The 129,749-nt window shown below is 46.7% G+C and overlaps 7 protein-coding genes across 10 annotated transcripts in view; 4 read left to right on the forward strand and 3 right to left on the reverse strand.

Moving 5' to 3' along the window:
* The window catches only part of sv2ba (synaptic vesicle glycoprotein 2Ba), a gene marked incomplete at both ends in the record, with an annotated part of 11,270 nt that extends 1,571 nt beyond the window's left edge, over positions 1-9,699 (forward strand). The window contains 11 exons of the mRNA XM_079737233.1: positions 659-839; positions 1,300-1,451; positions 3,054-3,187; positions 3,509-3,598; positions 6,301-6,414; positions 6,917-7,005; positions 7,670-7,834; positions 8,219-8,352; positions 8,604-8,804; positions 9,101-9,260; positions 9,516-9,699. Of these exons, the coding sequence (XP_079593359.1) occupies positions 659-839; positions 1,300-1,451; positions 3,054-3,187; positions 3,509-3,598; positions 6,301-6,414; positions 6,917-7,005; positions 7,670-7,834; positions 8,219-8,352; positions 8,604-8,804; positions 9,101-9,260; positions 9,516-9,699 (1,604 nt within the window). The remainder of the gene's footprint in view (positions 1-658; positions 840-1,299; positions 1,452-3,053; positions 3,188-3,508; positions 3,599-6,300; positions 6,415-6,916; positions 7,006-7,669; positions 7,835-8,218; positions 8,353-8,603; positions 8,805-9,100; positions 9,261-9,515) is intronic.
* Positions 9,700-25,814: 16,115 nt separating this feature from the next.
* On the reverse strand, positions 25,815-40,273 carry LOC307075493 (aminopeptidase N-like; the record flags this gene model as incomplete). The annotated part of the gene is made up of 20 exons (XM_079736100.1): positions 25,815-26,086; positions 26,570-26,651; positions 26,977-27,117; positions 28,053-28,220; positions 29,047-29,157; positions 29,587-29,678; positions 30,072-30,219; positions 30,622-30,677; positions 30,960-31,093; positions 31,728-31,804; positions 32,001-32,179; positions 32,291-32,356; positions 32,521-32,589; positions 33,131-33,274; positions 33,751-33,864; positions 34,141-34,295; positions 34,382-34,508; positions 35,002-35,141; positions 38,174-38,316; positions 39,528-40,273. The coding sequence occupies 20 exons, from the start codon at positions 40,271-40,273 to the stop codon at positions 25,928-25,930; spliced, it is 3,051 nt and encodes a 1,016-aa protein (XP_079592226.1). The 3' UTR covers positions 25,815-25,927.
* Positions 40,274-40,703: 430 nt separating this feature from the next.
* On the reverse strand, positions 40,704-62,294 carry LOC307075963 (aminopeptidase Ey-like). The gene is made up of 21 exons (XM_079736744.1): positions 62,134-62,294; positions 56,275-57,004; positions 55,745-55,887; positions 55,251-55,390; positions 54,457-54,583; positions 53,970-54,124; positions 53,628-53,741; positions 52,028-52,168; positions 51,755-51,820; positions 51,529-51,594; positions 50,691-50,866; positions 50,021-50,097; positions 48,402-48,535; positions 47,090-47,145; positions 46,534-46,681; positions 45,942-46,033; positions 45,604-45,714; positions 43,604-43,771; positions 43,141-43,281; positions 41,801-41,882; positions 40,704-41,676 (listed from the first exon to the last, which is right to left on the reverse strand). Exons 2-21 carry the CDS (start codon positions 56,907-56,909, stop codon positions 41,524-41,526), a joined length of 2,925 nt encoding a protein of 974 aa, XP_079592870.1. The 5' UTR covers positions 56,910-57,004; positions 62,134-62,294; the 3' UTR covers positions 40,704-41,523.
* A 1,082-nt stretch (positions 62,295-63,376) lies between these two features.
* Positions 63,377-70,029, reverse strand: ap3s2 (adaptor related protein complex 3 subunit sigma 2). The gene is made up of 6 exons (XM_079737198.1): positions 69,852-70,029; positions 69,317-69,408; positions 69,037-69,148; positions 68,837-68,908; positions 66,967-67,074; positions 63,377-64,504 (listed from the first exon to the last, which is right to left on the reverse strand). The coding sequence occupies exons 1-6, from the start codon at positions 69,918-69,920 to the stop codon at positions 64,379-64,381; spliced, it is 579 nt and encodes a 192-aa protein (XP_079593324.1). The 5' UTR covers positions 69,921-70,029; the 3' UTR covers positions 63,377-64,378.
* A 3,150-nt stretch (positions 70,030-73,179) lies between these two features.
* Positions 73,180-107,341, forward strand: LOC307075933 (insulin-like growth factor 1 receptor). The gene is made up of 21 exons (XM_079736695.1): positions 73,180-74,200; positions 78,590-79,156; positions 91,596-91,899; positions 92,204-92,340; positions 92,506-92,650; positions 93,788-93,996; positions 94,348-94,474; positions 95,017-95,252; positions 96,053-96,220; positions 96,307-96,514; positions 97,043-97,359; positions 98,250-98,383; positions 99,305-99,464; positions 99,867-99,963; positions 100,153-100,223; positions 101,026-101,255; positions 101,720-101,827; positions 102,247-102,406; positions 103,065-103,194; positions 104,320-104,454; positions 104,674-107,341. Exons 1-21 carry the CDS (start codon positions 74,083-74,085, stop codon positions 105,014-105,016), a joined length of 4,104 nt encoding a protein of 1,367 aa, XP_079592821.1. The 5' UTR covers positions 73,180-74,082; the 3' UTR covers positions 105,017-107,341.
* A 334-nt stretch (positions 107,342-107,675) lies between these two features.
* On the forward strand, positions 107,676-113,267 carry lrrc28 (leucine rich repeat containing 28). 3 transcript variants are annotated; one of them, XM_079737360.1, is made up of 10 exons: positions 107,676-107,719; positions 108,172-108,397; positions 108,557-108,597; positions 109,076-109,113; positions 109,250-109,387; positions 109,761-109,967; positions 110,332-110,434; positions 110,607-110,764; positions 111,191-111,332; positions 111,871-113,267. In XM_079737360.1, exons 2-10 carry the CDS (start codon positions 108,230-108,232, stop codon positions 111,938-111,940), a joined length of 1,065 nt encoding a protein of 354 aa, XP_079593486.1. In that variant the 5' UTR covers positions 107,676-107,719; positions 108,172-108,229; the 3' UTR covers positions 111,941-113,267. The 3 variants fall into 3 exon arrangements, with proteins under 3 accessions (XP_079593486.1, XP_079593485.1, XP_079593487.1); XM_079737359.1 differs by lacking the exon at positions 107,676-107,719 and adding an exon at positions 107,737-107,851; XM_079737361.1 differs by lacking the exon at positions 107,676-107,719 and adding an exon at positions 107,812-107,974.
* An 11,602-nt stretch (positions 113,268-124,869) lies between these two features.
* The window catches only part of LOC307075879 (multiple C2 and transmembrane domain-containing protein 2-like), a 27,024-nt gene continuing 22,144 nt past the window's right edge, over positions 124,870-129,749 (forward strand). The window contains exon 1 of one of the 2 annotated variants that reach the window (XM_079736608.1): positions 124,870-125,124. The gene's annotated coding sequence lies outside the window, so the exon portion shown is untranslated. The remainder of the gene's footprint in view (positions 125,125-129,749) is intronic. The other variant, XM_079736607.1, reaches the window with a different exon arrangement.

Below are 129,749 nucleotides of genomic sequence, written 5' to 3' on the forward strand. Positions count from 1 at the left end.
TAAGGAGCTTATTCTCGGTGTAGTAAACTGTAGAGCAGGTCAGTCTGCTGCCTGATTGCCTGCAGGAGGGACGGCTGCTGGTTCTGTCTGACAGCAGTTGGCCTGGACGCTGACCTCTGCTATAATATACACACATTCTGTGTTTCATCACTGAGTCTGAGTGAAGGGACCGAACCATTACTGCGGTAATCTCGCTCGATGACACAAAGCGATCTTGTACATCATTTTAGTTGATCTAACTTGTCCGGTTTGCCAGGTTGTTGAAAGAATAAATAATTGTATTTTAATTGTGGAAGATATCATTGACAACTCATCTCATCATGCTTGGAGCTGCTCGTGGGTCTTGTCCTTGTAAGTTCAAACCAGGGCCGGGTTGCCCCCCTATTGTGCAACACGACTGCTACTGACCTTGAAGATGACACCTTCTGGGTGGTGTAGGATGGGGGGGTGGGGGGTTGTGTATGAATGAGCAGTCTTTAAAGTTATGAAGGGCAAGTCCAGGTTACTCAATATTTATTTATTTGTGTGTGTCTCTGTGTGTGTGTGCATGTGTGTGCGTGTGTGCCTGTGTGTGTGTGTGTGTGCGCACACGTGTGCGTGTGCGTGTGTGTGTGTGTGTGTGTGTGTGTGTGTGTGCGTGTGTGTGTGTGTTCTGCAGGTCTGCTGGTGTACGTGGCCATGCTGGCAGGGGCGCTGGTGTGGGGAGGGCTGAGTGACAAGCTGGGCCGCAGGAAGGTCCTGATCTACGTCCTCACCATCGACATCGTCTTCAGCTTCCTCTCCTGCTTTGCCCAGGGATACGGCTTCTTCCTGTTCTTCAGGTTCTGCTCCGGCTTCGGGTGAGAGGACGGACGGATGATATGGAAGAGGCAGAGCAAGACAGAATGATGAAGGGTTGATGGAGAACTGGCAAATGATGGGTGGATGATAGAGAGGCAGACTCAGGAGGGATGAGAGAGGACAGACAGAATGATGGAGGGGTGAGAGAGGAGAGACAGAAAGATGGAGGGATGACAGAGGAGAGACAGAAAGATGGAGGGATGAGAGAGGAGAGACAGAAAGAGGGAGGGATGACAGAGGAGAGACAGAATGATGGAGGGATGAGAGAGGAGACAGAAAGATGGAGGGATGAGAGAGGAGAGACAGAAAGAGGGAGGGATGACAGAGGAGAGAGAATGATGGAGGGATGACAGAGGAGATACAGAAAGATGGAGGGATGACAGAGAGACAGAATGATGGGGGGGGGGTTACATAATGATGGTTACGTGATACAGAACCTCTTATGCTCCTCTCCCCCAGGATCGGAGGTTCCATCCCCATCGTGTACACCTACTTCGCAGAGTTCCTCCAGATAGAGAAGCGAGGAGAACATCTCAGCTGGCTCTGCATGTTCTGGATGCTGGGGGGGCTGTACGCGTCCTTCACCGCATGGGGCATCATCCCCCACTACGGTGACTAAACACACACACACACACACACACTCTCCAGTCCCAGACCTACTGGGGCTGGTGATGGTCTGGTCTGATCTGCGTTGGGTGTTGTACTGTTGCTGCGATGTGAATGTTGAGGGACCAAGCCTAAGAATTTGACTCTTGTGTACAGTACAATAAGATGTAATAAAAGTGATTCTGATTCTGATTCTTGTCTGGTAATGGTGTGGTCCGCCTGTGTGTTTGGTCTGGTCTGATAGTGGTCTAATCTGGGTGTGGGCCAGGTCTGGTCTGATAGGGGTCTGGTCTGGGTGGCACTTGGACTGGTCTGTTAATGGTCTGGTATCTGTGTTGGATGAGTTTGGTCTAGTTACAGTCTGGTCTGGTTGTGGGCTAGGTCGGGTCTGTTAATGGTCTGGTGTCTGTGATGGATGAGTCTGGTCTGTTAATGGTCTGGTGTCTGTGTTGGATGAGTCTGGTCTGTTAATGGTCTGGTGTCTGTGATGGATGAGTCTGGTCTGTTAATGGTCTGGTGTCTGTGTTGGATGAGTCTGGTCTGTTAATGGTCTGGTGTCTGTGTTGGATGAGTCCGGTCTGGTTATGGTCCGGTCTGGGTGTGGCTGGCTCAGCATGTTCTGGATGCTGAGCCAGCATCCAGACCAGCTGGGGGGGGGGGGGGGGGGGGGGGGGGGGGTTGGTCTGTGTTGGGTCTCAGTCTGGCCTCAGTCTGGTCTGGTAGGTCTGTGTTGGGTCTCAAACTGGTAAAGGTCAGGTTGGTCTGTGTTGGGTCTCAGTCTGGACTGGTTGGTCTGTGTTGGGTCTCAGTCTGGTAATGGTCTGGTTGGGTCTGTGATGGGTCAGTGTGTGTTGGGTCTCAGTCTGGCCTCAGTCTGGTCTGGTAGGTCTGTGTTGGGTCTCAAACTGGTAAAGGTCAGGTTGGTCTGTGTTGGGTCTCAGTCTGGACTGGTTGGTCTGTGTTGGGTCTCAGTCTGGTAATGGTCTGGTTGGGTCTGTGATGGGTCAGTGTGTGTTGGGTCTCAGTCTGGCCTCAGTCTGGTCTGGTAGGTCTGTGTTGGGTCTCAAACTGGTAAAGGTCAGGTTGGTCTGTGTTGGGTCTCAGTCTGGACTGGTTGGTCTGTGTTGGGTCTCAGTCTGGTAATGGTCTGGTTTGGTCTGTGATGGGTCAGTGTGTGTTGGGTCTCAGTCTGGTCTCAGTCTGGTCTGGTAGGTCTGTGTTGGGTCTCAAACTGGTAAAGGTCAGGTTGGTCTGTGTTGGGTCTCAGTCTGGAATGGTTGGTCTGTGTTGGGTCTCAGTCTGGTAATGGTCTGGTTGGGTCTGTGATGGGTCAGTGTGTGTTGGGTCTCAGTCTGGTCTCAGTCTGGTCTGGGAGGTCTGTGTTGGGTCTCAAACTGGTAAAGGTCAGGTTGGTCTGTGTTGGGTCTCAGTCTGGAATGGTTGGTCTGTGTTGGGACTCAGTCTGGTCTGGTTGGTCTGTGTTGGGTCTCAGTCTGGTAATGGTCTGGTTGGGTCAGTGATAGGTCTCAGTCTGGTCTCGTGATGGTCTGGTTGGTCTGTGTTGGGTCTCAGTCTGGTAATGATCTGGTTGGGTCTACTGGTTCTAGGCTGGGGCTTCGCCATCGGCACTGAGGTCCAGTTCCACGGCTGGAGGGCCTTCATCCTGGTCTGTACCTTCCCAGCCATTGCTGCCCTCGTGGGGGTGGTCTTCATGCCAGAGAGCCCCCGCTTTCTACTAGAGGTACACACACATTTACACAAACACACAGACACACAGACACGCACAAACCTCTTCATTTGGCTTCATATTATTAGCAGTTATGTCAATGTTGTTTTTGTATGTGTGTGTGTCTGTGTGTGTGTATGTGTGTGTCTGCATGTGTTTGCGTGCATATGCGTCTGCGTGTGTATATGTGTGTGCGTGTGTCTGCATGTGTTTGCGTGCATATGCGTCTGTGTGTGTACATGTGTGTGCGTGTGTGCATGTGCTTGCGTGCATGTGTGTGCTTGTGTGTGTGCGTGTGTGTGTGTGTGTGTGTGTGTGTGTGTGTGTGTGTGACAGAACGCCAGGCACGACGAGGCCTGGATGATCCTGAGGAACGTCCACGACACCAACTGGAAGGCGAAAGGGGAGCCAGAGAGAGTCTTCACTGTGAGTCCACAGAGACAGAAGCATATTAATGTGAATCCTCAAACTAGGTCAAAGGGTTAGATGGAATAGAAGCTAATGGAAAATGTTACACTCTTACCGCATATGATAAACAATACACAGGTATCTGCCATGTTAAGTCATGTTTATTTCAAAGGTGTTACGATGACAAGTTTGGGGATAATTCATCTATACAAAGTATTTTCAATAAAAACAAATTGACATATTAACAATAAAACAACATGCATGGCTACACCATCATAAGTCAATAGGAACATTTGTTTTCAGTGCATATTTTCAGTGCACTGGCCTTTTAATTTCTTCAATTCAACAAGATGTATAATGAAATCTGCCCCTATAATGCAACAGATGTATCCTCTCGGTATAGGAACACTCATACTCTGCCTATGCATTCAAAATTAAACATTTGAAAACAGACCATGAAGAAACAAGAACAAGAAACAATGACTTAATAAGTGCAAGACACATTGAAAAACGTCAGAATACATTAAATTATATATATAGGAACTCGTTAGCGTATCTGTTTGTGTACGTTCGCTATGCAGCCCTGCTATTGCGCATTCACAGACTGGCTTTTGTCAAAGGAATACCCGGTCAATGATGGACTTAATATGGACACAAAAGACTAAACATTCAATCTTTGTATGGATTTATATGCACGTTACAGTGAGCAGATCTCTAAGGTTACCCAACATGATAGTTTTTCGACAGCAACAAACTATTGCATCAGGCCTAATAGAAAATAAAAAATTAACTTACGTGCAGTGCCATTCGAAGTCTTGAAATGGCCTTCCCTTTTTGGCAATTGCGTGTGCATTTCGAACTAACTTCTATCAAGCTGGGCTGTTTTGAGGCTATCGCGCGTCCTCATCGCTGTCGTGGTTTCGGGCGCTGATTTTCCCATGGCAATTTTCAAAACTCGTGGTCCTCCACGGCTTCCAATTTTAGGTTTTGTGCCCCACTCACAAAACTATTGGACATGTGGCCATCCGAAGCATGTTTACGACAGAGAGCACAGAACATTGTCTGGTTCGTCCCGTTAAACACCAGCCAGTCACGGTGTTGCCCACTGTCCGATGTTCGCCATCTCTCATTAAAACAACGCTTCTTTTTGGGGATGACAGCCGTACTATCGTCCGCCACCTGTACCTGGCCTACACTCTCCTCAGCTGTTCTCTTTCCTCCGGTGAGGAAACGCAACATTGCTTTCTCTAGTAGTTCTTTCTTTATATGTCGATAATTAGCCTAGCATACTATACCAAATGTTGATACCAGCATATTTTCTCTATGGTTACCGGTATATTATCCCGGAAGTTGACAGTCGCAGTTCAGCAAAAGAGGCGTAGAAGAAGAAAGGGGCCGGATGTTGACAGTAATGGTTGTGGAACTGTGCAGCGCCGTATGACGAGTGTATTAAATATGCAAATTTGATCGGACCTGACTGGAAAGTATTACCCGACACAGTGGCGGGTGAAGTGACACCCGCCCACCCACCAATTCACCCGCCACCATACAAATCCACCCGCAAATGGCGTGTGGTGGGTGTTAATTTCCATTTCTGAACTGTTGCGTTCTTGAAGAAAATAGTCTAATTCGGATCGCTTTTAACTCACTTTATTTGTTAAAGTATTTCGGTATGGTAGCTATGAAGCAAAAGGAGGGGAATTGTATGGACACGCCTGTGAGCGACAAACAGCAGGCCTCTGTACCTAACTCCTTAGTATGGACTGCCGGATGTTTCTCATTTCGTTGGCTCCAGGCCCTGCTTTAATACCGAGTAGGTGTGGCCTATGTGTCGTATTGGCTCCGCCCTCCTCACCTGTATAAAGGTGCTGCCATCTGTGGCTGGAATAGTTATTGCAGCTTATATGTCGGGTCCTGCCCCCCTTGTGGCTATGTATAGTAATTACAGCTTATGTGTTCGATCCTACTTCCTAGTGGCTATGTATGGTAATTACGGCTTATGTGTTCGATCCTACTTCGTAGTGGCTATGTATGGTAGCCCATGTGCTTAAAATACGTAACACAACCCTACTGTGGACTACCGGTTTGACCTTTGACATCTCTCCCGGGGGGAAGGTTACATTAAGATAACTAGCTAAAGGAGATAGAGCTAACCAGCTAATAAACCTTACTAAGGACTACCGGTTTGACCTTTGACCTCTCTCCCCGGGGTGAAGGTTTCATTAAGATAACTAGCTAAAGGAGATAGCGCTAACCAGCTAATAAACCTTACTAAGGACTATCGGTTTGACCTTTCACCCCTCTCCCCGGGGGGAAGGTTACATTAAGATAACTAGCTAAAGGAGATAGAGCTAACCAGCTAATAAACCTTACTAAGGACTATCGTTTTGACCTTTCACCCCTCTCCCCGGGGGGAAGGTTACATTAAGATAACTAGCTAAAGGAGATAGAGCTAACCAGCTAATAAACCTTACTAAGGACTACCGGTTTGACCTTTGACCTCTCTCCCGGGGTGAAGGTTTCATTAAGATAACTAACTAAAGGAGCCAAAGCTAACCAGCTAATAAACCTTACTAAGGACTACCGGTTTGACCTTTGACCTCTCTCCCCGGGGTGAAAGTTTCATTAAGATAACTAACTAAAGGAGCCAAAGCTAACCAGCTAATGAACCCTACTGCGGACTACCGGTTTGACCTTTGACCTCTCTCCCTGGGGTGAAGGTGACCAACATCAAGACGCCCCAGACCCAGGAGGATGAGTTCATTGAGATCCAGAGTGAGACCGGGACAGCCTTCCAGCGCTGGACCGTCAGACACACCACCCTGCTCCAGCAGGTGAGCTCCTCATCAAAGCACTGCAAACGATGCTACGGGCCTATTTCTTAAGGGATGACTATGGTACCGCGTTCACGCAACGCGGTGACCACACAGGCGCTTCGACGCGGCCGTGAACCTTTATGGTTCTGCGTCGGGTTTTAGTGAGCGGACCAATCACAGCCCTCGCTGCTGCGATGCCCTGACGTGCGCCTTTTTGGGAGGCGCACGTCAGGCCCTTGCGGTGGGCGCAAGGAGGGTCCGCAAGGACGTAAAGGGGTCCGTAACCCCCTTGCGTCACGTGAACGTGGGACCATAATCAGCCCTTCACATGGCAGAAAATCACATCATCTGCATTATAGGCATGCAGGCATACTACAGAGAATAGCTACACAAAACAAGTTGTGTGATTACTAACATGTCTGTCTGCCTGTCTGTCTTTCTGTCTTACTGTCTGTCTGTGTATCTGTCCCGTTCACCCTCTCTCTCTCTCTCTCTCTCTGTCTGTCTGTCTGTTTTCCAGGTGATGTCTAACGTCATGTCTCTCTCGGCTGCAGACCTCAGGTTGCAGGGTCTCTTCCTCGTTATCGTCTGGTTCTGTCTGGCGTTCAGGTGAGCACATTGTATAAGTAAAACATGTTGAATGATATATATATACATATACATATGGGATAGGAGTTGTTTTTAAGTTGTATTCCCATTCTGCAAGGGTCTAGTTCCCAACCATAATGTAATGAATTGTTGAACATCCACATACATGTATGAAATAAATGAACAGCTGTACACACATCTATAACTGTGTAGTGTTGTTGCTTTGATTAAAAGTGTTTGATGGATGACAGATAACAATTAATATTAATTTGCATTGTGTGTGTGTGTGTGTGTGTGTAATATTTGTTTGTGTGCTTGTGTGTGGGTGTATTATGTGTGTTTTTGTGCGTGTGTATGTGCGTGTATGTGTGTGCATGTGTTTTTGTGTGTTTGTTATGTGTGTGTGTGTGTATGTGTGTGCGTGTGTTTTTGTGTGTTTATTATGTGTGTGTGTATGTGTGCGTGTGTTTTTGTGTGTTTATTATGTGTGTGTGTATGTGTGTGCGTGTGTTTTTGTGTGTTTATTATGTGTGTGTGTGTGTGTGTGTGTGTGTGTGTGTGTGTGTGTGTGTGTGTGTGTGTGTGTGCGTGTGTTTTTGTGTGTTTATTATGTGTGTGTGTATGTGTGTGCGTGTGTTTTTGTGTGTTTATTGTGTGTGTGTGTGTGTGTGTGTGTGTGTGGTAGCTACCACGGGCTAGGCGTGTGGTTCCCAGACATGATCAAGTACATGCAGTACGAGGAGTACGAGGCCAAGACTCGCGTGTTCCACCGGGAGCGCGTGGAGCGCTTCCACTTCAACTTCTCTCTGGTCAACCAGATCCACCGCGAGGGGGAGTACATCCATGACAAGTAGGTGGACCCAAGACCCCCAAGACCCCCCAGAGACCCTGGACCCCCAAGACCCCCCAGAGCCCCAGTCCCAGACCCTCCAGACCCTCCAGACCCCTCAGACCCCCAAGACCCCCCAGAGACCCTAGACCTCCAAGACCCCAGCCCTCCAGACCCCCAGTTCCCAAGACCCCCCAGACCCCAAAGACCCCTAAGATCCCCCGGAAACCCAGCACTCCCAGATCCCCTTGACCCTAGAACCGAAAACCCCCCAGACCCCGAGAAAAGTAGTTTCTACTCAAGCTACTTACTCCAGTTGATCCACTTGTATTGAAGTCATGATTAATCTTTGTAGCGTGGGACTTGTCACTTACAGCTGCTGGGATTTGTTGCCTCTCTCTGCAGGTTTGAGGAAATCGAGATGAAGTCGGTGAAGTTTGAGCACTCCCTGTTTGAGAACTGCTACTTTGAGGACATCAGGTCCACCAACACCTTCTTTGAGAACTGCACCCTGAAAAACACTGTGTTCTACAACACAGGTAGGCTGTGATTAGTGAGTGAATAAAGATTCATTGAGTAATCTTTTTGTATACACGCGAAGGACCTGCATGGGTTTTAAGATCAAATGTTTGCTCAAATCAATGGTTTATGAAGTCACTATCTCCCGCGACCCAAAATGCAAATGAGGCGACCTTAGCGGGCTCCTGCCCCACAGGTTGGGAATCGCTGCTGTGGAGGGACTAACGTAAAAGTGTGTGAACCTGAGCTCTGCTTCTCCTGTGGTTGTCAGATCTGTGGGAGGAGAAGTTCAAGGACTGCCGCATGGAGAACACCACCTTCTTGCACCCCAAAAAGGGCTGCCATCTCAACTTCCAGGAGGAGAACGACATCGTCATCTACCTGGTCAGCTTCCTGGGCAGCCTTGCAGTGTTGCCTGGCAACATCATCTCGGCGCTCTTCATGGATAAGATAGGAAGGATCAAAATCATAGGTTCGTTCAATCAATACCCTCTTTCTATCATTAAATCGATCACTCTACATATCATTTATCTATCTATCTATCAATCCATCCGTTTGCCGTCCGTCTGTCCATCCGTCCGTCCGTCCGGCCGGCCGTCTGGCTGTCTGTATATCTATCTATCTATCTATCTATCTATCTATCTCTCTCTCTCTCTCTCTCTCTCTCTCTCTCTCTCTCTCTCTCTCTCTCTCTCTCTCTCTCTCTCTCTCTCTCTCTCTCTCTATCAATCTATCTATGTAACGATGATGTAACGTCCTGTCCTCCAGGCGGCTCCATGCTGGGCTCGGCGGCCTGCAGCTTCCTGCTGCTGCTGAGCTTCAGCCAGGGGGCGGTGATCTGCTGGCAGTGCCTCTTCTACGCCGTCAGCGTGGCCGCCTGGAACGGCCTGCAGGTCATCTCCGTGGAGGTCTACCCCACCGCGAAACGGTAGGGCCTCAACCCCGTAGCCCTCTGAGGAAGGCAAGGGTCTTAACCCCATAGCCCTGTGATTAACAGTAGGGTCTCGACTTCATAACCCATTGATAAACAACACACACTTGACTTCAACAATGTTCTTTGTGTGTCTCTCTCTCTCTCTCTCTCTCTCTCTCTCTCTCTCTCTCTCTCTCTCTCTCCCTCTCTCCCTCTCCCTCTCTCCGTCCCTCTCTCTCCCTCTCCCTCTCCCTCTCCCTCTCTCTGCAGAGCGACGGCGTTCGGCGTCCTGAACGCCGTGTGCAAGTTCGCCGCCATCATCGGCAGCTTTATCTTCGCCTCCTTCATCGGCATCACCCGGATCGTCCCCATCTTCCTGGCCATCGCTGCGCTGGCGTGCGGCGGGCTGCTGGCGCTCAAGCTGCCCGAGACGCGCGAGAAGGTGCTGTCCTAAACCGCCAAAGCCCCGCCGGGAGGCTCACCCCCTCCACCACCTCCACCTCGCCACACCCACTCACACCCACACACCCAGCCCCATATGGAGGCTGATTTACACATGTATGTGTGTGTGCGTGTGTGTGTGTGTGTGGGGGGGGGTCAAAAGAGATACAGTGGATGCGGAGTGGATGGGGTAGTCATGGTGATTTGATCCGTCCAGTATCCACTCTCATCCGACTCTGCGATGACATGAGTTTTATCAAACCACTGTTCAGACACATGCTCATATACACTAACGCGCGCGCACACACACACACGCACGCACGCACACACGCACGCACGCACGCACACACACACACACACACACACACGTAGCTAGTGACTTCCTGATGTCTGAGGCCTATGTAGGAGAAAGGTTCAATACGAAGGTCTAAAGAAGAGCTTAAAAAGGGTCAAGTAGTTTCTGTTGTGGTGCATTAGTGTTTGATGAGGAGGAGGCTGTTCCATCCTCTTCATCCTTGTCCAGACATAGCCTCTCAGTGTTTTGAACACAGCTGATGGACTGATGGATATATTGATCTATTGATCTGTACTGTGACATCTCTGTCAGAATCCATGATTGATCCTCAATTATGTGTTTTTCTTCTTACCTTCTCCTCTCACCTGCTAGCGTCTCTATCTCAACAATGTCCCCTAGATCCTCCTCCTTCTGCTCACCTCCTCCTCCTTCTCCTCCTCCTCCTTTTCCTGCCCCATCTCTTCTCCTCCTCCTCCTTATTGTTCTCCTTTTCCTCCTCCTCTTTCTGCTCCTCGTTCTCCTCCTCCTCCTCCTCCTCCTCTCCTGATCTGAACATGCTGTGACAAAATGTACCAACACTAATTTGTTCCGTTCATGTGTTCATTACCTTCTTGCTGTATGTTTGTATTATGATGTTTTTTTGAACAATGTCTATGTTTGAGATTAGATATTTTGATATTTTGCTCTCTTTTTGACGTTGTGGTGAGGAGCAGTGCTAGCAGTCTTAGCCGCCACGCTGCTTTTCTTACAACATAGATCCACATTTCTAAGGAGCATGTTACTTTCTGCGCTGACCAGCCTGTGTGTGTGTGTGTGTGTGTGTGTGTGTGTGTGTGTGTGTGTGCGTGCGTGTGTGTTTATGTGCGTGTTTGTGAGAGAAAGAGACAGCGAACAACAGTGTATGTATGTGTTAATGTGCTCATGTTCTTGTGTGTGTGTGTGCGTGAAAGACAGAGACAGTGAGCAAGAGTGTGTGAATGCATTAATGTGTGTGTGTGTGTGTGTGTGTGTGTGTGTGTGTGTGTGTGTGTGTGTGTGTGTGTGTGTGTGTGTGTGTGCTCGCTTCGCGGCTGTTATCTATTGTCTGTGAACATAGCCCTGTAGCGTATACAGTGTGTTTTCGTGTTGCTGTCGAGACATAGCGGCGTATGTTTGTGTGTGTGTTAGCTCTACGTATCTCATAAGACTCTTCAGCCCTCTTGATGGGCAGGGGATGTAGGAACACGGTGGTCTCTCCAACACAAGCGAACCGTTTCAAAATAAAAGCCCCAAAGAACACTGATGGAGAATATCTGGTCTTCCTGCCACTTAAGTTAGCAAGGTTCCGCTCTTCACCACGTTGGAGAACACATCCACTCTGTTTTGTTTTGTGATGTCGAAAAAATTAAAAATAAACATGTGAATGTATTCAGGAGTCTCACATCTTTATTTGGTGTGTTTGTGTGTGTCTGTGTGTGTGTGTGTTTGATTGTGAGAGAGATATAGAGAGAGAGTTTGTGTGTTTGTGCGAGATATCTAGAGAGAGTTTGTGTGCTTATGTGTTTGTGTGTGTTTGTGTGTTTGTGAGAGAGAGATGGAGAGTGTGTGTGTGTGTGTGTGTGTGTGTGTGTGTGTGTGTGTGTGTGTGTGGTTGGCGGCAAACAGGTGTGAGTACTGTAATGTGGCCTGTGTGTGTGTTTGTGTGGGAGCAGTGTAAAGTGTGTGTGTTTACTCTATCTGGGGTGTGAAACAGAGCTGCTTGTGTCATCAGGGGTCGCGACCCCACAACACAACGGAACACCTCCACCCCCGACGAACTCGCCCCCCCCCCCCCTCGCCTTGTTGTCCTTGTACCGCTCTTAGCCTAGCCTAGCCTAGCCTAGCCTAGCGTACAGGCTCCAGCCTTCCTTGCAGAGTTCCCAGACTTGTTCTGGAAGTTGTAGCCCCCTCAGCAGAACCGGCTGGCGGCCGTGTTTTCACACCCAGACAGCAGAATGTCTCGGTCAGCCAAACCCAGACACAACCAGCCACTCAGTCCCCCGCGTCTTCAAGTCCTTCGGTAACCCTGGAGGACCACGATCCACCCGACTGGAGCCCACTCAGAGGACCGTCCTGGAGGACCACGATCCACCCGACTGTAGCCCACTCAGAGGACCGTCCTGGAGGACCACGATCCACCCGACTGGAGCCCACTCAGAGGACCGTCCTGGAGGACCACGATCCACCCGACTGGAGCCCACTCAGAGGACCGTCCTGGAGGACCACGATCCACCCGACTGGAGCCCACTCAGAGGACCGTCCTGGAGGACCACGATCCACCAGACTGGAGCCCACTCAGAGGACCGTCCTGGAGGACCACGATCCACCCGACTGGAGCCCACTCAGAGGACCGTCCTGGAGGACCACGATCCACCCGACTGGAGCCCACTCAGAGGACCGTCCTGGTCCACTCAGAAGACAGTCCTGTGTCTTACTGAAGGAACACCCTGCAGCAGACTGTAGTCCACTCAGAAGACAGTTCTGGTCGTCTATCTGAAGGAACACCCTGCAGCAGACTGTAGTCCACCCAGGTGACCGTCCTGGAGGAACACCCTGCAGCAGACTGTAGTCCGACCAGGGGCTAGTCCTACCTGACTGAGTTAAAATTAGGGACCAATAGTAAAGCTTTTAACAAAGGTGGCTACAAACAGTGGCTAAAATCTAATCAACAGTGCACACATGAATAGCTCTTAACTGGTTGACTGCTTGCTAATATTGCCTTTGCTCTGTTGCCTTTTTATGTTCCTTATTGAAAATTGCTTGAATTCCTTTGACTTCCTTATATTTGTATTTCTTTGCCCATATTTTATTGCTCAATCTTTTCAAAAGCTGCCAATGGACAAGAATTAGCGAATTAGCACTTGTGCTAAAACACTTATACAATGCATCTGGTCAGTCCAATGCAATTGTTATGTCCATATCAAATAAACACTAAATAAAATAAAATAAACCTGGAGGTACACAGGGCAGCAGACTGTAGTCCACCTGGTAGCCGACCACAGCAATGTGAACCACACTCAAATACGCCCAGGTTCACTGAATACACCTGAACTCATATCTAGGATACACCTGTGTTTGATATTTGCTATACCTGGCTTCATCGTATTATTATAATTCTAATATAACTGAGTTTTTTTCCTTTAATGAAGGCTTCCTGATATTGACTGATGATACCTGATTTGAATATATGATTTCAGAATACAATAGTAATGCTATAGCATTAATAAATAAACATTGACCTAGTTACTGTAAGACCGTATTACTCTCTAGTCATAGTTGGTTGTTCCAGCCTTCTTCAGGGTCCATGGGGTCAGAGCAGGGGGCCAGGCCAGGGCGTCAGACAGGTGCTGCTGGCCAGTGAGGTCTCTTGGGCTGGGGTCAGGGTGGGGGTCAGGGAGAGGGCCAGGGCAGTACCCAGGGGAAGGTGACAAACACCCAGGCCGACCCCAGTAGGCTCCTCTTGTGTCTGGGAAGACCGGCGGCCGACTGCACGCGATCACTTGAGGAACACTGATTGGCTGAGGGGTGAATTGGGTGGTGAATGGCGCTGAGTTGTGTGTGAATGGGGGATGGGTGTTGGGTGAGTGGGGGGTACATTTGGGGGTGCTGGCATGTCACTGGGGGTTGAGTGGAGGGTGATTGGTGGGTGAATTTGGGGTACAGGTGTGTTACTGGGGGTTGAATGGTGGGTGAGTGGGGGTGAGTGCTGTGTGAGGGGGTTAGTGTTGGGTTAGTGGTGGGTTAGTGGTGGGTGAATTTGGGGTACTAGTGTGTAACCGGGGGTTGAGTGGTGGGTTGAATAGTGGGTGAATGGAGTGCTGGTGTGCTACTGGGGGTTGAGTGGTGAATGAGTGGCGGTGCTGGTATGAGGCTGGGGGTTGAGTGGTGGGTGAATTTGGGGTACTGGTTTGAGACTGGGAGGTTAAACCCACAACATAAACCCTGGGTTCATTGCTGATTCACACCAGCTCTGCAAGGGATTAATGATGCCCTTGAAAAATTATAGAGGCCTACCTCTGTAATTCAATTCTTCAATACAATTCAAAGTAGCTTTATTGGCATGAAATGTAAACATTTACATCGCCCAAGCATTTGACAAATTAAACAAGGAAAAATAACCTACTGATAAAAGCAATTAGGAGTTAGGATCATTGTAGTTAATGGGCAGACATACGGTTATTAATCAACGAAATAAATATATACAAATATATTGTAACACTAACCATTGATTAACATTAGTTAGTGCAGTGATAAGCATTATTCTGGATCATTAGCATAGGGTTAGGGTCAAGGTTAGGGGGTAAGGGTAGGAGTATTGGTTTAGGGTTAGGGTTAACCCGATTAAATAATGGATACATTAATGCCTAAGTTTACTTAGTTAACTTAGTTGACCTAACTTGTATTGTACATACCAAATGTATTTATGCCATTGCTTTGCTCAGAATTTATGTTACATTTATATTGTATCGATTTTTGATTTATGTTTGATTTATATTATATTATTTGTTATAGCTATTGTATTGATATGAAAATGAGAGCAACTTGGCAGGGGGAGAGTAAAATAGATTATAGATTATCAAACAGATTCTCATCAATCTGAGGCTAAATGAGCCAAGGCAAAGTGTTTTATATCAAAGAGAGAGAGAGAGAGAGAGAGAGAGAGAGAGAGAGAGAGAGAGAGAGAGACAGACAGAGAGAGAGAGAGACAGAGAGAGAGAGAGAGAGAGAGAGAGAGAGACAGAGAGTGAGAGAGAGAGGGAGAGGGAGAGGGAGAGAGAGAGGGAGAGGGAGAGGGAGAGGGAGAGAGAGACAGAGAGAGAGAGAGGGAGAGGGAGAGGGAGAGACAGAGAGTGAGAGAGAGAGGGAGAGAGAGAGGGAGAGGGAGAGGGAGAGGGAGAGGGAGAGCGGGAGAGAGAGAGAGAGAGAGAGAGAGAGAGAGAGAGACAGAGAGTGAGAGAGAGAGGGAGAGAGAGAGGGAGAGGGAGAGGGAGAGGGAGAGGAGAGCTGTCAGTGGCTTCTCACAGCAGAGGCGTGAAGTGGCACCTCGAGGTGACCTAGGCGGAGTCAGGCAGTGCCCTCACCCAACGAGAACATCAACACAACACTGATTCCCAGCCCAGCTACAGGGAGCTAACGAAGCTAGCACGCTTCATTATCCATCATTATCTTCCCATTCACAACGGTTCTACCCAGGGTGTCCAGGGTGCCTACTCATCGTCATCCCTCAGTATCTTCACATTCACACTTGTTCGACCCAGCATGGGGCTACAGGGAGCTAGCAAAGCAGTCATGCTTCATTAGCCATCATTAGCTTTCTATTCACACTAGTTCCTCCAATGATGCTACCAGGAGCTAACAGAGAGATAGCACGCTTCATTAACCATCATAAGCTTCTATTCACGCTAGATCTACCCAGGATGCTACCAGGAGCTAACAGAGAGATAGCACGCTTCAATAACCTTAACAAGCTTGTTTGGACACTAGGTTCGACCAAGGATGCTACCAGGAGCTAACAGAGATAGCATGCTTCATTAACCTTCAAATGCTTCCTTTTGACAATAGGTTCTACCGGGAGCGTACCTATGTTCCCCGGGTCCTATGTTCCCCGGGTCCTATGTTGCCTGCTTTGTATTTGACCGGGAACATAGGCAAGTACCGCCTTTTTCGCCTCTGATTCACCTGTGATTGGTAAGAATTGCTCTCCTCCGATTGGTTATGGTTAGGGTTAGGGTCAGGTTTAGGGTTAACCCTCACCCTAACCCTAACCCTAACCCTAACCCTAACCCTAAACCTGACCCTAACCCTTCGCACCCGGGGAACATTGGACCTGGGGAACATAGGGATGACCCCATTCTACCAATGATGCTACCAGGACCTAACAGAGAGATAGCATGCTTCATTAACCTTCACAAGCTCCTTTTGACACTAGGTTTGACCAAGGATAATACCAGCGGCTAACACGCTTCATTAACCATCATAAGCTTCCATTTCACTCTACCCATCTTGCTACAGGGAGCTATGGAAGCTACCATGCTTCATTAACCATCATTAGCTCCAAATTCACACGCATTGCCAGTGACCGGGGCTACTGTTGCTAACTGCTAACCGGTTCTAGCCAAGCTAGTTAAGAGGTCAAAAGTCGCACACACAAAGGGGTGGAGATATTCCCTGTAGTCTGGAAACATAAAGGATACATAACAGCAGAGCAAAACAAAAATTTAAAAAGAAATTTGGATTAGCCGCTGTGCTAGCATTGCTCCGTTGTCCTGCTAATGCTGATATAATATTTTCAGGTAACACTCAATTTAATCAGATTTAAAAAAAAATCATATTCTTGTCTTAATTTTTTTTATAACCATTGAGATTTATAGGGTAAAGACAACGCCTCTTCTGATCCAAGAGATAACACACCCACGGGCTGTACCTTATAATGACCCCATTCACACCTCCTAACCCCATCGCCCCTATGTAAATACCTTATAATGACACCCGCACGCCTCTCGCCCTGTCCCCCCCAGCAAAGAACCTGCAGGGTACACCGTAACTCTAACGATATCTGGATCTCTAACGATGAATTGGACCACTCATTGCTCCAATAACAAAGCTTTTCGAATCTGTGTCCCTTTGGATAAATTGTCTGTTAAATTATATCTTTAATTATAATGTTGCTTAAAATGATATAATGCAACGTCATATAATGACGTTGCGTTATATTTTGTTAACAAAAAGCACTTATGTGTTCTTTCTATGTCCCCTTGAATAAATTTGCTAATTGAGTCGAGGTGTAAACTGTTTTAATGTAATTTCTTGCAGTTTCTGCTAATATCCTCTCCTAATATCTTTTTAAATTACATTACATGACAAGTCTTGTCCTGTTTTGTCCTCAATACATTACATGTCTGTAATGTAATGTCTCATAACATGTGATGGTGTGATTTAGAGGTTGGGCGATGCCTCCTTCGTATTGGAGCGGTAGAGGTGTTAAAACAGAGACCCCCTCTTTAATATCATCCTATGGATCACAGTTCACAGTGTTTTCAAATAGTGAAACCCTTTCAAAACCCCTGTTCCTCGCCGGCTCCCGTGCATGTGCCGAACTCATTACCCCCGAGCAGAGCTTCAAAACACAGAAACATAATCTGTTGATTGTTTTGGAGCAGGAGTCAAAACTCACACTTCAACGGCTGCTACCGAACTGTCCTCCCACCGAGAGAGAGAGAGAGAGAGAGAGAGGTAGAGTGAGGGGTAGAGAGACACAGGAGAAGAGTGGGGAGAGCGGACAGGGGAGAGGGGTGGGGGGGAGACAGAGAGAAAGAGCGGGCAGGAGTCCCAGGGGGTGTGTGTTGTGCCTCCGTGGGCTGATCTCCGCTCCGCCGGGGGAACCCAGCGATGTAGGGCAGGAGTCTGTGGAGGTGTGACTTCACACCTCGGCTCCTCTCCTCTCCTCCTCTTATAAAGGAGACTCTTGGAGCAGCTCCACTCACACTCAGCTCCCCTCCGCACGCACACACACACAGACACACAGCCAGACCCATGGATATCTCTTCTGCCTCTCTGCTGGCCTGTGGCCTGGCCTACCGCTGGACCAGCCCCGGCTCCGACTCCGACCTCTCCAGCCTCTCGTCCCCGGAGACCCTCTCCCCGCTGGGCTACCTGGACTCCAGCTTCTCCCCCTCCTCCTCCTCCGACCCCCAGCCCCCGTCCCGCCGCTCCGGCCCGGATCCGGAACGCCGCGCCGGCGCCGCACCGGGCTCGCCGGGCTCCGGGTCGCCCTCCTCCTCCGGGGGCGTCCGCCGGCCGGCCCGCAGGGGGCGCGTCCGCAGCAAGCAGCGGGAGAGCGCCAGCGAGAAGGAGAAGATGAGGATGCGCGACCTGACCAAGGCGCTCCATCACCTGCGCTCCTACCTGCCCGCCTCCGTGGCGCCGGCGGGACAGACGCTGACCAAGATCGAGACGCTGCGCCTCACCATCGGCTACATCGCCCACCTGTCGGCCCAGCTGGGCCCGGGACAGGGGGCTCGGTTTGAGGGCTCCCCCAGCGAGGCGTCTCCCTGTGAGGAGGCCTCCTCCACGGACACCCTCCGGTACTTCCAGTCCCTCTGCTCCTCGGCCGCGGCCCAGTGGAGCGACCAGCAGGCCCCAGGCCAGGGCCAGTACCAGCCCCAGCTGCCCGTCCAGGCCACCGCAGTGCACCCTGGGAACTGTAGTTACGGTATCGACGTCCACGGGTACAACAGTGGACAGTACGGAGGGCAGTGCGCGGCGGCGCCACAAGGGGGCGTGTTCGCCACGAACATGGACATCAGCCTGCTGTCGCCGGCGGCAACACACCACTCCCACTGTCAGGTAGGAATCGGCCCTTTAATAACACAACTTGGTATTATATGTTTCATTATTACCCTCAACAGTTTGTCTTCTTTCACGTTTGCCTGAATCTTCATTGAAGTAGTAATGTCTACAATATTCATTATATAATTAGTTGAAATTGTTTAATGTGTCATTTGTCAATGTTTATGGACTAATACAAGGCATTAGGGGATAAAACTTTTGACATTTATTTGATGTTAAAATTTGATATTAATGTTTATTATCTTCTCTATGTTTGCAGATGTCTGGTCCGCTCGTGGCAAGAGAGTACTGGGGTTGAACTGGTTCTCCACGTCCACCAGTATGACCAGTTAACCCCTTCCCCCGCCCCCAACACTCTACTGCCTGGCTAGCCTCGGCCACATTATTTATAATTGAATATAGCTTATTGACTATGATATTTATTTAATAGGTACCATGAAATGTCTTTCACTGTAAATACTGTAATATGTGTATTATCTATTTTTTTATAATTCTTTATACCACTATTTATAATAAAATGATGAATAAAATATGTTGTTGCTGTTGTATTTTACCACCGGCCCAACCAGTACAGAGCTGTGAGACATTCTCTCCCAACACACACTCTCTCCAAAGTGTAAACAACTGCAACAGTTTCTCAACCAGACCGGGTTTCGATTCAATTCATTTCAATCTTATTTGTATAGCCCTTAATCACAGGTACAGTCTCAAAGGGCTTAACAGGCCATATATTTATGGCATCCCCCTGAACCTAGCCCCCCAGAGGGCAAGAAAAACCTCCCTCAATTAGCAAGGAAGAAATCTTGAGAAAGAACCCAGATTGGTGGAACCTCCTTCCAGGGTTGATCAGGAGTGCAATGGGTGCCATAATTGGCATACATACATACATACATACATACATACATACATACATACATACATACATACATACATACATACATACATACATACATTCAGGACATTTTAAATCGGTGATGGGGTCGTTTAAACGTAAGGAGAGTTCAGGAATTCATTTGCAGTCACTGTGATATGCCAGACAACCAGTCAAAGTCACCCCAGCACGCAATGCAACTGCATAGATTTACATGTAAATGTAATGAATAAATTAATATTTCCAATGTACGGAATACAGTGACCGGTCATTGAGGAGCAATTAGGGGTTAGACAGTGCAGAGACATGTCATTAAGGGCCTGGTGGGGTTAGAAAAGGAATACAGATAACAAAGTAAGGGTTGGCCAGTGAATAGGCACAGGTAGGAGTGTCTGTCATTTACATTATTATTATTAATTGATTCATAGTTTTAATGGAGCAGACTTTTAGTCTGCTCCATAGTTGACTAAAATCCATTTATTTTTAATGTTCTTAGAGGAAGGAGGAGGATCTTGCAGTGAGGATGAGCAGATATTGTTAATTTACTCCATGTTTAAAAACCTTGAGGGAGGGAAATATTTTTTATTTTCTGGATTTAATCACATGGATGCTAGTGGGTTAGTTTTAGGGTTTTAGGGAGCCAACTTTATAACGATGAATAAATGTTTTTAAGTTATTCTTATGGCAGAGGATAACACAATAGTATGTATATTATTGATCAAAGTTGGTTCAAATATGGATAAATAAAATATGCATAGGCTACTGGAAAATGACTGCTTGATTGCCAACTTTCAGTTATGGTGACTATAATTACTTTTAATATTACTGTCTTATAGGATTAAAACTCCAGTATTATATTCTCATCACTGTCTGACCCATTAAATTACATATAATTCTAGGTCTGATACTTGAGGTCCAATTGAAAGACATTGAACACAAACAAAGCTCTTATCTTGAAATCGCTCAGATGCCTTTGGGTGTCCAATACTCATTGCACTCCAGTATAGAAAACATCTTCACTGAAGATCAAGGAGATGAGGTGAAGACGCCATGTTTCGTAAGCAAGGGCTAGCCGTGGCACCGCTGAGTCTAGACTTCAAATGAGTCTCACCTCTAGAGCTAATGAACAGCTACAAGCAGCTTAGCTTTGGCTCTGCGTATTAGCTCAGAGAATTAGCGCCCATTGTTTGCTTTAGCGCATAGCTGTAGTTCATTTGATATGCTAATAGCGGCCTTACACACTAATGTGAGCTAATGTGTTGAGATCTTTCATCTGTGGGTGTCAGTGTGGTGGGATGAAAAGAAAACAGAGGAATGAGGGTCCATCATGAAGACACTTCCACTGGCGGGTGTGGATTAGGAAGAATTAGCTTTAGGAAAGCACTCATTAGTGTAATGAAACTTCCTCAGATACCATGCATTTCCCATTTCCTCAGATTGAATCATTTATTTTCTAAGGGGTTCTGATGTGTGAAACTTTTCCTTTTTATTCTTCTTGAAGTTTATATGCTAAGAAAAAAGTTGTGGAATAGGTATAGAATATAGGTAAGAATATCATGTCCGTTTTTACAGGCAGTATGCCTGAATGGTGGAAACCAGAGACTGACGATGGTTTACTTCCTTAACTCTCTTCTGCTCTTTCGTGTTCCACTTTACAGAGTATGTTGGACATTCAAATATTAAAGTTGCCTCGATTTCAATTTGATAATCACCCCCCCCCCCCCCCCCCCCCGACCAAAGCCTTATGAGTAAAGTTTACAACTCAGTCAAGGCATAAGTGACGACAACATAGATACCATAACACTGGTTTTCGTATCTCTTGTCACCTGCTCTATTTACTGTTGTACCATTTATTCATCTCAGAAGACAGTTTGTCCCAAAGTGGTCAGCAGGTCCCTGCGGAGCAGGTCGAGGTTCGGGCATCATGCTCAGGGTGCCTACAGGTAGACTCGGCCATGTCAGCTTCAGGCCCTACAGCCACTACACTATCCTGTGGAAGTATTTACTGTTTTATTACCAAAGCCGACCCCATAGCTGACCTCAGAGACCCGGGAACGGACTCTCCCTCACCTGAGGTGACGGTGTTGTCGTGGTAACACTTGGTGTTACAAACACAACAAACCAACAAGTGGATTTGAATAACATTTGAATACATGGCCATGCATCATCCTTCACCCGGAGTCACAGTAAGGATAAGAAGTAGACAGTGCCGTTGGTTATGGTTTGAAGCTCGGGGATTTTCTTTGAAAAACGTCGAACCGCAGTGTAAATAACTTCCTGTCTTTGATGTCACTTTCTTCCCTTCATGAGCTCATAATGTGTGTAAATCCACTAATCAAATTCAATTAACACATTGATTCAATGTTTGAGAGGTTTAGCCTAATCCCCTGAGTTGTGTGAGTCTGTGTGTGTGTGTGTGTGTGTGTGTGTGTGAGTGCTTGTGTGTGTGTGTGTGTGTGTGTGTGTGTGTGTGTGTGTGTGAGTGCTTGTGTGTGTGTGTGTGTGTGTGTGTGTGTGTGTGTGTGTGTGAGAGTGCGTGTGTGTGTGTGTGTGTGTGTGAGTGCTTGTGTGTGTGTGTGTGTGTGTGTGTGTGTGTGTGTGTGTGTGAGAGAGTGCTTGTGTCTGTGTGTGTGTGTGTGTGTGTGTGTGCTTGTGTGTGTGTGTGTGTGTGTGTGTGTGTGTGTGTGTGTGTGTGTGTGTGTGTGTGTGTGTGTGTGTGTGTGGCGGGGGGGGTGAGTGTTTAACACGTCCAGGAGGTGTTCACCAGGGATGATGAACCGGGGTGAAAAGTGACACGCACGGCTGTGGGAACTGCAGCCAGGGTGCGTCTCCACAGCCCCGACACCAGCCAATCAACACTCAGAACCCGCCTCAGACACAAAACCAGCCAATCACAACAGCCAAAAATCAGAATAGGCCAGAATATGAGATGAGTGAAAATGGCTTGGAGTCATAGCGAAATGAGCACTGAAGTTGATCTAGAGAAACATTTATTTTTAATCATCAAACTTCCATGCATTTATTTGATAACCAAAAAAAAAGAGATTAGAAAACATGTTTGACCCATGAACCATGGGCCCTGCAGGCCTTCGGCCCCTGGGTGATGTTGACCTCTGGGGACACAGCTGCCGCCCAGCAGAGGAACGGGGGGGGGGGGGGGGGGGTCCTGGTAGCAGACAGCTGCATGGCACACTTCTGCTGGGAAGTCAGTATGGGGCTGAGCTGGTGATGGTTGTGTTTACTAATGATGGCGTTTCCTGGCGGCTGGATAAGGAGCAATAAGGAGCTTACATTTCAATGTACGCCGTGATTTATATGTTTTCGTATGTTTTCACGTTTTTCCTCTCTTGCTGCTGCTGATAATGGATTTAATGCAGAGGTTACGTTTCGTTGTACTTGTTCGATGACAATAAAGTTGAATCTAATCTAGATTTAAGAATTGCGGTTACAATTTTGATATGTCATGCATCAGCCACAATCAGACTGTGATCTAAGTAACAACTACCAATAAAAGTGCTTCATCTTTACCTGGGTTATGTAACTTTTGTTTTCTAAATAATCCAGCATATTTCCCTCCAACCCAGAGGTGCTTGATTAAACACCCGATCTCTCACGAGCACGTTCTCCTGTCTCCGGTCCTGTCACTCAGTAGCCGCTACCGTTTATGATTCCCTATGATCTGCTTGTGCTGCTCCTACGGGGAACACTGCTCCTGGTCCCCCCGGGAGGGGGGGTCGGTGTGAACGGGCCTCAGCAGATCCTCACACCTCCCATGGGAGAGAAGCTTTTCCCATGGACCCCCAGCCCGGGTGTCAGGCCAGCTCTGAGTGGTTCCCAGGAGCCGAGGTGACCAGCGTAGGTGCCACATCACACCTCGGGGGCCTTATAGGGAAGCCCTCCGCTGCTGTTGCTCACAGAACCTCCTGCCTCCCTCCACAGACACACTCACCCAGGAGAACCCTCTTCCCACTGTCTTCTACTCCCACCAGCCACCAGCAGCCATGGATGTGTCCTATTGCTCCGCTGCCCTGCTGCCAGAGATCCACAGCCAGCTCCCGTTTGACTACGAGGCCCTGATGGGCCCGGGCTGCTGGGCTCCGCCGGCCTGCGACCAGGCCTCCGACTCGGGATACTTCAGCGCCACCGGCAGCAGCCTGTCGCCCACCTCCTCCGTGGACTCCTTCAGCTTCTCCCCGGCGCACCTCTCCGCCGCTACTACTGCTAGCGCCGGGCCGGAACCCGACGACTTGGACTGTCTGTTGTCTTCCCTGAACAGGCTGACGGGAGCTCCCACAGCAGCGGCCGTCTCCAGCCGCTCCGCCAGAAACCAGCAGAGGAGCTCGTCTCCAGCCAAGGCCCCCTCCAGCTCCAGCGCCTCCACAACCAGAAGGTCCTGGTCCCGGTTCCCCGGACGGAAGAGGCAGACGGCCAGCGAGAGGGAGAAGATGAGGATGCGCGACCTGACCAAGTCGCTGAACTACCTGCGCTCCTTCCTGCCCGCCTCGGTGGCGCCGGCGGGGCAGACGCTGACCAAGATCGAGACGCTGCGCCTCACCATGCAGTACATCGCCCACCTGTCCGCCCAGCTGGGCCACGCCAGCCCGGGGTCCGCGGCCGAGTCCGTAGGAACCGCTGCGCCGCCGGCACAGCAGAACCTTCCAGCCTTCCAACCCATGGTGGAGCAGCCTCTCAACGCCAGCTACGTCCCGGAGGAACCCCTCCACCACCACCACCACCACTACCGCCACGTCGTCATGGATACCATCAACCATCAGCAGAACCAGGCCACAGAACAACAGATCCCTCTGCAGAATCACTATCAGGTATGGTCATCTCCGCGGTTAACTGTTTTGACACTGATCGTTTCTGAATGGTTTAAAAAATGACAAACGTTTTTTGAGGGTCGCCGTGTGTCGAACGTTCTGCTGTTTGCTTGAAACTCACCTCCGGCTGTGTTCTTTCCTTCAGGGTTCCGGTTCATTCTGCAGTCCCTTGTTTAACGGGCAGTACTGGACCACTGCCGACCTCCTGCAGCAGAACATGTTCTCCTCCTGAGCTGAAGGCTGAATCTCCAGCCCCACAACCCCCAGCCACTGAACACTTTGTCTTCCAATGAAGGCCATGGACCATGACGTCAACTGAAGATCTATTTATTTTAATGTATTTGTTCATATTTGTGTTTATGTATTTTTTTATACTGATGGAGTAGAAAATAAAAACGAATAATTTATTATCATATTCCATGTTTCAGTGTACGATCATTTTATCTTTATGTATACTACACAAAACTTCTAAAGAGCTCAGATTAAACCTATTTTCGAGCTTTCAAGTTTGTTCTGGGCTGGTTATAAGATAGTTATGAAACGTAAACCAAGCCTGGTTATCAGACGGTTCTGGATTATGAGATAAGAAGCTGGTTGCTAGTTGGTTTGTGAGTTGGTTATAAGCGGGTTATAAGCGGGCTGTGAGCTGGTTGTTCTCTCCCCAGTCAGAACAAGGTCAGACATGGGAGGGTGGGGGGGTGGCATGCCAAGCAGGTGATAAACAGGGAACACTTCCACACCCTGCTGCTAAAGGGAAGTCCTCCTCACCTCCCCGTTCAGCTGCTGGACCGCGTCATTACCCCCAAGGTAGAGAATCTGTCTCTCTCTCTGAGTGAATGTCTGTCTGTCTGTCGCTCTCTCTGTCTCTCTCTCTCTTGATGTATGGCTGTCACTCGCTGTCTGTCTGGCTGTTCGATCTCTGTCTGTCACGCGCTGTCTGTCTGTCTGTTAGATCTCTGTCTGAGCTCAATCTCTCTCTCTCTGTCTCTCTCTCTCTCGATCTATGTCAGTCACTCGCTGTCTGTCTGTCAGTTCCCTCCATTTCTCTGTCTGCCTTTCTGTATTTCGAGATTCAAAGGGCTTTATAGGTATGTAAAACTTCCATTTACATTGCCAAAGCACAAAAAGTTTAATTAATTAATTAATTAATAGTATACGATAATATATGATATATCATAATATATGATCTCCTCTCTCTCTTGGTTACTGTGTGTGTCCCTTCCTCTCTAACACTCTGTAAACAAACTCAGGTGTTCTTGGGACCAACAGGGGGCCCTTTATTGCAGGCATTTGGCCCCTAGGAGCCGCTCTGTTTACAGCTGAGGCTGAGGAACCTCGGAGTGGTGAAAATACACCGGGATGATAGTCGAAGTTGAGCTGTTGAAGACGAAATGTGCGCTGGTCTGATGGAGAGGAAATGTACAGAAACACACCGTTTTCCTCCATAAAATAATTTAGATAAAATTTGTAAAAACATTTACATACATTATATTTACCATTTTGCTAAAAGATATTTCTCATTTCACTGACAATAAAAACATTATATTTATATGACAAAATATAAAATGAATCTCGTGTATAGTTATCAAGTGTTTGGTTTCATTAGCTGCTTTGTTTTGTACTTAAAACAGAACATTAGATTACACTTTCCTATTTTTTTACTTTATAAGTCTTTTATCAGAAATAGTGACATAGCAAATATATATATTTATACATATATGTTATTATATTTTTAATAGTAAAGTGCTCTCACTGATTTCATTGATCTGCGCGGCTAGCATTAGTACAATTCCTCTGATAATTGGACAAGAATTAACACCAATACAACTGAAAACTTCCCAATGGATTCACCACAGGGCAGAAGACAACACACACTGTGGTGAGATTAAGGTTGAGGTTTTGTTTTAGCTTCCTCTGTGAACCAAGAGAGGATCTGGTCCTTGTGGCTCGACACCCACTTGATGTTGACCCGGGTTCGCTCCAGAGCCTGCTTGAAGTCCGGAGCCATCGGGTTGCTCTCAACCGCCTTCTCGAAGCGCAGCAGCTGGGAGGAGAAACGCCACAAAGAGAGCTTTGCTCAGCGTCGAGTGTTAACGGACACATGGAGGCCAGCACAGCCACAGGCAGAATGGTTAAAAAGCACATAAAGATATATAATATAAGTATATAATGAATATACTATTGTCAATGTTCAGTTATTTTGATATGTCAAGGCCGTTCCAAACACTAAGTAGTAAAAAATAAATACAAAAAGCAGCATCTACATCAGTGTTTTGTGTACAAGAAAACTAAAGGATAGTTATTTTAAAGAATATATCATTAGGTGCATTGTGCATGTAAAAATGTAGGCTTTGTTTTTAAAGGTGCTATTCTAATGAAGTTGAATTATTGGTATGTATTGCACACAGACTATCATTGGCCTACATGAACATATCATACAGAAGACTAAAACACCACAAGCCATGCTGTTGATATTGATGACAGATTCATGTTACTCTAAAATACTACGGTAGGGCTTGAGCTTTACCTCTTTGTACTCAAACTCGCTGGCAAAGCGTCTGGTGACACTGTAGAGAACCGAATCGAAGGAGATGGCGCCCCTTCCATAGCTGGAGAACAGAATCACCATGTAATCAATAACCAATGTAAAAAATCCTACAGTGCTTCTGAGCATTACATTTTTCTTAATCAACGTTTTGATCCTTTATGGCTACCGAGTCTTTTTATTCGTCTTAAATGTGTTTTTATTCTATAACTGTTTCAATTGTATTTAAAAATCATCATTATCATTGTCACTTTACAAAAAGGAAATTACTTTTTATATACATTGATAAATGATTTAAATAGGCATTATCGAGTTCAGTTTCATGTGCCCAGCCTCGTCTACCGTTGGAATCGAACCGTCAACCCTCAACTCTCAGCTCCACTACTCACTCATTAAACAGGTAGTCCCAGTTGGCCCGGACAAAGTCCCACACCAGCGGCTGACCCACGACGTTCGCCGCGATGGAGTTTATCACAGACGAGGCGTCCTGCTTGCGGATTCTCTCCGAGTCCAAACAGTACTCCAGATACCTGGCGGACAGAGAGGTCAGGGGTCAAACTAGGATCAAAGACCATGGATTCCTGGGCACATGCCATCATATGCTTTTAAATCATCTAAATATTAAAATGTTCAGTTTTTAAGTTTCGGTTGGAGATGTACGACGACATAAACCTTAAGGGTCAGACAGAGAGACAGCCACACCCCCCACCTTCTTGTCAAAGAATAAATTATAATTGTATACATTATATTGAAATAATACAATAGTGGATTGATATTTTATTGATGAATCTAATGCTTGGACAACTGCATTAGTCCAACATTTGGTAACACTTTATAATAAGGTGCCATAATAAATAGCAAACTAATCATTACCTAACCCTTTAAGATTTGTTAATTGTTACTAAAATATCTATTTGGCACAAGTTAGTTTTTTCATCATTAATTAAATATTAGTTGTTTGCATAACCCTAACACAACCCTAACACACGGCCCTAACCCTAACCCTAACACACGGCCCTAACCCTAACCCTAACACACGGCCCTAACCCTAACCCTAACACACGGCCCTAACCCTAACACACGGCCCTAACCATAACACACGGCCCTAACCCTAACACACGGCCCTAACCCTGACCCTAACACACGGCCCTAACCCTAACCCTAACACACGGCCCTAACCCTAACACACGGCCCTAACCCTAACCCTAACACACGGCCCTAACCCTAACGCTAACCAGCGACAATCTGTGCTCAGTGAAAGAAAACGATTAACTTGTGCCAAATAGATATTTTAGAAACAATTAACAAATATTAACAAAGGGTTAGGTAATGACTAGTTTACTACTTACTATGGCACCTTATTCTAAAGTGTTACCCAACATTCTCCCACTCTCCAAGTGAACCATCCACCCAGCGCTTCAACACACGCGGTAGCGTCCGCTGACCCCAGACCCTGGCCATCCACCTGGTGAGGATCCAGGGCTGCTTGCTGCAGGCCATGGCCGACAGCAGCTTTTCGGCCTCCGACGCCTCGCTGGCGTTCTTGTACATGTTCCAGGCGAAGTTCCACTCCCGCTGCCCGCCCGCTGAGAGGCCGTTGCAGTACACTGTGGAGCGCAGGTTGGGGCTGATCCTGGGAAGAGACACCGCAGCAGGGAGGCAGTCCAGATACAGAGGACACAGCATGTTGTGTGTTATACATGGGACTTAGCAGGTTGTGTGTTATACATTTGATTTAGCATGTTGTGTGTTATACATTTGATTTAGCATGTTGTGTGTTATACATTTGATTTAGCATGTTGAGTGTTATACATGGGACTAAGCATGTTGTGTGTTATACATTTGATTTAGCAGGTTGTGTGTTATACATGGGATTTAGCATGTTGTGTGTTATACATTTGATTTAGCATGTTGTGTGTTATACATTTGATTTAGCATGTTGTGTGTTATACATGTGATAAAGAATGTTGTGTGTTATACATTTGATTTAGCATGTTGTGTGTTATACATTTGATTTAGCAGGTTGTGTGTTATACATGGGATTTAGCATGTTGTGTGTTATACATTTGATTTAGCATGTTGTGTGTTATACATTTGATTTAGCATGTTGTGTGTTATTGATTTGATTTAGCATGTTGTGTGTTATACATTTGATTTAGCATGTTGTGTGTTATACATGTGATAAAGAATGTTGTGTGTTATACATGTGATTTAGCATGTTGTGTGTTATACATTTGATTTAGCATGTTGTGTGTTATACATTTGATTTAGCATGTTGTGTGTTATACATGCGATAAAGAATGTTGTGTGTTATACATGTGAATTAGTATGTTGTGTGTTATACATGTGATTTAGCATGTTGTGTGTTATACATGTGAATTAGTATGTTGTGTGTTAAACATGTGATTTAGCGTGTTGTGTGTTAAACATGTGATTTAGCATGTTGTGTGTTAACATACAGATTGTTAGAAGGGTTTTTCATCCAGGCATTGAACCAGTTATAGGTGAGGTCTTCACAGGCTTTCAGACCATTCTTACATGCCAGCTGGATGGCTATCTCCTGGTTGTACCTACACACAACACACACACACACACACACACACACACACACGCACACACACACACACACACACACACACACACTAAATTCTTATTTTCCATTTCTTTTTTTTATTAAAACATAACATCAAAACTCGACTTTTAATCATCAGGCAGATGTTAATCCATATTTATTTTTGGCTAAACAATAATAAATCAAATCATAAAAACATTATCAAATCAAATGTCTACCAATAATGTCTACCAATCGTTTTTGGTCGACAACAACAGAGTTGTCATATTATGGATTATAATCGGATTCTCATTCAAATCGAAAGGAAACTAAACAGCAATATATTAATAATGTAATCTTTAGGAATAGTAGATTACTAATGAAGGAGAGACTTGTTTACATAAAAGAAAACAAGATTGAAGCGGATGAACAGAGAAAGCTGTCTTACTGGTCGGTGTGTTTGTCTGGGATTTTAGTCCAGTTTGCGGTGATATCTTTGAAGTGGTCGAACAGTGGTTCCACCTGTTTCACCATGTACGCCTGCAGACATGAAAATAATAAAAAAGAATGCCATCAACATCAACCAAATACATGGACATGTCGCTCATGGTTAACAGAAACCGAAGACAATTAATAAGTATAAAAAATAAGATAACACATGAGTAAAAATACGCAAGGAAATATCAACAACAAATCAGAACAATTAAAGCATACAAATGAAGAGAGAAAGGGGCGGGAAGAGAGGTTTGTTAGAAGGTATATTACAATGCATTTTCAGAGACGCTGACAGGTCGGTGCAGTCATATGCAACCAGTCCAGAAGACATCTGCACTGATTGAGTTCAGAAGAATTAAGTTCAGGAGAATTAGGTCACCGATCGATGGGGGGCAGAAGCAGAACTCATAGCGGTCAGAGGGCAGCAGGTGTGCTCACCTGCATGGGGCCATGCAGGGAGCTGCGGTCGAACATGAGGAAGTAGTAGTTGAGGTTGTTGCTGGCGGTCAACCAGGGCATGTACGCGGTCTCCCTCACCAGGAACTTGGTGGTTCTCAGAGCCAGCGTGAAGTTCACCAGCTTGGACCTGAGAAGAGGACCGCTCATTACCATGAAAGACCGCCGTTAAATAATGTCTCTGACTCCGAAGGACGACCACCGAGAACGATTTCTTAACTCGAAAGACCAACACTACTTCTTCACCTGAAAGACCACCACAAAAAAACACTTAACCCTTCACTAATGGACCACCATGGAAGAGCAGTGGGATCTGACTACCCCAATGAGGGATAATTAAAAATATAAACAAAATGCTTTGACCCTGTTGTATTTGTTGCATATATTATATAATTCACAGTGCTGTTAGACTCTGTGGCTATAACATGTCCACAAAATATATTTTATCTTATGCTTTTGTACAACTGGACTGGACGTGTAGGTGGTAGAAATGCAAATGATGACCTCCTAGCGCCTACAAGACCACCCTTACCTGGCAAGATTGAAGGCATCAGAGATGAGCTGAGCTCGGTTGATCTCAGGAATTTCCTGGAAGAGAAACAACAAGAAGGTTTTCTCCTGTCCAAGAATTAAAGGGCTGATTATGGACCACGCAGACGCTTCAACGCAGTCCTGAACCTTTCTGGTTCTGCGTCGGGTTTTAGTTAGCGGACCACTATACCTGACGGTTTAGTAACAGTCAGGCCCTTGCGTTGGACGCAAGGAGGGTCCGCAAGGACGTAAAGGGGTCCGTAACCCTTGCGTTGGGTGAATGTGTGACCCTGATCAGCCCTTAAGACCCGGGGGTTTGACCTCTTTGACCCCGACTACCTGGTGGTTGGTATCCAGCTGGGCGAGGAGACGCTCCCAGTTCTCCTGGTCGTAGTTGACCCTGTAGAAGCCGCTGGTCCTCAGGTTGACCAGCAGCCAGTCCGCTCCGCCGATGGTCATGTTAGTGTTGGTGGCTGGAGGGAAGGAGCCAGGGAGAAGATTAAGGCAGATAACAGGTTTCTAAAATTAAAAACCGTAATAATTGTAGATTGGCGGACCATTTATCAGCAGCATTTTGAAGCATTGACAAAGGAGTACCGAAGTATAAAGTGAAGTGAATTCAGCATTTATAAGTTAAAGTTAGAACCTTGATATTCAGTTTTTTATATATATATTTTGTTTTTACAAGGAACATTGTGGTTTTAGGGGGGCGTGGCTTGGCGTTGGCTGCTAACAAGGGGGAGGTGCAGTCCAAATGCGTTGGCGGACGCAGCTGTGAGTGGTGAGGTTAATGAGCGCACCTGTAAGTGCTATAAATGCGTTGTGCTCTAACCCCACAGTGAGACTGTGTTCAGACTACAGTAACTCAGTAGTTCAGGAGGTAGAGCGGATTGACTTGTAACCGGAAGGTTTCTAGTTCAATCCCGACTCCTCCTAGCTGAGTTTCCCTGGCTAACTGACCCAACGTGTGCGGTTGATACCGCCGTCGGTGTGTGAATGTCTGTATGAATGTGGGTAAGTCGCTTCGTACAAAAGCCTCTGCTAAATGCCCTAAAAATAATTATAAAGAAGAAGGAAAAGGATGCTCACAGTGGCTGTGTTACTTACCTTCTTTAGTGGTTAGCCACAGAGGGCTCTGCTTAACTCCTGTCTTTATCCAGGAAATAGGAACAATCCATTCATAGCTGAAAACACCAGAACATATAGCCATCCATCCAGACACAATGTAAGGTTGAACAACATTACGTCTAAGTACTAGTGGGAGCAGTACCAGTGGTAGTAGCAGTAGTAGTACTAGCAGTAGCAATAGCAGTAGTAGTACTACTATAGCAGTAGTAGCAGTAGTATAACTTGTAGTAGTAGTAGTGACGGTATCCGTACTTGAAGGGGGAGACCCGTTCCACCACAGCCTCGGGGTCGATGAGGAAGTGCTTCTGGCTGACGTGCCCGGTCCTAGTATCCACGGTAACCACTGGGTAGCCCATCTGCAGAACCCATCGGTTCATGATGTCCTCGACAGACGTGGGCAGTCCCAGACCAGGAGAGGCCTTGTCTACTGCCTGGGGGGCCAGAGGCCGGAGGTGAGGGTCAGAGGGGGGTGTGGCTTCCTGTTAAGCTCCACCCCCGAGGGGGGCGGGGCCAGCAGACTGAAAGCAGACTACAGTTCTCACCACTTGCAGGTGTTTCCAGAGGTCTGTGTAGACGGTGCTGTTGTACTTGAACTCCTCAAGGTACGTCTGTGGAGCGGTTAAGACAAGAGGGTACATTCTTAGACAGAGGCAATTTCGGGATGAAGATTTTGGTGTCCCGAAGGCAAATTGGATGTCATTGACCTATTGCACTGTGTGCATTTTTGTGTGTGTGTGTGTGTGTGTGTGTGTGTGTGTGTGTGTGTGCTCACTCTCAGACCCTGGGTGAAGACCTCTTCTGTTAGGATGCTGTCAGACAGCATCCTAAGGACCGCAGCTCCCTGCAAGCACACACAGTGTTGACCCCTTCTTACACACACACACACACACACACAGCATCATAACCACACACACACACACACCATCATAGCAACACACACACACACACACACACACAACATCATAACCACACACACACACACACACACACACAAACACACACACAGACAGCATCATAACCACAGACACATACACACACACACACACACACACACAGCATCATAACCACACACGCACACACACGCGCACACACACACACACACAGAGCATCATAACCACATACACACACACACACACACACACACACAGACACACACAGATCATAAACAAACACACGCACACAAACACAGCATCATAACCACACACACACACACACACACACACACACACACACACACACACACACACAAGCACAGGTAGCCTCAAAACCACACACACCTTCACAACAACACATACTACTCACAAAACACATAATCAAACACATTTGCATACTTTCTTTACACGGTTACCCGTGTCATTCTTGTCTCCAGGTGAGTAAGCTACCTTGCTGTAGGTGATGGTGTCAAACAGCTCTCTGATCTGGTGGGGCTTCTGGACGTCCTCCTCCTTAGAGGAGAGGGGGTGGGAGGTGGGGACATCATCTACCTCCATCACCCCTTGGATGTCGGTCACCACCATCAGATCTTTCTGGAGACACGCACACACACACACACACACACACACACACACACACATTGAATAACATGAGTAATAAATACAGAGTACGAGTCAGGGAGCGATTATTATTATTCATCTGACATCATTCATCGTTTTATTGTAGATCTGTTCGTATTCATATCGGGGTAATATTGCAATTAGTTTGTGTTTAGTTATGGGTCATTTCCTGTTTGTTGTATTCTCACAAACACACACACAAACACACAAAGTTGCACACACACAAAAAACACTAACTCACCATCATAATACACACATCACAACAAACACATAATACACACACCCACCCACAATCCCACTCACATCCTCACAATAACAGCACACTAACACACACACACACACACACACACACACACACACACACACACACAGAACCACTGTGCAAGGACGGAGTGTGTAGTTGTCCTTCGAGGTAAACAGAATGAGGGTTGAGTCTCAACGGGACTCACTATTTTCCACGCGGGTTCCGCGGAGTCGGCTCCCAGGTAGGAGACGTATGTTGCAAAGCCCTCGTTCAGCCACAGGTCGTTCCACCATCTCATCGTCACCAGGTTCCCAAACCACTGAGGAGGACATGGAGGAGGAGACGAAGGAGAAGAAGATGATATGCCTGGTCTTGAGCTCACACACGTTTGAATGATAGTTGTTATCGATCCAGGGGTTGAAGTGTACAGTGGGCGGCACCTCTCTCCGTCAGTAGCCAATAGGTGACGTGTTGTGGACTTCAACAAGGTGTTGAGATGTTTGGAAGATTTCTTAATCCTCCGCTTTAAGTACATGGCCCTTTATGTCCTGTTTGAACACCTCGAGCTACATCCCTTGATTAGCGGTAGGCCTACCATGTGAGCAAGCTCATGGGAGATGACCGTGGCGACATACTCCTTGTCCGCGATGGAGGAGAAGGCGGGGTTGTACAGCAGGGCCGTCTCCCGGTATGTGATCAGGCCCCAGTTCTCCATGGCGCCAGCCGAGAAGTCCGGCAGCGCAATCTGGTCTGGATGCAGGACAGGGGGTTACCCAAAGCGCAAAAGGAAACGAACACCAGTCCCCAAAACGATCTGGGATAGTGGCGCGTTTAACCTGATTTTGTGAGGGGGTATGTTTGGTTGTAGTAGTTCTGGAAGTAGCTCAGGATCGGTCCCGTTTTTTTCAGGGCATAATCTCCTTGGCCTTCCAGTATGGCCTGCTTGCGAGCCCAGATTCTGATCTGGTTGTGAAAGAAACGCATAACCTGAGAAACATGTAGTAAGGGTGGGGCACCAGTAGAGGGCGACAAGGGGTCTGATCATAGATGCTGTTTGAGGCAATTCTGTTTTACCCAAGGTGTCCGCATGATGTGAGTAAATGTCTAGACCGTCATGCTTCAGATATGTTTCACAAGACTAAACGCATTGTTCTTCTGTTAAATAATGTCTATCTGAAGAAATGAGATGAAGTAAAAAAAAAAAAAAAAGAAACATAACAGGCCGACATCATCCAACACAGAGAATAAAATCCAGTTTTGGCTAGAAGGTTCTTGATTTCAACCCCAGTGTCTCTAGAAAATCCTTGAGCAAGATGCTGACTCCTACCTGCTCACTCATGAGTTGTGTTACTGTATTTCTCCATTAATGCTCCATAACCCAATAGCAGTGACTGTAATTTCGACTTTAGTCTCATTCTCTTAGTAATGCAAAGCGTAATTAGTTGTTCTTTGTTACCAGGACTGGTGCGCCCGGTGCTGAGCTGATAAAACCTAATTCACAGACGACAAACGCCAGCAGGTAGGTGGACATCTTCTCCGTTGAATGGAAGCGCGTCTTTGTTAAATGTATTCCCTCGATGGTGACGTTGATGGGGTCTGAGAGGGGTACGAGAAGGAGGAGCATGCTTAGACAGTCAAGTGGATGACATCTATAATAATACATTCACATTTACATTCAGGGCATTTAGCAGACGCTTTTATCCAAAGCGACTGTTACACGGTTCATATACATACAGTGGGGCAAAAAAGTATTTAGTCAGCCACCAATTGTGCAAGTTCTCCCACTTAACAAGATGAGAGAGGCCTGTAATTTTCATCATAGGTATACCTCAGCTATGAGAGACAAAATGAAAAAAAAATCTAGAAAATCACATTGTCTGATTTTTAAAGAATTTGTTTGCAAATTATGGTGGAAAATAAGTATTTGGTCAATAACAAAAGGTCATCTCAATACTTTGTTACATGCTCTTTGTTGGCAATGACAGAGGTCAAACGTTTTCTGTAAGTCTTTACAAGGTTTTCACACACTGCTGCTGGTATTTTGGCCCATTCCTCCATGCAGATCTCCTCTAGAGCAGTGATGTTTTTGGGCCTTCGCTGGGCAACACAGACTTTCAACTCCCTCCAAAGATTTTCTATGGGGTTGAGATCTGGAGACTGGCTAGGCCACTCCAGGACCTTCAAATGCTTCTTACGAAGCCACTCCTTCGTTGCCCGGGCGGTGTGTTTGGGGTCATTGTCATGCTGAAAGACCCAGCCACGTTTCATCTTCAGTGCCCTTGCTGATGGAAGGAGGTATTCACTCAAAATCTCACGATACATGGCCCCATTCATTCTTTCCGTCACACGTCCTGGTCCCTTGGCAGAAAAACAGCCCCAAAGCATGATGTTTCCACCCCCATGCTTCATGGGGGTGGCTTCATGGTTTCATCTGACCATATGACATTCTCCCAATCCTGTTCTGGATCATCCAAATGCTCTCTAGCAAACTTCAAACGGGCCCGGACACGCACTGGCTTTAGCAGGGGGACACGTCTGGCACTTTGGTCTTGGCCATAGTGGAGTTTGGAGTGTGACTGTTTGAGGTTGTGGACAAGTGTCTTTTATACTGATAAGGAGTTCAAACAGGTGCCATTAATACAGGTAACAAGTGGAGGACAGAGGAGCCTCTTAAAGAAGAAGTTACAGGTCTGTGACAGCCAGAAATCTTGCTGGTTTGTAGGTGACCAAATACTTATTTTCCACCATAATTTGCAAATAAATTCTTAAAAAATCAGACAATGTGATTTTCTGGATTTTTTTTTTTCATTTTGTCTCTTATAGCTGAGGTTTACCTATGATGAAAATTACAGGCCTCTCTTGTCTTTTTAAGTGGGAGAACTTGCACAATTGGTGGCTGACTAAATACTTTTTTGCCCCACTGTATTTCCACACCGACGGGGGAGTCAACTAGGCGCCAACTAGTGCTAGGCGACAGCCAACTAGTCAAGAGCAGTTAGGGTGAGGTGTCTTGCTCAGGGATACCTCAACACTCAAGGAGGAGCCGGGGATCGAACTAGCAACCTTCCAGTTACAAGTCAACCCTCTCGACCTCCTGAGCCCACCCTCTCAATAGCTGAGCCTTTAAAACATGCTCATTAGTGTGTCTTGCCGTGCCACAGCAGGAGTTCAGGAGTTTAAACAACAATATCAAAAATAAACAGCAGATCCCTGGGGGTCATGGCTGTGTCAGCCCCCTCTGCCTCTCCAGCCCTGCCCAGAGTCTTCCCCATCAGCCTTCAGCTACCCACAGCTGTCTTCCTCACCACTATGTCCATCCATTTGGTTGATCATTTGTTTTGCTCCTTTTCATTTACATTCAGGGCATTTAGCAGACACTTTTATCCAAAGCGACAATAAGTACATTTTTCAGAAGAAAGAGAAAAAATACATCGCTGTCGGTACAGTAAGGTTGTTCATAGAACCAAGTGCCGAGCACTTGGAATTGTAAGGTTAACTCATTCCCTGTATACAACAGTGATAGCTAGGATAAGATGCTACACAATGCTATGTACTATTTTTAAGTGCAAGGATGCACAATATACAATATTTGTGTACATTTAGTGCCAGGACGTACAACATACAATAAGTGCATACATTAAGTGCAAGTATGTACAACATACAATCAATGCGTACATTTAGTGCCAGGACGTACAACATAAAATAAGTGCGTAAGAGGGGTGTGGGGGTGTCTTTCGTTTTCCATCTTTGTTCAGACGCCTGAATGGATGGAGTCTACCTGTCTGTCGGCACTGTAGGCAAAAGTCTCAATCACGGTTTATCATAAAGGGGTAATGTGACATAATCACTCATGTCTGCATTTGGTTCATATTTTGCTTCCAGAATCCTTCTTACTTACCATAGTGGTGGTAACTAGTGTTTGAATGGCATGCCCCCTCACTCAGACTAGGTGACACAAAGTCACAAAGACTTGGAGAAGTCAACGCAATAAGATTTGGTTAGTGTGTGCAATGTGCATACTATGTGAGAAGGAAGGAACAAACAAGGCTTTAAAAAAGGTCCATATCCATTCCAGGTTGTCTGTGGAACACAGTGGCGAGACAGAAAGCTATAACAGACTAACCACATACTCATGATGAGCCCTGACGAGGAGGAACTGTTGGAGAACTTTGTAAACAACATGAGGCAGCGGGGTCATAAATCAGGGCAGAGCTCCGGAAGACCTGTGTCAGTTGGAACTGTCAGTTGAAGTAGCTTGGTGGCTTCCTGTGGTGGTTTTCAGTGTTTGAATGCTACGATGTTTTCTAGTGACGGTTGAAGTTGTGACTGCAACTGACTGTGGTTTGACTGTTAAAATGTGTGTGAAGAAACATACCTCATAGAAATGAATAAGTTCTGATGACCTAATGAGACTCATAAAGTAAATTAATGGAGGTTACAACCAAGATGATTAACAGCCAAGACAGACATATGTATGGTTTTAATGTTTAGCCTCCCGATTTTTTCAAGTCTCAGCGAGGAGGTATCTGCCTTGACCTGAGCCCACAGTCTTGTCTTTGAGTCAGTAGTCTTGTGCTTGTGTGTGTTCTAAAGAAACACTTGAGGTTTGGTGAGAGGGCTGGAACTACCGTAGTTGATGGCGTTGGACAGAGCCACAGTCTCCAGCGGGTGAATCATTGTCAGGTCGAAGACGGCCTTCATGGCGGGCTCGTCGAAGCAGGGGAACACCTTCCTGGCATCAGTGGGCTGCATTTGTGTGGTGGCCAGGATCCTGTCCAGAACACAGAACATAGAACACAGTCAGAGAGACCAGAGGTCAGAGATACTATCCGGGTGGTGGCCAGGATTCTGTCCAGAACACAGAACATAGAACACAGTCAGAGAGACCAGAGGTCAGAGATACTATCCGGGTGGTGGCAAGGATTCTGTCCAGAACACAGCACACAGTCAGAGAGACCAGACGTCAGAGATACTATCTGGGTGATGGCCAGGATTCTGTCCAAAACCCAGAACACGGAACACAGTCAGAGACACCCACTCTGTCCATAACAGCAAGACCAGAGCAGTCAGAGATATCAGCGTTCAGAGGTACCAGTCAGATAACAGCAGTCAGCCATACAGCAGTGATGCTAAACTAGCAGATATACCAGTACTATTCATAGATACCAGTAGGGAGATACCAGGATTCATATATCCCAGCAGATATTCCACTACTACTACTAGTCATAGATACCAGAAGAGATACCAGTAGTCATAGATACCAGCAGGTACCAGTACTAGCCAGAGATACCAGTAGACATATATACCAGCAGATACCAGTACTAGTCTTAGATAGCTGCAGACATGGATTTATTTCACTTGTATTGTTTGTTTGTTGTTATTTGTGGTTTTGCTGTCTGTGAACCAGGTTTTCAGTGTTGCACAAGAACGTGCGTGCGATCATGCCTGCGTGTGTTCTGCTGCCAATCCCACCCACTCACGGATGGATGTACTTTTTTCCCGGAGGTCCTAATGAGTCAGAAAGGTCACCTAAGGACTTCTCTTTGAGGGTGCGGAAGACATGCTTTAAAGTTTAAAGAATTACTTTTAATTAATTAAACGTAATGCTTTAAAGAGCAGGCATTATAATCCCAGAACCCATCTGGGATTAATAAAGTGCTTGTTTTAACATCTTGCCCACAAACAACACAGACCAACAGCTTTGTCCCTCACTTTGTCTTGAACAGATTGTTCTTTGTAGTTTACACAAGTGAATGTAACAAAGAAATATAAATCCTCTTTTGACTGAACTTCTGAAACTCTGTTCCTGCTGGCTGATGTTTCACAGAGGAGAAGATTACAATGAAAAAAATAAGTTTTTCATGAGGATATTTGACTTGCTCATCTGAGGAAGACTTTTTCAACTGAAGAGAACAGAACTAAACCGAACAAACCGCCCTACCGCCGGTTGAGGTTGTTTGGTGTGCGTGTGGGCGACCTTACTTCTCCACTCCGTTCTCCTTGTACTTGCTCCTGTAGAACCCGGCCAGGTCGTCGGCCAGCTCGCCCACAAACTCCGTATGCAGCAGGTAGGACCGCCCCGCCTCTAGCCTCCCCTCCAGCTGAACCACCAGGTAATCCGTCATCACCTCCATCCAGGTGGTCTTGATGGCCGGCGCGGTGGGCCCCCCACCCAGGGCCTTGAGCTGGGCCTCGTGTCCCTGGAAGAGGGTAAAGTTGAGCTTTTTGGAGTGGATGAGGATGAGGTCGGTGTCCTTCAAGCAGACGAAGTGCACGGTGGAGTTCCCCGTGAAGATGAAGAGGCCCCGCCCGTCTGGCTCCAGCCGGGGCCACAGGGTGATGTCGTAGTGCACGGGGGCCAGGGTGTCCGGGAGCCGGTACTGCTGCCAGGGAACCTGAGGGCCCGGGCTGGGGCTGGGGCCGGGGGAGGTGGAGTCTGCGGTGGTAGTGCTGGCAGAGGAGGTTGGCGACGGCTCGAGGTCCTTGGTCTTCTCCTGGGCGTAGAGGACCGACAGAGCGATGATGGAGGCAAGAGCCCCCACTGAGACCAGGGCGAGGGCGAGGGCTAGCACCCTGCTGATGTAGAATCCTGCTGCCATGGGTGAACCTCCGTGGCGGCGGTGCGAGGAGAGAGAGGCGGAGAGGGGAGAGCATGAGTTTTTATTGCTGAGCGCCTGAGCCACCGAGGAGGAGCTGCGAGGCCAAGGCTGAGGCGGGGCCAACAACATGAGGGTTCGGGACCAAGGCTGGAACAGTCTGCTGAGATAAGAGAACTATCTGTGAACTTTACACCTCTTGGGGCCGTGTCCGACTGACATCCTTGGAGATCCTGCTAGGGTGTTGCCGTTGGCTCAGGATGGGAAACGCCGCAGCGTTGGAAACATCTGGTATTAAACATCTGGCATGAATGTGTTGTGTGCATTGGAGCGTTGTTCTGTATAGACCTGGACTCCCAAGTTTGGGACGTTTTTCCTCTTCCTATTAACTGGTCAAATATAATATTATGACGGCCCAAAGGTGAGTCATTGACTTTTCTTAGAATACAGTTCCTCTTAAATTTTACAAAACTGACATGTCCCCAGTGTTACTCATAGACAATACACACACTCAGAGTTGAAAAAAAGATAATAAGACATTTTATCATTTAATTTGGGTTTATACATCAGATTATACAATACTATCCATTACAGACTAGATTTACTGAAACAATGCAACTGAATTTGAACCATTGACTGAAATCGAAATATTCTCTTCCACTATCTGTTTTGATTTCTTCTCTTGACATTATCTATTTATCACTGTTGTTTCAAACATAGCATAACAAGCACATAGACCAGTACAATACAGTAGGATACAGAGCAGTATAACAGATCATTCATGAAGAAAACACTTTGCACAATGTTGTACTTTATTCAACAACACCTTTACAACTGACCTCCTCCAGTGTCACATTCAAATCCAAATCAATTAGCCTGTTAGTCAAATGCTTTGTACACAGTTTAATACCATTGTCGACATTGTAGATATAAGCTATGACACACAGGAAGGACACAAGCACACACAAATCAATGTAAAAAAAAGCACCCCACCTTTAACCAAAATAAGGTCCACAACCTTGTCACAAATAGCTCCGCTTAATTTTGATTTTGAATTATTAATTATTACGGTGTCCCTCATCAGATAGATCCACAGTTTCAGAACCCACACGTTATAAACACAGGTGGTCAAGGGACCCTAGGGGCACTACATCATTCAACATCCTGCTCGTGGAGCTGATTCAATCCCCGGAGAAGGAACTGCTAAATTTCTCAACATGTGGACAGCTATCCACAGGCCCTGTTACGGTATCGAGGCCTTATGTACACAACCAATTCTGCGCTGCTACGTCACTCCTTGGACTTTGAGTGTAGCACCGGAATCCCCAGGAGAGACGTATCATTACGACTCCTTCTAGCGGAGGTCCCTTCTGGGTGGGGTTTCACTTGGCCCCTCTGGACAGCCAGTCCAACACCTGGCCTCTGCTCTCAGCCAACCATCTGATGTTTGCCCTGGTATTCTCTATCGCCTGCTCCAGAGCCAGCGAGGCCGAGCCGAATCCTACCTTGAGGTTCTGCTCCTTGAAGCGCTCCAGCTGGAGACAGAGAGGAAGAACAGAACAGAGCGTGAGAGAGAGAGAGACGGGAGAGGTTGGATTGGACATCTGATTGATATTGGCAGGTTGATGTTTTCGTTTCTTTAGGGAGGGGGGATTGTACCTCTTTGAGCTCAAACTCTGTGGAGAAGCGTTGTGTAATCCCGGTGATTAGACCAGAGAACGAGAAGGAGCCACGTCCGTACCTAGACGCAGACCGAGGTAGTGACAGACAGATCATTAAAAACCCCAAATGACTCATTATCATCTTCGTTCGCTGATCAATAGAGAGCAGATGTTTCACTCTGTTGACGGAGGAGGCTCTGATCCTCATCACAGCGTTTACCAGAGCTTGTCCATCATTCAGGGAAATACTTGGAACCTGACGGGTGGGAAAATCTCCCTGGAGCCGTTCTACTGAATCACGTGCCGCACACTACACCCCTGCCACCTGCTCGGCCTTAACCACTAAAAAACGACGAGGCTGTGGCTTCTTTTTTTCTCCCAACCCAAATTACCCAAATGCTTACATCTTGTTTATGTGAGAAGGTCCAACTGGGATATTCTCAAAATGATCGCTAAGAAACATTTTGAACGCTAACTCTGAGGACTTATGGCCCGTCAAACAGGCGAAAGTGGTCATTTTGAGTTGAGTTAGTTTTAGAATGTGGTCTGAGCCCTAGTGACCATGAATTGCTGTACGGTTGCCAAAGTATGGTTCTTATTGCAGCAATATGCTGGGACATGAATTTGTGTATTTGTGAACTTTTTTATAGATTGGATTATATGGTATATTCTAATGCTATCTTTGCTAGTCTTGTCAAGCCTTTGACTGAACGTCTGAAAGAGACCTCTTAGCTTCAATTCAGTGGCTCACTAGTCTCACCAACAAGACTTATGATAAATCATTTAAAGTCTGATGGCAGATGAATCCAACCTGGCGTGATCGGGGCATTTCACTTTCTTTCGCTTGTGTTGACCAATCGTGTTGCTGGAGGGTGGAATCTGTAAATGTCTTTGAACAGCAAACAAAAAACCTTGACTAGCAGCCAGACTACCACCTACAGCATCCTGTCCGGGCGCTGATGTTTTTATAATGAGTGAAAAAGGGTTTTCTCCAGTGTAATAGCAAAACAGGAACAAGCTCTGTTCTTGCTCCCCTAGAAGTGAGACACCCCCAGATAAGGGTCTCACTGACTCTTTGAGAATTGATCTTGAGGTCCCTCTACTTTTTTATATAAATGTGTTAATGGAACAGCACCTCTTTACATTACACACTTTCTGAACCCCTTTCTGTCCCAAAATGAGCCCTTAGGTCATCTCCAGTTGTAGATAACCATCCCACTAAATATTAGAAGTTGGAAGTTGGCTCTGCAGTCATAAAAATACAACATTGTTGATCTCTCTTGCAAACTCTGCAATTTTCTTATAATTAATTAAAAAGGTGCACCATGGAAAACCTACTTATCGAAAATGTAACCCCAATTTTCCCGGACAAAGTTCCATGCGAGCGGCATTCCCACGACGTTCCGAGCCACGGCCACGATGGTGCTGGTGGCGTCCTGCTTCCGGATCTTTGTGGGGTCTATGGAGTACTGCAGATACCTGCCCCACGGAAAACATACAAGACCACTGAACCACAACCTGGACTTTATGATCTAAAGGGTCTAGAAGGCACCTGTTGGTCCTCTGCGAAGATAGATGGACAGGTGTGCACTTCATTCATCCAGTGTGGAAATCATTTTTGAGAGTGGGAATTTGGTTGCAACAGCAGCAGAAGAGACAACACAGAAATGAAAGTAAAATACAATAAAAAATGAATTATTACGATTTCAATATGTCAGTGCAAATGCAGAAATGGGCAGCATGGATAACTGCGTGATGAGCGATCCCCCTGGTGGATGTTTGTGGTACTGTTTCTACAGACCTGTGGAGAAGCCACGGGGCCTTGGTGCAGGCCAGGGCGCTGCGGAGGCGGGCGGACTCTGTTGCCACGGTAGCATTCTGAAACATTCTCCAGGCAAAGTCCCACTCCTCCATTCCCCCGAAGGCGATGGCACTGCAGTACACCGTGCTCTTCAGGTTGGGATGGATCCTGCTCCACATAACGTCAACACAAGACAGGGTCAGGGTTCAACCCTCCCAAGGCTGAATAAGGCTTTAATGAGTGTGTTGCCGTTGAAAACACACTCGCCGGCAAATTTATTTCCGTATCCCATTGTTGCGACCTACATCCATACTGCTCTCAGCCACTGATGGTTTAGTGACTGTAGGGTAAGACCTAGACTGTAGGGTGAGACCTAGACTGTAGGGTGAGACCTAGACTGTAGGGTAAGACCTAGACTGTAGGGTAAGACATAGACTGTAGGGTAAGACATAGACTGTAGGGTGAGACCTAGACTGTAGGGTGAGACCTAGACTGTAGGGTGAGACCTAGACTGCAGGGTGAGACCTAGACTGTAGGGTAAGACCTAGACTGTAGGGTAAGACCTAGACTGTAGGGTAAGACCTAGACTGTAGGGTGAGACCTAGACTGTAGGGTAAGACCTAGACTGTAGGGTAAGACCTAGACTGTAGGGTGAGACCTAGACTGTAGGGTAAGACCTAGACTGTAGGGTAGGGTAAGACCTAGACTGTAGGGTAAGACCTAGACTGTACTTGAGACCTAGACTGTAGGGTGAGACCTAGACTTTAGGGTAAGACCATAGATTGTAGGGTAAGACCTAGACTGTAGGGTAAGACCTAGACTGTAGGGTAAGACCTAGACTGTAGGGTGAGACCTAGACTGTAGGGTGAGACCTAGACTTTAGGGTAAGACCATAGATTGTAGGGTAAGACCTAGACTGTAGGGTAAGACCTAGACTGTAGGGTAAGACCTAGACTGCAGGGTAAGACCTAGACTGTAGGGTGAGACCTAGACTGTAGGGTGAGACCTAGACTGTAGGGTGAGACCTAGACTGTAGGGTAAGACCTAGACTGTAGGGTAAGACCTAGACTGTAGGGTAAGACCATAGACTGTAGGGTGAGACCTAGACTGTAGGGTGAGACCTAGACTGTAGGGTGAGACCTAGACTGTAGGGTGAGACCTAGACTGTAGGGTAAGACCTAGGCTGTAGGGTAAGACCTAGGCTGTAGGGTAAGACCTAGACTGTAGGGTAAGACCTAGACTGTTGGGTGAGACCTAGACTGTAGGGTAAGGTATAAAAGATAAAGCTGATTACATCAAACACAACAGTGACAGTTCATGTTCTCCCTGATTGAACCGTTTCAGCTCATTCACGTCAACCCAGTATTGAAGAGCGTATGTTGAAGAGTACGAGACTCAGCAGCAGCTATATGTCAGCCTAGAAGGAGATCCAGCTGAAGAAGAGCCAAGTATTTATCTGATGAAAGCCCTCGGCGGTGATTGCCCTCCGACTGTCTTTCCAGATGATGATAATACTGAAGAATGTTAGGTTATGTTTGTGTGAATTCACAAAAGCATTGCTGAGGCAATTGATGAGATGGAGGTAGGGTTCTAGTTCAGGTTCTAAAGACACGCAGGGCTTCATTAGGTGGATGGGAGGTTCTATAAACATGGTCCCTGGGAGATAGTTGGAGGTTCTCTGAACATGGGGGGGGTGATGCGGAATAAGCAAACACAGCACAATGATAAATGGTCTTGTGATGTGCGGGGATGTCTGCACCATGTAGACCCGGTAGGTATTATGGTTGTATAGGCTGGATATGCCTTATTTACAAAGCATTGTTCATAAGGTCATAAGTTCATAAGTCGCGGTTCAAGCGTCATGTTTCTTTGAACATGCAGTCCACCCACTCTGCTGTCAGAGCTTAACAATGTCAGATGCGGTCGACACACAGCTGGTGGCCGTATGAACCCTGGGTTCACACAGGGACTATGGATCAGGTTTGGTGACGCTGTCTTACAGGTTGTGTTCCGGATCAGCCATCCACTGGGAGAACCACCTCAGAGCCAGCTCTTTGCAGTCCTTCAGCCCCATGTTGCAGGCCATGTTAAGGGCATTGATCTGGTTGTACCTGGGTCAGAACACACACACACACACACACGCACACACACACACAGTTTAGAAGCTGGTTCACACACACAGAGAGTTTAATACCTGGGTCAAAACACACAGAGATTAGTACCTGGTTGGGTCACACACACAGAGCTATAGAGTCCACCGTTAACTCACAGGGTATAGACAGAGCAGGTAAACACATGTCAGTGAGTTCATTTGTTTAAAAGAGTTGGTCATTCATACTGGTCATTGTGGCCGGGTGGTACTCGTGCCCAGTTAGCCGTCATCGTCCTGTAGTACTCAAACAGCGGCAGGATCTGTTTTCTGATGTAGCCCTGAAACACACAAAATCACAAAGGGCACAGGCGTTAGTGGGCTTAGCTGGTAGTGGTGACTCAGGCTGGCACTGGTGGTGACATGCAGTTGCTCATGTTTGAAGATAAGGAACTCAACATTTAAGTTGAAGTTTCAGTTCCTGTACGAGACCTTTGCATAGGTTGCATGAGTTAATGCAGTTTTAGGAAACGAGTATTGTTCTGAAAAAAGCTGGTGCTTTTCCATACAGGAAGCTATTATATTAAGCTGTTATCTATTTTACAACATATTGTATGTCATTTGCCTAAAAAATTAGGATCGATGCAAACACATATTGATGCATGATTTTTAAACGTTTATTTTTGTGCCAGGTAGTGTGGGCATGTAGTGAAAATATAAAAAAAAAAGCTAGAGAGCCCTGTGTTGTTGCACATTTAAATACACCGGTATAGTGTTAGTTCATCACGTTGAGCAGGCTGGTATAGCAGTGAGGATACAGTTAGGGTTAGAAACAGTGTACCTGCAGATGCCCGTAGACCTCGGTGCGGTCGAACATGAGGAAATAGTAGTTGAGGTTACTGAGGGCCGAGGCCCAGGGGATGTAGTCCCTCTCCTTGGACAGGTAGCTGGTAGTCCTCAGAGCCAACGTGGTGTTGATCACCTTGGCCCTGCACAACGGCTACATGTCAAAACCGTTGCCAGGATACCGCCGCACAGCGTTGCTAGCATACCAGCACCGCATCGCTAGGACACCGGCACAGTGGCGGTAGGATAACACCACGGCGTTGCTAGGATACGTCCACTGCGTTGCTGGGATAATACCGCGGCGTTGCTAGGATACGGCCACTGCATTGCTAGGATACCACCCCACAGCGTTGCTAGGATACCAGCACATCTTTTCTCCCTGATGTTTTTATATTTACCGTAGTCTTTTATGCATTCATTTTGTTAATTGTCTGTTATATTTTATGCTGTGGATTGTTTAATTCATTTACACACTGATATGATACAAAGCAGGATATGGGACCATCATTTTCCATGTTGTAACAATATTGTATGTTATTATATATATTTACCTGGCCAGGTTAAAGGCGTCATCCAAAAGTTGTGCTCTGTTGACGGTTGGTATAGCCTGAAGGGGCAGAGGGAGAGCACATACACACACATACACACATACACACACGCACACACACGCACACACACACACACACACACACAATAAAAGCCTACACACCACAGGAAGCTAAGACTGAAGGGATACGTTAATGGGAAGGGAATACAGTTTTAAATACTTTCCAAAGATATACAATGTGTTCCAAGTAGTCGCTTGAACAGTGACAACCCAACAGGTTTGTCTACAAACAAGCAGATAATTTGGCACTATTTCCGTCGTTGTGGTTATTAGGTCACCTGTGATGCATCACTGGTTCAATTTGATTAACCGCTCCTTCAGGTGGAGGAACCTGTCATCGCATGACTAATAATCACCATCATCAGAACATCTGTTTGTTGTCAGACCACAATCTTGTGTTGTTACTGTCTTTCCTTTAGGGTGAATGGGTAACTAGTCAGAACACACTGGAAAGTAAATAAAGGTATATTCCCCTCACATGAACAGGATGCAACTCGATGGTAGTGGCTAAAGGAAAACTAATGCTAACCAAGCGAACTCCCCATCTGAATGTACAATAATTAATTTGGAATTCAACAACTCTGACAGGCAAACGCCTATTTACCGATATCTCAGCGTATTTCTTTGAGGATGGACTGTACGAAACAAGAGCTAGCCACTTGGGCTGCGTTCCAAATCGCATACTTTTTATTTTACTTGTAGTACGTACTGCAGCTACCACCTCACAACGTACATACTGTTGCACACAGTATAAATACAATTGTGACATAGTACAGGTGATTTCACTGATCAGCACACCTGTAGTGCCACCCACGTATCTTCTGCTGGCCAAAGGATTGTGGGGCAGAATAGCCAAGAAAGCAGGCCGGCTTGCACACTGCGAAACACGACCGGATGTAGTCCAACATCCTGGTAATTTTGGCATACTGCATTTTCCATACTATGTATTGGGACAAACCAAAAAACGTTCTGGCGTACTAAATAGTGTGGTAGTGTGGGTGTTGGACCGCAGGGTTGGGTGGTTCTCCCCAGCACTGTTCTAGATTTATTTTTGCATTTTTATGCTTTATAATAGAGTGAGACAGACATGAAGGCACGGGATACAGAGCGGAGGACATGCAGCAAAGAACCACGGGCAGGAATCGTGCCCGTGGCCGCTTTGATCAGGACAGAGCCTTAATGGTGCGCGCTGTAACCGGTTAGCCACTGGGGCACAACCTCCTGGGCAGACGTAACCAGCTGGTTCCCAGACTCACCTGGTGGTCGGTATGCAGCAGGTTCAGCAGCCGCTCCCAGTTCTCCGGGTCATAGTTGACCCTGAAGTATCCCGAGACGTTGGTGTTGGCCAACACCCACTGGTCCCCCGCTGCGATCACACGGCTCTGCACGTCTGCAGAACCCAAACACACCAAGAGAGGAGGGAGAGAGAGAGGGAGGCAGTGGGGAGATAGTGTGAGAAAGGGGGAGAGGCAGAGAGAGAGACAGAGAGAGACAGCAAAGAGAGAGAGAGAGGGGAGAGAAGAGAGAGGGGATAGCTGAATTATTTATCTGTTAGCAGCGTGTGAGATCCACAGTAGTCAGGGCGGGACTCTAACAGGTATAGGTTGGTCCAGTAGTTTTGGGCTTGTCCAGTAGGTGTGGGTGAGAAGGTAGGTTTGGGTTGTTCCAGTAGGTTTGTGTTGGGTCCACTAGATTTGGGTTCCTCCAGTGGGTTGGATGGGTCCAGAAGAGTTGGTTTGTACATTAGGTTTGGGTGGGTCTAGTCTAGTGGATCTGGGTTGGTCCAGTAGATGTGGGTCCAGTAGAACTGGGTTGGTCTAATAGATCTGGGTTGCTCCAGTAGGTTTGGGTTGGTCCAGTAGGTTTGTGTTGGTCCATTAGATCTGGGTTGGTCCAGTAGATCTGGGTTGCTCCAGTAGGTTTGTGTTGGTCCATTAGATCTGGGTTGGTCTAGTAGATCTGGGTCCAGTAGGTTTGTGTTGGTCCATTAGATCTGGGTTGGTCTAGTAGATCTGGGTTGCTCCAGTAGGTTTGGGTTGGTCCAGTAGGTTTGTGTTGGTCCAGTAGATCTGGGTCCAGTAGGTTTGTGTTGGTCCAGTAGATCTGGGTTGGTCTAGTAGATCTGGGTTGTTCCAGTAGGTTTGTGTTGGTCCAGTAGAACTGGGTTGGTCTAGTAGATCTGGGTTGCTCCAGTAGGTTTGTGTTGGTCCATTAGATCTGGGTTGGTCCAGTAGATCTGGGTTGGTCCAGTAGGTTTGTGTTGGTCCATTAGATCTGGGTTGGTCTAGTAGATCTGGGTTGCTCCAGTAGGTTTGTGTTGGTCCATTAGATCTGGGTTGGTCCAGTAGATCTGGGTTGGTCCATTAGATCTGGGTTGGTCTAGTAGATCTGGGTCCAGTAGGTTTGTGTTGGTCCATTAGATCTGGGTTGGTCTAGTAGATCTGGGTTGCTCCAGTAGGTTCGGGTTGGTCCATTAGATCTGGTGGCGTCTGGGCGGCCTAATGTTGGTATGAGGTGGGGTTAGTCTGGGCTGGGTCGACTTGGTTTAGAATGGAAGGGTGGGGCGTGAAGTTCAATAAACAGGCCTGAAGTAAACAGCGGTGGGCCTCATCTGTACATTTGCGCGGCCACATGCCAGCGACCGTAAAACTACAAAATAGATGTTGATCTTTAAACCGTTTTCCGATTTACTTCAAAGGGAGACTTCAGAAGACTAAATATAAAGCGGCCGATAGCTACTTTCCGTGAGTAGAGCTGAATATGGTCTACACTCCTGCCCCTGAAATAGGGAGCGACTTTATAAGGTTATGGTTAGTTAACGGCCAATAAACAATATTATTAGAACGTGTTTGCCGCAGTCTCATGACATCAATACCTGTCTTCTTCAGGAGCCAGAACTGCTCCTGTTTGACTCCGCTCTTAATCCATTTGATGGGAACGAACCAGGTGTAGCTGGAGAGAGAGAGAGAGAGAGAGAGAGAGAGAGAGTGAGAGAGAGAAAGGAGAAAAAAGAGTGAAAAAGGGAGAAAGTGAGAGAGGGAGAAGCGAGAGTGAGAGAGACAGAGAACAGGGAAAGAGAGCGAGAAAGATAGAGAGGGAGAGTTACCAACACATGGATGCTTAATCTATTACGCACCTGTGATCATGTGACTGTCCATGTTGGATCTGTTGTTCCCATATTAACTTTAAAAGAGCGAGAGATCCGGTGCGTGTTGCATGAAAAGGAAATCAAATCGTCAAAATACAAATATATCGTTAATCTCAAATCTGTATTCATAAGATTTAATATTAAAAGCAACCCAAATCACACCTGGTTTATTATGGCAGTCTTTTGTCAGTCAATACAATGAAAGGCTCATCCAGCTCCCCAACTAGTGTAACATTTACGCGACATTCAGTTCATTCAGTTCCCAGTCTAAGGACGTCATGTTCAGGAGATTGAAGCAGTTGCTATCGTCCCGTCCTGGGCGAGGGGAGACTTTGAGTACCGATCTCTCGTCAACCGATCCGAACAACAAGTAGGAAGATAAGGAGTTGATGGGTACTTGAAGGGGGAGACCCGTTCCACCACAGCCTCGGGGTCGATGAGGAAATGCTGCTGGCTGACGTGTCCGGTTCTGGTGTCCACGGTAACCACCGGGAACCCCATCTGCAGGACCCATCGGTTCATGATTTCCTGAACTGAGTGAGGGAGACTGATGTCTGGGTTTTCCTCTACTGCCTGAAGAAAAAGACAGAAAGACAGGTATAGACATGGAGGAATAGAGAGATAATAGATGAGTTTGACCAAAGGTTGAAATCATTGTAGACTGTATTGATTTAAATCAACGTAAAATTCAGCGTTCATAATGCTGCTTTTTACACTGCTGTATTATATTATGGCGTAAAATGTGCTGGATAAATAATCCAAAACGTTGTATTTTACGCCGCTAACCGTTAAACGCATATTATTATGCATATTATGGCGTTTTGAAATACAACAGCTTAAACAGTGGCGTTATCAAAGCCTAAACGCCAGATTTTACGTTGATTTAAATCGATGTGTGTCTACAATGAGGTAGTCTAGGCCTTCTGTGTGTGTGTGTGTGTTTGTATCTTTGGGTGTGGTGTTGACACTCACACGAAGTGTGTGTGTCGTGTCAGTGTATGTCATCACCAGGACACCAGTGGTCAGTAGGGAGAAGGTCTGACTCAGCTGTGGGGGTTAAACCAGCTGACAGGAACTGTCTGATGAGGCTAGTCAATCACAACAGGCACTCCTCTGTGAGTCATTTCAGCCTTGCCTAAGTTTCAGTTACCAAGAATCAAATTAAGCTTGTCTGTGTGTGTCTGCGTGTGTGTGTGTGTGTGTGTGTGTGTGTGTGTGCGTGTGTGTGCGCTTACCAGCTGCAGATGGTCCCAAAGGTCTGTGTACACGGTGTTATTGAAGGCGAACATGTGCAGATAGGACTGAGGAAACACCACAATATTTTCCTTAACACATGAGTGTTAAAAGCCATGAATGTGCTTTATATGTAATGTTTACTATGAAACACACACACACACACACACACACACACACACACACACACACACACACACACATGTATACACACAAAGGTATACTCACACTGAGCCCTTTGGCAAACACAGGCTCTGAGAGAAACTCGGACAACATCCGTAGAACGGATGCACCCTGAGAGGACAAAACACACAAAATACATCCAGTCACATTGTGTGTGTGCGTGTGTGTCTGTGTTTGTGTGTGTTTGTGTGAGTGCGTGTGTGAGTGCATGCGCGTGCGTGTGTGCGTGTGTGTTTGTGTCTGTGTCTGTGTGTGTGTGCGTGTTTGTGTGAGTGCGTGTGTGTGCGTCTGTGTGTGCGTGTGTGTGTGCGAGGGCACCTTGCTGTAGGAGATGGTGTTGAACATCTCGCTGATCTCACTGGGCCGGTTGACCTCCTCCTCGCCGCGGGACAGCGGGTGAGAGGAGGCCAGGGCGTCCACCGCCAACACCTTATGCACATCAAAGATGATGTGCTCCTTCTGTGGAGACACACACACACACACACACACTAAAGACGCACACTACTCCAACCAATAACAACTGCAAAAGTGCAATTCATCGGAAAGGTATGATCTGTACTTAATCACAGCTACTGTCTGTCCTTTATCACAGCTACAGTGTGTCCTTTATCACAGCTACAGTCTGTCCTTTACCACAGCAACAGTGTGTCCTTTATCACAGCTACAGCATGTCCTTTACCACAGCTACAGTCTGTCCTTTATCACAGCTACAATGTGTCCTTTATCACAGCTACAGCATGTCCTTTACCACAGCTAGTCTGTCCTTAATTACAGTTACAGTCTGTCCTTTATCATCTGTAATTTCTGTGATTTATCACAGCAACATTCAGTTCTTTATCACTGCTATGCTCTAGTCTTTATGACAGTTCCAGTCTCTTCCAGTCTTTACAACAGTAATATCATGTCCTTTATCACAATATAGTCTCCATCACACTTACAGTGTCAAAGTCCTTACAGTCTATGAGGCCTTACCACCATGGACATGCCCGATCTCGTCTGATCTCGGAAGCTAAGCATGGTCGGGCCTGGTTAGTACTTGGATGGGAGACCGCCTGGGAATACCAGGTGCTGTAAGTGGTGTCGGGTGGTGGCCAATAGGTGGCACTCTTCCCTCTGGCCTTAACATCAAGACATCCGATGCCCCAGTGCAGTGACGGGGACACTGTGCTGTGGAGGGCGCCGTCCTTCGGAGGAGACGTAAAACCGAGGTCCTGACTCACTGAGGTCATTAAAGATCCCCGGGCACTTATCGCAAAGAGTAGGGGTTTCCCCGGTGTCCTAGCCCAACCAGGCTCATTCAATCAGGCCCCCTAATCATCCTCCTGTATAATTAGCTGACTCATTAATTCCCTCACTCTCAAGCTGGTGTGTGCTGAGCGTTCTGGCGCAGATTGGCTGCCGTGCATCCCCAAGTGGGTGCCACACACTGGTGGTGGTTAGTGAGGTCCCCCCTTCACTGTAAAGCGTCTCTGAGTGTCTAGAAAAGTGCTATATAAATTCAAATCAATCCATTATTACTTTATTACAGCTGCAGTGTCAAAGTCCTTCATCACAAACAGTCAATCACAGTCCTCACAGCTCCAGTCATCCAAGACCTCATCATTACAGTCTATAAGTCTCCCATCACAGCTCCAGTCATCCTAGACCTCCTCATTACAGTCTGTAAGTCTCCTTTCACAGCTCCAGTCATCCAAGACCTCCTCATTACACTCTGTTAGTCTCCCATCACAGCTCCAGTCATCCAAGACCTCCTCATTACAGTCTGTAAGTCTCCCATCACAGCTCCAGTCATCCAAGACCTCCTCATTACAGTCTGTTAGTCTCCCATCACAGTGACAGTCATCCAAGACCACATCATTACAGTCTATAAGTCTCCCATCACAGTGACAGTCGCTGTCTCTACAGCATTTCTCCTTACGATGTCCCAGGTGGGCTCTGCGTGGTCCGCCCCCAGGTACTCAACGTACGAGGCGAAGCCTTCGTTCAGCCAGAGGTCGTTCCACCACCGCAAGGTCACCAGGTTCCCAAACCACTGAGGAGCAAACACAAGACACCATCTCACGCGGCTAGATGCAGAAGAACACCTGGTGTATATAGGGTTAGGGTTAGTGTTAGTGAGTGTAATGAATGAATATAAATAAAAAAGCCTTTAAAAAGCGATCTTTCCATCAATGGACATCCAGTTTGGAATCTGCGCCCTGCGACTCTCTCTCCACCTGCCTGCGCTCGGACAGGATGTGAGGTCGTCACACAGTCCTACCATGTGAGCGAGCTCGTGGGATATGACGGTGACCACCCTCTCCTTGTTGCCGGTGGAGGAGGCGACGGGGTCATACAGCAGGGCCGTCTCCCGGTAGGTGATCAGCCCCCAGTTCTCCATCGCCCCCGCGTTGAAGTCGGGCAGGGCTACTTGGTCTGGGTTGGGGGGGCGGTGCAGCAGAGGAGAAGCAGCTCGGTTTAGTTTATCTTAGCGGTTTGTCTTAGTGTAGCCTAGCCTAGCCACTGTCTCTTTAACTGAACCAAACTTACCCTCGTCAAAGGGATTTTAATGTGACTTTCTGTCATTCTTTCGTTTTGTATTCAAAACCCTCATCTTTGACCTAGTGTACCTTGCATGTCCAAAAAAAAAATCCTTAACCACAACACCTGTCGAAGATAAACCTGGGACTAGTAACACTAATAACGGCCGAGCCAAAGCCAGCAGCTGAATGACGGCCACCAAGACGGGAGGATGTGGAGGAAGTCACCTGACTTGGAGAGAGGGTAGGGGGTGTTGTAGTAGCGCTCGTAGAATTTCAGAATGGCTTCCGTGACGTTGAGAGCGTAGTTCCCCTGGCCTTCCGTGATGGCCTGCCTCCGGGCCCAGATACGAACCTGCAGTCGGGGTTAAACCCTCATGTCAGCTCGTGGTTTTGTGGGGCTGAGTGACATTCTGACCTTGAGTCCCCTCGACGACGTGTTTTCTCTCTTGCCTGAGATCAGCTGTTTTTTAATTCATGAACCCATGATCTTGGTTCAGGGCTGTGAGATTACGACTCGCATTTAAGGGCATTACAACCTGTGTTGTTGATCGGAATGTGCATTGAGTTCCTTAAAGGTCCGTTGACATGCCACAAGGTGTGAATGGGATTGGCCTTACAAGCCGTTTTGAAAATCTGCCCCTAATGACATCACAAGTGGGCGTGTCCACCTAGATGTGTGCTGGATAGATCAGTTTACCGGCCTACCCAGTGGACTGTAGCAAACATTGCTCATCTATCCAGCCCACATCGAGGTGGACACGCCCACTGGTGATGTCAGAAGACGCAGATTTTCAAAACGGCTTGTAACGGCTAATCACACTCACACCTGGTGGTATAATATGTCCTTGAGTGTCGTGCGTATATTTTGTAGCATGGGCTGGCAAAGTGGGACTGGATCCCCTAACCCCGTTGGGCCTGAATCAACTGGGAGCGTCGGTGTGACCCGTCTCACCTGCATGTCTCGGTCCTGTGCTCCCTGTAAGTGACCTGTCTTACCTGCCCGTAGCGACCTGTCTCACCTGCAAATCTGTCTTTTGATCTCCCTCTATGTAGGAGAAGCCGCTGACGATAAAAGCCAGCAGGTAGGTGGACATCCTCTTTGTGGGTTCAAAGGTCGTCCTGGAGAGTGGGATCCCGTCCAACTCCATGTGAACACTCTCTAAAGAGAGAGAGAGAGAGAGAGAGAGAATCATTTTGTAATGATTTAATGATGTCATGAGGATGTCATGATGTTGTGAGGTTGTGATGATGTTTTCATGGTGATGTAGCATGTTCTGATGTTGTGACGATGACATGATGTTGTCATGGTGTTGCAGTTATGTTCTGATGTCATGATGTTGTCATAACGATGGCATAATGATGTCACGGCGATGTCAGGACAATGTCACGACGATGCCATGGTGGTGTAATGATGATGTCATGACGTTGTCATGACAATGTCAGGACGACGTCAGGGCGATGCCAGGACGTCGTCAGGACGAGGCTACGATGTGACGGCGTCGTGTGAGCCCACCCATCTGCTTGCTGTTGGAGAGGGCGCTGGTCCCCTGGGGGTGGGTGAGGACAACGCTGAACGTGGCCTTCATGGCGGGCTCGTCGAAGCAGGGGAAGGCCTTCCGGGCGAACGTCGCCTGCATTTGAGAGGTGGCCAGCACCCTGGCACAGGGCAGAACCCACGTTACCGCAGCGTAACATAACATACGTCGTATACATCAAAGGTTCTGTTGTGTAGTGCTGTGTTGCACGCCATTACCATAGTGCACCCAAGGTAATGTGGTGCTGTGTTGCACGCCATTAACTTAGTGCACCTAAGGTATTGTGGTGCTCTGTTGCACGCCATTAACTAGGTGCACCAAAGGTAATGTGGTGCTCTGTTGCACGCCATTAACTTAGTGCCTTTTTTTTAATTCGTCCTCCCACGTGTTTCTATAGTCTCTGTCTGTTGTTGATGTTTAACGTATGGCCCTCAACCATGTCTAACTTCCAGCTGGTCTCAACTTTCGGCCAGTAAAGAGTTCTGAGTCTACCCGGAGCTGAACTTACTTCTGGACCCCGTCCTCCGTGTACTGGCTCCTGTAGAAACCCTCCAGGTCGTCCGCCAGCTCTCCCTCGAACTGCGTCTCCAGCAGGTAGTCCCTCCCGGCCTTCAGCGCTCCGTCCAGCTGCAGCACCAGGTACTCCGTCTCCTCCTGCAGCCAGGAGGTCTGAACCTGGGGCACAGGTTGGGCCGGGTCCAGGGCCTCCAGCCGGGCCTCGTGTCCCTGGAAGAGGGTGAAGTTGAGCTTGTTGGCGTGGATGATGACGAGGTCGGTGTCCTTCAAGCAGACGAACCGCACGGTGGAGTTCCCCGTGAAGATGAAGAGGCCCCGCCCGTCTGGCTCCAGCCGGGGCCACAGGGCGATGTCGTAGTGCACGGGGGCCAGGGTGTCCGGGAGCCGGTACCGCTGCCAGGGCTTCTGAGGGCCCGGGCTGGCGCTTGTGGAGGAGGAGGACAGGTCTTTGATGGAGGAGGTGGAGGAGGCCCCAGCGCTTGGAGCTCCATCTCCGGGAGCTCTGCTGTTCCTGCTGCGCTCCTTGTCGTACACCACGGACAGGGCGATGATGGTTACCAAGGCGATGGCGGCCAGGAGAAGCCCGGCCATGGCCAGGTTCCTGCTGAGGTAGAACCCCTTCGCCATGTCTGTCTGTGGGTCAGGACAGACGCTGCTCTCTCCGTTCCTCGGTTTATGCCTGACCTATTAACTCGGCCAAGAGGAGACCTCTCCGTTTGTACCTGCGGAAAGACTGCAAGCGTTATGGAAAACCCCTTGGCAAGCAAATCTGAGACACAAAAATGTGCTCATACGGGTTATATAATAATCGTAATCTGTATGCTGCGTGTTCTGAATCTCCTTAAATTTCCACATTACAAAGTCTCCCTGTAGTTTCAGGAGTTTCAGGAGCTTAGGAGGCACATCGCTGATCTCTAGTCTGCAGTCTACAGTCCAGACCCTTCCACCCCTCCCCGACCGAATCTCAAATAGTACAAAGCTTTCAAAAGCAAAGAAAACCCTAAATGTTTCAAAGGAGTCGTGCCAGGTTTGGAAGGGAGGAAACTCAAAGGAAAGGGAAAATCACATATTTTGACTGGCTGCTCTGTAGCGAGCACTATTTGTTAAAGCCAAACTAATAGCTGGATGAGAGTCTAATCTCTTGACTTTCATTAAAAAACCTAAGAAAGTTTGATAGTTATCCGGGTCTACTAGGAGTAGTAACATATAGGTATATTAGACCAGCATTGTTTAGCACTATGCCGGCATAAAATCACTTGTGGCTGTATAAGCATTCCTACAACCATGTTTATTGATATTCAAGATAGTGTTTAGTAGTTCAATTAGAGTGTACTCCAATACTACTAACCCTAAACAGATCCAATATCCAAATAAGAACAACATCATCTGTGAGTCTTGATTCATTGGTAATCGGTGTATGTTGTAGCTGTGAACCTTTAGCAGCACAGTGTGATAACATTATCTTCTCACGATAACATTCACTCCTTTTGCACCATATACAATCTATCCACTGATTGCTGTGATTTCCCCCTCTGAGGAACCCTATCAGCAAGACTTCATCCGGTCAAAATATGTCCTGCGATAATACCATCGTTTATACAAGAATTATATCCACAAAACATACAGCACAAACAAACACACGCACACAAACCCACAACATACACACAGCATACATACTATGTTCCCACCAGAGTACAACACTACTCACATAAACCAAACACACACAAATGCATACACTCATAACATAGTGACACAGTACTAACAAACTACCACAGTACTCACATAGTGCTACAGTACTAACATAGTACCACAGTACCAATGCAGCACTGACATAATATCGGACTGTAGACACAGACAAAAACTACAAGGACATCATGAGCACCAAGGCAATTTGACTTTAGATTGGCTATTTAACAAATCTTTAACGTTTATTAAAAAAGGAAAGGTGGGACATTAATTGGAATGCCCAGACGATTAAAGAGGGACTGTTTTATTAGCAAATTCAGACATTTATTCATGTTTAGTTGAAAAAAAATACATCTGGAAGTGATGTGTCGGAGAGAGAAAAAGATAGAGAAAGAGAGAGAGAGAAATAGAGAGACCACACAGACAGCCTAGCGCACGGCCAGTAGCCCACCACCCAAACCTGCATCACCGTTCTGTTTAAAAGTAAAACATCAGAACCGGTTAATCTAACTGGTAGATAAATGAGATACATAATTCCCAAGAGTAGGTCATTAACTGAAATGTACCTTTACTGCCACTAAAATAGGTAGCATTATGGTTGAAAGAAGTACAACAACAAGACAATCATAATAAAATAAAATATTTAATGTGTTCACACACACACACACACACACACACACACACAGAAAATGCAGTTAACCCCTATAAGACTCCTGATGCTGACCAGAGAACTGTTGCAGATTGACTAGCCCTCTCATATCATTCTTACAATCTCGTTCCCGTGTAACAGCAAACAACCACCAATGCTAACAAGCAGAGAGAAACCCATATGGTCTTGTGCTTAACGAATCATTCAACAGATAAAATATAGTCTTATTCCTAACAAATCATTCAACAGATCACATATGAACTGTTTTGCGGGAAACGACCACAGCCTCAATGAAAACTTCGCTAACAAGGTCAAAGAATTTTAATGCGCTGGAAACCGGCATAACTCGAGTGATTTTGGAACCGAATGGGGCCCACTACAGTCCGCTGTCCCACAGAAGAAGTGAAGACTGATAGTGAGGGAGACAGGGAGGGAGGGCTGAAAAGGGGGAGAGAGAGAGAGGCGGGAGGGAGGAAATCGATAGATTTCTAATAGCTTTATTTATAGCTTTTATATCAGATTATAATCTAATACGTGAGGTCATTAAGTTTTACACAAAATAGAAAGTACATTAATAATCAATTAATAAAGTAGATGAATAATAGAATACATCAGAAGATAGCATCCAAGCCAAAAATTTACAGCAATAATAGTCGCCGCCCGCCCAACTTTTGATCCCTAACCTCTGCAAGACCAGCAGGCTGTCAAAGTGTTTCATTGCTGTGTGATCATTAATTACTCGCTAATCATCTACTTCTCTCTGGCTCTGTACATTCCGATGTACAAGCGTTCCGTTCTGTTTACATTTTCCCTCTCCTGATAAATTGCTGCGTCTATGTGCCTAATAAACAGTATAAGCAGCACATTTTCCAGTATTGAAGCCAAGAAAGCAACAGAGAGATAAAAACCTGAGAAGAATTTCTAACAAACAAAAGAAGGCTATGTAGAGAGAGAAAGAGACGCAAACACACACACACACACACACACACACACACACACACACACACACACACACACACACACACACACACACAGAGAGAGAGAGAGATGGACAGACAGACAGACAGACAGAGAGAGAGAGAGAGATAATCTCTTAATGTTTAGGACTATAAACAGACAGCAGCTATCTTGGCTTAGCTCTGTACATCCGGTGCCTGATAAACATCTGCCCTTTGCGTTGAGGTGGCCTGGGTGCACCTCCTGAGGATGCTGATTGGATTCTATTGTGTCACAGCAGCCCTCTGGTGAGGTTTGTCAGCCTGGGTATGACTAAGTGCTGTGGTTAACATCTCAGGTGGATGGCGACGACAACAAGAGCTTATGTGACCTGCGGGGAAGAGCTGAGACCTTTATCTCAGTGGAAAAGGGCGCAACAATACCCTACTTCAGTTCCCGACCCACTAGCACCACCACAAGGTCCCCGTGTTCGAACCGAGCTCATAGAAATGACCAGAGAACCAGGTTCAGTCAAGGGCCAATGCCGCAGACCGGGGTGAATTCCTTTCTTAGCCGAGAGCTAACAAAGTGTGGGAATCCATGTGAATGCGAATAACTTGTGAATAACTTGTGAAGAACTCGAAGCCAGGCTTCAAGTTATGCTCCTGTGGCCGAACCATAGTGGCTTGGGTCAAACAGTATGGAAATACGCGATAGACATTGATAGACAGATGGTTCATCCAATCATGAGAATGATAGAAAGTGGCTAGTCTGTCTGGGTATCTCTTCTATCTGTTGTCTGTCCATAAACAGAAACATGTTATTGTTAGTGTTGTTACGCCATGAGTGATTTTGTTTTTGTAAATATGTCACATTTTGGATTACTTGACCATTAGCGACACAGAGAGACATTACGGAGAGCTGTTGAGATGGAGGAGACAGAGAAACATATACAGTGAAGGAGAACGAGAGATGCATACAGAGTTGAAGGGGATGGGAACACAGAAAGATGGACTGGAGACAAGAGGGGACAGAGACAGAGGGAGGGACAGAGTGTGGAGAGAGAGAGAGAGCGAGGGAGGGAGGCAGAGATTGAGAGAGAGAGAGAGAGAGAGAGAAAGGAGAAAAAAGGGGGAATGTGCATTGGAAAAAGATGGAGACTGAGGAGAGAGATGGGGAGAAGAAAAGGTTTGAGAGGGAAGAGAGGTGAGACAGGATTTGGTATTTGACACTAGACACTAGATCTATAGACTATACAGTGACATAACAGAGAACTTTAGATATAAGAACCAGTATCCCCCTCTCTTCTCCTCTCCCCCTCTCTTCTCTTCTCTATCCCTCCCATCGCCCATCCTGATTGCTTCCACCCCTCCATCCTTCCACAAAGTAAGTAGAAGTAAATAACGTAGTAATACTGCACTCAAGTCTGCATAAACACATACAGTGTGATTCAGTGCCTGTCACACACACACACACAAGCCTCATTTAAGGGTTTTACCCAAACTTTGTAAAAACAGTTAAGCATTTTTTGTAAAAGGGGATCATGTTGCAACACTGGGCAAACCCCTGAGATTTACTTTGCAGCTTAAAAACCTTCCACATGATAGTTCTCTAATACTCTGAACTCTCAAGCTTTCTCTGCCCTTGTGCTCTTTTCTGGAATATTCAAAGGAAGGACCTTTATGTGTTATCAGCAAACCTCACCGTGAATTTGGGGAATTTAACTTTACCTGAATAGTACTGAAGAACGTCAGCCACTACTGCGACTATAGTAGTGGTTGACGTTCTAGCATGCCCTGCCAAGAGACACTTGGCAGGGCATGCTAGACCCTCTCTGTACACTCGGATTCTCAGAGTATTGCTGCTATTGTTCTTTTTGGTTATTGCTTTATGTCTTTTTTATTTTTTCCAAGCACAGCACCAGTTCTCATTGTGGTTCCCACTGGTAGCCAGTCTGAACTTGGTCTATTATACTTTACTGTACTTACTGTATCATAATGTATAGTATAGTGTCAGCAATGTCTGTTGAAAAACATGAAACGGAAAATGTCTGGTTGCATTGCTCATAAATGTCTCTCTTGTAGTTCAATCCTCCCTGGAAGAACTACAATAACTATATTTGAATCTATATAATATTTATAAAGCACTGATATACTGCACTGGACGATGAGTGAATATCCGAATGTCTGTCTGGACAGACACACACACACACACACACACACACACACACACCCATCCACACCAATTGTAAGAGAGAGGGTTTTAATATTCAGTTAGTCAGGCATTGTCTCTCGCCCTTCCCTCCAAAACTGAACCGTTAAGTCCCGTCCCTGTCGTTATGCTTCGAGGAATGCTGTTTTTTCCTGCGATTTTGGGAGTTTGGTTGTAAGCGAAAACACCTGTTCATGAAAGCCCAACTCGACTGGAAATCAACACTGCTTGTTAACAGTTAAAGTTAGATGGAAATGTTCCCATGTCCCGGACGCCTAAAGTCTTTCACTTCAGTCTTCCTCCGGGGAGGAAAGGAAAAGCAACTTTAACGTTGACTGGACTTAACACTCAATAACAAGAGTGACTTACCTAGTCTTATCCGCTGCCTGTCCACTGCTTGGCTGGATGGCGAGTGTGTGAGCATGTGTGTGGCAATGTGTGTGAGTGTGTTTGTGTTTGTGTGCTTTTATGTGTGCGTTTGTGTGGCTTTGAGTCAAAGAGGCTGATGTAGAGAACCTTTTTTCTGCATCTGTGAGGGAGTCGAAGGGAAGCTGAGTAGAAGGGGGGGGGGAAGTAGACCGAACCGCAGCCTTCCTGGGCGGGGACTCCACAGGAGAAGAAGACTCAGAAGACCAAGGGTGTGGGTCTGGGGTCTTTGTGTGTGAGATTTTTTTTGGGGGGGGGGGGGGGGTTCTGTGCGATTGTGCATGTGATTGTGTGATTATGGTTCCTTGTGTGTGTGTGTGTGTGTGTGTGTGTGTGTGTGTGTGAGAGATAGGGGTTCTGTGTGTGTGTGAAATGGGGTTGGGTCAGTGTGTGTGTGCAGGTGGGTAACAGGTTGTTTGAATATCTGTGTGTGTATGTTGATTTCAAGAACTCCAAATAAAGGCCACACCTTGTTGTGTTCCCGGGTGTGGGACGGTCTCCGTATCAAGACATAAGCTGTGTGTTCCATGAACATGCGTGTGTGTGTGTGTGTGTGTGTGTGCAAGCATGCCAGCGTTTCTGGTTGTGTGTTGTGAAACCAGCAGCCTCAGACAACGGCTCCAGCCCAGAGGAACACATAAAGACAGTGGTTTACCATCTGGGTCAGAAGATGTGAACTATTGCTGACTATTGTCTGTTCTATGTGGAATATAACCATAGTATAGTAGAAGTATAATAGTAGTTAACATTGGGGAATATATTTGAAGCAATAGTTGCTGACACGATGCAGGTTTTATTATCGCACTAGTTATACTGTTCTCAATATATACATAGATATAAACGGGAAAGGGATGAGCCTAACAATTGGTAGTGCTTGGCACCTGGTTCTATGAACATCCTTACTGTACTGACTGACTGAGGGATATAATGTTGTTTCTCTTTCTTCGGACAAATGTACTTATAAGTCGCTTTGGATAAAAGTGTTTGCTAAATGCCCTAAATGTAAATATATTTTATGTAGTTATATTTTTGTTTTTTTCTTTTTACCACATGTTTCTCTTTCAATTTCTACTGTCTTGTACTCTCTGCTATGACAGCTGGATTTTCTGTCTGGGATTAATAAAGAACCATATAAGCGTTGCATAACATATAAATTCAACTGAGAAAGAAGACAGCTTCACTGCAGTTCAATGTCACCTGTACCTTTTATTTACACAGCCCAAGAATGTGGTGAACAACAGGAAGCTCTGCGCTCACTAAAGAGCAGAGACGTGAGTGATCTCTGCTTCGTCTCTGCGCTCACTAAAGAGTAGAGGCGTGAGTGGTCTCTGCTTCATCTCTGCGCTCACTAAAGAGTAGAGGCGTGAGTGATCTCTGCGCTCACTAAAGAGTAGAGACATGAGTGATCTCTGTTCGTGTCTGCGCTCACTAAAGAGTAGAGACGTGAGTGATCTCTGCTTCGTCTCTGCGCTCACCAAAGAGTAGAGGCGTGAGTGATCTCTGCTTCGTCTCTGCGCTCACTAAAGAGTAGAGGCGTGAGTGATCTCTGCGCTCACTAAAGAGTAGAGACATGAGTGATCTCTGCGCTCACTAAAGAGTAGAGACATGAGTGATCTCTGTTCGTCTCTGCGCTCACTAAAGAGAAGAGACGTGAGCGATCTCAGCTTCGTCTCTGCGCTCACTTAAGAGCAGAGACGCCTCGTCCACACGTCTCCAAACTCGCCAAGAATTCTCTTTGGCCCCTCCGTTACACTCCACATCCACCGTCACATCAATTATAACCAAAGGGGAGAGCTGACACAAGGAGCAAATGGGGGGTTGCAGAGGGCCTGCAGGGAACCAGATGTCTTGGAACAACGTGAGACCTGCAGATCACACCCTGAGATTCACAACAGCAACTACCAGCACAACACAAGGAGCTGCCAGTGGATACTGGGAAAACCTCAGGAAGGAACGCCCCCCTGGGAAACAGAAACGCCAGAGAGCTGGAAGTAGCTTGGTTAGCGAAGCGGAGAGCAGAAGTCCACAAGAACGACACATTGACAAGACCGGCGGACAACAAATCCGCTCAAAATAATTCTAAAACAAATATCAACTTATCTATTTGTATACATTGAACAGAATAAAATCTATGTAACAACAGTTGGTCGAACATCAGGACGAACACAGACCCCCCCCCTCCCCCGGCTCAGAAGGGCGAGAGGCTGGGGACCTTTATGTTGAGGTCGCCGATGTTGATGTTGCGCGGCATCTCCGGCAGGTTCATGTTCTTCACCGCGGAGACGGCCCGCGCAGGGGCCGCTGACAGACCGCCCTGTGGGGGGGAGACATCCCATAATATTACACACCTGTCCCGGAGCCGATCGAATAGATAGTGGATGTGTCGGGTAAGGGGGTCTGCTCTGTAGCGAACGGAGAATTATCTGGATGTTCGATTCTAGTTCAATGGCTAGGTGAATCCATTCAATAGCCTGGTCTATGACAACTAAGGCAACATTCGACATATGGTCTATTCTCAACATTTAGTTTGACATGGTAAAGGTTAATCTGCTTGTCAGATAACCAACCATCACCTCGAGGTCCTGGTCTATTCTAAACATCTAGTTTTATTTGGTAAAGGTTAGTCTACAATACAGGTAACAAACAATCATCTGTTGGTTCATTTCTTAAGCTCCCAGTGAGTAGAGAGGTCTATTAAATGGATCATAGATAATAAATGGTATTGGATCAAAGGTACTTAGGTATTGGATCATAGATAATAGAGGTTGGATCATAGATAATAGAGGTTGGAACTAGGGCTGGGTAAAAAAATCGATTTAATCGATTTCATTTAAATTTTTGCAATATCGATTCATAGGGCATGAGATTGATTTAATTTTTATTTATTTTTTAGTTTTGTTACTTTTATTATTATTATTTTTGCACTTTAATAAACAATGCCTTAATGCAATTTGCAGTGATGGAATGTTGTAGTTCAAGTACTGTTGTAGTTCAAGTAAGTGAACTACAACTGAACTACAACTATGTTGTAGTTCAAGTAAGTTCTGCAATTCCTTTCTCATTTCAAAATTGCACTTTTGAGACTTTGTTTACAAGGTTTGCACTTAAAACCTGTTTAAGATGAAGAGAAAAAATAAAGTACATTTGTATTTTGTAACACAGTTGAGCCATCTTCATTATTTTAGAGCAGATTGAATCGAATCAAATCAAATCGAATCGTGATTAATCGATTCAGAAACGTATGCATCGAAATCGAATCGATTTAGGAAATTGGCCACAATACCTAGCCCTAGTTGGAACATAGATAATATAAGGTATTGGATCATAGATAATAGAAGGTATTGGATCACAGATAATAGAAGGTATTGGATCATAGATAATAGAAGGTATTGGATCATAGATACTAGAAGGTATTGGATCATAGATACTAGAAGGTATTGGATCATAGATAATAGAAGGTATTGGATCATAGATAATAGAAGGTATTGGATCATAGATACTAGAAGGTATTGGATCATAGATAATAGAAGGTATTGGATCATAGATATTAGAAGGTATTGGATCATAGATACTAGAAGGTATTGGATCATAGATACTAGAAGGTATTGGATCATAGATACTAGAAGGTATTGGATCATAGATACTAGAAGGTATTGGATCATAGATACTAGAAGGTATTCGATCATAGATACTAGAAGGTATTGGATCATAGATAATAGAAGGTATTGGATCATAGATACTAGAAGGTATTGGATCATAGATACTAGAAGGTATTGGATCATAGATACTAGAAGGTATTGGATCATAGATACTACAAGGTATTGGATCATAGATAATAGAAGGTATTGGATCATAGATAATAGAAGGTATTGGATCATAGATACTAGAAGGTATTGGATCATAGATATTAGAAGGTATTGGATCATAGATACTAGAAGGTATTGGATCATAGATACTAGAAGGTATTGGATCATAGATAATAGAAGGTATTGGATCATAGATACTAGAAGGTATTGGATCATAGATAATAGAAGGTATTGGATCATAGATAATAGAAGGTATTGGATCATAGATACTAGAAGGTATTGGATCATAGATAAGAGAAGGTATTGGATCATAGATAATAGAAGGTATTGGATCATAGATAATAGAAGGTATTGAATCACAGATAATAGAAGGTATTGGATCATAGATATTAGAAGGTATTGGATCATAGATACTAGAAGGTATTGGATCATAGATACTAGAAGGTATTGGATCATAGATACTAGAAGGTATTGGATCATAGATACTAGAAGGTATTGGATCATAGATACTAGAAGGTATTGGATCATATATACTAGAAGGTATTGGATCATAGATACTAGAAGGTATTGGATCATAGATACTAGAAGGTATTGGATCGTAGATACTAGAAGGTATTGGATCATAGATATTAGAAGGTATTGGATCATAGATACTAGAAGGTATTGGATCATAGATACTAGAAGGTATTGGATCATAGATACTAGAAGGTATTGGATCATAGATAATAGAAGGTATTGGATCATAGATACTAGAAGGTATTGGATCATAGATACTAGAAGGTATTGGATCATAGATACTAGAAGGTATTGGATCATAGATAATAGAAGGTAATGGATCATAGATACTAGAAGGTATTGGATCATAGATACTAGAAGGTATTGGATCATAGATAATAGAAGGTATTGGATCATAGATAATAGAAGGTATTGGATCATAGACCCTAGAAGGTATCTGGGATCAGCCTCTCACCTCTGACTTCTCCATGCGGTTCTGAAGCTCCACCTGGGCCACGATCTCATTCATGTTAGTCTCTAGGACCATGCCCCCCATCACCACCTCCTGCAGGATGTAGTGCACCTGGGGGGGGGGGGGGGGGGATTTTGATTCTGATTTAAGTTGGCCTAGTTTCTTCGTTTTTTCACGACGTCAGTGTAAATGCATATTCACACACGCATTTGTTTTTCGTTAACGGTACCCCCACACTGACTGAGTCATCGATAAGGTGCTTGTTGCGCAGTGCGTACCTCTATACACATCAGGAGATAGGGAGCGGTTGGTGATGCCATGTAATGACCGGTTGCCTATTCAGCAGTACTTCACCAAACCGCAGAGCGAACTCTGTATGGCCTATGAGACTATTGTCCCCAGAGCAGGGCGGAACTGAAGGCAGAGTGTATTCATCATCTCCATGAGATCAGAATCAACGCCTACTCCCACACCGTTATGGGTTGCATGTCTGCTCACAATGCATATCTGCTCACAGTGCATGCTCTTAATGTTCCGTGTCTGTTCAATGGTGAAGGTTCTCTCGCCTTTGCATGTCTGCCTTTGGATTCAAAACACCGGACTCAATATGAGGCTCATTTCCTACTGGGGAAATTAGTCCGGGTTAGTTGTGAGCTCCAGGCTCAGTCGGCTGAAAAGACAATGTTCTTCATCTCCAATACTTCTGCCGTTAAAAATAGAGCCCTGCTCACGTCTTCTAGAGACTCAAACAAGACCCCGCTCACATCAACTAGAGACTAAAACCCTTCTCACATCATCGAGAGAATAAAACCAAACCCTGCTAAAATGATCTATAGCAGGGGTCGGCAACCAAGTTTGGCCAATTTTTTTTCCAGCCAGTAGGTGGCGGGCCAGAACATTATCAAAGGCTACTTCAAGGAATTAATTAATGAAAGATCTGGAACTGCGATGCAGGCCCGTCAGATGGCTTAGTCGTATGCCTACCAAACACTAGATGGCCCTTAAAAGACGTACATATTAACAAGTGTATGCCCTAATCACGTAAATGTCATGCTTGATCACATGGGGTAGAGGTGTTTCTGCACTGTCTCCACAGAGACGACGCAGCGATATCGTTATGAGCAGTTCTAACAGGAGAGAGAGTAAAATCCGCAAGCTGCTGATCATGTGAGAGAAGGTGATGCAGTCGTATTAAACAAAGACGTTGAAAGATGGTGCGATCTACGAGAGACGCAGAGGAACTGTCCTTATGAGGCTTTTGTCGGGATAAAACACCCTAACCCTAACCCAAAAGTGGACAGCAAAATAAATAAAATGAAGAATATGTTGGCGTTTTTGCACTTAAATAGTTAATCGCGTTTGTAGCCTATACTCAGACGTGAACTCATTCTTGCATGCGGGTGTCTTCATTCATAAAAAATAAAAACATTCGGGATGTCAAAACAATCACATCAATGCATTTCCTTTTTAGTTCTTGGGAACTTTGAGTATTATAGTTATATACAGTAGTTATTAATAATAGTATGGAAACTTACATTTTTGTTACGTGAGACACTTGTAGACACTTGAAGGTACTTCTTTGAAATACCTTCAAAGAAATGGAGCTTTTGAGAACAATAATGGATGACTTCTCCTCTGCAGTCATTGGCCCCTCCTCTGGAATAGCAAACTCCTCCTCTATAAATGTAAACTCCTCCCCTAGAATAACAGACTCCTCCCTGAAAACAACAGGTCCCTGCACCATGCTATCAAGCACTTCCAATAGAAGCCTTCCCATTTCCTGTTGATACAGGGAAACGGGTGTCCTGTTGAACACTCGCCTTGGAGTACGTCCTGTAGGTGTTTCAGAATGGCACACAATGTGTTTACTCACCTTATCCATGTGGAAGATCAGATCCAACTCACAGACATTCTCAAAGCATTTGTCCAGGGTCTCCACAAACACCTGCAAGAGTTGAAATTGGTTAACTACACAACAACGGCATTATTTAGACACGTTGTACAGAAGAAAAGATAAGCCAGGCAGGTTGCACATGCAAAACAGACATTAAGCAACGATAGAGAGAAACTGACCTGGATCAAGTCCAGGATCCCAAGCTCACTCTCTGATGAGTCCACGCAGAAGACAAAGTACAGCGTAGCATAATGACGGTAGATCAACTTGTAGTCAGAGCCACCGATCAGACTAGACTCAAATAGAAACAAGAGCCAATCAGATACAACAAAAAAAAGGGTATCAAATAAAAATATTTGGTACCCTTTGCGGTCATTGGAAGATTGAGTTGGCAACCTTTCATCGCCATAGTATTCCAATGGTTATAATATATATTTTTATTAATATTGAATGAGTTACCTGCCGCCCTCTAGGAAGTTGCAGACGTTGTCGTCCCGTTTGGACACCAGATGGAAGGTTTCTCTGATGATCTGCTGCTGCAGCTCCTCCGCCTAGCGGCCACACACAGCATCCCGTTAACCACACTGCATCACGTTACAGCACCAGCATCACTTAAACACAAACAGCATCTCGTTGTATACACACTATAAATTGATGCACACATTTAACTCAACATTAAAACAGGAACCAGTCTAATTTTGGAAACTAAAGATACCAACTAAATGCTTTTGTATTGTGGTTGCTAAGTCACGCGCGCGCACACACACACACACACACACACACACAAACAAACACGCAGTGTCCGTCCTCAAGGTTCACGGATCCTTTCAACTGAGCTATGACATTACCACATGATGATATAACGTTAAAGGTACACGCAGAGCCAACCACAGAGCCTAAAGACAACACCGTGTAAACATGAACAGAAGCATACAATAAAGCTGCATGACTAGAGGCTGTATCAGGCTCAGGAAGTCTCGGGGGAAACACTCACAAAGTACTGATAGAAGCGGATCAGCCGAGGCTTCCCGTGGTTATTAAATATCAATATAGCATTAATCATTTTGAAGTCCACTGCTTTGGGTGTCCCCACTGCAGTACGTACTAAATTAAACGATGGAGATCGAGCTTAATGGTACTCTGACAGCAGCGTCAGACCAGCGGTAGTAGAAGTCGAGACTTCCGGCGTTCTGAACAAGAGCTGTATTTCAAAATAAAGGTCAGCAGAAAGTTGATGGACCTAAGAAAGAGAGAAAGAAAGAATAAATAATACATTTCTGATAACAATCTTGCATCATCATATATCATTCACGCATAATTGATCTATATGGAGAACGTCAAATATTTAATACCACACTCAATTTAATATAGGTTGCCACAGACAAATAGGCTTTGTTTATTACTGGCTAAGACAAGTTATAACAGTCCTGTTTCTGCTTTCTTGTATGAATTTAAATATCCCCTCTTTGGTTGGCTGGGAATTGATAAGTTAGAAGAAACACATAATCGAATTATTCATTGATTACTAGAAAGCGGAATCGTTAAGAAATCGTTATGAAAAAAACCCGTGAAATTCTTCAAGGTCATGGATTTAAGTGGCTCTCTGAAGCCAAATCATCCCAACAGGAACTCCTCTTTTGACCTAATTACAGTTGTCTTTACAGTTTCCGCCGGTTCTGGTGCGAAAGTGTTGCCAGATTGGGCCACATTTTCCGCCTAATCTGACCCAATCTGGCAACACTGATCTGATGTTTCTTTTGTTTACATCCGGTTACCTGTAGACATTATTTATAGCGCCACATTAGGAGGGCTTTCAAACTCTGTGGTCGTTAACGCATAATGCCGATATTAAAAGATTACAACAAAAACTATGTTTGTCTTCTTGTGAGGGTTGAACAATAGTGTTTCGGATAGCAGTCTGCTTTCAGAAGTATCCTCGCTGCGCATCAACCATTTAAGTTTAATTGTGCAATATGGTAGATGGCCACTAGTGGGCAGTGGCATTCGACTGGGGCGGATTCATCAGATTGTGTATAATATCTTTCTATCGGTCCGTCTAGTATATCTATTTATAAATATGCTTCCAATAATAAATTACTTTGAGATCTGTTTATAGGGATAACCGTAATGTCATATTGGACATTGGCCTCCTGAACCCTTTAGTGGGGCGTCCGATTCATTAATCAATTAATATATTGGTTCTCAATTTATGCCTGAATAACGCGCTCTTCGAAAAGTTGGGTCTAGACGCTGTCTGTCCGGCATTAATTTGTATGTTATTTTTATTCTATAGCGACAATCACTTGTATTATTTGTCATATCAATAAATGATAGATAGAATAGTAGTAGCAGAAAAGTTTTTTTTCCCGTAGTAGTAGTAATAGTAGTAGAGTATAGTAGTTGTTGAGTAAGCCTATTAGTAGTAAAGTAGTAGCATGTCTAGTAGTGATAGTAGGCCTCACGGGCGTTTTTGTAACCACAAAGGCTACTTTATTCGCACTTAATTTTGTTTGACCTTTCTATTTACATGATACACTTTGAATTGTTCCTGTGAAACCTGCTATTAATAACCCAACTGTGTGGAGTTGTGTCCATGTGCTCCGGTTCAGTCCAGGAATGAGGACCCCCCACTCCTGCGACCCTCAAGCCTGGGTCGTGTTCAAGTCCCCCTTCAAACGTCGTTATAAAACAATCATTATTATAAACGGATGCAGACTGCCCTGTGCTGCAGGGTCGACTGCACTGCTCACAGACCCTCTATGCAGAGGTCTCATATGTCCAATAACTATATGTGTGTGTGGGAGGGGGGGGGGGAGGCTCCATCATTAACGCGACATATGTCGTCGTGTCCCTCCATTATTCGATCCCCCATCCGCGTTTTGTTTTCAGACTGAATTCCGTTCCTCTTGCATGGGCGCAGTGAAAACCCCCCAACAGGCGCGGCGCTCATTAGCATACACGACCCTGGTTGGCTGGTCAACGCGCCGCTTTCCGCATGAGCGCGGCGGATGAATTGACTCGACGGATGGGCTTCGAGGTAGGTGGGCTCCACGGTGGGCTCGACGTCGCCGGCGGCCTTCATGGAGTCTGTTTATAGAGGGTTTCACACGGGGCACGGGGCTCCCGTTCATTGAGGGTTTTCACAAATACAAGTAGACAGACACGGCGATCCAGCAGCACGCCCCGCGTGGTCCTGCGGGTACACTATGTACTTGTTAGAAGACGGCGACTCCCGTGCGTTTGAAGTGGGTGGCCTTCCACAATTCGGCTCGGTTTGAATGTTTTTTTCCCGCTCCTAATTGTGGGAATTGTGTAACGGAAGCCGGGTACGTATTGCCAGGAATGAGGTAATGCGCCGCTTGCTGTCTCTGGGGCCCTCTTTAAAGTTATGAAGGCGGCCTCTAATTGCAGGGAAAGTCACACGGAATTGTCCTATGATTTTTATCCTTTTATTGCACTCAAATGGGATGCCTTTGTGAAATATCTAACTTACGACAGCCTTTTTCCACACTTTCCAGTGTGAAAAAAAATCGAATACTAAGACCATATTATTCACAATGAGCCACTTGACATGAACTAGCAGTAGTGAGTTTCTGTGGGGTTTAACAGCAATGGGTTGAGTGGCGACCTTCCATTAAGAAATGACAGTCGTTCTTGTTTATGTCCACCAGGGGGCAGTGCTGAGCCCGTCGTGAATAGTTCCATGTATTCTGCTTCTGGCCACACAAAGCTCAGGAGAGTGGAGATGGAGAGGGATCCTGGATGTGCAAAGGCGGCTCCATGTTTACCCCAAACTACTGTTTACAGCTGGGGGTTTTGGTTCTGAAATAAACGTTGGCCGCATATCACAAAAGCATAATCCCAGTCTGCCAGTCTATACAACGCAGATATGGATGTCTGGTAGATAGTCTTATCATTTTCCAGGCCAATTATCCAGTTAATAAATATAAATGGTGAACAAAAAAAAAAAACATCAAGCTGAAAACTGAAGATTAAATTCCAACACAAATAATAAAAATCAGCCGTCCTATATTCCGGTTTTTTTTTTAAAATCAAAATCAAATCAGAGCAACGAGACCACATTGGAACGCCATTTCAAAAACACACAATAATGTCTATAATAAAGCCTGCACAATGTATTGAGCCAACACAACATGGTTGATTGCGATCTCTGGGCAGGCGGGCGGCAGTCTGGACTGTTTTCAAGGTTTGCAGTATACCTGTGTGGAAAAAGCAAAACAATCCCGATACAGGACCTCGGGATCCGTCTTTTCCTTCCCACCTCGGTCGTAAAAGCGTCGCAGTAAGTGGAGCGGTGCGACTGCTGCTTGTTTACAGCGCGGATCCCACGGTGTGCGGCGGGGAGTTCACAGCGCTCACAGCCGTCGACCAGCAGCACACCACAACCAGAGCCTCCAGCCCTCCACAACAACAGACCGCCTCGGATCATCACACGGCGAACATACCTCAGCTTTAATACATTTCGCCATCGTCCATCCACATTTCCCCTGTGAAACGAAGACGCAATTCGCCGCGAATTCGCCAGTGCGTGCACGAACTAAAAAGGACCGAAGACGTCGGGTAGGCTGCTGGTGCTGAACACGTTATCCAGGACCTGACTGCGACGGGCAGATATTGGAGATTAACTGTGTGTGTCGGTGTGTGTTTCCGATGAGGAGGTTGTTTTCCTGTTCCTTCACGCACTACGGACCGTAGTCTGGCGATATCCAGACCTATTTACCCCGTTTTTTTTTAATCGGTTGCCCGCTATTTTCAGCCTCTGCGAGGCTGGCATTTCAAGAAATGGAGTCGGAGGATGCGGTTGAACGCAAAGGGATTCGTGATGCGATTTTTTCGGCACCGTTTTTCGGTACCACGTCGTTCTGCCATTAGCACACGAACACGCCACGACTATGCCGATTAAAACACGATTTATCGCCAGAAGGATAAATCGGTGATTTTCGGCGCGGATCGACGGAGCCTGCCGCTCTCTCTCTCTCTCCCCCAAGACATTCCACAGCAGCAGCACGAGACGAACACTGGGAGCTCGTGCGTTAGAGCCAGTTGAGCTAAGCTAAGCTAGCCGTGCTCCCCCCGTCCATAAGACCCGCTAGATCCACCGGGTCGCTGCTGAAGAACGACTCGTGTGTGTGTGTCTCTCTGCGCCCCCTCATCACATAGTAGCTATCCCGTGTGTACACACGCCTACGGCCCCGGTGAGGAGGATGAGTCGGCCGGGGACCAGGAGGTGTCTCACGGAGGGAGATCCGTTGACCTTGTTCTGCTGGCTCCTGCTGATCCTGGGTCTGTCCACGCGTTGCTTTCGGCCCGCCAATGGAGAAAGTACGTATACGGTGTTTCACTGACGTCGGTTCCTATAGGAACCTGAGCCCTCTGTGGTGGTCTCCTGGTGACCGTGTGGTCATCCGCCGAGGTGGGATGCATCGCTGCCACGATGGCCTTACGTTAGATAAAAGCGTCCAGTAGGCATGGAAACCTCCATGGCAGGGCTTGCCACTGGAGCTCCATTACACACACACACACACACACACACACACACACACACACACACACACACACACACACACACACACACACACACACACACACACACACACACACAGGAGCAATGCGGAATGCTGCATCTCTTTGAGAGCAAAACCAATACATCTAGATAGGGACGTATTGGAGTTTCCTAACACAGCTTAGTGATTTCGTAGGACCATCATTCTTTTGATGGACATGAAGGTTATCCTGGATGTGCCACTGCTTAACTGTAAAGTGATCTTTCTCGCTACTCACTTTATTAATGGGCAGGGAGATGGAAGATGTGTGTGTGTTCAGGGTTTGTACTTGCGCTCTATGGGTTTTGTATACAGTGTGTGTGATATTGAGAACAGAAGGTAGCAGGAAGCAGATTAACTTGCTGGTTCTTTGTGTTTTTGTTTTGGTTCCTTCCTGTAATGTTGCCCCTGTGCAGGCAGACATGTTGTTGAGAGCTGTGGTTTGGTTAAACAAAACAGTGCGGTGCTCAGGGTCACTGGCCGTATGTAATCAGAGAGCATGTGTTGTGTTCCCGACAGGGTCGTGCGTCCATCCCCATCCCTTATCATCCCCTTGAGGTCGTCTCATAAGAACGATAGCCTAGAAGGTCAGGTTGTGTCCCCTAAAATTGATGTTATTAAAGATTGAATCTACAGCCTAAGGACAATGTAAGCCTTTGACACTCTTTAAACAAATATTTGGAGTGTTTTCAGGACAATTGTAGACATGATTTTTAGCTTAACCCCCCACCTCCCCTCTTCCTCCATTCCCGTCCATAATGAGAGGGTTGGCGAGTTTAAAATAGATCCAGCCTAAAGCTTTCTCCAGCACGGACAGAGGTGTTCCTGTTTGCCGGTGAAGAGTAAGGCTTCTGTCAGCGGACGGTGTGGGCCCCTAGCCTGCAGTCTGCGGCCCCTTGGCTCTGCAGCCCCTGGGTCTGTTGCTTCTCCTGCCCTGCCCTGCATCTCTCTCCGCTGTCTTCATTTTGTGTGTGTGTGTGTGTGTGTGTGTGTGTGTGTGTGTGTGTGTGTGTGTGTGGAGACACCCTGGCCTATATCGCTGGCTGCTTGTTTCCTTGGTGTCTTTCTAGGAACGTTTCGTATGAAGGTACTCAAGTGAGTGATAGTGACACTGATAGAGACAGTTATGAAGGTTGGTGTTGTGCGACTTTTAAAAAATCCAAAGCGGCTGTGTTACCTCTGGTTGTCATGGTAAACTAAGGTAAACAAGCTCATGCCGGTAAGGCTGCTCTTCAAACGGCTCTTTGAAGCAAAATACTAAGATGTATTAATTTCTAGAAATAAACATTTATAAAACATTAAAGTTAAACCAAGGTCCACAGTTCAAACATGGCCAGCCCTGCACAGCCTTGATGGCTGGGCTTTCAGACCCGAGACATGGCCAGAAGTTTCTTTGAAATGTTACTCAATGAAGGAACATAGCTGGAATGTTTGTTATGCTTGCTGTTCTTGTCCTATGATTGCTGCCTATCTAGGATGCCTCCTCACCAAGGAGACTCAGACATAACATAGCAGAGTCGATGAGGATGGGTGCACTGTTGTCTCTGATTTATGCTCAAGGCCTCCACCAAACTGCTCTCTAATCTCTCAGTAAGGCCACTTAGAACCACACATGGCCCACATCCTGGCACAGCAGTCCCCACTGTAGGCACAGAGCAGCCTAGAATCCATGTTCCCCAACACTGTTGGATCCGCTCAGCCCAACAGTGGCCGATCCAGCAGCGGAGTAAAACAAAGCCCTATTCCTGTTCAGTTCACACACAGGCACATGACATACAAACCCAACCAGGAAGCAGGTGTAACCCCACACCTGGACCCAACCCCAGCAACTCCAGGGAAACAAAACTGGTGGATGACTGCTCGGAACAGGAACATTATCCAACATAATCTCACTCAGGCATTGAAAACTCAGGGGGAAAGCCCTGGTTTGAAATGTGAGAGAGTACAGTAGTGGCGCTGTGTGTATTAATGTGGATATTAGGCGGTTATTACTTAACTCTCCTCTTGATGATTCTCTGCCAGGCTCTCGCGGAACTCTGCTCTTCCTGTTTCCCTTGTTGTTGACAATGAATGTTTTCCTGCGTGATGTGGTCCTTCGGGAGGGTCTGGCCTTGGAGCCTTTCTCTCATGGGGGGGAAACGGGGGGGGGGGGATTTCTCCGGATCTGAGGTGTTAGGAAGGACTTCAAAGCCAGGACGCCAGCAGGTTTTCCTGGTTATTCAGCTTGATAAGGGGGTCTGGTGTGGGGGTCTGACGCCCCTCTAGTGGGAGAGCAGGCTATTGGCTGATCGTGTGTTTGTGTTTGTTTGTGTGTGTGACTGTGATGGAGGCTGAAGTGTGCTCCTGGGTTAGATGGTGACAGTGTTGAACTGCATGAACCTGGGTGACTGACTGCCCAAGGTTCTCCAACCGGTTGTGCACACATTTTATGGTTTGTGTAGGCAAATGTAAATGTCCCGAAATATATGTTTAAGCAGGTTATCAGGCCTGGTAGAATATGAATCATGTGTGATGGGAACAGGTTTTGGAATAATTGGAACGCATGCAACGTCAAGAGTGTGTTTAGGGCAGATGTTGTTGTGCTACAGCTTTCATCGTTTTTAGCTCCGGCCTGTATAACACTCGTAGGCAACCACCAATTTGGAAATCTCTTAAAGTGCAAGTCCTGAGTAAGCTTACCTCGAAACAAACTGAGTTGGCGATTCAGCTGTTGATAGCACTTGTTTCCAGGCAACCACTACTTGCGGAACCTTCCTCTATGATAAGCTCTGACTGAGCTCTGTGACCGGCTGTTCTTTTCAATTGCGATTACATAGATCTCCCTATTTCAAATTAACTAATTTCAAGAATTTTCTTTGGTCAACATTTGTTTTTTGTTAAATCATTAAGGGATATTAGGCTTGAAGGTCGTCTCTGTGATTACCGAGTGTGGGGTTGGGGACAGCGGGTCTAAGTGTTGTCCAGAGTATATTTTGCAGGAACTTCACACAGGTTATGTACTTACCTACAGGAAATAGCCCGACCTACTCTGTAATCAGTCCCGTCTGACGCTTTAGCAAGGCATGTGTCAACTTAAAGCCCCCATACAATTGATTTACTGTGGATATTATTTCTTAATAATAATCAAGCAATACTTTTTCTCACAAAAACATGTATGCGACACAACTATGTATGTATTGCATATGACCCCACAGACAAATATTTAGTTCAGTTACGACAATCGTTGTCCCAAGCCCTCACCACAACCAGCCTATGGAAGCATAAAGAGCGATTCCTACACATAGGATTATTACATTGACAGTCACCCTTGTGAACTTCTGGGCCAAATGAAAGAAGATCTGATCGGAACTTTGTAATCGCATCCTGCAGACTTCCTTCCCCCCAAAGTAAAGATTGTGTTGTTAGTTGAAATATATGAAGACTGATGTTATGGAGGGGACTTGGAGGGCTGAGGAGCTGTCTTCAGTCGAACGTCCCGTGGTGCCGTCGCCCTGTGGTGTGTTTATGCATGCTGGTACATGCCTTGGCCACACTCTCTAATCAAGTCTCTTACCGTGAAGGGTCTCAGCTGATGCCTGTCGTAGATCATCAATGTAAACACCCTGCTAGCCTTCTGGGAGGATGCATGCTAGACTTGTAAAGCAATGAGGTTGAAGGATAATACCAGCGTAATACAGATGTGGAGGACAAAAACATTAGCTTGCAGCCGATGTTCCTGCATCCCCCCCCCCACTCATCATATGGATGTCAACACATGTAGAGAACTATTGGTCTACAGCCTTGGATGGGAATCCTCTGGTCTGAGCCTGGCTGGGCCTCCACCAGATGGGGTGTCTCAGCTGCCTGCATGCCCCTAGGCCACCCTTTTGATCTGGGCTCTGTTCCTAGTTAGTATGTGCATAATAATACACAAGCACATGTAAGATACCTGTCCTGTTATACCCTCTTACGACGTGACTATGTCTTTGTTGTTCTTTTCTTTATTTTCCTCCTTCTAAAGTCCTATATGCACAATGAACTGTGAGTACACTACAATGTTGATCTGTTTTGATCTGCCTCCAGCGTTGTTGACACACTTCAACATGCAACTCCCTCTGTGTCTCTTCTCTATATATCTGACTGTCTGACACCCTTCTCTCCCTCTGTCTCTCTCTCTGTCTCGCTCCAGTCTGTGGCCCCAGCATCGACATCGGCAACGACATCAGCGAGTTCCACCGGCTGGAGAACTGCACGGTGGTGGAGGGCTACCTGCAGATCCTGCTCATCGGCGACAAGAACAGCAACAGCGCCAACCAGGAGCTGTTCCGCTCGCTCAGCTTCCCTAAGCTCACCATGATCACGGACTACCTGCTGCTGTTCCGCGTCTCGGGCCTGGACAGCCTCAGCACCCTGTTCCCCAACCTCAGCGTGATCCGCGGCCGCAACCTCTTCTACAACTACGCCCTGGTGATCTTCGAGATGACCAGCCTGAAGGACGTGGGCCTGTACAGCCTGAAGAACATCACGCGAGGCGCCATCCGCATCGAGAAGAACCCCGAGCTGTGCTACCTGGACTCGGTGGACTGGTCGCTCATCATGGACGCCGAGTTCAACAACTTCATCGCCGGGAACAAGCAGGCGAAGGAGTGCAGCGATGTGTGCCCGGGCATCATGGAAAACCTCCCACAGTGCGGCCGCACCATGTTCAACCACAACTACAGCTACCGCTGCTGGAGCTCCAGCCACTGCCAGAAAGGTAAGGCAGCGCATCTTCTTGTGTGGGTGTGGGGTGTGGGTGGGTGGTTGTGTCCAAAATTAACTTTTAGAATTTTGACCTACCACGGGTAGAGAATTCAACTGGACATGAAATTGCCCTTAAATGTAACTGAACTGCCAATTGAAAGTAACCAACCATTGGCAGGTTGCAGGTGTTAATCTTGGTGTGTGCGTGTGTATGTGTGTGATGGCTATCTCACATTGGATATAGAAAGAGTGAAAACAGGAATGTCAGCAACAAGATAATGTGAACCCAAGAGACGAGTCAGCCAGACTCAACCCGCGCACACGCACGCATGCACGCACGCACGCATACACACTCTTTGGAAGCGACAGACTGGAAGAGGTTGGTCGTCAGTACCTGGAAATCCTGCAACCTTTTCTCACTGCAAACACATTACTCTAACGGCTCTGAAGGGTGTGCAAGTAAGGGCATATGTTCCTGGCCGAATCATGTGAGCCGACTCTTAACCGTCCACCACTCTAAAACATTTCAAAGCCAACCTGGCTATTACTTATTTTTCTACTTCTTTGATGCCGGTTATTTCCACTTTCATGCTCTGTCACCTAATATACTTTCTCCTTGTATACTGTATCCTTGTTCCCGGCCACCCACGGGCATTCAGTTACAGCACCCAGCTTGCGTTTAGTACAACGACGGCTGCTTTGTGTTTTAGGCCAGGCGAGAACCACCTATGCTGCTTGGAATCGCACTGTGATTGGTTGTAGATGCAAGGTTGGAGATGGTTAAGTTTTAGGTTAGAAATGTTTTTTAGTTGAGGTATTAGGTTGGAGATGGTTGTGTTAAGGTATTAGGTTAGAAATGGATTTACTTTAGGTATTAGGTTAGAGAGAGTTAAGTTAAGGTATTGGGTTCGAGAGGGGGATGTTGTTCGATGGTCATGTTTAGTAAACAGAATGCCCCAGCCAATCACAGCACGGTTCTCGGCAGCATGTGCGGGCCGTACCCATTGTGCTAGGTCACCCTGGGTCCCAGCTGCTGTTCTCTGTCACGAACCGTCTGACCTGTGATGCGGGTCACGGCGGCGTGTAGCTGTGGTATTTCCTGGTGTCCATGGATCGGATGTGAGTTTGATGTAATGGCAGAGCACCAGCGCTGTGTGCTGCAGGTCGAACAGATCAATAAGCAGCTGGTGTTTCCAGCCTCCACTCATTCATAAAAGCTCCACACAGCCATGGTGCCGTCCCATTGGTTGGTCTGTGCAAGCAGAGAGTCCAATGGGAGGACCCGGTCAGACCCTCTCCAGTTGTTCGCCTGGATTATTGAATACATTAAAAACCTGAATATTTCCAGGCCTGGTGATGTCATGTGTTTAAAACGAAGGCAGTGCCCTTTGGTAACGGCCTGATTGCTTGGCCTACAGTAGTGCTGCTTGCAGCTTTTTCGAAAACCGCTCATCCAAACAACCTTACACTTGACACTGCACTTCTTTTGACCTCAACCATACACCGCCGCATACGTACGTACGTAAACATCCTTAGTTAGATCATGTCCCTTGTTAAGTTTCACAGTATCTGCTGCTAACGTATCTCATGGTTATAGTCTCATGTTAAAAATCATGAAAATAACATGCTATTTGTTTGTGGGTCTAGAAACAGTGTTTAATGAGAAAACGTTTGGAAAACCGATCCGGGATGTTAAGAGGAATACTGGTTTTAATGAAGGGTGAATAGAGCGTGGGCCCGGCCTCTGGGTGAGATGAAGTGTGAATAAAGTCTGTGTCCGAGTGAGATGAAAGGTGAATATAGTGTGTTTGCGTGAGACGAAGGGTGATTAAAGTGTGTGTCTGGGTGAGATGAAAGGTGAATAAAGTGTGTCTGGGTGAGATGAAAGGTGAATAAAGTGTGTCAGGGTGAGATGAAAGGTGAATAAAATGTGTTTTGGGTGAGAGGAAGGTCAATAAAGTGTGTATTCCCGGTTGAGTTGAAGGGTGAACAAAGTGTGTGTGTGTGTGTGCCTGCCGGATGTGCCTCGTGCTGGATGTAGGACGGCAGTGGAGGGGAAGATCTGGGCGAAACAACAGGGAGCACAGGAAGCCCCCAGGCAGTGGGCTGTTTACAACCGGTAGAAACTTGTTACCTACCACTCTCTAGTAAAGTCACCGCGGCCGTTGTGTCGCTGATGGCTCGCAGCAACACCGACTTAACGACGGCCCTGCAGCAGGGCTGCCCAGCGATTGGTCGAAGGGTCCTCCTGAGTTTTCCGTTTACAACAAATCTGGTTAATGACGACAGATTTAACTTCATAGTGGTTACGTTGTTCCATTTCTATTCTAGGATGAAAGAGGTGCATCTTGCGTGTATCGGGCACTACCATAGTTCAGTTGTGTAAACTCTGCGTTTGATTTGAACGGTTGCTGGGAAAGTTCTTTTTAAAGTGAAAACAGAGCAGATCAATCTGTCCTCATTGGTGGGAACAATGGAGGATAATGACATATCCCATCTTCACCGCTACGGCGTGTTGCCACAACAACCGCCAACACATGACTGGGTGACATCATTGTCTATTCAACGGTCCGCTGGTGGCACAGTTATGCGTTTCGGTCTGGTTCAACATCATTATTTTAATTTGGCTCGTGACATCGTGTCTGTTCACTAATGCTGTTGCCATCGTAGACGACTCGCTAGGCTGGTGGTGAGCTCGTGAGCCCGTCTCGGTCATTGTGCTCGGGACGTCAAAGTCCCGCCTCGTCATCCGAGTCTATCCAGTCTGTCATAACGGCATCGTCTGGTCGTCGTTCCTTGTGTCATCGTAGTCTGTTCGGTCTGCCTTCGACCATGTAGCTGGACCGGCTGCCAGGGGCTCGGAACAACACCAGCCTTTTTGTTACGCTTGGAGACACCATGGTCTGTAGGCCGGGCAGACGGGAAGTGTGTGTGCCGTTATGTCACAAGTAGTATGAACGGCTCTGACCCGGCTGCGGCGGCGAATGCAACAGGAGTTTATCGATATCCATCTTATTATACTGACCTGAATGTGATCAGCGCTCTAATCACATCAGAGATTAATTGAGTGTATATGTGGGGGGTGGGGGGCAGAGCTATGGGCATTAGACGGGACAGGCTGTCCCCTATTAACCCAGCTAATGCTCTTTTTCATGGTTAGCGTTGTCTGAGGAGCTGAGTGCCTTGCTCTTGTCAGTGGGACAGGGCTGCTGTACACTGGATTCTAGTGCTTCTCTGTCTGTGCATCTCTGTTCACCCCCTTTAACCCCACCCCTCCTGCCTCACACTCATCAACCTCACACTCCTCCGTCCTCACTCCTCCAACCTCACCCTTCAACCTCACCCTCCAACCTCACCCCTTACTTCACTTATCCAACCTCAAACTTATCCAGCCTCACACTTATCCTACCGTACACATCCCCAACCTTATCCCTCTAACTTCACTCCTTCAGCCCCAGCCCTCTGACAACATTCCTCCTACCGTACACATCCCCAACCTCATCCCTCTAACTTCACTCCTTCAGCCCCACCCCTCTGACAACATTCCTCCTACCGTACACATCCCCAACCTTATCCCTCTAACTTCACTCCTTCAGCCCCACCCCTCTGACAACATTCCTCCTACCGTACACATCCCCAACCTTATCCCTCTAACTTCACTCCTTCAGCCCCACCCCTCTGACAACATTCCTCCTACCGTACACATCCCCAACCTTATCCCTCTAACTTCACTCCTTCAGCCCCACCCCTCTGACAACATTCCTCCTACCGTACACATCCCCAACCTTATCCCTCTAACTTCACTCCTTCAGCCCCAGCCCTCTGACAACATTCCTCCTACCGTACACATCCCCAACCTTATCCCTCTAACTTCACTCCTTCAGCCCCACCCCTCTGACAACATTCCTCCTACCGTACACATCCCCAACCTTATCCCTCTAACTTCACTCCTTCAGCCCCACCCCTCTGACAACATTCCTCCTACCGTACACATCCCCAACCTTATCCCTCTAACTTCACTCCTTCAGCCCCACCCCTCTGACAACATTCCTCCTACCGTACACATCCCCAACCTTATCCCTCTAACTTCACTCCTTCAGCCCCACCCCTCTGACAACATTCCTCCTACCGTACACATCCCCAACCTCATCCCTCTAACTTCACTCCTTCAGCCCCACCCCTCTGACAACACTCCCCCTCCTTAGTTATCAAATCGATTACATTCCTCAATTTTTTGAAATCTTTTTCGGATGTATGATATATTCCAATCCCAACATGTTCTGTTATAACATTGAAGTTGATGGTTATATCAAACAAAATTAGGTCTTTCCCTTCCATCTGTTTCAATATCGCATCACTCATGTAGCACTTGGTTAGTCTGCCTCTTCATTTAATGATGACAAGGCTAGCCTGTAAATGATAATATGAAATAATCTGCCATCCTTAACACAAACACAAGACTGTGTGTGTGTGTGTGTGTGTGTGTGTGTGTGTGTGTGTGTGTGTGTGTGTGTTTCTCTCAGGGGGTGGGGGTGGGTAATTGCAGGGATGTCACAGTAAACCAGAGCCTCGGTGCATGACTCGGACCCCCCCATTATTTTAGGGAGCGGTCCCACCCATTCCTGGAACTCCCTGGAGAACATTAGTGGTTTGGTTTTGATCGAGGCTCCTCTGTCATTATGGCTCCCGGAGCACCACTACACACAGGGAGGGAAAACGGTTGCTCCCAGGCACAGGAGCTTCAATGGAGCTCTGTGCAGGGCCGTTGTCTCCAGCCACCGTCATTTCATGTTAAGCCTCTGTGGAGGCCCAGTTGAACTCTTGGGTCTGTGTTGTGGCACAGGGCCAGGCAGGGATAGGTTGTGGAAGGCAGGGGTTTGGTAATGGCTTGTCTTTGCAGCCGCTAGACGGGGGCTAGGTAAAGGCTAGACGGAGGCTAGGGATAGGCTGGACGGAGCCTTGGGCCCTGGCCGGGCCCTATTCAGGGACTAGGCAGGCAACCCTCAGATAGATGGCATCCTGTCTCAGGCCAGCTAGGATGGGCTCTCTCATCACATTCCAGAGATATTTCCATCTTCAACCTTGGGTAAACACTAACGCAAACACTCAGGAATGTCAAGGCTTCTTACAGTTACAACATTCACATCCCTGCTTGATGAGAAAAACAGCAGAATGCACCATGTGTAATCTCCCAATAGCTGTGTTCGAAATCGTTCCCTATCACGGATATAGTGCACTATATAGGGTTAATTTCATGCACTATATAGTGGACTTAAATACCCAAAATTTAAGTGAACATAAGATGTTCCCTACATGTTACTCCTGTATACCACCACAATGCAATGCGGTCGTGTTTTTCCGGAGGAGAAGAAGAAGCTGAATAACCACGATAACAAATACATTTAATGATGGAGTCTCCGCCTTTCGTTTAGAAATCTCAACAATTTATTTGTGATTTAACATAGAATATGTAACATTCAAAATTAATAAAAAAAACCTTGATCAAGGAAATGTAACATTCAACATCAATACAACTTCCAGCTTTCCTCGTGAGTTCCCGGTTTGTTTACATGATGTGGGCACATCTGTCTGCGTCACACAAATACCCGGCGCATTTACTGACGCAAATAACGTTTAGAAATGTTCAGCATAGTGTAGTGCTGCACAATTTGGGGAAAAAGACATATTGCGATTATTGTGGACAATATTGCGATTGCGATATAATAAACCAATGGTGTCATGAGTCTACTTGCTTGGTTATTAAGGAAAATGCACACAGATACTGTAAAAAGAAAGAAACATATTTTAAAATGTTTCTTTCTCAACTCAAACATCCAAACATAAACTAGCATAAAAAATACAAAAACTAAAAAATGTGTACAGTACTGTTTTCAAAATAAAAATATTTTACAAAATTAAATAAATAATAAAAAATATATCTTTTTTAAATTAAAGGCATTTCTGCTGTGCAAACTTGTTAGGTTTTCTCAATAGTAGAACTGAATAAAATAAATAGAATAAATAAGAAAATACATAGAAAAAAAAAGAAACAAATTTTTCTTTCTATTAAATCGCAGCCTTCTGCGGTTATACAATCGCAAAGGCTGATATCGCGATTGCGATTCGAGTAATCGTGCAGCATTAGCGTAGTGTCCGAATTCTCGTTTGTTCGTACCCTGTATAGTGCACTATATCATAAAGACTATATAGGGAATAGTGAGTGAGTGAATAGTGAACGATTTCGAACACAGCTTCTGTCTCCCAGAGGCTGTTAATGTACGGTAGGCTCTCCCATCAAAGCGCCGCCCTTCAGTCCTGCCGAGACACCTTGTCATCCATGACACAGAGCCCCGGGGCATGCTTTCTGCTACGTCTCCCTTCTGGAGCATTGCCACAATCATTCTTTAAAGGGGCCAATAAATGCAACAGCAGCATGAGACTTAACATAAGTAACAGAGGAAACACAAGTTACATAAGAAAAGGGCGGGAGCATTCCTATGTTTTAGGGTGCTATTTAAGTGCATTTATAACAAGAGCAGGATCCCACCATGACAAACAAAAGAAAACAATGCAAATTCAGAGTTATTTAAAGACTCTTTTTGCCCACACTTTAATTTACAAAGTATTTATCTTTTGTGTCCCAGTTGCTTTTGAGAGCTTTCAGATGTTTTCGAACAGTGAGGCCCCTAGATAAGCCCCGCCCCCTGTTCTGTGTTTCCCGGCCCGGGGCCGCGGCTGTTCTTGACGGGCTGTTCATCACGCTGCTGCCACAAGCTGTCAACACACCTAATGGGGAATCAGTAGCTGGGAGAGCTGCGAGCGCCGTCTCCACAGACACAATACTTCCCCATTTGTTTAGGCGACGGCCAATCCAAGATGGCGGTGACATTGATTCAGTGATCAATAGGCCAAGACGGCTTATTTTGTCCTCAGGCGAAGACCATGACATAAACAGTGTGACACGAACATGGAGTTATGCTCTGTTATCGTATGGTCTGTGAGACGGTTGGGAACGGCCGTAGGTCTTACGACAGTTATTCCAAACTGACAGTTGGCTTGAGCCATGGCAGACTTTAAAGCACTAATGGACCGTATTTATACATCATCTCCAGCTGCACGTTTTTACTTTGGCACTTTAGCACCATAGTTGGACCAGGCCGTGCACTGCTCTTAGACCAGGACTAAACCGCAGTCGGATCAGGGGGTTTTTACCACAGATGGATTTGTTTCAGACCAGAGTTAGACCAGGATTGGATCACATTTGGACCAGACCAGTCATGGACGTATAACTCGTACAGACCAGGGTCACGTCTCATCACAGTGATTGCACATTATTGTTGTCAGCTGCTTCACCTTCCCAAGACAACAGTCCTCTCCAGTTCAGCAAACGACCAGGCCCGGCCTCCCTCCACTTATTCTGTTGTTCTAGTTATGCAGGACTTCTGGGTGTAAACATCTCGGCTTCTTCTCCCCCAACCCCCCCGCATCTGTTTTTGTGGTTGGTTTCTAAACACTGTGTTTGAAGGCCGTTGTTTTGTGCGTTTGTGTGTGGAGCCAGGGTTCAGTGGTGTGTCATGCCCAGCGTCTGAGCTCCCTCTGTGGGACACGACGGAGCGACGGGCCGCCGGGCGCTGCAGACCGGTCGGTCAGCAGGCAATTAGGCTGTGAATGAAGAGAGTGGATAATAGTGGTCTTTGTTGTCTCCACAGACCAGGACTGTTGGATAAACACGACATGAGGGCACACACACACACACACACACACACACACCACTGACTGATTGGTTAACTAACTAACTTGCTGACTGACACCCGTCAACTAACCGAGTGCGTTGACTTTCTGACTACTGCAGCTTGCCCTGAACTGACCCTACTGAATGTTTACATGCCTAACTAACTGTCTAGCCAAGACAGCTTTTGACCATATTTAGTCATCATCTATCGATTTATAAAATGAATAACGCTGCAAGTTTTATTGTTGGCAAAAATTGGTTGAGAGGATGTTCAAAATGTAGTCTCACACTCGAACGCCAGCTTCTGAGGAACGGTTGAAGGTTGAAGTGTCAGCTCGCGTCGACATCACCGAGTGTGAAGAACAACCTGCTGAGAGGGACATTCACGCGGGTATCTCTGTTGTAATCTACCATGTCTAGACACTCACCTCCTTCCCCTTCCAGCACACATGTGCTGACATCACCAGAGGCCCCGGCCACCATGCAGGGGCGGTGGCAGTCTTTATGGGGGCGGAGTCTGGTTGCCCCTGGCGTCACTTTGTTTACCTGGCCGTTCAGAGCTTTTGAAGAGGTACTGGGCTAGAAAATGACCTGATAGAGAAAGAACACACCTACGGTGTTTATTCAGAGGAAGCACACGTACAGCATTTTACCATGTCAAGACAAAGTGCTAAAGATAGCCCATGATTTGGTGATATCAATGACTATAGTTGTATTAATCACTATGGTGGCATTAATCACTATGGTATTAATGGCCATGGCGATTCCTGCGTCCATGTGATGGAATCTACAAATTAGCCATTCAAATAGGCTGCAAACAAGAGGGCAACAATAGAGGGATATCGAAGTTGTATCTACCCCTGGTTGATGTGCTACTGTAGGTCCATCTACCCCTGGTTGATGGGCTACAGAGGTTGTATCTACCTATGCTTGATGGGCTACCATAGGTCTATCTCCCCGTGGTGGTTGAAGGGCTACGCTAGTTACATCTACCAATGGTTGATGGGCTACCGTAGTTGTATCCTAGTAGGTTTTTTCTACAGCTTAATAAGCTTTTTTTTTATAAAATCGATACTACATTTACATTTGGGGCAATACTACAAACAAGAAACTAATTTTTTGTTTGTAGTATACTTATTTTTTACTAGAAACTATAGTTATGTTTTGTATGAAAAAATATATATAAACACAAATATGTTTTTGAACATCTATGTATATTTGGGGACTGCTGGTAGAAGGCTAGGTTATACTTCGTCTGATTATCCCAGTGATAAAATGTATATTTGTGCTAGACGTCTGAGAACGTCTCACGCCAACGCTTCAGTCGAGGTAACGGCAGGCATCATCAGAACGGCAAAACGATGAGTATTTACCATATTTGTGTTGTGTTGATGTCACAACATGGTAGGTCTGTCAAGGTAAACTTCTGAGGGTCGGATAGCAAAATAAATGTCTCATAGACGGGTAGATGTCAGATAGATGAGTAGATGCTGCCTCAGGTGGTTCTCATGCTCCAGCAGATGGAGGCAGTAGATAGGAGATTGCGGGTGAGGCGGTATCACGCACGCCAGCACTCACACATGGCCGTACACACGCAAACATAAACGCACAGTCAGGCATACGTCTGGTTAGCAGAGCGGCTGCAAACCAGTATATAAAACTAACCGCTGAACGGCGTGGTCCCAGCCCATAGCACAACAACATGTTTTCATTTGCACATGACAATAAAAACGTGAGGCTAGTCTTAATTCAGCCAAATAGCAATACAAAATCATCCATAGTTAGCAATGCAAAGTTATGTTGGTTAAAATGCAATCAGAAGACCATAGTCTTTGCAGGTGCAATAAGGTCCTGTTCTATTCTCATCTACTTTACCTCAGACATTTTTTTTCTACCTCGCCGCCCCTCCTCTCCCGGGGAGAGAAAGTGAGAACATTGTGTGCCAGCGCGCAGGCTGCTCAGACAGGCAGGTGACAGACTTACTGGAGGAATGCAGAACATTTCCCTCATACCTGTCACATACTCAACCCCAACCGGGGTTGTACGTTCAAAACCGTTTAAACTACACAACAAATCCAAACCAGAAATTTATTCCCAACCGAGGGAATATAAACATTCCTGTCCTTTTTTTTTTTTTTTTTTTGGAACATTACAACCCACATTCCCTGTAGTCCGGTCATTCCATGAGGGTCCATCCATGAAGACTAGGTTTCGTTGGATCTGGGCGTACCCCAATCCTGCAGCCCCTCACTCCCTTGGTGAGGGGCTGCTCTGGGCCGAGCACTCTGATTGGTGGTTATGTGAGGAAGCAGTTTGGTGGAATGACACCTGACCAGTGACCTTTTTAAACTAAGCTGACCTGGATTCTGTGCTCTGCTGGGGTGTTTGTGAGAGAGGGCGGGAGCCAGAGAGTAAATTCCACGCATAGCTGACCTCCTTTAAAGACTCTCAGCCCTCCTTTCCTTCTCACGCTTTTCTCTCTACATCTTATTGTTTAACCTTGTTCTGTTCTGCGAAACTGTGTGTGTGTGTGTGTGTGTGTGTGTGTGTGTGTGTGTGTGTGTTCAACGGCGATAATAAAACACCATTAATATAATAGCGTATTATCACTCTGCAGTGTTTGTCACCTGTGCTGCACGCAGGAATGTCTTCAAAGTTCATGAACTCTGCGTTGCCTTGACATCTCTGCTATTATGATGAAACAAAGCAGAATTATAACATAGAATTGCATAGGGGTTAGGAGTATATGTATTGACAGAATTTTAAATAGATTCCGTGACTATAAATTTGTCACGGCGTTTCATAACCCCCACTGTGCTGAGTAACTCCCTAGCAGACTGCAGAGGTCTGCTAGCCGGTCGAGACCACTCACCCACATACAGGCGGGAACAGAGTGAGGCTGGCAGTCTGGTATACATTAGCATCTTCATTCGCCACAAACTGCATGCGGTCTTCGGGGTTCAATCACCAGATACTGGGTGTTTTGCCGTCCTCAACCAATCTGCTGCTCTTTATAAACAGTACGAAGGCATACCTCAGCCAATCACATTTAACCTTTGAGAGGATTGGAGGGCTCAGCCAATCTGAGCTCGCCTTTGTCTCTGGGCGTTGTGGATGCTCTTTCAATGGGGAGTCTGGTACGTCTTTCTGTCTGTCTGTGCGGGGCCCTTGGAGAGGAGAGCGTGTCTGGGCTGGCTCCTGACGTCACAGACACAGCAGAGTGGGGGCCTCCAGAAGGACATCTCTGTTGCTCAACAATGATGCGCTGGACTTAGTCACCCTTAACAAACTCTCACAAAACTTAATTATTTCCTCGTAACTATAAACATACTCATAAACTTAAACAAAATACACCCTCAACTAACTAAACTCTCTACTCATATACCTTAATATAACCATTGCAACTTTAAAACTAAACTCAACTACAACAAACCCTTACCTAAGTTGACTATCGCTACCCCTATACGTAAACATAACCATTGCAAACATTACATTGAAACTCAACCATTCCTAATCATTGACGTCGACTCAGCCGTTCTTCCACCTACAGTCGACCATTCTTGTGTACCATGAGAACATGCTCCATCTGGTTGCAACCACAGTAGTGGGGTGGAGGTAGCACAAAAGAGCCATGGTCCTAAATATTACCAGTCCTGCTGCTGGGACCTCCCCTAGTCACTTTTTCCTCTGCTCTGCTACAATAAGCATTGACTTATTGTGACCCAAACACTGGATGAGCTAGTCGGACTGAAGACACCTGCAAAACGTGGACTGGATCCGGGAACTCTGGACTCTCAAGGCACAGGATTGGAAAACCTGTTTTTGTTTTTCCTACCTAAATCCTGCAGTTTTATCTTTAAATGGCATTGGCAAAATGTGAATATGATGGGTCCAATCAGTGCTCGGGGGAGGGGGTGAACGAGTGCATCGCCTCTCCAATAAAAACCAAATGAACAATGGCAGCCCAGATGAAAGCAACAATCTACGGAGCAATCAAATGGTTTAATCCACAATAGACGGTTAACCATGTTAAAGTTGACCAGAAATCTGCACCAAAGGCTTTTCCCAGATGAGAATATCTTTTAATTTGCTTTAAACTTTTATGTCCAGCAAGAACAAAGAGCTAGAGTGTCCCTTGAATCTGATGGCGAGAGTTTTTTGAACAATGTTGGGCTGTTCCCATATTTGGTAATCATTGCAAAGGCCACGCTGATATTCATTGCGAAAGCGAACGCTAGTTTGTTTTCGTTCGTGCCTAAATCATGTTGTCTGAATGAACCAAAAATGTATCCCTTTGTTCGAAGCTAGAATTTCACAATGTTTGTTGACCATTGCAAAGATTGGTTGTGATTGGTTGATATGATGTGAAACACTATTGAGAACGCTTGTTGTGAATGTGCTGAAGTGACTATTTCAGAGGGTGTCCAACTCATAGCCTTAGGGAGCATCGGGCAACCAAAACAACACTGACTCTGCATGTTTTGACTTGCGGCCATAATTACTGTCATAAACTATCTTAGTAGAGTCGCCTCCTTCTAGTTAGAGTCATGTTCTAGCTCTGCATTCTGCAAATATCTGAAGGGTGTAACCTTTAGATTAAAAGTATAGGGCAAGCGTGCTAGCTCACTGCTAGCTCCCAGCCTGCCAACCAATCACAAGCACGTCAAACACTGCATGAATGTAATTCCTCTCTGTCTGTCGCTCTCTCTCTGTCTAAAAGAATGCCCTAAGGCGTGCGCACGGCGGGCGTGCACGGCGGCTGGGGAGTGCTGCCACCCGCAGTGCCTGGGCGGCTGCACCGCGGCAGCGGACGCCACGGCCTGCGCCGCGTGCATGCACTACCACCACGGGGGGCGCTGCGTCGCCGACTGCCCCGCCGGCACCTACCGCTTCGAGGGCTGGCGCTGCATCTCGGCCGAGCTCTGCTCCCGGGTGCACCTGCCCGACTTCGACCGCTTCGTCATCCACGCCGGGGAGTGCATGTCCGAGTGCCCCTCGGGGTTCACTCGCTCCACCATCGACAGGTGAGACAGACCGCCCAATCCGCCGCTAGCAATCACTAACGCGAGGGACGGTTTTGATAGCCTGTGGCATTCGTCCGTGTTATGAACCAGGCTTTGTTGTTTATGTTATGCTGTGTTTAGTCTGCGATGTGATCTGTTATTCTCTGCGTTTGCACGATCTTTGCCTGTGGTGTGATATGTCACGGCTTGTGTCTATTTGCAGTATCCTTCCTGTGTTCCTTCCACCCGTGTCTGATAAGTAATGATATGTTATGCTGTTTGTCTCGGATAAGCAACGATATGTTATGGTGCGTTTCCCCCGTAGCATGCGGTGTTCGGCCTGCGATGGCCTGTGTGATAAGTACTGCGACGAGAAGGTCATCGACTCGGTCGACGCGGCCCAGTCGCTGAAAGGCTGCACCGTTATCAAAGGCAACCTGCACATCAGAATCCGCAGAGGACGTGAGTTCTGCTCGCTTTTCCACTACTGCTGATACACTACAGCTAGAAGCACTAGTGCTACTTATGCTACCACTTGTGCTAAAGCTATTAATACAGCTATCACTTACCACCATTCGTTGTATGAGTGTAGACGATGATGTGTGTATGTGTGTGTGTTTGCGCCAGACAACATGATGTCTGAGCTGGAGAGCTTCATGGGTCTGATCCAGAGGGTGACGGGCTACGTGCGGATCAAACACTCTCACACCCTCAGCTCCCTCTCCTTCCTCAAGAACCTCCGCTACATCGACGGAGAGGAGCTCCTGGACGAGTACGTACACACACACACACACACACACACACACACACACACACACACACACACACACACACACACACACACACACACACACACACACACACACACACACACACACACACACACACACACACACACACACGGGAGCGTGCATACACACACGTGCACAAACATTTGCTACTCCCATGCTACGCTTTAGAACATACTCTTTCTCTCTCTCTCTCCATGTCTGAAGCGCAGCCAGATCCATTTCTCGGCTGTCTCTCCTTCTACTTATCTCTTCCCCTGATCGTTCTCTTTCTCTAAAGGACAACTTGATTAGGGTGTGTGTGCGAGCGATGGAATCAGATAAGGGGGGGTACTTTAAATGGAGGTCTTAGTTTCAGCACCTTTATCTGCTTACATGCCCCTCGTCCGTGGCCCTGGCGTTGCCATGGTGACAGGCCAGTGTAGTTTCAGAGCCGTAGTGCTGGAATGCAGCCGGAGGTGGTCGTCAAGACGACGACATACTGCAGAGACAGGGCGCAGGAAGAGCAGAATGTATTACGTTGACACACACACACACACACACACACACACACACACACACACACACACACACACACACACACACACACACACACACACACACACACACACACACACACACACACACACACACTACATTGGATCGGTTACATTCACTTGACACCGTTATCAGATTTGGATAATTGGGTTTTATCGAGCTACTGGTGACCTGGTTCAGTGAAAGCCCGTAATATGAAAAATGGTGTCAATTTCTAGGCAGGTAGGATTCTTGTACAGGGTCACGTTACATCTAAACAAGCCCGATGTCTGTCGGGAAGACTTTCAGGGTTTGCCTCCCAGGGTCACTGGAAGGCCTTGATCGTCTCTTCCTCCTCTCTGACCTTCCTCCTCCTCTCGTGCACACCCCGGTACGATGCCTTCAAAACAACCGTGTGACAAGGCCGTGAGCCTCTGTAGCAACCTTCTCTCCGTCCATCTATGAACCTCTACAACCTTGCTGTCTGCCTCTGTCTGTCCGACCTTGACCTCTTCGTCACATCTATCGGTCTTTCTGTCTGTCTCCGTCCATCTGTCCGTCTGTCCACCTATGTCCATGAACCTGTTTACCTCTATGTCCTGCAGTTCGTACGCCTTCGCTGCGCTCGAAAACCAGCAGCTGCAGTACCTGTGGGACTGGAAACAGCACAATCTGACCATCCGCAATGGCAGCCTCCTCTTCCAGGCCAACCCGCGCCTCTGCATGTCGGAGATCCACGCAATGTGGAACAAGACGGGGGTGCGCAGCCACTTTGAGGAGAAGGACTTCCGCAACAACGGCGACAGAGCCAGCTGTAAGCCGGGGGCTGTGGGTCGTCAACCGGGTAGTCTTTGAGATCTCGTGCAGAGAGGGTTGAAACGGGTCAGGCATAGACATGGGTTGCAAACGGGCTAACCATTTCCGGTACATTTCTTGTAAATTCGGCCACATGATATGAATACATTTCGGGACACAGCAGATAATTAAGCTAGCAAACTTTATTTTTTACAATGATTTCTAAACGGGCAACAGTTGCATACAAGAGGACAAGTACATTCTTTTCCTCCTTAATTACCGTGGAACGTGTCCAACTTTTGGAAAACTCCCAGAATTCCCCCCTCTCCCCAGTGATGTAGCCTTGACCGCCCCTCTGTCTCTCCCCCAGGTGAAAGCACCGTGCTGCAGTTCAAGTCCAACACCACCAGCAGTACCAGGATCAAACTGACCTGGTTGCGCTACCGCCCGCCCGACTACAGAGACCTCATCAGCTTTGTCGTCTACTACAAGGAAGCGTAAGTTCCCCCCTAAACACCTCCTCGTCCTTAACCCCTTCAACCATCACCTCCTCCGCCCCTTCCTCCATTACCTCCTCTATTTCTCTCTTTCTCTTCCAACCCTTCTCCTGGAGGAGGAAGAGGAGGAGGTCCTCCTTTTCCTCCTCTCCCTCCAATTCTGAGCCACAAATTGTTTGCAGCATTTGAATCTCATGTTGTTTTTAATGATCTTCAGCTGCCGATGTTTAAGTTCAAATCAGCGTCTCCTGTCATCTGTTTACATTCTACAGTTTATTTACATTCCCCCGGCCTCCGTCAGACCCTCTCCTTCCTGATTGGGGTCAATTGTAACGTAGCAATGCCAATAATGTCTACCTCAACTCTCCACGAAGATACATTAATTGTGCTTCTACACACTACTCTTAATTGTGCGTTGACATAATACCTAACATGTTAAACATTCTATTCTTATTTTAATGTTTATACTTCTACAGTCCTGCTTTTTCTGTCTTGGGTTTCTGTTAAAGAACCAGCTCCTATATGACCTCGTGTCCCCACAGACCCTTCCAGAACATCAGTGCGTTTGACGGCCAGGAGGGCTGCGGCTCCAACAGCTGGAACATGGTGGACGTGGAGCTCCACGAGGACCGCGACGCGGACCCGGGCGTGCTGCTGTCCAAACTGAAGCCCTGGACCCAGTACGCCGTGTTCGTGAAGGCCATCACCCTCATGGTGGAGGACAAGCACACACCTGGGGCCAAGAGCAAGGTGGTGTACATCCACACGAGCCCTGCAGGTGAGCTATACCACACTGGAATCAAACTACAGTCTTATGTAGAACTACAGCACAACAACAGAATCAAACTACAGTATAATGCAGAACTGCAGCACTAGAACAAAACTACAGTATAATGCAGAACTACAACACAACAGAATCAAACTACAGTTTAATGTAGAACTACAGCACAACAATATAATCAAACTATACAGTATAATGCAGAACCAAAACAGTAGAATAACACTACAGTTGAATGCAGAACTAGAATACAACTAGAGTATAATGCAGAGCTACACTAGAATCCAACTACAGTATAATGTAGAACTACAGCACAACAGAATCAAACTACAGTATAATGCAGAACTACAACACAACAGAATCAAACTACAGTTGAATGTAGAACTACAGCACAACAATATAATCAAACTACAGTATAATGCAGAGCTACACTAGAATCAAACTACAGTTTAATGCAGAACTACAATTCAACACTGGGTGGTGTATATCAACAGCAGTCCTGCAGGTAATCTAATATTATAATACAATACTATTATACAACACAAAGTGTCTATATCTGTGATACCAGGTTGTATATAATCCACTTTCATATATTGTACTCTAATGCTACTACACAATACAATAATAGTACAATATGATGCAACACAAGGTGTTCCTAGCCACTGCACCAGGTGATGTATACTACACTCCAATACCAAGACTATTAGTAATATAATAAAACACACAAGAAACAGGCCCGCAGGTTATAGTACACAAACACCCAATACCACACGGTACATGAACCCTCTCTCGCCCCCCAGCGCCCTCCATGCCTCTGGATGTGCGAGCCTACTCCAACTCCTCCACCCAGCTGGTGGTGCGCTGGTCCCCCCCCTTCTCCCCCAACGGGAACCACACCTACTACCTGCTGCTATGGCAACAGCAGAACGAGGACCGCGAGCTCTACCAGCACAACTACTGCTCTAAAGGTGAGGCGAACGCACGCACGCACGCACGCACACACACACGTCCGAGGGGTACTCATGCAGGGCTTCCCATCCTCGTCATCCTCCAGAGCTGAAGGTGCCCATCAGGATCGCCGCTAAGGGGGTGGGGGACCAGGAAGAGGACTCCAAGCCCACCAAGCAGGACCAGGACGGGGGGGACCCGGGACCCTGCTGCCCCTGCCCCAAGTCAGCGGAGGACCTGGAGGCAGAGGCCGCGGACGCCTCCTACCGCAAAGTGTTTGAGAACTTCCTGCACAACTCCATCTTCACACCACGGTGAACACACACGCACACGCGCATGCGTGCACGCACACACACCCAAAAGAATGCCCTATTTGTTAGGACTTCTGCTTGGATTAGTGGTCGCGTAGTAATAATGAATTAGCTTATCGGGGTTGCCACTGCTGTCTGCAGGAGAGGCGAAGAGCCTCCGCTAAATGCCTCTACCAAGAACTTTCTAGCATATGAAGACAATGTGCGTGTCCACTCGTGTCATCTGCATTCAATTTGAAAGATGTGTATGCTGCTATTAGCGTTATATATTATACCATGGACTTGTGTAGCATACTGTAGTGAATAACGTTCTAATGCTGGTCCCTGTGGAGACGGAGAGCTCCGTTCTGTCTGTTTACGTACGCTATTCACTTCCCGTCGGGACAAAACTTGCACCAATACTTTTTTATACTCTGATAACCCGGGAAACTGTGCCAACTTGTCATGTAAACATAGCGTCACCTTGAGGCCCTGGTCCATAGTAAACGAACAAAACATAAAAACAAACATAATGCCTCCCCCCCCAAACAGCCCCCCAGACCGTCGCCGTAGGGACGTGGTCGCCGGGCGCCCCAACGCCACGGTGTCGCGCGGCGCCGAGCGGCTGTACGCCAACAGCTCGGTGGCCCCGCCCCTGCGCGCCGGTAGGCTGAACAGCAGTGGGCCGGCGCCGCTGGTCCCGCCCCTGCAGCAGTTCGACTTCATGGAGCAGGAAGTGAGGGAGCGCGAGCTGCAGATCTCGGGCCTGCAGCCCTTCACCGTGTACCGCATCGACGTGCACGCCTGCAACCGCCAGGTGCGCCACTGCAGCGCCGCGGAGTTCGTCTTCTCCAGGACAAAGCCCGCAGGTGAGTGCGCCGCACCGCCACACAGCCGGGTCTCGCTTACATGAGGGGCGTTCTAGCAGACGCTCTTATCCAAAGCGACTGGCAATGAGTTCATTTGTCAGAAGAAAGAGAAACAACAATATAGTGCTGTCGGTACCGTAAGGATGTTAATAGAAACAAGTGCCAAGCACTAACAATCGCTAGGTTAACCCATTCCCTGTATACAACAAAGATAGCTAGGATAAGATGCTACACAATGCTAAGTACTATTTTTGAGTGCCAGGACGTACAACATACGATAAGAGCGTACATTAAGTGCTGGACATACAACATACAATAAGTGCGTAAGAGGTGTGTGGGGGGGGTAAGGGGGGAGGCTATGCAGAGTCGAGGTGAACTCCAAACAAGTGAGCTTGAGACTTTTGCGGAAGCTGGTGAGCGACTGGTGAGCAGGTCGGCCTCTGGTCAGATGAGCAAACGGTCTGTAGTCCCTTTTGACGACAGAGAGTAGTGTTACTAGGGTGACGCGTCCAGCGTTCTCACAGAGGGCTGCTGCCCCCTGTTGGTGACAGCGGGCATGCTTAAGACGGATGTACGTTATTAACCCTTGATTGGAAGTGTGGTTGTTACCACAGAGAGGACTTCAGTAGCCTCAATATCGGCCGCAAAAAATTAAATAAGCGTTAAAACTTGTTTTAACAAATGAGTAAAACAAGTACAAATGGTAGCAATGTCAATTAAAATAATGTGTGAATATTAGATATCCAGTTGATGTAGATTTACAGTGTATGCTACATTATTGAAGCTAAACACGGTTGACCATCAGACTATCAATGTTCAATGAGGTAAATGTAAGGATGTAAGGCTGGCTCAGCTGACCCAGCGTGCCCTCCCCTCTGTGTCCCCCCCAGAGAGGGCTGACGACATCCCGGGACGTTTGACCTGGGAGGGCCATGAGGACTGGGTCTCCCTGCACTGGCCAGAACCCACCCGGCCCAACGGACTCATCCTCATGTACGAGATCAAGTACCGCCTGGCCTCCGAGGTGAGTCCCGCACTCGGTAGACCCCCGCCAAGCAGTACAAACCTGTTGTAGCTGGTACCAAACCTGGTCTAGCTAGTACCAGACCTGTTGTAGCTGGTACCAAACCTGGTCTAGCTAATACCAGACCTGTTGTAGCTGCTGGTACCAAACCTGGTCTAGCTAGTACCAGACCTGTTTTAGCTGCTGGTACCAAACCTGGTCTAGGTAGTACCAGACCTGTTTTAGCTGGTACCAAACCTGGTCTAGCTAGTACCAGACCTGTTTTAGCTGCTGGTACCAAACCTGGTCTAGCTAGTACCAGACCTGTTGTAGCTGGTACAAAACCTATATTATGTGGAACATGGCTTGTATTAGCGTGTACCATACCAGTTCTAGCAGGTACCATACCAGTACTAGCTGGTACCTTACCAGTTATATTCTAGCTGGAACCAAACCTGTTGTAGCTGGTACCAAACCTGGTCTAGCTGGTACCAAGCCTGTTGTAGCTGGTACCAAGCCTGTTGTAGCTGGTACCAAGCCTGTTGTAGCTGGTACCAAGCCTGTTGTAGCTGGTACCAAACCTGGTCTAGCTGGTACCAAGCCTGTTGTAGCTGGTACCAAGCCTGTTGTAGCTGGTACCAAACCTGGTCTAGCTGGTACCAAGCCTGTTGTAGCTGGTACCAAGCCTGTTGTAGCTGGTACCAAGCCTGTTGTAGCTGGTACCAAACCTGTTCTAGCTGGTACCAAGCCTTTTGTAGCTGGTACCAAACCTGGTCTAGCTGGTACCAAGCCTGTTGTAGCTGGTACCAAACCTGGTCTAGCTGGTACCAAGCCTGTTGTAGCTGGTACCAAATACATGTCGAGCTGAAGAGAACCCCTGTATCTAGATTTAAGTGTGTGTGTGTGTCTGTGTCTGTATATGTGTGTGTCTGTGTGTCTCAGTCGGAGAAGCACGAATGTGTGTCCCGTCAGATGTACCAGGAGCACCGCGGGGCCCGTCTGTCCAACCTGACCCCGGGGAACTACTCGGCCCTGGTGAGGGCCACCTCCCTGGCCGGGAACGGCTCCTGGACCCCGCCCGTGAGCTTCTACGTGGCAGAACGTAGGACATGCATCCATATCCCATGTTCTCACATCAGGCTGCTCGTACCCCTAGGGGGTACTTTAGAGTAGTGAAGGAAGCAACAAAGAAATATCACCCTGAGCAAGTTTAAATTCTGAAAGCTTCTGTTGTGTGCCGGGGAATGGGGTACTCGGCTGAAAAGATATCTTAGAAGGGGTGCACTAGTTGTATGAAGATGTAAACAATGCATTGAAATTAGCATTTTGTGGTTGATGTTCCAATCCCAGAGTTGTGTATTATGAAGAATATATTCTTTCTAAAATATTCTTAACCTAAAACAGGAGTTTCAGGCTTCAGCTTCTATGGTCAGACCACACTAACACCATGTATTCAAGCTGATTCAAGCTTTTATTGAATATTTTCTCCTGTGTGTGCAAATAGGATATGAGAGCGTCCTCTACATCCTGGTCTTCGTCTTCATCATCATCCTCCTGTTCTGCGTCGCCATCCCCCTGCTCTTCGTCTTCAACAAGAAGAGGTCGGTCTTTATCTGTCTGTCTGTCTGTCCGTCTGTCACTATGTCTTTTTAATCATGAAACGGACTGTTTATGTAGATGTCCGTCTGTCTAGTCATGTAGTTGTTTGTGTGTGTGGATGTTTTTATGTATTGTCTTTGTATTCTTATTTATGTATGTGAAACAAACGTGTGTTTGTGTGTGTGTTCCAGGAACAGCGATCGGCTGGGTAATGGAGTTCTCTATGCGTCGGTCAACCCAGAGTACTTCAGCGCAGCAGAGAGTGAGTACTGCTGAACCCGTTGATGCAACACCATATTGCTTGGTTCTAGAGAACGTAGTGGGACCTGATGAAGCCGATAGCATGGGCTGTTATAATATTTGTACTGATATAAAAAACAATTGTGCTCCGGACTTGTTCTTTCCAACCACAATGTACATGTTTATCTTTATAAGTCTCTTTTTAAAACCCGACCAGAACCAGATCTGTTCCTAAACATATTCTCTGGTGTTTGGGTCATTCTAAACAGACTTTTATTATCATTGTGTTTCTACTTCTCCGTTTGGCTCTCTTTGTGTCCAGTGTTCTGCTCTCTTCTTCTGTGGTGCTAACTGCCTGTGGTTGTGTGCTGTGTTCTGCTCTTCTTCTGTGGCGCTCTCTTCTTCTGTGGTGCTAACTGGTCGTGGTTGCGTCCAGCCTCTTCTTCTGTGGTGCTAACTGCTCGTGATTGTGTCCAGCCTCTTCTTCTGTGGTGCTAACTGCTCGTGGTTGTGTGCAGTGTTTTGCGCTCTTCTTCTGTGGTGCTAACTGCTCGTGGTTGTGTGAAGTGTTCTGCTCTTCTTTGGTGCTGACTGCTCGTGGTTGTGTGCAGTGTTTTGCTCTCTTCTTCTGTGGTGCTAACTGCTCGTGATTGTGTCCAGTCTCTTCTTCTGTGGTGCTAACTGCTCGTGGTTGTGTCCAGCCTCTTCTTCTGTGGTGCTAACTGGTCGTGGTTGTGTCCAGTCTCTTCTTCTGTGGTGCTTACTGCTCGTGGTTGTGTCCAGTCTCTTCTTCTGTGGTGCTTACTGCTCGTGGTTGTGTGCAGTGTATGTTCCTGACGAGTGGGAGGTTGCCCGGGAGAAGATCAAGCTGGCGCGGGAGCTGGGCCAGGGCTCGTTCGGCATGGTGTACGAGGGTCTGGCCAAGGGCGTGGTCAAGGACGAGGCGGAGACGCGCGTGGCGGTGAAGACGGTCAACGAGTCGGCCAGCATGCGGGAGCGCATCGAGTTCCTCAACGAAGCCTCCGTCATGAAGGAGTTCAACTGTCACCATGTGGTACGTGCACGCATGCATACACGCGGGTCTCACACACAAGCCTGCATACTGGCTTGCTCTCACTCAGTCACATTCTTACACACACGTTGTTCGCACTTACATATAAACATACAGACACTTGCATACTCCGCTCTCGTACACAACCATTACAGCACTTTAGTGTTTCATTCTTGTGAGGGATTGATTGTGTGGAGAAGCTTTGCTGACATCACCACACTTGCTAAGCTTCTAACATAACACACAGCTTCTAACACAACTTATTCTACTACAGTCATGTACTTTTGCATTTCCCATAAGGGATAGATAGCAGACTATTTCATGGTATAATCTCTGCTTATTTTAAGCTTTTTAAGAGCGCAGGTGTCTTTTGGAGCGTCCCATTGGGAGTGCTCATAACTCCATGTCAGTCTAGGTTACGCTGTGATTGGTTGTGGTTGCTGAGGCTGTGCTGTGATTGGCTGTAGGTGCGTCTGCTGGGCGTGGTCTCCCAGGGCCAGCCCACCCTGGTCATCATGGAGCTGATGACCCGAGGAGACTTGAAGAGCTACCTGCGCTCCCTGCGCCCTAAAGAGGTACCCTCCCATTACCTCTCACCCCAGACCCAAACCCCCATCTGCCTCCTTCTCTTTGACCCCTCACCCCTGACACATTACCTTTTGACCTCTCACCTCAGACCCCCAAATCCCCCTCTGCCTCCTTCCCTTTGACCCCTCACCCCTGACCCGTTACCTTTGACCTCTTACCCCTGGAACCCTCATCCTTCTCCTGCATTGATTTCATACCAGCGTTAAAATGTCCAATTATTATTAAACTAGCCTGTGTTTGTGTTTGAGAGTATTTTAGTTCAATTAGTGCTGCTTTTATTCAGTTTAATTAAAATGAGTATGGTAAAAATCCTCTTGATGACGGCCTGGCCACGGCTAAATATGGGCAGCACATCCTGGGATGGACTTCTCCATTGTAATACACGGCGATGTTTGTCTTCCTCCAGCAGACGGAGACCCTCTGCCTCCCTCCTCTGAAGACGATGATCCAGATGGCCGGAGAGATCGCCGATGGCATGGCCTACCTCCACGCCAACAAGTTCGTCCACAGAGATCTTGCCGCCCGGAACTGCATGGTGACCAACGACTTCACCGTCAAGATCGGAGGTTCGTTCTTCTGTGTAGTGTGCAAGCAGCGAGCTTGATAACGAGAGTCTCTCAAGGTGCATTGCCTTGAGGCACAACATCTGGCACAGCTGGAAACATTCTGTACTTTTGGACTGTGATCCAAAACTATTAGTCGGTGCCGAGTTAGGTGAGGTCATGCAGCGCTCTGGGTGAAAGGGGAAAAGGCGAGCCCTGAAACTGCTGCGGCGCTTTCCCCCCTGAGGGGGAGCACCGGGGTGGGTCCCGTTAACGTGCCTCAAGTGAACCGACGCATGGAGAACCCTATTACCCAGCCGACCACTGTTCCTGGAACACACACACACACACACAAACACACGTTTGTTTTACATATAATTACAAATACAAAGAGAATACATAAAAACATCCACACACACAACTACATAACTAGACAGACATCTACATAAACAGACCGTTTCATTAATTAAACTTAATTAAATGATTAAACAGGCATAGGTTAGTCAGATAAAGACCGACCTCTTCTTGTTGAAGACGAAGAGCAGGGGGATGGCGACACAGATCAGGAGGATGATGATGAAGATCAGGATGTAGAGGACGGGATCATAAGATATTCTTCCATAACTTAATATCCTCTGATAAGGTGTGATTGTTTGTCGTGTGTCTGTGTGTGTGTGTGTAGACTTTGGCATGACCAGGGACATCTATGAGACCGATTATTACCGTAAGGGAGGTAAAGGACTGCTGCCTGTCCGCTGGATGTCCCCAGAGTCGCTGAAAGACGGAGTCTTCACCACCAACTCGGACGTCTGGTCAGTATATATGTTGTGTATGCGTATGTTGTGTTATGATGTATGTGTGTCTGTCATGTTAAACGTGTGTGTTAATGTGTGTCATTTTATTTTTATACATGTGTTTGGCGAATAGGTTACTGTGATTATAAGTAAGGGAAAACGTGTTGAACGCCGGTCATTAATGGGAAAATTAGCCCCGACAGGGCGAACCGAACGCCGACGGGAAGCGGAGGTTCTGCACCTGAAGGGGCGTATTTTCGATAATGACCGAAAAATAACTTCACGCGGTGTGTCTTTTTACAATTCGTTTGTTACCAGCATTCGTAGTGTTGACCAGCAGAGAAATAGTCTGCCAAAGACGTTGACGTCGCTGAGCAACCGAGTACGATGGGGTTGATAAGTTACCGGACTACTTGCGGAGTGATACGAAAGATGACAAAAAAATCCACTTTCCTTGACAGCGGTCATTATATGCTTGGCAACGGTGAATTATCAAAAACTAACTTCCCGCTGGAAGTTGTGAAGGCCCATGCGTTCACTATTACATATTACGCATATTACACGGCTCATTGAGAAGAGCCGTGTAACAATGTGTGTTAATATATACAGTCCCTTCAGAAAAATGCGGCGTTTTTTTGTGATTGTTGCGGCCAAAAATACTTGATTATGCGGCACATTTTCTTAAAAAATGCGATGAAATATGCGGCATGTTTATGCACTTTTATGCGATGAATTTGCGGGAACTTGCGAAAAAATGCGGGAACTTGCGAAAAATGCAGCTTTTCGATGACGTTCGCGTCGTGTAATTACGTCACTTCATAACGTTCCCATGGCAACAGGGGGAAATGGCTGCTCTTGTGTGAAGTAAGCGCAACATTTTTCAACTTTCTGCTAAGATATATGGGACTTTTTTGCAACGAATTGCGGGGATTAGGAAATCATGCAAGCCCCACATATTTCGCGCGGAAATCTGCAATTTATGCGGTGAAAGTGCGGCATATTTGAAAAAATGCGGCCCCCGCATGAATATGCGGACTTTGGCTGATTATGCGTTGAATTATGCGATCGCATGATCGCGGTTTTTTGGAGGGACTGATATATATGTGTGTTAACATACGTGTGTGTGTGTGTGTGTGTGTGCAGGTCGTTTGGCGTGGTGATGTGGGAGGTGGTGACCCTGGCGGAGCAGCCCTACCAGGGGATGTCCAACGAACAGGTCCTCCGCTTCGTCATGGACGGGGGGGTCCTGGAGAAACCGGAGCACTGTCCTCACCTGATGTGAGTCAGTCAGTCAGTCAGTCAGTCAGTCAGTCAGTCAGTCAGTCAGTCAGTCAGTCAGTCAGTCAGTCAGTCAGTCGCGCGACTTCTCCCTCTCTTTCTATCTCGCCCTCTCTTTCTATCTCTCAATAACAAGTCATCATGTCTAACATTAAAGATGACTGACCGTCCCTCCTCCTCTGTGTGTGTGTGTCTGTCTGTCTGTCTGTGTCTCTCTAGATTCGAGCTCATGCGTCTCTGCTGGCAGTTCAACCCCAAGATGCGCCCGTCCTTCCCGGAGATCATCGGCAGCGTGGAGGAGGAGCTGGAGCCCTCCTTCAGGGACCTCAGCTTCTTCTACAACCAGGCCACCCACACAGACACGCCCCCCACCCCCGCCCCCTCGCTGGCCCAGAGCCCCAAGACGCCTGGCTCCGCCCCCTCCACGCCGGACCCGCCCGTCTCCACCGTGGACATACAGCCGGCGGCCAATGGGGAGACGGGGGCGGGACTCCGGGGGCTGCCGTCGCCCGAGGAGTTGCCGTCGTACGCTCACATGAACGGACGCAAGAACAATTGTTGACCGAACCCCCAAACCCCCCCATCCCCTCACAGACGCAAACGCTTCCTCCGAAGGGAGGGAGGAGAGTTTCTCTCTCTCGTACGCAGAGAGTCTTAAGATGCTGAGCTACGGGGGCATGTCTTCAGTCAGACCCTCCAGTAGAGGCCATGAAGGACCGAAACACAGATGGTAGTTCTGCCTTATTGTTGCCAAAATGTATCCTCCATGTTTTTTGGGGGGGGGGGGGCGGGGGGCGTGTGTCTGACCCCCGTCGTCCAGTTCGACCCCGATTCTCCGCCGTCACCGTAGAGACCGGGCTTCAGAGCTGACGCACCAAGTGCCCGACGGACGAGCTACGAGCCATAGCGAGCGCTCGACCCCAGACTGGACGTCCGCCATGAAGAAACGCTCCGGGAACCGATCCACCATGGAAGAGGTCTGAACAGCGGACCCTCTGACATGACCAGATCCACGCCCGTGTCACCACTCCACCCGCTACAGAGCTCTGAGCCCAGAGAACCGCCTGCAGTGCGGAGTTCAGCACTCCAGAGAAGCACTCCACTCCCTGTAGCTCTATAGCCAGATCACCACTACTCTTCTTCCTGCCTTTACCTGGGGTCTCGTGTCTACAAAACCTGCTGCTATCTCCTCCCCCTTTCTTCCCCTTTTTTGGTTTCCGGTTTCAACTCGAACCTAAAGCCGAGCGTGTCGGCCGCGTGGGACCTGGCGTCGTCCGAGAGCGGTGCCGTCGGTGAAGTGGCGCCCCTTCATGTGAAGGCTGTGTCTTCATCCTCCTCTTTGCGTGGCTGGCAATTATCATCCTCTTCGTCATCCTCATCCTCCTTAAGGCCGTGGTCCAGAAGTGAGGTTCGGAGGGGGGGTAGACTCCCCCCCCACCATGGAGAGACCGCTGGAAGCCCCTCCCACTCCATCCTGGCCCCGCCCAGAGGGCCACCAGGGAATCATTTCAACGCTCCTTTCACTATAAAACGTTTCGAACTCGGAGGCTCCATCTTTTTTTTCTCTTCCCGACCGGAATATTTATTTTCCTTTTTTTTATGTATTTTATTTTATTTTCAGAATGTGTAAAATCACTGTACATGTAAATGACCTGCTAGTCTCTCCAACTCCTCTTCTTTGATTTTGTGCTCTTGTTGCTGTTTGTCAGCATCCATCTACCTCACTGTTTAGTTGTCAGAAACGGATGTCTACACTCCTCACATAAACACACACACAAACACATACTCTCGACGCCGGCCCGCAGTAACCCAGTCTGGCCAGCAGGGGGCAGCATTGTGGACGGGAGCCGCCTGCAGGCTGTAGCAGGGTGGAAGGTTACCATTGGGGCTCGGCCGTGCTGAAGTGCCCGCGGTCCAGCAGGGTCAGCTGATCCTACCGACCTGTCCAGAGTCCATGAGAGGGTATGGAGGGAAGTATGGTACAGCAGATGTTTTAAAGGATTATGAGATACGGGAAGGAGAGCTCCAGTTTCCCTGGGAAAACAAAAGACACATTTCTTTGTTTTTTGTTTTTGCAATTTATAAAATCTTTAAAGGAAAAAGAGTTACGTTTTCTGTTTTTTTGTTAAAAAAAAATCAATATTAAAAAAAAAAGAAAAAATCCCTGTTCTGTACAGATGTTTTTACGTTTTTTTATATAAATATATATGATGAAAGCATAAATATATCTTCTGTGGTTGAAAAGGATCAGTTTGAGGATGCAGAGTTTGATTTGTCATTTTCAGGCGTGCGTGTGTGTGTGTGTGTGTGTGTGTGTGTGTGTGTGTTGTGTGTGTGTGTCCGTCCCCATCATACTCTTAATGGCAGCCTGTTTAAGACGTGGACCAGTACAAAATGTGTTTCCTCGGACTGTCTACCATCTGACAACATGTGTGCGTCCCAGCCAATCCGATCCTGGCGGGATGGTGTTTTGTTTTTTAACAATCGGTTGGACTGATTGGCTGTTCAGATGTTCAAAGTAGTTGGCTGTCGACCAGACAACTCAGCCGGCCATGTCTGATTGGTCGCTGTGAAACGCACACATATATACACACACATGGGTGTGTGTTGGCTGTGTTCAGGTCGAGTCTGTTCGGACCTGTGATCAACTTGAAATCAAAACTTGTTCTGATTGTTGTTGGGTTTTTGTTTCGTTATTAATGACAGTAATTTTGTATGCGCAACCTGTGACTAAGCAGTAAAAGAATAATATATATTTTTTGTTTTTCCGTTTTGTACGTTTCTTTTGAAATAAGGTTGTATTGTCTACGGGCTGCTGTGAGTTCTGGGAATTATGGAGCAGCTGTTGGTTCATTGCTGTCTTTTTTTCTAAGAGTTTACCACATGACTTAAGGTGAATAAAAAACGTATGCAAAACTGTTTGAATTATTTGTGTTCTTTAGAAAACCAGAAACTAATAACTGTTCTCTTTAGTACCAAACATCCTCCCCATGTCCAGATGTCTTTAGATATACAACTGTAAAACAAATGTATACTACGGATTTATGACGGACTTAAGCCTAGAATAAGCTTAGCTTTTCGACCCACACTTAAATTTTATTTTTCTATGCTCAACTATGGCTTCAGAAACGGTAGGACTACAAAACGGCAGTTCAAAGAACTACAAACCCCAGCGTTCTGTGGAGTCAGCGTGGATGATGTCAGCGCGTTTACCTCCGTGGCTCGACGCCGATGCTAGGCTGCTAGGCTAGCAGCTCGTCGCCAGGTCAGATATAATGAAGGGTTTATGTGTCACAACAAGGGGTTAAACAGTAGTCTGAAGGGTGATGTGCTGTCGAAGCTCCCAGTCGTTCAGCGTGTTTGCAGTTAAATTTTGCTGAAACTGCTGGAGTTAATTGTGAGGGAATTGAAGACGCCAACATTAATAACTATACTAACTACTGTCATATTTTACTTCCATGTCGACTCTTAAAGATGTTAGGATATGATCTGGAGTTCTGAATATGCAGTTGTCTTCAAGGTCAAACACTTCTAATGCTGATGAATTCATCACTAGGGCTGGCTCTTTGCCTCTGTATTGAATTACTTACTAGTGATTGTAATTGGGTTAACACCCGAATCTAATTCAATAAATCAGATTAAAAAAACCTTCAGACTTTCAGTACAGTCGTTTACTTATCTTGGTTTAATTGTATACCATCTTCTTTCAATCAATAGCCTTATCATGCCATAGACTGAGAGGTTGTTCCCAGCATCTTCTTTCCCGGGACCAGCCATGGCCACTGAGCTCCACGAAGCCATCTGCATGGCCAAGCAAGAGCGCCACAAGAACCTGTTCCTCAACTACCGCAACCTCAACAAGTTCCCCGTGGACCTGCTGAAAGATGAGGGGCTGCAGTTCCTGGAGAGACTGTACATGAAGAGGAACTCTCTCACTACACTGGTACACTCACTCACTCACTCACACACACACACACCTTGTGTCATCTTGCTTTAACAATCTGGGGTCTTCCTACACTGACAACTAGAGTACTGTTCTCTCTCTGCCTGTCACCTTCTCTCTCTCTCTCTCTCTCTCTCTCTCTCTCTCTCTCTCTCTCAGCCTGAAAACCTCGCTCAGAAGCTTCCCAATCTGATTGAGCTGTAAGTTCTCCTGTTTGGTTATTATTAATTGTTCCCTAAATGCAGCATTGTTGGCCTAGAACAAGTGCTTCTTGTTGATGTAAGTCATGTACATTTTATTTGCATAGCCTTTCAGCACAGTTTTTCAGTCTCAACAGGTTTTAAAGGCAATATATTTATGACCCTATCCTCCCAAACGGCAAGAAAATTAAGTCCATAATTAACAATGAATAATTCTTGAGAAGGACTACACTCCCTCCAGGGATAGTTAGGGGTACAATGGGTGCCACCATTGCAAAATGCTATTGCACATTTAAAAAGTAATTAAAAATAAGTTTAGTCAGGATAACCGCAACCCACTAAAACAGATGTTAGTGTTGTGGTGTCTGTACTGTGAGCCCTTGGAGGTTCTGGTGTTGTGGTGTTCTAGCATGTGGCCAGCAGGTGTCGCCAGGGCTTCAGAAGCAGCCAAGTTGTTGAATGTTTGTGTTTTTTTCAGGTACCTCCACTCTAACAACATCGTGATGGTTCCGGAAGGTAAGTCCCCCTAAAAGTCAATGCTGTTAAAAATAAATCAGACAAAATTCACTCATGCTGATAAATCTTCAGTGTTCATCTATGAAACGAGTGTTTCTGAGTGTGTGTGTCTGTGTGTCTGTGTCCGTGTGTCCAGACATAGGAGAGCTGTCCAGGCTGAGGTCTCTTGATCTGAGTGACAACGCCCTCCTGTTCCTCTGTCCAGAGATTGGTCGACTCCGCTCCCTCCGGCATCTCCGATTGGCCAATAACCAGCTGGAAGCCCTCCCCTCAGGTACCGGCTTCTTTTTCTGTCTGTTTGTCTACCTGTCTGTCACTCTCTCGCTCCTACCTGTCTATCTACTATAGTGTTTCTCTACCAGTCTAACTTTTTACCCCTGTAACTATCCATCTATGTTTCTGTCTGTCTCTACCTGTCTCTCTCTCAACCTGTCTCTCTCTTTACCTGTCTTTCTCTCTGTTTGTCTCTCTACCTGTCTCTCTCTCTCTACCTGTCTGTCTCTCTACCTGTCTCTCTCTCTACCTGTCTGTATCTCTCTACCTGTTTGTCTCTCGACCTGTCTCTCTCTCTACCTGTCTGTCTCTCTCGACCTGTCTCTCTCTCTAACTGTCTGTCTCTCTACCTGTCTGTCTCTCTCCCTCCTCAGAGGTGGGGGAACTCCAGGAGCTGGAGTCATTGGACGTATCCCGGAACCGTCTGACCTGTCTGCCTGCGCGGCTCCATCGCTGTCGCTCTCTCCAGTACCTGACGGCAGACAGGAACCAGCTGAGACACCTGCCCCGACACCTGTGTCTCCTCACCGGCCTCAACGAGCTGTCGCTGGCCGCCAACCGCCTCACCAGCCTGCCGCCAGGTCAGCCCCCACTGGTCAAACGGGGAACTACACCATACACCCCAACATGTGTTTTTGGGGTGCGTGCGTGCGCCCTCACACCGAAAACAAAGCAAATAATCACACCGCTGGTTATGCCTTAAAACACTCAAACTGACACCCCTCCGTAGCCCACTTTGGCGAAAGTCGTCCGATCTTTGCAGAGCTGTCTGCATACATACCACCGGCCTCACATCAAGCTGTCCACTAGGTGGTAGACTTTCTCACCCCAAATGTACATAGACCGATGAGTAATTCTCGAAAAAAAGAGGCAGAGTCTTCGCCGTTTAAAGTATGTTGCTGATATAGAAATGCATCCATGTGATAAAGATTGTGTGTGTCTCAGACCTGGGGCGCTCCCGGGAGCTGCAGTTTGTGTATGTGGACAACAACGTGGAGCTGAAGGGTCTTCCGTCCTACCTCTACAGCAAAGTCATTGGCTGCAATGGGTAACGCACACAGACACACACATAAACACACAAACGTAAACACACATACACTTCAACATCAACATGGAAACACACACACCCACACACACACACACTTACACACACACACACACACAGAGCTTGCTATTTCTCTATGTGTGTGTGTGTGTAACTAATTGTGTGTCCCCTCCAGGTGCGGTACCTCAGACGTGCTCCCCGAGGGCGCGGCCGGGCTGGGGGTCCCGCCGCCCCCAGAGGTCAAGCTGCTGGCCTGGGAGTCTGAGCGCGTGGCTCCCCTAGAGGAGCTGGCCATGAGGAGCCTGCATCGCGCCCACCTCCACGACCCCCACGGTACCTGCAGGAAACACACCTACCTCCACCCTACCAAACGCACCCCCACTGAACCCACCCAGCCCCGGGATCCCCCCAGTAAACCCACATCAGAACCTCCACCTTCCCAAACAATACCTCCACTCAACCCCCATCAGAATGGACGTCTTCACAGCCTAACCACCACCAAACCCCATCAGAACCTCATCTGTTCCTCCGCTAAACAACGTCCGAACCTCAACCTCATCTCCACTAAACCATGTCAGAACCTCCGTCACACCTCCATTAAACAAAGTAACGTTATGGATCTTCTGATTGGCTAACGAACCCCTTTTTAGTGAAAGAAAAACCTTTGCTTATGGTGTAGTATGCACTTTGAATTCCTATGAAGATAACGTGTGTGTGTGTGTGTGTGTGTGTGTGTGTGTGTGTGTGCGTGCACTCCAGACCTGGTCCTGCCCAGGAGCCTTCAGGAGTGCTTGTTTTGTCCTCTGGGTCACTGTCCCCGCTGCGGTCAGCCCATGTTCACCTCCGCCTACCCCAAAGCCTTCCCCCTCAGAGACACCGCCCTGGGCGGGGTGCACCACAGGTCAGCTTCTACCAAACAACCATACATACGTCTACACAAACATCTCCCCTACACACAGACATACTGTACATACATACGTCTACACAAACATCTCCCCTACACACAGACATACTGTACATACATACGTCTACACAAACATCTCCCCTACACACAGACATACTGTACATACATACGTCTACACAAACATCTCCCCTACACACAGACATACTGTACATACATACGTCTACAAAAACATCTCCCCTACACACAGACATACTGTACATCTATGCATACGTACTGTACATCTAGACATACATTTATACATACGTCTGTGCAAACCATCACCCGTACATACGGACATCGATACATCAATACATGCATGCGTCCATACAAACAACCATAAATACATACAATCAGTTATACACACACACACACACACACACACACACCACATATCTATCTCTTAAAGCCATATCCCCCTCTCCATTCCTATATCACCATCCACTGATTAAACTGTCGTGTGTGTGTGTGTGTGTCTGTGTGGGGTCTCTCTCTCTAGATCCGCCGTGAGCTTCGTTGCCTACTGCTGCTCCATCCGCTGCCTGCAGCTGTTTGACCTCCAGGGATGACCTCACCTTTGGCCCCGCCCCCATGGTGTTGATTTGCATTTGTATTTCTGCTTTGCACTGTGACTGGTGGCTGTCTGACCCCCGGCACGTCGGCAGAACCACCGACGGCATGAAGGAGGCCACATTGATTGACAGACTGCCGTGGTGAGGTAGGCGGGGCCCATTGTGAAAGGGGTGTGGCCTGTGCGTGCCTTCATCCTCCCCATAAGCGTCGACGCACAGCGGGGCTGTGAAGGAATGACAGAATGACGCCCAACCAGTTTCCTCGTTGGACTTCAAAGTTGTGCATTACCAAGGCAACCTGTGACAACGATCATTCCCATGACCCTGGAGGGTTTGATAACGACCAGCCAATCCAAATGTCTGTCTGTACACAGATGTATTGTATGAAACATTACGGTCACTACGTTGAAAAAACATGATTTTGTTCATTCTGTTCAATGTTCACGAATGTATTGATGTATAGAGCCGACCGCAAGACTGAGCGCCTCAATATATTTTATTTAAACATGGGGAAGTTTCATATTACTTTTGTAATATAACAGGAGTTGCTTGTGCACGTTGTTAATGTGCACAATGTGTGTGTATTTTTGTGTGTGTGAGCTGTGTTCACATAAACCAGAAGGCATCATACAATATGTAACTTCAAGACAAGTCAATGCATCCACAAACAACAAGTTATCAGTGAACATTGAGACAAATTCAGCTTTTTCTCACTCCCGACGCACCCAAGACTCAACCTGGATTTACCCCAGACTCAACCTGGATTTACCCAACTCACCCAAGGCTCAACCTGGATTTACCCCAGACTCAACCTGGATTTACCCCAGACTCACCCCAGACTCACCCCAGACTCACCCCAGACTCACCCCAGACTAGCTCTAGACTCACCCCAGACTCAACCTAGATTAAATTTAGACTCACCCCAGACTCATCCCAGTTATCTGAAAACTGACATGCTGGATGTTATACAGAACATCTGGCCTACACTGCTTTTTGCCTTCAGGGACATAACATGTTATGTTAAAGTAGAATCAGTTCAACCTCAATCAGTTTAACCTGGTTTGTTAAAGTAGAATCAGTTTGAACCTGGTTTGTTGGAATAGAATCAGTTTAACCTGGTTTGTTAAAGTAGAATCAGTTTAACGTGGTTGTTTGGTTGAATCCTGATTCCGGTCCCCTGAGTTCTCCACTGGTGCCTGTTCTCTGCTGAAACACTGACGGAAATAAAGTGTGAGTGAGTTCGAGGTATTTTGTTGTCAACATCTACGCAAAACACACCGCCTGTTTTGAATGGCTTGTGTAGTTGTACTGACAGCTCAATGTCCATCATCTGTCAACACTCAGACAAATAAACAGATTTATTGTGTCTGTGGTTGTTTCTGAGGTTTGAGGAAACGCCTGTGCGATACTACACCAAATGCCAAATCAGTTGCATTTGTGGATCCAGTCTATGCAGCCAGAATATTTTAATGTCAACAACTTGGGAGTCAAATTTCAATTGGCAGAGCATGACAAAAGAGGAAGAGCACTTCCACAAGTCCACTTCTGCGTTCCAGTGGGCCCTTGAGAAAATCACCTACCACATATACATTTTGTGCCGAAAAGGATACATTTTGGCACGGAAAGAAATAGTGTCTCAGGATGTACTGTACTACTGTAATACTAATAAGTAATACTCCGTGGTACTCGGGGTCTCTGGGCCCTTTACTCGGGGTCTCTGGGCCCTTTACTCGGGGTCTCTGGGCCCCCTACTCCGGTTGAGACAAAATATCAAACCATTTCCTCCTAGTATAGTTGGTTGTTGTCGGTTGGTTACTGTTGGTTACGACACTAAATGCAAAATCAGTTGCATGTGTGGATCCAGGCTGTGCAGCCAGACTATTTGAATAATGTCAACAACTTGGAACTAATATTTTTTTGGCAGAGCATGACAAAAGAGCAAACACTTTCCTCCTTGATGTTGTTGTTGTTGGTTGTTTACTGTGAATGAAACAAGATAGGTTTAGTCCACTTCTGCGTTCCAGTGGGCCCTTGAGAAAAACACCTACCACTTAAGAAGGTTACATTTTGGCACAGAGAGAAATAATTAATGTTTCATAATGACCCTTTTTTAAAGAACAGGCAAAACAATTATTAAATATGCTCATATCTCCAACAGACAAATATATACGGGTGGTAGTTGCATTCCAACCACCAATAACATGGTTAATCAATCAAGGTTAATCAATTATATTCTGGTTAATTAACACTATAAATTGTAATGGTATAACGACATTACTTTTGTTGTCATTTAAATGAGCGGTAGGTAGGATTTGGAAGTACATTTAGACACTAAACCACCCAAGAACATCCCCTCCCTCTCTGCCCCCCTCCACTTGCTCCTCTGGGTTCCCATAACCAATCAGGGAAGAGATACCGCGATTGGTCAGAAATGAGCCAGGAGCGGTCAAAACTCGTGTAGAAGCAGACGCAGCCAATTCCAAACAGATAATCTCACAGCACGTTTCACTCACTAAAAGCTGACGAATGGCCGTGGTACATCAAACAAATTACACTGCAATGGTAGCACTTGAATCTAACAGCATCTTTAAGTAGGCCTGGAGAGCCCATGCACACTTCATAAGATAAGGTGGGGATGGAGAGGGCAGTGTGTAGTGGACGCCTTCGGAACTAACCAACGACTGGGGAGCAACGGTGAGGCTCTTAATGTTCACAGGCAGCCAACACAGACAAAAGCACTCTTTTTCAAGCCCTGTGTTTCAAACTTTCACCTCATCAGGTAGGTGAGTATGATTCATTTGTCTCTTTGAGAAAGGGAGAGAGAGTTTTATGTTGAGTAAAATAATGCACTATTTAAATCTTTTTTTAAGATTGCAAAGATAAACTACAATTTGTGTACGATGCTGGAGTTTTGAATTTTGATTTGAAAGTAGGTTCCTTCTTAAATGTAATTAATTTCATGTTTGTCCTCACTTTTCTTTGCATACATCAAAATAGATTGCAACTAGTAGACCTAATGATCTGTCCCTTAACGACCTTGAAATACTCCACCTTGTCCTCAGTTTTAAAGGATCTGTAACCTAACGACTGCGTGATGCAGATCTCAACCTGATTCTCCATTTTCTTTTTCATCTGTCACCTATCCCCTGCTTCACACAGATCTCCATCTGGTCCTCAGCATCTAAGATGGGGAGGAAGAAGATCAGCATCTCCCGCATCCTTGACGAGAGGACCCGACAGGTGAGCCAATCAGAAGAGAGGAAACACATTTCATTTGGTTGGTTTATTGTAACCGGGGTAGAGGGCCAAAGGTAGTACCCCTAGGAGAGGGCCCAGGTAGCGCCCTGGGGTACCCCTATACCTGAGTACCTGAGTATCGGGCCCTATTCCCGGGGTACCTGGGCCCAGGTAGCGCCCTGGGGTACCCCTATACCTGAGTACCTGAATATAGGGCCCTATTCCCGGGGTACCTGGGCCCAGGTAGCGCCCTGGGGTACCCCTATACCTGAGTACCTGAGTATAGGGCCCTATTCCCGGGGTACCTGGGCCCAGGTAGCGCCCTGGGGTACCCCTATACCTGAGTACCTGAGTATAGGGCCCTATTCCCGGGGTACCTGGGCCCAGGTAGGGCCCTGGGGTACCCCTATACCTGAGTACCTGAGTATAGGGCCCTATTCCCGGGGTACCTGGGCCCAGGTAGGGCCCTGGGGTAGGCGGAGCTCCGACACTCTTCCATTAGCAATGCACTGCAGGGCTGAGCTCTTGGGTGAGCTGGTCCTGCCCCGGGTGCTGAACGCTCTCTGTCCCTCTGTGTGTCCGTCCGTCCCTCTGTCTCTCTGACCGTGGGACCAGGTCACCTTCACCAAGCGGCGGTTCGGTCTGATGAAGAAGGCGTACGAGCTGAGCGTCCTGTGTGACTGCGACATCGCCGTCATCGTCATCAGCGGCAGCAACAAGCTGTTCCAGTACGCCAGCAGCGACATGGACCGCACGCTGCTGAGGTACACGGAGCACGGCGGGGCCACGCAGAGCCACACCAACGCCGACATCGTGCAGGTGAGGGGGTGGCGGCCTATCGGCTCGGCGGGTTCAGCTCTGCTCACTGAGGCTGGGTTGGGTTGTGATGCCTTATCTGCTGAATAACTGTTTTACAGACTGTAAAACACCACAGGACTAAGTACCGGCAAACTGATATAGTCCCACAGTACTTGTATAGTACTACAGTACTAACATAGCACCACGGTATCAGAGTATTACTTATTAGTATTACAGTAATACAGTACACCCTGAGACACTCTTCAGATGGGTAGGCTGGGCTACATTTGACTAAACTCAAGCTATTCTTTATTTTTAACCGCTATCACCACACAGGCAGACAGGCAGACAGTCAGACAGGCATGCAAACTGATGGGAGAAACCTGAACTAGATCATCTCCGTCCTTCCGCAACTTCTTGCTAATGGGTTAATGGGTATTTGACTACCTGTGTAAACAGATCACCGGTTGGAGTGTGTGAGTGTGTGTGTGTGTGTGTGTGTGTGTGTTTGTGTCTGTGTGTGTGTGTGTGTGTGTGTGTGTGGTTGACAGTGTTTGAACACAGGTTCACATTACTATTGTATCAGGTGTTTTCCGGAGGCCGGCAGCCTGTTCTGTCATCACGTTGTTTGAATGTTTACATGGAATCTCGGATTCCTCGCCAAATGCAAATGAATATTAAAATCATACGGTGTGAAGTGCAGCCTTCCCTGCAGTCAGTTTATTATATTTACATGATTTCCATTATTTAGTCATTAAGCAGGCTGGGAACAATAAACAAGCAGTCGCAATTGTGTGACTACAAACACTTCCCATGTACCGCACAACAAAAGTTTAAATGTCCTCAGTTCATGTGATGAGGCAGGCCCCTTGTGCCTGATGTTCTACTTCCAACAAAGAGCCTTTAAGTCGTAAGATATAACCTAACCCTTTAAGTCGATCTGAACTCATTCCATTGGGTTGGACAAGGGACGTTTAGCGAAGATAGGGAGTTTCAAGAGTTGTCTGACCCTTTAGTGTGAAGTTTAAGTGAAACCTACCTGGTAAAGAACAGGTAGGTGAACTCAAAGGTGCAGTGCGAAGGATTTAGTGTCATCTAGCAGTGAAGTTGCTGAGGTATCTTCCCCCACATATAACACATATTTATGAATATTATATTCCATTTCTGCCATGTCTGTTCCGCTAGACGCCACTAAACTCTAGACACTGTCCCTTTAAGATAAAGCAGGATTCTATACCAACTCTGACAGAGCCTTATCTTTAGCGTTATTGTTATTTATTTTCAGTATACTTTAGAACAGTGTACAGTAGTAGATATAAGTACAGTATACGTCATATTTGTTAGTAATGAGTACATTTGTATATAAACAGACCACTGTCATTATATTGGCACAGCATAGAGTGCTTGTTCTGGCCATATACTAATGTATTGCTGTATAAAGCTACTGATTAATCCAGCATACAGAAGGAGTTGTAGATTACTAAACTATGTGTCTCCCCAGGCGCTGAGTAAGAAGGAGCATCGTCGCTGTCAGCCTCCTGATCACCTGACCCCCAAACCGACCAATCACGACGGGCTGCCAGCGCGCCAGGTCAACACCACGCTAACCACACATCACCACATGGTAAAGCTAAAGTAATCTACATTTAAAATGTATTTATTTATTTATTAAAATGAATGCCATGGATTATTATTGTTAGGATTTGATTGTGAGGATGTGGTGATCATTATGCCATTATAATTATATCTAACATTATTATCATTATGGGCCTTTTTATCTCGGTTCTTAATCTTAGCCTGGTGGGGGAACTGAAGGTATAATTCTGCGTGAATTAACAGTGTTTTTACCTAGAAACGTCGGAGAGGAGAGGAGAGGCTGTGATCTCATGTTCCTCGGTGCTCCCGGGATGCTCTAATGACGTCACTCTGAGAGAAAAGCCCTGGTTAAAGATTCAGTCAATCAGACGTCTCTGTTCTTTAGGCACACGGGAACCAGGGGCGTGTGGTCCTTCCAGCCCACCCCACAGCCCTCCTGCCCCCCAGCCCTGCCTGGGGGGCAGGGCGGTGCAGGGGGGAGGGATGGAGAGAGACCCCCTCTGGTCCGGCTGACCTCAGGCTGAAGCCCTACTCCTCAGGGCCGGGTCCGAACCACCTGCTGCCCCCCAGGCCCCCAGGTAGAGAGAGAGAGAGAGAGAGAGAGAGAGAGAGAGAGAGAGAGAGAGAGAGAGAGAGAGAGAGAGAGAGAGAGAGAGACAGAGAGAGAGAGAGAGAGAGATAGAGGGAGGGAGAGAGGGAGGGAGGGAGAGAGAGAGAGAGAGAGAGAGAGAGAGAGTGAGAGAGAGAGAGAGAGAGAGAGAGAGAGAGAGAGAGAGAGGGAGGGAGGGAGAGAGAGAGAGGGAGGGAGGGAGGGAGAGAGAGAGAGAGAGAGAGGGGGGGGCAACAGAGAGAGAGACAGAGAGAGGGAGAGAGAGAGACAGAGAGAGAGAGAGAGAGAGAGAGACAGAGAGAGAGAGAGAGAGAGAGAGAGAGAGACAGAGAGAGGGAGAGAGAGAGAGAGAGTGTGTGTGTGAGCATGTATGGCACTTTAAAAGAATAGTTTAAGTATATAAAAGTATTATATAGTACAATATTATAATACTATGATATAAATATAATATACCAATATAATAATATAAAATAACTATCCCAATTTCTTAATACATGATATAAAACAATATAATAATATGAAATATATAACGTTTAATAATATACTATAAATAAAACAATATGATAATATATCATATGTATTACAACATCATAATATATAACACATGTAACAATATTTTGGCACTGTTTCCACTGTGGTGATGTGTTTTGTTGGTGCTGTCGTCAGACTTCACCCTGAGCAGAGCGGACCCCCCCCTCGCCGGTCTGTTACCGTGGCAACTCCATCGACTGACCAGGGCGGCAGTGCTCTACGCGCAGACGTAAGCACCGCCTATGTGTTCCCGTGACGGACAGCTCTTCTACCCTATAGGAGTGAAGCATGTCACGGCAATGCCTTGATGAGACGCTGCATCGAGGACGGATGAGACTTTTGAATGCAGAAAAAGCCCAGTTTCACCGAGTCTTTTAACAAAGTCTCACCTCCTACCAGAGGCTATTGTCCCATAATCAAAAGAGGGGTACGTTTACCCTAAGGACAGAGTATCCTGCGGTCTCGTCAAGCAGAAGTATGCCTAAGGCGGTCGTTGGACTGGTTCACGCCAGGCCAAAGGTTGTCCATCGCATTGGTCGTGACTAGGATCTCGGAGAGGTTATTGACCAATCACAGCCATCGTCGGGTGCTGTGGCAGCAGCCTGCGTGGCCTGTAATTGGCTGCTTAGCTTCACCAGCTCTAACAAGACCAATGAGAAGCCATGCCAGGATAAACATCAGGGCTTTACTGAGCAGAAAAGATGCACAAAAAGATTCGCCCACATCACGTTACACGTGTCACCCCTCTCTTTCTGTCTGCAGGTCAAAAGGCTCCTCCCTCCACAGTCGTCCAATCGAAGCCCGGCCCTACCCCCTGCTGTTCCCTCGCAGCAGCCAATCAGAGTGCAGGGTTCCAGCCAAGGGGGCCGGGGCTTGCTGCAGCGACCGACAGGCAAACCGGACAGACACCTGCATTCCTCTGGGGGGCGTCGCCAGCCACCAGGGGACGGGCCCAGAAGGTGGGGCCAGCCAATCGGTGAAGCGTAAGTGTGCAGACAGCTGGGTGACATAGGGGTCAGAGGTTAAGCGCGATGAGTGTTGATGTCACCTAATACTGTTGTGATAGTGTTTATTAAGTAGCATTACCGAAACTTTGAATGCATGCAAATGAGCTGTAAGTTACATTTAAGAGCTGTTCATTTATTGTAATGTGTTAGAAATGACTCAGCCATCCATTAACTATTAGTGAAATTCTTTCTGAGAATATTTCTTCTTGAGTTGACCACTGTCCACTGACTCTGTAGGGGACCATTTAGAGTCAAAACCATACCCAGCCCACTTCTAACCAATCAGGACATCTTTACCCTGATTGGCTTGGGGAATCCATCCTTGTTAATCACAGAAGTGTGAGATGCATAACTTCCCTTCAGCATCTTTAATTGTTTTCGGTAACCGTAACGTCTTTGGACTGAGATAAAGATGCTGTTTTAATTGATCGTTTTTCCCATGTGATTGTAGAATGTTGCTGCATTTTAGGGTCTCTCTGTGTTCACATCTCTTAGTCTAGAAACATGCTAATGTCTCTCATACTGATGCGAGGTGTTATTTCCAACATTTCACCATTTGTTATGCCTCAACAAGGATGAACCAACAAACTGCCCATGGGTTAGCTAGGGCTAAAGGGGTGCAGTAGTGTTGGGTTTGTTGACTTATGCCATTTTCATCTCAGGTATATCCTTACCTCGCTGTCCCGTTCACCATCCCTGAGTATATTGCAGCGTACAAACATGTCATCGAAGGTGACCAGCCCCCTAGATCTGTAGCCGCACAGGTTCCCTATTACACCGCCCAATGGATGCAGGTCCCCCATTAAAGATCAAATTGAGCTATGTTCCTAAGGGTGCAATTTGTTTGACCAATGAACGAAGTGTGTGTTCATATTCAGCCTTTGTGGGCCAGCGACAGGTTTCCATATCAGAAAATAATCTGTTTGTAAATGTCCCCTTACCCCCATTAGCCCGCGTGCCTGGTGCTTCAGCTGGCCAAACGGTAACCATCGATGCCTTGCCTGTGGTCAATGGGACCGTGTTTGTGTATGGACAGGACGCTTATTCAAATCGGCCTCCTAATGGGAGTGGTTCATGTTATGTCGTTTATGTAGTGCCTGCTTTGGAGGTTGTGTCAGAGGAACATTTGAAGGGTAATGCTACCATTAGATCTAAGTGTGATTTACTCAATCAGAACTTTCAAGTTGCTACTCCAACTCAGAGAGTCTTTTCTGCTATCATTCCACACCATGTGCACTATGTGAGTCACAGTTGCTCTTGAGGCGATTAGAGATTTAGTCCATATTACTGACGCTGTAGCGAACGCTTCTGGCCATGGCCCGACTGACTTTAATCATGAATTGTACAGGCTAAGGACAATGATTTCCCAATATCAGTATCTATTGGACTTCCTTGCTGTGCATCTTGGAGGGTACTGTCTCTTTATCCAGCGCCATTTACACCGGAGATGTTGCACATGCATCCCCGATGCATCTACGAATGTGTCTAATTATGTACATGACATCTATGATAATGTAGCTAGGCTGAAGTCGGAGACCGCTGGTGGTTCCTTGGAAGAATGGCTAAGTGGGTTGGGTGGGTCTATGTTTTCTCAGATAGTTCAAATCGCACTGCCATTTGTCCTTCCCATTATTATGCTTTATGTGGTCGTCAAGTTAGCTCTCTGTGTGTTGTGTGTTTCACCAAATGACCGCACCCCCAACCAACCCCCACCCCTGGGACTGCCCAGATCTTGTTGGCCCCCCTTAGGGTGGCTGTGATAGAGAGCCCACCCCGTCGCAAGGTCTGGTGCCCAAAACTTTGCAAAGTTTCTAAAGCTAAGCCTTCCTCTGGGCCCTTTAATGTTGTTTAGACTAACGGAACCACTTTGCTGCTGGGAACGGTGGGAGCTATTAAAGAAAGGTGGAGCTTCACTGCTGGGCAGAGGGAGGTGTCTGGACAGTCAATTTCCTTTATTTTTTCTATTTTTTATCTGTTTTGGTTTAATCATAGTGAGTAACCTAGTGAGTTTGTTATCTTTTTTAAGTAGCCTACACCTGTTTTACTTGTGTATGATGAGTATACCTTTCTGTTTATGATTGCCTTTTATGCTTTCTTTTGTTGATTTAGTTAATTGTTTACCAGTAAATACACTGAATTCTCATTTTTAAGGGTTTAAACTACATTTTTTCGCCATTTGTTATGTCTCAACAAGGATGATTGTTATTCACGTTTTCTCTATTATAATACTCGCCCCAACCCTTTGGTTCGGTGAGAAGAGGGATCGACAGCCAAGGAGCACGTCGGGAGACTGCTCCTCAACCGCCTACATACACTATAGATTATTCAACCTGAGTCTGTAACTCGCTGTATTACATCCTGGAATAAACCATCTATTCAACCCTCTTATCCAACCTGTCAAGTTGCTTTGATTTCCATTTCAAGAATTACTACTACGACGAAAAATACACAACACAGAGTCTATACGAACAGTTTAGAAATAAGCTGAAATTGATCATGATTGAACGTGCATTCAAGACTTGACTTGACTCCACCTGACTTGACCTGGGCTGTTAACAGGTGTGCTGACTGCTAACTGATGATAATACCTGAAGTCTGAAGGGAATCTCCCTCAGCGCAGATTCCTGCGCACTGGTAGTATTTACACGCTCTATTGAGATTGTGTGACCATCCCTCCAAGGAACGATAAGGAATGCAGTGAGTGTGTTTAAGGAATGCAGTGAGTGAGGAATGCAGTGACACTGATTCATGCATTTGTTTCATCAAGACTGGATTATTGCAATGCACTGTTCTCGGGACTACCAAAATCTACCACAAAAAGTCTACAGCTCGTACAGAATGCTGCAGCTAGACTGCTGACCAGAACGAGAAGGTTTGATCATATCACACCTATTCTCACCTCTCTGCACTGGCTACCAATAACTTCCAGATAAGGTGCTACTGCTAACCTATAAAGCCATGCATGGATCTTCTCCATCCTACCTGAAGGACCTGATCATTCCTTATAGTCCTTCTCGGTCCCTCCGGTCTTCGGGGGCTGGCCTTCTTTCACTGCCGAAGGTTAAAAAGAAATCGGCTGGACAGAGAGCGTTTGCCTATCGAGCCCCCATCCTATGGAATAGGCTGCCACAAGTGATCAGGGAAGCTGACTCTGTGGAGCTATTCAAAGGAAAGCTCAAAACGCACCTCTACGATCTTGCATTTGGAACATAGGATTGTGAAAACGACAGATGCGAAGTGAAGACCGCTCTGTTTGTTTGTGTTTTGTTAATGCAGTATACATTCCCACTATGTACTGTTCCGTTCTAATTCACTATTCTGTCTGTTCTAGCATGTTGCGGTGACTGGACTGGATGCCTGGACTCTCCTCATGGTCAACCGGCCAGCACCACATCACCATTTTAACATGATGTGCATGTATTTACCTGTATGTCAATTATGGCACCCATTGCACTCCTGACCATCCCTGGAAGAAGGGATCCCCCACTATGCGTTTCTTCTCAAGATTTCTTCCTTGCTAATTTCAAGGGAGTTTTTTCTTGCCCTTGTGGGGGCTTGGGTAAAGGGGGGTGTCATAAATATTTGACCTGTTAAGCCCTTTGAGACTGTAATGGTGATTAAGGGCTATACAAATAAAATTGAATTTAATTGAATTGTTCATCTGCTATGTCTTATTGGGCCTATTTGTTAACACTGGATACCCAGGGTTAGGGTTATCAGACTTAAATCATTGATTTTTTTTTTAATAATGACACCATTTTGTATCCAACTTTTTATTGAATCTGAAGAATTGTGTAATCAATGTTGTTGTTTTTGTTCAGTGTTAATATAGTAAGTTATTGTTTTACAACCACTTATCTACATCAGGGTTGTGCCTATCAATGTTGATGCATGCGTTGATATGGATGTGGCAAATAATACTACTTTGGTGGTGAAAACTGAAAAATGAATAAAGTCCGATTCTGAGTGTATGTGATCATCACTTGAGTGTTTGTTTTGGCAACGGCCCTGATTGCAAGGCCACGAGGACTGCGTGTGACCGTGTTGTTACAGGTGTCAGTCACTGGGGGGCAGCCGGCAGCAGCTCTGAGGGACGCGTAATACCAAGTCAAAATGTTTGGAATGATATTCTTACCTGCGCCTTCCTAGTGTCCCCTTAAACATCCCTGATCATATCAAACAATGCGCGTCCCTTTGCCTTGAATACTTGAAACAAGGAAGGACCGGGTAAATTATAAGTTGTATAAGTTGGCCTTTGATTTATCCATCAAGGAAATAACTTCCTCTTGATGGCGGTAGGTAGTTGACAGGCATACTGGTTATATTATAGAAATCGAAAAGGTCGTCAAAAATCTACAGGCCTTTACTTTATAATGAACCCTGGTCAGTGTGTGCGTGTGTGCATTATACTAACTACCAAGGGCGTAGGAACCGGGGGGGGCGGAGGGAACGTGTCCCCTCCAATATTGGAGACAGGCGCATTTGTCCCACCTAAAAATAATACCGGGGGGAGAAAAATATTTTATTTTATTTTGAAAGCGCAACACAGCGTCTTGTCACCGCTTCTTATTCTAAAAAACTGGATGATTGAGCGTGCAATTAAAGAATTGATTTTATATTCATCAGTTCATTACTGCCATTCAAAATGTGTTTTCCTTTACATTTCCAAAATATATTTGTGAATTTTTTCAGACATATTTCTGTACAAACCATTAACGGATCTGTCAGATTTCCGATATGTGTCCCCCCCAATGTTAAACTCATTCCTACGCCCCCGCTAACTACCATATTATCATTATGCTATTGACTGAATATAACTACCTCATCATGCAATACGCCCCTTCCGCAGGTAAAGGTGTGTGCTCTGTAACTCAACGCCTGGCTGATATGTAATGTTATACGTCTGAATGCAAAATAAACAAAGCCGATCAAAACTCGGTGTGCATGTGTGCGCGCGTGCATGTGTGTCCGTGTGTGTGTGTGTGTGTGTGTCCGTTGTGTGTGTGTGTGTGTGTGTGTGTGTGTGTGTGTGTGTGTGTGTGTGTGTGTGTGTGTGTGTGTGTGTGTATGTGTGTGTGTCTGTGTGTCTGTGTGCCCCGTCCCACCTAACCACTATTCAGGAGAATATGGGCGGCGGCTAGAGCGTAAAGTATGCTGATGAACGACCCACATTATCTCTTTATCTGCCGGCTAACTATTTTGAGGCTGTCGTTTAATTCGCCGACCGACTCTGTCTTGTGATCCGGGCTGAAGGAAGCCCCCCACCCCACCACGACCACCACCGCCGCCTACACACAGCGTGCGTTCCACAGAGTGATCGTGCTGTCTTCACTTGTGTCACACTCAGAGGGGAACCGATCGAACCGTACGCAGTGGAGAATGCTGGAGCCTCAGTCGCCAAGGTAAGATGCGGATCTCTTTACTCAATCATCGGTTCACTGACGAAGGTTTGATGGGGTGGGGGGTCCCGGCTCCGGATGGGACTTCAGGTGAGCTCCAGTCGGTCTTTTGGAGTCCATCCACCAGCACTGTATGTGGGGCTCGCTACCTCAACCCGAGTAAAAGTTGCTCGTTTCTGATCTCCTGACGCGTTATCTTTAACTTTGGGTTCTGAATCAGATGAAGACTTGAGCATCGAAATAAGTCAGACTAAAGACACTCGACTGTGGTGAAGGAAGCTTGGTTGGTCGGTTGGTGTGTTGTGGTATATCCCAAGCACTTTGCAACGAGGACTTACGCTTTATTTATGCATATTTATATTGCATGGATTATATGTAAGCGCAGCCTGGTTGCGCTTGTCATTGAAAGTGTGTACCCTGCACTGATAATGACAGCCTATGAAGCCTGCATGGTGGCAGATGTACAGGTGTGAGGCCTTTGTAGGAGGACGTGTTGCGGGTGTGCAGTACCCGGGGCTGCAGCCCTCCTCCCCGTCAGCCCGGAAGCGTTCTTGCTTCTGTCTGACGGGTAGTGAGTGACCGCCTGGGCGTAGAGCTGAGACATGAGCTCAAGACCCAGCGACCCAATGATCACACGTGTCACATCCGGCCACAGTGTGTGTAATACACTGGAGAGTAAGATACAACTCAGTTTATAATATTTCATATGCATTAAATATATACTATACTGTATATAAATATGCAGTTTGTATTGTATGTCTGCCGGGTCCCCTTGCTGAACAATTAGATTTCCTTCTGTTATCAAAACTTTTATTTTATATGTAATATCAGTTAAAGAAAAGATCAACATGTCAAAGTTGTATTACTGTGTATTACTATGTTTTGATGAATCCAATACTTGAAATATCAGTTAAAGTGTTTCAAAACTAAAAGCCAAAGCTGTAACATCCCCTTATATATGTACTAAATTACTTAAATCATCAATACTCAATCAATACTTTATTGCTCGGCTCATGATGGTAAATTATTATAGAAGTTATCTCTGCTAATGTGCTGTTGAGCAAGCTGCACAATGGCATCATCATGCTGGACAGGAACTCCTGTTTGTGTGCGTGTGTGTGTGTGTGTGTGTGTGTGTGTGTGTGTGTGTGTGTGTGTGTGTGTGTGTGTGTGTGTGTGTGTGTGTGTGCAATCGGGAGTATGTGATATGTGTGTGTGTGTGAATGAGCGATTATGTGTGATATTTTTTGTGTGTGTCTGATACGTGTGCGTGTACAAGGGCACATGTGTGCGTGCACATGTGGGTGTGTGTGGGTGTGCTTTTGTGCAAGTGTACATGTGTGTGTGTGTGTGTGTGTGCGGGTGCACGTTTGTGTGTGTGTGTGTGTGTGTGTGTGTGTGTGTGTGTGTGTGTGTGTGAGTGTGCGAGTGCACGTGTGTGTGTGTGTGTGTGTGTGTGTGTGTGTGTGTGTGTGTAATGTTGGGAGTGTTGTAAGTGCTGTTAGCATTCTTGGGCTTCCTGTTTGCAGACCAGAATGTTTTCTCTCGGTTTAAAGAGTCAAACTGTGGTTTAGCTCACAGGTTGAAAGACTCAGAAAGGAACCCAGCAGTTTCCACCGCTGATCAGAACAGTCACAGCGGCCGAGCCACAACTGCCTCCTCCTCCTCCAATCTCTCGTGTGTCCCTTTGTCCCCTCTGTCCCTCTCCTCTGCTGTGTTCCTGCTTTCATGTTTAATCCGTAGAAATGTGCCAGACTCTGAGCAACATGACGGCACACATGGCACAGTGGCCAGCAGCAGCCCCACCCTAACCCCACCCCTGACCCTACCAGTAACAGCACAGCTACACCATCAGTAACAGCACCAGTAACCCCTACCAGTAACACACTCAGTTACACCACCACGGGCACCGCCAGTTACACCACAAGTTACACCAGCTATACCATCAGTAAAAACACCAGTAACACCACCGACGGCTCTACAGCACCATGATTGCATAACCAAAAGGACCACCTATGCTATAAAACATGCTCACACCATAGATATACACATATACGAGTATCCACATCGTGTTACTTGATACCTCATACAGAAATCAGATCAAGGTCGAGGTTAGGTCACATGTCATCTTATAAAAGCCTATTTCTCTCTCTTTCTCTCTCTCTGTTCCCTCTCTCTCTCTTTCTCTCTCTCTCTCTCTCTGATGACCTACCATCTATCTCTTTGTTTAATGGGTTTTATCTCCCTCTGTGACGTTAGCTTTCATTTTCTGTCTTCCTTGTTTAATCTCTCTACAGCTCCCTCTCACTCCCAGTTTCACTCTCTCATTTTCACTGTCTCTCTCTCTCATGTTTTATCCCTCCCCTCCCCCCTCTCTGTACCTCCCCTCTCTATCCCCCCCCCCCCTCTCTATCCCTCTCCCCCCATCCCTGGCCTCCACGTTTCAGGATGCAGCCGGATGGTTGCGTGACAGGAGGATTACCTCTGTGTTGGCTGATGTCTGATGTGTTACGGGAGTCTGTCTGGGAAGGTACCAGTGATACATTGAACTCTGCCGCTCGCGCTTCACAGAAACACGCGTCTGTGTAACGTGGCGAACAGTCATACAGTCTCGCCCCCGCAACGCAAGACCCGTGCCTACTCAGTCACAGATGACGTGCACGTTCATGTTATTCCGTCACATCATTCAACTTCATGATTGTACGCCCTGGGGGGACGAGGGGAAGGGAGAGCAAGGTGGAGGGTGTAGACTGAAAGAGACCCCCCACTGAATCGGACGACCAAGCCGTTGTGACCAGAAGGCAGTTTAAGTCAATTAGGCCAATATATTGTTCTATCTAATATCTAATACGATGTACGGTCTTTATGCTAAAGTGAGTTAAAGCTGTAGTCTGATTAATTCATGTTATTGCACTGTTGTGTAATAGCATATCTTTTCAGCTTTGGCAATATTAAAGAGTGTGTCTTTTCATGCCAATAAAGCCCTTTGTTAACATCATAAATTGGCATCTCAAAAAATGGATTGAGAGAGAGAAAAAGGGAGGGACAGAGTGAGACAGCAATGGAGAAAGTGGGAGAGACAGAGAGAGAGAGAGAGAGAGAGAGAGAGAGAGAGAGAGAGAGAGAGAGAGAGAGACAGAGAGGGAGAGAGAGACAGACAGAAAGAGAGACAGAAAGAGACAGCAATGGGCAAACGGAGAGATGCAGAGAGGGTGCGAGAGAAGCAGAGAGATAAAGAGAGAGTTAGATGAATTGATAGATACATTAACAGAAATGAGGAAGAAATGGGGAGATCAGAGTTAATGATTGGCGAGGAATGTTTCCCCGTAGCTTCGTGGGGGTTGTCCCTTGTTGACTTTGATTTATGTCTGTCTGTCCGTCCGTCTGTCTGTCTGTAGAACTGCTGGCCTGTCTGTCTGTTTGACAGTTGTCCCCCAAACAGGTTAATGAGTCATTTTACGCCTGTTGCCACGGGAACCATGTCAACAGCCCCATTCTCTTCGGGAGTCAGAACCCGACGGTCTCGGCTCGTTAGCTCCTCCGGGGTGATTCAGTCGGCGGTGACATCATGTCACTACACGCTCGCTAGCGTTTCTGTACAAACAAGCTGCAGACATTTCCTTTGGTCCAAACATGTTTCTGCTGCTTTTTCTCCCCAAGTCATTTTCAGTATTATTCCTAATGCCGAGGCTTCTGAATGCAATCCCATTTAGTCTTGTAGCAGCAGTCTTTTACCCAAAGGGCTTTACAAGTGAGGTAAGGACAATCCCAGCGTAATATCAACGTTCACATGACTCCAGTGGAAGGCTGCTATAGGAAGAGGTATACAGGTATCCTCATCACAACAATATATTGTTTTGCGATGGTATGCGATGGTTGGATAGTTTCGCGGATCATGTGTAAGGTGTGTTCTCAATTCAACAATCGCTAAATCAACACACAAGGCAACAAAGGGTCACAGGTCGATGTGAGATTAAAATCGAGCATAAAAAAGTACAAGACAACTTCAGTATCACGACACCGCCTGATGTCTAACTAGTGAGCTACTCTGGGAATGGAACTCGCATCCCCCCCCCCCGACGCTACCATGTTAGTAATAGGCCTCACACTGCATCCCGTAGTAACACACGCTGAGCTTATGGTACGGGTGGAGAAATCACCTTCCATCCGTCCCTCCGGTGGGGGGAGTGTGGGTCTAAGGTGTGTCCGTATTAGCAGAAGGAGTCCCAGAAGCTGGTAGGTGGATAGCCACCTGTACTCCATAGTTAACACAAACCTGCCTTATGCAAACCTGATGTCACCTGCTACCCAACATACACTCCTCGCATCGCCCCCACCAGCACCACCACCACCACCACCACCACAACACGGTTTGAACATGTTCACCGATTTTTTTAGAAATCGATTGTAAATATGAGAGGGTGCGCTTGATTGAACCGAGGTTGTGCCAACCGGAAGAACAGGCCGAATGGAATGAAAAGTCATTTGTTGTTTTTAAGTATTCACGCTGCTGAAAAGACAAAGTATATTTTACTTGATTACTTGTGAGATTAACATGTGGTTTAATCTTGTTTGGGCGTTTCCAACTAAAATATCCACCCAACTCACGTAAAGTCACCTGTCTGTGG

This window comes from Pollachius pollachius, assembly GCF_949987615.1.
Source record: "Pollachius pollachius genome assembly, chromosome: 5".
In the NCBI taxonomy this organism is placed as follows: Eukaryota; Metazoa; Chordata; class Actinopteri; order Gadiformes; family Gadidae; genus Pollachius; species Pollachius pollachius.

Bases quoted from the DNA above. Each gene is read 5' to 3' on its own strand.
- ap3s2 (XM_079737198.1), bottom strand. From the start codon at position 69,920: ATGATTAATGCTATATTGATATTTAATAACCACGGGAAGCCTCGGCTG. The intron at 68,909-69,036 runs GTCAGTTTCTCT...CAACTCTTGCAG, and splicing joins GGATCCTGGACTTGATCCAG to GTGTTTGTGGAGACCCTGGA. The intron at 64,505-66,966 runs GTGAGAGGCTGA...TCCCCCCCACAG, and splicing joins ACCGCATGGAGAAGTCAGAG to GGCGGTCTGTCAGCGGCCCC.
- LOC307075963 (XM_079736744.1), bottom strand. From the start codon at position 56,909: ATGGCGAAGGGGTTCTACCTCAGCAGGAACCTGGCCATGGCCGGGCTT. The intron at 53,742-53,969 runs GTAGGACTGTGT...TTTGCTCCTCAG, and splicing joins CCCACGAGCTCGCTCACATG to TGGTTTGGGAACCTGGTGAC. The intron at 50,098-50,690 runs GTACCCATCAAC...CTCTCTCTCCAG, and splicing joins GAACGGGTCTCCCCCTTCAA to CTACACCTGGTTCGTTCCCA.
- lrrc28 (XM_079737360.1), top strand. From the start codon at position 108,230: ATGGCCACTGAGCTCCACGAAGCCATCTGCATGGCCAAGCAAGAGCGC. The intron at 108,398-108,556 runs GTACACTCACTC...TCTCTCTCTCAG, and splicing joins GGAACTCTCTCACTACACTG to CCTGAAAACCTCGCTCAGAA. The intron at 109,968-110,331 runs GTCAGCCCCCAC...TGTGTGTCTCAG, and splicing joins CCTCACCAGCCTGCCGCCAG to ACCTGGGGCGCTCCCGGGAG.
- LOC307075933 (XM_079736695.1), top strand. From the start codon at position 74,083: ATGAGTCGGCCGGGGACCAGGAGGTGTCTCACGGAGGGAGATCCGTTG. The intron at 98,384-99,304 runs GTGAGTCCCGCA...TGTGTGTCTCAG, and splicing joins AGTACCGCCTGGCCTCCGAG to TCGGAGAAGCACGAATGTGT. The intron at 101,256-101,719 runs GTACGTGCACGC...GATTGGCTGTAG, and splicing joins AGTTCAACTGTCACCATGTG to GTGCGTCTGCTGGGCGTGGT.